This window comes from Dasypus novemcinctus, chromosome 10, assembly GCF_030445035.2.
Source record: "Dasypus novemcinctus isolate mDasNov1 chromosome 10, mDasNov1.1.hap2, whole genome shotgun sequence".
NCBI classification, from domain to species: Eukaryota; Metazoa; Chordata; class Mammalia; order Cingulata; family Dasypodidae; genus Dasypus; species Dasypus novemcinctus.
The window spans coordinates 11,269,090-11,413,268 of record NC_080682.1 but is presented as its reverse complement, the minus strand read 5'-3'; the positions used below and the strand labels follow the sequence as shown (position 1 = coordinate 11,413,268).

General features: G+C 42.5%; 3 protein-coding genes and 1 pseudogene across 8 annotated transcripts; 1 reads left to right on the top strand and 3 right to left on the bottom strand.

Annotated features, from left to right (window-relative positions):
- Window positions 1-14,635: 14,635 nt before the first annotated feature.
- On the bottom strand, window positions 14,636-54,432 carry LOC101410817 (organic anion transporter 7-like). 3 transcript variants are annotated; one of them, XM_058305277.2, is made up of 10 exons: window positions 51,953-52,731; window positions 50,552-50,655; window positions 36,767-36,921; window positions 36,499-36,697; window positions 35,570-35,693; window positions 26,036-26,151; window positions 19,422-19,636; window positions 17,225-17,333; window positions 15,780-15,983; window positions 14,636-14,928 (listed from the first exon to the last, which is right to left on the bottom strand). In XM_058305277.2, the coding sequence occupies exons 1-10, from the start codon at window positions 52,352-52,354 to the stop codon at window positions 14,868-14,870; spliced, it is 1,689 nt and encodes a 562-aa protein (XP_058161260.1). In that variant the 5' UTR covers window positions 52,355-52,731; the 3' UTR covers window positions 14,636-14,867. The 3 variants fall into 3 exon arrangements, with proteins under 3 accessions (XP_058161260.1, XP_004451456.1, XP_071074075.1); XM_004451399.5 differs by having other exon boundaries at window positions 36,499-36,667; window positions 51,953-52,727; XM_071217974.1 differs by lacking the exon at window positions 14,636-14,928 and having other exon boundaries at window positions 19,316-19,636; window positions 51,953-54,432.
- LOC111762534 (U5 spliceosomal RNA) lies at window positions 40,800-40,908 on the bottom strand (annotated as a pseudogene).
- Window positions 54,433-65,120: 10,688 nt separating the features above from the next.
- PLAAT5 (phospholipase A and acyltransferase 5) lies at window positions 65,121-105,286 on the bottom strand. Of its 3 annotated transcripts, none has more exons than XM_071217972.1 (6): window positions 105,095-105,286; window positions 104,331-104,418; window positions 97,675-97,780; window positions 71,651-71,765; window positions 69,436-69,698; window positions 65,121-65,390 (listed from the first exon to the last, which is right to left on the bottom strand). In XM_071217972.1, exons 1-6 carry the CDS (start codon window positions 105,258-105,260, stop codon window positions 65,298-65,300), a joined length of 831 nt encoding a protein of 276 aa, XP_071074073.1. In that variant the 5' UTR covers window positions 105,261-105,286; the 3' UTR covers window positions 65,121-65,297. The 3 variants fall into 3 exon arrangements, with proteins under 3 accessions (XP_071074073.1, XP_058161259.1, XP_071074074.1); XM_058305276.2 differs by having other exon boundaries at window positions 71,657-71,765; XM_071217973.1 differs by lacking the exon at window positions 69,436-69,698 and having other exon boundaries at window positions 71,657-71,765.
- Window positions 105,287-129,903: 24,617 nt separating this feature from the next.
- LGALS12 (galectin 12) lies at window positions 129,904-143,961 on the top strand. 2 transcript variants are annotated; one of them, XM_004451404.5, is made up of 9 exons: window positions 129,904-130,070; window positions 131,560-131,648; window positions 131,790-132,003; window positions 133,246-133,365; window positions 133,925-133,963; window positions 134,469-134,495; window positions 135,048-135,136; window positions 140,960-141,110; window positions 141,617-143,961. In XM_004451404.5, the coding sequence occupies exons 1-9, from the start codon at window positions 130,002-130,004 to the stop codon at window positions 141,761-141,763; spliced, it is 945 nt and encodes a 314-aa protein (XP_004451461.2). In that variant the 5' UTR covers window positions 129,904-130,001; the 3' UTR covers window positions 141,764-143,961. The 2 variants fall into 2 exon arrangements, with proteins under 2 accessions (XP_004451461.2, XP_004451459.2); XM_004451402.5 differs by lacking the exons at window positions 140,960-141,110; window positions 141,617-143,961 and adding an exon at window positions 135,216-137,647.
- Window positions 143,962-144,179: the final 218 nt, after the last annotated feature.

Below are 144,179 nucleotides of genomic sequence, written 5' to 3'. Positions count from 1 at the left end.
TTTCTCCACATGACCAGGTGTAGACTTTCTGATGACTGTCTCTATCTCTCTCCCTGGGGCTCAATTCTCTCTGGGCTCAGCAGCTCTACTCCTCCGTGAGCTTACTTCATGGTCTCCAGCGCAAAACTCCAACTCTCTTCACTGCTTTCTGGTTTTCTCTGAGATTCCCACCCACCAAGGGGGCAGGAACTCAACGTCTTAAGGACGTGTCCCAATCAAAGCTCTAAACATAATTTTTTAAAAAAGATTTATTTATTTTATTTCTCTCCCCTTGCTTCCCTCCCCCACCCCAGTTGTCTTTTTCTGTATCTATTTTGCCGTTTGTTCTTCTTTGTCTGCTTCTGTTGTTGTCAGCGGCACAGGAATCTGTGTTGTTGTTTTTTTTAAAGATTTATTTATTTATTTCTCTCCCCTCCCCCTCCCACCCCGGTTGTCTGTTCTCTCTGTCTATTTGCTGCGTCTTCTTTGTCCACTTCTGTTGTTGTCAGTAGCATGAGAATCTGTGTTTCTTTTTGTTGCGTCATCTGGTTGTGTCAGCTTTCCGTGTGTGCAGCACCATTCCTGGGCAGGCTGCACTTACTTTCGCACTAGACGGCTCTCCTTACGGGGTGCACTCTTTGTGCGTGGGGCTCCCTTACACGGGGGACACCCCTGCATGGCACAGCATTCCTTGTGTGCATCAGCACTGCGCATGGCCAGCTCCACACGGGTCAAGGAGGCCCCGGGGTTTGAACCTCTGATCTCCCATGTGGTAGACGGATGCCCTAACCACTGGGCCAAGTCCGCTTCCCCCTAAACATAATTTAATCATGCCCAGTTTGCAAACATAATCCAATATCTATTTTTGGAATTCATAAACAATAACAAATGACTACAATCTGGCAATCCCACTAATATATATAGTATATAACCAGAAGAACTGAAAGCAGTCACTCAAACAGATGTTTGCACATGATGTTCACAGCAGCATTATTCACAATTGCGTAAAGATGGAAGCAACCCAAGTATCCATCAACTGATGAATGGATAAACAAAATGTGGTATAGGGCGGAGGACTTGGCCCAGTGGTTAGGGCGTCCCTCTACCACATGGGAGGTCTGCGGTTCAAACCCCAGGCCTCCTTGACCCGTTTGGAGCTGGCCCGCGCACAGTGCTGATGTGCGCAAGGAGTGTCGTACCATGCAGGGTGTCCCGCGTGTAGGGGAGCCCTGCGTGCAAGGAGTGCGGCCCATAAGGAGAGCTGCCCAGCGCGAAAGGAAGTGCAGCCTGCCCAGGAATGGTGCCGCACACACGGAGAACGGACACAACCAGATGACGCAACAAAAAGAAATACAGATTCCCGTGCCTCTGACAGCAACAGAAACAGACAAAGAAGAAGACCCAGCAAATAGACACAGAGAACAGACAACCGGGGTGGGAGGGAAAGGGAGAGAAATAAATAGATAAGTAAACCTTTTAAAAAAAACCACACCAAAATGTATATGCATAGGATGGAATATTATCCAGCTATAAAAAGGAATGAAGTCCTGATGCTTGTGACAATATGGGTGAACCTTGAAGACATTAAGTGAAATAAGTAGACACAAAAGGAAAAATAATGTTTGATTTCACTGTTTGTTATAATCCAATTATAAAAAGCAAATTCATAGATTTAGAATCTAGAATATAGGTTTTCAGGACATAGATTGAGGTTTAGAAAATGGGAAGTTGATGCTAAACTTGTACAGAATTTCTATTTAGGCTGATGGTAAAGGTTTGGAAATGAATGTTGGTGATGACAGCAAATTATTGTGAGTATAATCAACAGCACTGAATTATATAGGTGAATGTGATTAAAAGAGGAAACTTAAGGATGTATATATGACTAGAATAAAAAGTAAAAGATGAAACATAGGACTAAAAATACCTGCAAAGAATCCAAATCTGCTTTTGGGTCTCTGGGTCCATGCAGACCAAGGCTAAATTCAGGTGAAAGGAACATCAGTGGAGTAATGCATCATTGCGTAGAACACCACTGTGCTGAGTCTGGGTTGATAGGTCTTGGGCATTGTGTTTTCCCTAGAGCAGGCTATGTGAGAGCCAAAAAATATGTAGAGAAAATGACAGAAAGTTCTCAGAGGAAGGAATTAGGTAGAGAATGAAGGAACAGAGAAAAGGAAGATAAATAAATGGAAAAGAGAATTTTGTGTTTCATGGGGTGTCTGGAAAGGGAGGCTTTACTGAAGACATCTTGGACAAAATGGCATGTGCAAATTATATATGTCCAGTGGTATTAACAAATGGACAATCTTTGGGATTGGGAAACTGCTGTGCAATATTTACTACTTTTGTACCATACTTAAATTTAAAAGAGACTGTTAAATTTGTTATTTTCTAAGTATTTATATAACATTAAAGTTGTATCTTTGAATTCAGAATGGAATAGAAATTTTTTAAAGAAGTGTGATTAATGAAATAACAGAGAGGCTATAATTTCAAACTTGATCAAATACTATAAGCTGCTATATGTAAATATATGTCATATAAATTGACACTGTATCAAGATGTTATTTGCAGTGATATTTGTAGTGCCAGAGCCTTGGCTTCAGTCTGAGTTCCATCCCTGGGAGAGGGAATGGGAACATCATGATGGAGTCTCCCTGTGGAGTACTATACAGCAGTTAGACATATGGACTCCAAGTACACAGGGGAATACGTGTGCATAAAAACCACACTACTGGGGAAAAGGACTTGGCCCAGTGGTTAGGGCGTCTGTCTACCACATGGGAGGTCCGCGGTTCAAACCCTGGGCCTCCTTGACCCGTGTGGAGCTGGCCATGCGCAGTGCTGATGCACGCAAGGAGTGCTGTGCCACGCAGGGGTGTCCCTGCATAGGGGAGCCCCACGCGCAAGGAGTGTGCCCGGTAAGGAGAGCCCCCCAGCGCGAAAAGAAAGTGCAGCCTGCCCAGGAATGGCACTGCACACATGGAGAGCTGACACAATAAGATGATGCAACAAAAAGCAACACAGATTCCCGTGCCGCTGACAACAGAAGCAGACAAAGAAGATGCAGCAAATAGACACAGAGAACAGACAACCGGGGTGGGGGGGGGGGGGGGGGAGAGAAATAAATAAATAAATAAATCTTAAAAAAAACACAACAGACTACTGGGTGTACAGAATTGAGAATGAGATCAATTACACAATGCCGTTTACATAAATTCAACTATTCGAACACCAATTACTCGCTTTGTTACAAAACAAATGAAATAAATGGTACAAAGTCGCCACATTAGAATGACCTCTCAGTGGGGAGGAGGGAACCAGGAGCGGTGAATAAAGAGAAAGGTTAACAGATGCGTGAATATGAGAAAACGATTTTTGGCCCAACTAATGAGGTATTGCATCCTAAAATGAGTAGTATGGTAATAGAGTTCTCTATGCCTAATATCCAAAAGAAGAGCAATGTGTCTTATGCAAATAGAGTCTATTATTAATTAATAATCATTGATAAATGATTGTTGCACAGTATTGCTAGAGACTCAACATGGCTTTTCTTTCTTTCTTTTTTGGCTCTTTTTCTTTTTTCCTGGGCAAAGAGGAAGACTACATTTCCCAGCCTTCAGGTTAGTTAAGTTAGGTCCATGCAAATGTGTTCTGATCAATGGAAAGGGACAGACTCAATGCAGCCCAGTTCCAGGCCTGTCCACATAGGATCCATTGTAGTCTACCCACTTTCTCTGACAAGATTGCTGGAAATAACTTACAGATGTCAAAGTCACAGAGTGGGAGGAACTGGTTTCCTGAGCCACAACCTAGAAGGCAGGTGCCCAGGACTGGCTTCCTGACTCTAACTAAACTCTGACATCAATGGGGATTGTTCTTTTGCTATAATAACCAATCATGATTCTGTGATTGTTACTTCATTTAAGTACCTTGACTAATACTACCTTCACTAAAACAGTAGTTCTGTGATTTAAAAAGTGCCTGATGAAGAAAATGGGGGAGGTTTGTGTGTGTTTTTGATTTGAGGAGGATTTCAGATCTGTGCCATCGTTTCCTACATATAAAGGTTGCTTGGGATTTCATGTCCGTGAAATTTACCATCTCCATTTACACTGTATTCCTAGCTGACAGCTTCCATTTACTTTATTTATGCTAATCAAAGCCAAGATTGTAGCTCCATAGGTGGTGGATTTTTCCAGCTGCATGACTAATGCACACTTTAATTTATCACATCCAAAAGAAAACTCTCAACTTTCTCCCACGTATCTTCTCTTTACACAATCTTCCCTCATTTTAAAAAATATTATAAGCATTCAAATGGTTTTCAGGCCAAAATGTTGTTGTCATTTTTAGTCATCTATTTCCCATACAAGCAAATTCCCTGCCAAATGGTGGCAGGAAATAAGTCAGTAAGTCCTATTGCCTCTACATCCAAAATATGTCCCAAATTCAGCTACTTGTTACCATTTCTATGGTTCTCTCCTGACTTCAGATACCCCTTGTTCTAGTCTGCTAGGCTGTTGAAATGCAATACACCAGAAATGGGTTGGCTTTTACCACGAGAATTTATTAACTTACAAACTTACAGTTTTGAGGCTGAGAAAAATCTCCAAATCAAGGCTTCATCAGGTGAGGCTTTCTCCCTGAAGACTGGCTGCCATTGATTCTGGCCTCCTCTGGCATGTGGAGGCATCTGCTGGTCTCTCCCTTCTCTTCTGGGTTTTGTTGCTTTCAGCTTACTTCCTTGGCTTTCTCTCTCTTTTTGTCTAAATTTATCTTCTGAAGGACTCCAGGCCCACCCTGGGCCACATCTTAACTGAGGTTACCTAAGCAAAAAGCCCCACCTACAATCCACATTACAGGAATGTATTAACTATAAGAACAAACTTTTCTGGGACCCATAACACCTCAAACCATCACCCTCCACCCTCTGGACTCCAAAAAGACATGTTATTTCCATATTCAAAACACATTCATGCTGTCACAATATCCCAAAGTCTATTTTTTCTTTAAAGGTTCCTTCCTTCCTTCCTTCCTTCCTTCCTTCCTTCCTTCCTTCCTTCCTTCCTTCCTTCCTTCCTTCCTTCCTTCCTTCCTTCCTTCCTTCCTTCCTTCCTTCCTTCCTTCCTTCCTTCTTTCCTTCCTTCCTCCCTCCCTTCCTTCCTTCCTTCCTTCCTCCCGCCCTTCCTTCCATTTTCTTTCCCCTTCCTCCCCTGCCCTGCTGTTTTTGCTGTCTGTGTCCATTCGCTGTGTGATCTTCTGTGTCTATTTCTCTATTTGTCTTCTCTTCTCATCTTTCTCCTCTAGGTTTCACCAGGATTCAATCCTGGGGACCTCTGATGTGCAGAGAGGTTCACTGTCAATTGCTCCACCTCAGTTCCTGGTCTCTGCTGTGCTTCACTTTGACTCCTCCCTTCGTCTCTCTTTTTGTTGTTCTCATCTTGCTGTGTGACTCACTTGCTCACCATGCAGGCACTCAACTTGCTGTGTGGGCACACAGCTCACCACGGGCCCTGGCTCACCACATGGGCACTCGCATGGGCACTCGGCTCACTGTGTGGGCACTTGGCTTGCCACATGGGCACTCGGCTCTCCATGTGGGCATTTTCATGGGCACTTGGCTTGCTGCGTGGGCACTCAGTTCGCCACATGGGTACTTGGCTCGCGTGGGGCACTTGGCTCACCATGTGGGCACTGGCTTGCTGCGCAGGCACACTTTCTCTTCTTTTTCACCAGGAAGCCCCAGGGATTGAACCCAGGTTCCCATATGGAAGGTGGAGGCCTTATCACTTAAGCCCATCCCAAAACCTTAGATCATTTCAGTAACAATATTAAGTTGAAAGTTTTATCAGAATTTGTTATAGATATTATCTGTTCTGGGACACAGTTCCCCTCAGGTTGTGGACCTGACACTTAGAGAACAAGTTATCTTTTCCAATATTTAAATGAGAGACAGTCATTAGATAAACGCTGCCATTCCCATTGGGAGAAATTTCCCATAGGGAGAAATTTGGAAGGAAGAGAGGGGTCATGGATCCTAAATAGTTCCAAAACCCTGCAGGGCATACTCCATTAGATTTCAAGATCTGAGAGGCATCTATAGAACGATGCCTTGTCCTCAGAGCCTGACGGAGTGGCAGGCCCACCCTTTGTGTGCTGTCTACTCCACCCTCATCAAGCATTGGGGTGGTGGCCAGCTCTCCACAATCCCCTAGGTATCTGACAAACCTGGGGTGGTAAAACTCTTCCTGAGCAATGGGGCAGAAAGCCCACCATTTCCAAGGTCCTGCGCATACTCACACTTTCCATACCTGGGTAGGTCTGTTCTCTTGGCCTGAGAAGATGTTTTCAGTCCAGACTTCAGTTTTCATGGTTCTGCCTTTGAAGTCAATTTTCCTTCAACCTGTCTCTCTTCTGTTCTTTTCAATTCAGGCTGGCAATTGTTCTGTTCATACAGATTTCACTAAGAACTTGTTGGTTTTGCATGTAGCACACAAGGGGTCCCAGCCATCAGACAGTAGGACTTTCCACAAATCCTTTCTGGACAGCTGCATTTCTAATCCAGACTTGTGCTGAAATGGCTGACTCATTCCATGTTCAGTTAAATCCTTACATGGAGCACTAATCATTGGGGACTCATTTTCTGGAAGCTCAGAAATTTTCAAACCATCAGTTTCTGGTTTCTTTGTGCCCTGGAGTTCAGTTCTCAGCTTATCCCTTTTCTTTTGTATTTTACTATAAACTGAAATAAGAAATCAGGCTGACTTTCCACATTTAATCTGGAAATCTCCTCAGCTAACTATCCAAGCTTGTCACTCTCAAATGATACCTTCCATCTGACATCAGAAAACAATTTTTCCAATTTCTCTGCCACTTTAAAACAAGGGTCACCTTTCTTCTAGTTTGCAATGATACATTTATCATTTCTATCTAAAGCCTCATTGGAAGTACCAGTAGCATTCATATTTCTACCAACAATATCTTCAAAACAATCTTGGCCTTTAGTATCAAATACCTCACAAACCTTCCAGACTCTGCCCCTTACCCATTTATAAAGCCATTCCTGTATTTTTGGAATTTGTGACAGCAGCACCCCATTTTCCTGATACCAAAATCTGTTCTAATCTCCTAGGCTGCTGAAAAGCAACATACCAGAAATGGATTGGCTTTTACAATGGGAGTTTATTAACTTACAAGCTTACATTTTTGAAGCTGAAAAATGTCTAAATCAAGGCATCCCTTCTCTTCAGCTGAAAGCAACAAAACCCAGAAGAGAAGGGAGAGACCAGCAGATGCTTCCATGCGCCTTGCCACTTTACAGAGGAGTCCAGGATCGCCAGCAGCTCATCTTCAGGGAGAAAGCCTCACCCGATGATACATTGATTTTGGGTATGGCTTTAAAAAGGCAAACTGAGGGAATGTGGTCATGGAAATATTCTGTATGTTTTCTTTATCAATATCAGTATCCTGGTTGCGATATTGTACTATAGTTATGGGAGATGTTACCATTGAGGGAAAGGGTAAACTGAATCTATCAGTAACATTTCCTACAATTACATGTGAATCTAAAATTATTTCAAAATAAATAGTTCAATTTAAAGTCTCTGTTCAAGTATTATTATTATTATTTATTATTATTATTATTATTTTTAGGAGGTACCAGGATTGAACCTGGGTCCTCATACATGCAAAGTGCATGCTCAACCACTGAGCTATACTGCTCCACTGTTTAATTTTTTGTTGTTGTTGTTACTAGTGGCCAGAGATTGAACCCAGGACCTCATATGTGGGAGGCAGGTGCTCAACCACTCAAGCCATATCAGTGTCCCTGAGTTGGTTTTTCATTTGTTTTGCTTGTTTTTGTTTTTCAGGAAGAACTGGGAACTGAACCTGGGACCTCCCATGTGGAAGGTGGGTGCTCAACCACTTGAGCCACATCTGCTCCCTAATTATTTTTTAAAGGACCCTTGATCCACAATAAACCCCTTGTGGGGAACAGGAACAGTGAAGTGAAAAGAACCCACATGCAACTTCTGTTTTGGACCTGTAGGTCCGTCATGGGTCCAGTCCTGTAAGGTTGCCACGTCTCCTGCTTGGTGGAAGGGCAGTACTAGGCAAAATGGATATAGCAGAAATTGGCAGGAGATAGATGAGTCTGCTTGTTCATAGGATTGCTTCCTCTGACCCAGCTTGTATCTTCAAAAGGAGCATCATGGGTCAGTGAGGGTATGTGACTCTCTTGGGACCCAGGAAACATTGTCATGGCAAGCAATCGCTTAGAATGAAATGTAAATAGAAGAAAGGTAAGATCTGATCCATTTCCAGGGACTGGATTACCTTTTTGTCCTACTGAGCAATGGAAGTTTATTGAAAGCTTATTTGCAGTAAAGTTATTGGGGCCCCCCACCCCACCCTGAGATGGCTCCCTTGTCTGTTTGCTCATTGTTTGTGCTTGTTGTCTGCTCGTTGTTTTGTTCTGTGTTTGTTTTGTTTTTGTTTTTGCTTGTTGTCTGCTCTGTTTTTTTTTCTTTAAGAGGCACTGGACCCAGGACCTAGCATGTGGGGGGCCAGTGCTCAACTGCTTGAACCACATCTGCTCCCCCACTGTTGGACTTTGATGCTGCTTCTTAACCCTCCATCTACCACTCTCTTCAATTATGACTTCACCTTATCTTTAACTTTGGCTTACCCATAACTGAGGCTTATTCATTGCCCTGCTAATTTATGAACTCTTGCTTCCTAATTTTTAGCATCTGCTTCTACAAAACTACCATATCTTCCTTCCCCCATCCCGATCTGTCTCTCTTTCTCTTCTGAGATACTACCATTGCACATCTCTTTCAGCAAAGATTTTCATTCCATGTCACTCCAAATCACCTGCTGGCCTGTGAATTGACTGCACTTCTCTTATATACCACTCTCATCTAGGCACCTATAACTAGATTCCAGGGGCTTATTTCCAGGTAATTAAAAGAATGATGTTTTTTAATAACATGAATATAAAAAAATATGTTCAGAAGGGGATGATTGACGGGGCTTCTTCTAGGCAATACATGAGTTTCTGTGTGGGAAGTAGGTCTAATACAACATTTACAAGGGAATTTGCTGTAATTTCTAGTATTTCCTATCTGATTTGAAATGTCATTGTCTGTTCTCAGACTTTGCTTTTGCTTTTATAAAAATCTATTTGAAGAATACTGTACTTTTCTAATAAATGAAAAAGAAACATCACTGGTAATCCTATTGTAGTGTGAAGACAAGACAAAAACTACTAAATCTAAGACCACCTCTGCTGTACCCTGGCAAAATGAAATAAAACCGGTCCAACTTGCTTATCTCAGCAGAATTTCTAGAGTTTCGATTATTATACTTCTCCACTAAAACATATATCTCTAATTGTTTTTTTGTAAAATATTTTTAACAAAAAATTGATATTTTAGCCATTTTTATATGTGCAACTCAGTGACATTAATTACATTCACAATGTTGCCCAACCCTCACCACTATTTATTTCAAAATTCTTTCATTACCTCAGACAAAAACTTTGTATCCATAAGTAAAAACTCTTCATTCCTCTATCCTTCTGGCCTACAGTACTCGCATATCTACTTTATGTCTTTATATTATGTCTATGAAATATTTAAGATAGTTGATATAACTGGAATTACACAATATTTACCTGTGTCCAACTTTTTTCACTTAGCATAATGTTTTCAAGGTTCATTCATGTATCAGAACTTTATTCCTCTTTATGGCTGAATTATATTCCTTTGTATAGATATGCCACATTTTGTTTATCTACTCATCTGTTCATGGACACTTGGGTTGTGTGGCAGTTTAAAATTATTTTATAAATCAAAACTATAATAATTACAAAATAATGTGTTTGTAAACCGTTCTATTCCTCCGGGTGTGATACCTTTTGGTTGCATTAAATTGAGGGGCCTTTGCTTAGATTTCTTGATAAGATCACTGTAGGGCTTTGGATTGGACTGCATCAGTGAGACATGATTCAGGTCGAGTCTCCACCCCCTTGCTGGGTCTGGTATAACCAGAAACACAGAGAGACTCACTCAAACACAGGACAAGGAAGCCCCCATGTTTGATTCTGCCATGGAGGAGAGAAGACTACGGGATCACTTAAGCATGATGTCCCAAGAGGCTGGTCCATGGAGCAGCCCGGGATGGGAAGGCTGAGACCTCGGCAGAGCTCAGTGGCCATCTTGCTTCTCCACGTTGCGACACGCTGGGATCAGCAGTAGCTGACTTTGGTGAGGAAGCATCTCCGATGATGCCTTGGTTTGGACTTTTCATGGCCTTGGAACTATAAATTTTTGCTCCAAATAAAATCCCCTTTATAAAACCCATCAATATCTGGAACTTTGCATCGACACTCCTTTGGCCAACTACAGGTTGTTTCCACCGTTTGGCTCTTGTGAATAATATCGCTGTGAATATGTGAGGACAAGATTCCGTTTGAGTCCCTGTTTTCAATTCTTTTAGGTTTACACCTGGAGTGGAAATGCTGGGTCATATGGTTCCTTAACTTTTTAAGGAACCACCAAGTTTTTCTCTTATAGAGATTGTAACATGTCACATTCCTGCCTGCAAAGCAGGACGATTCCATACCAATACTCCATACTCTCTCTAACACTTGTCATTTCCCTTTTTTAAAACACAGTCATTCTAGTAGAGGGGAAGCAGTACCTCACTCTCTTGCTTTCCCTGAACCACTGAGCATGTCGTGGGACACAGCTGTTGGTCTGAAACAGGAAAGTCCCATGAAGATCTGTGGGGCATACTCCCCATGATACATCAGGTTCTGTGGACTGACCATTGGCCTTCAGGCTAATGGACAATAATAAATGCTGACAGAGCAGATGTGGCTCCAGTGGTTGAGGACCTGCCTGCCACATGGGAGTCCTGGGTTCGGTTCCCAGTGCCTCCTAAAAAAAACCAAGCAAAACAAATGAAAACAAAAAATAAAAACCAACTCAGAGAAGGCGATGTGGCTCACTGGTTGAGTGTTGGCTTCCCATATATGAGGTCCTGGGTTCAGTTCCCAGTCCCCGGTCCCCCCGGCCAAATGCTATCTGATCTTTCTTAGGATAGGACAACAAACATTTCATTAGGAGCAAGGACAAAGACGCAAAAGCCAATAATATTCATTATGGGTGGTTTTCCTGGAATTTCTCCTCTTTCCCACATTCATTCATGTTGTCCTTTCTGTGTTTCTTGATTTCTTAGAAGGCATTTTGCAGGTGAAAGAAGAGGAAGCTTTTAAGGCTGGTGGAATTTTATTTCCAAAATAAAACCCATAAGATATCTAGAGTGGAAGAGGAACTGAGAGAGGAGGGTTGGTGGAAAGAAGTTGCATATTTATGAAGAGGTGAGGATGGGGGAGGGTCTTTGGGTCCTGGGATAACACAGATATAATCCTGATCCCCAGTGGTACCCCAGAGACTATATAGGGACTGCACAGGGAGCCAAACAGTCAGACCTGAAGCCCTAGATTCCAACTCCTTAGGGAGGTGGTGAAGGGCTGCTCTGCAGCCCCTGGTAACTTGGGAATCTCTGAACAGATAATTGCTAACCCGTGACAGCCCTTCCTTTGTCCCACCCCATCACTCTTGTATAGCATATGCACATGGAAACTGTACTGCTCTGGTGCTGAACAATCCACAGAACTTACTAGATTTTGCTAGTTATAATCAATGTAATTATAATTGCATGTAATTTTGTCATATTAGTATAGCTTCCTGTTTATACCACCAGGAACAAGAGCAGGCTGCTCCACCACTACAAGGCTTCTTTGTACTACTCCTTTATATCCATTCCTACACCCTCCAGCCCTAAACTCTGGCAACAACTAGTGTGGTTCCCATCTCTGTAATTCATCATTTCAAGAATAGTATATAACTGGAATTATATAGCAAATAGCCTTTGGAAATTTGCCTGTATCCCTCGGCACAATTCTCTGGAATTTCAGCCAAGCTGAGTTATTAGTCAGCCAAAGGGGTGCTGATGTGAAGTACCAGAACGCTGTTGGCTTTTATAAAGGGTATTTATTTAGGGTAGAAGCTTACAGTTACCAGGCCCTGAACAGTCCAACTCAAGGTACCATAAGAGGTACTTTCTCAGCTGAAGTTTGTTGCCACGTGCTGACGCAAGATAGTGAGCGGTGTCTGCGAGGGTTCAGCCTTCCTCTTTCCTCTTAAGGCTCCATGGTCCCAGCTTCTTCTGATCTCAGCTGTCGGCTGGCATAAGCCTTGTCTCTCTCCCTGGGGCTCACTTCTATGGAGCACTCTAATGTCGTGGTTGGCTCAAAGCCCTAATCATAACATAATTTAATCAAGCATCTCAGCTGAATCTAATACAATCAAAGGGTTATCACAGCAGAGGAACAGACCAGTTTACAAACAGAATCTATATTTCTTTTTAAAATTCATAAATAATACCAAACTGCCACACTGAGTATCAATAGTTGTTTTCTTTTTCATTGCTGAGTAGTAATTCGTGGTATAGGCATGCCATAGTTTATTTAGCCTGTCACCCATTGTGGTTTTTTGGGCTATTGCAAATGAAGCTGCTATGAACATTTCTTTATTGGTTTTGGTGAACATAAATTTTCATTTCTTTGCAATAACAGCCAAGAGTGTAACTGCTCATATAATAGATGAATTTTTGGGTTGAAAAGAAACTGCAATACTCTTTTCAAAAAAGGCCCTACCACTTTATGTTCCCACCACCAGTAAGAGCAGTGCAGCTTCTCCTTAACCTCACTAGCATTTGGTGTTGTTGCTATTTTTATTTTAACCATCCTAAGTGGTTGTGAAGTGGTATCTCGGTTTTTGGTTTAATGTGCAATGTCCTTTTGGCTAATGAGGTTGAGCACCTTTTCCTGTGCTTTAGTCAACTGTATATCCTCTCTATTAAAATGTCAGTTCTTGTCTTTTGCCCATAATCTATTTGAATTGGATTTTTTTTTCTGTTGAATTTTGGGAGATCTCTATGAATTCTAGATACAAATGACCTTTGTTGCTACGTGGCTTGTAAATATTTTCTTAGAATCTATAGCCTGTCTTTTCTATCTTGAATTTTTATCATGAATTTGTGTTGTGTTTGGTCAGATGTTTTTTCTGCATCAATTGACATAATAATATCATTTCCCCCCCTCAGCGTGTTCATAGGATGGATTGCATTGATTGGCTATAAGCCTGGAGACAGTAGATTATTTTATTAGATTTATTCTTTTTGTACATGTTCATTAAATTCTATATAATTCTCTCTTAGCCATATAGAAGTAAAGTGGGATTATGCTTTTGCAAAAACCTAAAAATATGGATGTGACTTAGGAATTGGATAGTGGGTAAAGCCTGGAAGAACTGTGAGGGCTTGGGAGAAAAAGCCTAGATTGCTTTGAAGAGATTGTGGGTGGAAACATGGAGGCTAAAGGCGCTTCAGTGAGGCTTTAGAATGAAATGATGAACATGTTATTGGAACTGGAAGAAACGTGATCCTTGTAGAGGACCTGGGAACTTGCTGAAATAGTGTATTGATGTTGGATGGGAAAGGCAGAACTTGTAAACAGTGGACTTGGATATTTAGTAGAGGGAATTTCCAAGCTGAGTGTGGAAGGTGTAGCTTGGTTTCTCCTTGCTGCTTAGAGTAAAATGAAAGCAGGAGGGATAAATGTGACCTTGGTTAACCATGCTGCTGGCTCTGGTGGTGCTCCCACTCTGTGCCGCCTGGCAAGGCGTCAGCCTCTTTGGGTACCAGTGCCACCACTGCTTGCATGTCAGGCCCTGACCACCCAAGGGGCGCCATGGGAGTCGATCTGTTCGCTGGGGCCCCATCAGCCCACCGTTGCCCCTCTCTATAATATTTTACTCTGATATATATTCCTCGATTAAACTTGAAGGCAGATAGTAACAAAGAAGGAAGTAAACATTTCCCCATGTCCGCCCACCAAAAGACAACTGTTTTAATCACGGTGGTATATATTTTTAGGATGAGTTTAGGATGATTTTGCCTGACAGACATTTTAGATTAGTGTGCAGTCAAATATAGATATCTTTAAATTCCTGTCATTTGCTGGACTTTTCAGAACCATTTCTCATCTCAAGATTTTGCAGCTGTTTTCCATGGAACATTATGGTTTACTTGTTCTACTTAATTTTTAATCAAACTGGGACTTACTTTGATTTGGGGCATGAATAAAGATTATTCATTATTTATTTTCACATAGTAAGCTAATGCTCTTTGTTGAATAATCCTTCATTTCCCCAGTGATTTAGGATGCCATGTTATCACATAATAAGTATTATACATATAAAGGTCTTTTCCTGGGCTTCTTTTGATTTTTGTGGATGCACCTGCTACTACTGTTTTTTGATTATTGCAGCTTTATAATAAAGTCCACCTTATACTATATCAAATACCAGCCAGCCCCACTCTCATTTTGTGATCATACTTTTTTCGGAATCACTTCTTCTCATTAATTTCCAGGTAATTTGGAACTATTTTTTCAAGTTTTTCTCAAAAACATGGGATTTGTCATTGGAATTATATAACCTCACAAAAGATTTTGGGAAGAGCCAATATTTTAATATGAGTACATCTTCCTGTCCTGATACTACTAGGTATCTGCAATTATATTAATACAAATTTTCTTTTATGAGTTCAAATAATCTTTATTGTTTTCCACATTTCTTAGTACTGTTATTCCATAGTATTTAATATTTAGTAATTTAGTACCACAACTTAATTAGGATAAATATATATCCTCTTTAAAATAATTTTTCAAGTATATAGGTAAACCCTCGATTTTTTTCCCTTTAGTTTGCTCTTTTCTTGGATGAGTGGCCAGCTGCTGGGATTCCTTAAAACCGGGTCACTTTCACACTGGTATCTTTCTGCTTTTCTTTCCTTAAGGCTTTTTTGCTGGGGGAAAAAACCAAAACCACAACACCTTCAGAAAAGACTTAAACTAAGCATTTGTGTCCTGCACACACCGACCCTCTGTCTACCGTCCTTGGCGTAAACCGTGAGCCCTGGCCCGGGTCCATCGACTCCTGGGACGTCGGTGGCCACGCTCCCAGGGCCGGCTTGGGGAAGGCTAGGGGAAGGCTAGGTAGATGCTAGCCTCGGTTTTGGACACCGAAGACCCTGGCCCAGGAAGTCTTGGGCAAAGGCAAGGAAAGCTTTCGGATCTTTCCCATGCTGCATGATTTTGAACTCCCCTGTCCTTACGCCCTCTGTTTTCTCTCAACGTTCTCATTCCCAGTGAAAACCCGCCTGCCTGAACACAAAGGACTCCTTCCCTCCACGCACACGGTCATCTGTGCCAGGAGGCGCTTGTCCCCTTGGTCTTCCCCCTGTCCTCTGGGACCAGGGCAGTCATGAGGCCTACCGTCAAGGGCAGTCCTAGCCAGGTGGCCGTCATTCGCCTGGCTGAGGGGCGCCAAGGTCTGGGGAACGGGAATCTGGCGTTTAGGTCTGTCCGCGTTTGTGAGATGTGGTGGGCACAGCGTGTCTCCCGTGAGGACCAGGAGAACGTGCCACAGCCAACAGGGCTGGTTTGGACCTCCTCATCGCCAAACTCAGTGACGCAGCACAACTGAGCTGTGTGATCTAGGGAGCTCAGGGAGAGCTTGTCGTCACTGTGGCAGGGCTGAGGCTGCCACAACACCAAAAGTCATGGCCACAAGTGGAAACAGCCCTGAACGGTCCTTTGCTTTCGTCAGCGCACACCCTGGAGCCCCACCCAGGGAGCCGCTAGAGGGGCTACTCACTCATTTTCCACATCCTGGATGGTGTCAGGCAGAGGCTGATTGCTGGTTTCAGGAAGGAGAAGGACAACGAGGCTAGCCAGGATGGGGGAGACGCCATAGATGAGCCAGGGCAGAGGGGCAGAGTACACCATCAGAACCATCAACAGCGGAGCCAGGGCTGCCCCCAAGTTACCAACCATTAAATTGATTCCTGCAGCTGTTGCCCTTAGGGTATAAATGACAATACAAAAATGTGGTGAAAATCCATGCCTGATAGACAGAAAATAGTGGTTTTTCCTCTCTAGGATTTAGTTATGGGGGACCTTGTGGCAGAGTGGTCAGATATGTGAGCATTGTCCATTGTTTTGAGAAGTGGTATGAAAAATGGTAGCCATTAGCTGGTCTAGGATTTCCCTGTCAATTGCGCTACCTCAGTTCCTGGTCTCTGCTGAGCTTCACCTTGACCCTCCCCTTGTCTCTCTTTCATTGCGTCATCATCTTGCTGTGTGACTCACTGGAGCTGGCACTGGCTCATCGTGTGGGCTCTCAGCCTGCTGCATGGGCACTCAGCTCACCATGTGGGGACTTGGCCCGGGCCCTCGGCTTACCACGCAGGCACTGGCTCGCCATGCGGGCCCCGGCTCACCACATGCACACTCATGCGGGCACTTGGCTCACCATGCAGGCACTTGCACGGGGACTCAGCTCACCGTGCAGGCACTCGGCTACTGCACAGGCACTGACTTGCCTTGCAGATACTGGCTCAGCATGCAGGCACTCGTATGGGCACTCCGCTCACCACATGGGCACTCGGCTCACCGAGTGGGCACTTGCATGGGCACTTGGCTCACCATGTGGACACTTGGCTTGCCGTGTGGGTACTTGTGTGCATATTTGGCTTGCCATGTGGGTACTCCTGTGGGCAGTAGGCTCACCAGTGGGCACTCGGCTCGCCACGTGGGTACTCACGCAGGCACTCGGCTCGCCACACAGGCACTTGTGTGGGCTCACTGTATGGGCACTCGGTTCACCACGTGATCACTCGGCTCACCGCATGGGCACTTGGTTTGCCATGTGGGCGCTGGCTCGCCGCGCAGGCACGCTTTCTTTTCTTTTTCACCAGGAGGCCCCAGGGATCAAATCTGCATCGTCCCATATGGTAGGTAGAGGCCTTATCACTTGAGCCACATCCATTTACCATGTTTAATCGTTTCTAAAATGCTGATACCCATGACACTTACCCTGATAGTTGATTCTAACAATTAAATGAGGTGGTGTGTTAAAGATTTCACCACCGTGCACACCCGTGTGGAGCTTTCCATAAACATTAGCTATGCATTTCTTGGTATTATTGTGACTAGTAATTCCTTCTTATAACCAGCCACAGCTCTATTCTCTCAATGCCTGCCATTCAGCAGGGAGAGTTCAGTTTTCATTCCTGACAGAGTGTCCATGCACTGTCATACCTGACCGTGGTGGGCATGAGTTCAGTGAAGTAGATGGTATTAATGGTCAGAGAGGCAGTAGAAGCGACCGTTCCCAAAATTGCCAAAGCCACGCACAGGGTCTGTACATCTGGAGAGAAAAAAACCATTTGGGCTGAAGAAATGAGCATCCTCCAAATTAAAGTTTGAAAAGACCCTACTGGAGGGCTTTGCAGGTTTGTAATACATTATACAGAAATTGTACAGCGAAGGACAATGCTGAGCTGCATGTAACCCAAGAAAAGTGACACTTATCATCATGGTTTGGCTCAAACCATGAGTCAAAGAGATCTGAATGAATTGCACTTACTTTCCCTGCACATCTGAGTTTTGCCTAAAGGAGGAGAGGGGAAGGTGAGTCTGGCAGGAATTCACTTTCATTTATTCTGTGCAGTGCCTCCTACCCCTTCCCTGTAGAATACAGGACTATTGTGTGGGCCATTATCGGGGAGCTGAAGATTTATATATGTCCTGGGGAACTTAAAAATATAGTGCAGACACAATGTTAATATTGGCAAGGATTGCACAACAGAATATTGAAAGGTCACGGCTTTTCTGTCTGTGGACAGATGGACGGTCTGAAGGTTTCAGGTATAAGGATTCAAGAATAGGAATCTTTATTCGGAAAAAAAAAAGGCCACCGAAAGGGAGTTTCAGAGTCACTTTTCAATGCAATTAAAAAGAAACTTCCTGCCCTTTTTTTTAAAATCTCCCCATTTGTTTCTCAGTGCTATGGGGAGGTAGAAAAGGGCAGGAGTCCATGGATCTTTTAGTAGGTCAAGGTTGAGTTCATATGCTTTTCCTAGCAAATGTGGCCTCTATCCATTATTCCCAACAGGCTCCAGCCCTTGTCTGGCCCTTGCAGCAGCATCTGGGTGTAAAAGCAGAGGTTGCTGACCCCTGATAACCGAATTAGTTATTAACTAGTAACTTAATTTTCACCCACAGGCAAAGAAAGAATAATGCTTTCAAGTTCTGAACTCCCTTTTAGAAAGTAATACAGTTTTTAATTGAATGTGATAGCTACACCTTCTGGTAATTTATCATCTGTATAATTAGTCGTTACTTAGCTATTATCATAGAAAAAAATGCATTAAAAATGTTCCTTGTCCTGAATGTCATTAAAAAGACATATGCAGGCCATTATATATCCTGCCATAACCTATGGAATGGAGTGGGACAAAGTGTAAACTACAATGTAGACTATAACCCATGCTGTGTGGCAATGCTCCAAAATGTATTCATCAATTGCAATGAATGTACCACACTAATGAAAGAGGTTGTTAATGTGGGGAAAAGTGGGAAGTGTGGCGAGTGGGGCATATGGGAATCTTATATTTTTTTATGTAACATTTTATGTAATCTAAGTATCTTTTAAAAATAAATTTTAAAAAATCTCATGAGAGATTTACAACATGGCAGTATGTCATGTTGTAAGGCAGCACATTTTCATCACCGATGACATTCAGGAAGGAATGGAGACCACCTAATCTGGAGTCCTGTGAAGTCCTCAGTGAGCCTGGAGATCGGTGAGGTTAACCATTACATATGATCATTCCATGAATTTAGTCAAGTAGTCAAACAGGGAATGAGTCCAGCTCTTGAACTTCCCTTTCTCAAGCAGAGATGTACACAGTAAACACATCTGCTTGAAGACAAGGGATTTGATGTCCTTGGTTTTAAGACTTCTCTAAGCAAAGATTAACATCACGTTGACTTAAAACAGCACTCATGAGCGGCCCCATAGAGATCAGGTTGTAGACAAGTCCCTGAGGTTGTAGCAGTAAGAAAATACCTAGTCATTGGAAGTGACAGTATTGGGCCACACTTTGGGAAACAACTGCAAGGCCTATGCCTCCATGCTTTTAACTGGCATCAGACAAAGGGCAAATGATCATTTTTTATTCTAGAGAAACTGTCAGGAATGAACCACCCCATTTCCAGATCCTTCTGGAATGTGGAGAGGACAACCACACATCTATGCCACCCTTGCTGGTCTTTGGCTCTTCTCCACCCAACCATTTGCTAGAATCTGGACCAAACCCTCAAATTAGTTTAAGGGAATCCTTAGACCTCAAGTGGCACCTCCGCCTCTTTCTTGCTTCAGGCAGGTGTAACCAATAGAATCCTTGAGAAATGAAGAGAAGATTTCTTTCCCCAGTTTCCAGGCTTCTCTCACCTTGGGGTACAAAAGGTATGGGCAGAATGCAAAGTCCAGTCAAGAACATGAAAAGTGCTTGGCTTACTCGACGGCCCAAGAGATTTAGTACCCAAAGAGCAAGGAAATTGGCTGGGAAGCTGCCTGCACCAAAGAGAACCTGGAACAGGAAAATGTTACTTCCCAAGTGCTGAAGGTTGAGAATCAGGCCCATGGAGGATATTGTGCTTGTAAATCTGTAAACAAAAGAGCAAAGACAAGTGTCATAACATTTGGAACTTTTGTTCTGCAATTGATGATAAAATTGCCCCAAGCAGCCAGTGGTCAGCTTTAAAGAACAAAGCCATGGTCTTGTGTTTTGTGTATTTATTTTTAAGGCAATGATGGTAAAATAATCATAAAATAATCACATGGCTGTATGTAAAAATGGGAATACAGATTTTGCTTTCTCTTAAAACCCAAGAATATAGTTGGCAGTGGCAGAAAAATATAACCTGAGCCCGCCTCCCAAACTGGATAATGTAAGGTATTAGAAATTGAAAAGAAAAAAAAAAAAATGTTTTCCCCTGATGCAAAAGGTGAAAGAGATTCCACCCCATTTTTCAGAGTCTTTACTTCAGAAAACTTGAAACTGTGAATTCTTTCTCTGCCCCTTTGGGATGTATGCATCTCTTTTGAAAGGTTATATAAGCTTCTTGACTGTTTATAACCCAGGACTCTTTCTTCAGTAACCTGGGAACCATTTTCTACAAATGTAATCAAAGATGAAAGTTCTCCTACTCCCAGCCTCTGTGGGAGCACAGGAGCCTAACTTTGGCTCCAAGTTTCAAAACTGCCTCCTGTCATGCAGATAGTTTATTTTTCCTTTGGATAAAGGCAAGTAGCAAACACAGAGCCATCCCAACTACCAGGTGAATTTATGGAACTATGTGTGACAAATACTAGAGGATGTCCTTACTTCAGGACTAGTGATCTTGAGAACACGTGACATAATGGGTTATACCAGCCTGGCTACATAGAAGGGTAAGATTTCTTCCTGTCTTTGCAATTTCAATGCACATCACATTTGGGATTAATGCTTATTCAATAATAAAATGGTTTTCTTTCTCTTCTACTGTTTTAGAGAGCTTTCAGGGTTGGCTGTAGATTTTGCTTTTAACTACATTTCTCCAACAATGTCATATGAGGATGAACATCAAGGGACTAATATCTTGGGAATTAGGGCAAGAAGTACTTTGAGAGGGTTTTCTATCAGCTGAGATCTTCCTCCCTGCGCCCCTGTCCCCAGTGGGGAGAAGTCCCCCTTTGCCTGAAGTATAGTGATTGATGCTTCAAGGAGATTATTTAGGCGAGCTTGAGATGTGTCCCCTGGATTGGGGAGCACAGTAACTGGGACTGGACATATGTCTGATGAATTTAAAGGTAAGAAGCAGTTGCCATCTGCCTGAGGTGTCAAAGTAGAGAGAAAGGAGTGTGGGTAGAGACTGAAAAGAAAGACTGAGAGGAAGAGAGAAATGGCTAGAAAGGTTTCTACTTTTTTTTAAAAGATTTATTTTATTTTTTTCTCTCCCCTTCCCCCCCCACCCCCAGTTGTCTGCTCTCTGTATCCTTTTGCTCTGTGTTCATCTGTGTCCCCTTGCATTCTTGGTGGCACCAGGAATCTTTATCTCTTTTCATTGAATCATCTTGTTACATCAGCTCTCCGTGTGCGTGGTGATACTCCTTGCGCGTGGGGCTCCCTTAGGTGGGGGACACTCCAGCATGGCATGGCATTCCTTGCGCGCGGCAGGCAGCGCTGTGTGTGGGCCAGCTCACCACATGGGCCAGGAGGCCCTGGATTTGAACCCTGGACCTCCCATATGGTAGGCGGATGCTCTATCAGTTGAGCCACATCTGCTTCCCAAGGTTTCTTCTGATACATGCATGGATGCATGTTTTTCTTTTTATTTTCATAGAGTAGCTATGGGCTCTATAGAAGCAAGAATAGGCCAGAATTCATTTCTAATTCTAACTCAAGGAGTGCTTGGGAAGGAAGGTGACTCCAACTAGGTTTTATACACTTGAAACCCGAGAGCTAAAACAAAATTAAAGCATCAAGGCAAAGGAGCATTCATTATTTGTACTATAAGAAATGAAATATAACAAACTGTTTCTACTGGGGTCCTCTAATTACCCCAAAAGAGCACCTAAGGGAAATGGGTCCATTTTGATGCTTTACTATACCCAGAGAGAACTAGCTTTAGACACCTAATGCACAAGATACCACCCCATATCACAGCAATGCAAGCAAGATCTTTCCTGCACATTTTTCTCTCCTTTCCTTCACTCTGTCAAGGATTCAGAGATCTGCACTAATGTGTGGGACATCAGAGGGAAAGAGAAGAAGCACGATGAAGTTAAATGGAGAAATAGTCAACAATAACCTCTCTCCAACCCCAACAACTCACAGGCTTCCAAAGTAGGCTTGGGCAGCACTGTGCCTGGGAGTTTCCTCCTGACAGCCTTCATGTTACTCAAATGTGGCCAGTCTTGAAGCCAAACTCAGCATGTAGATGCAGTGCATTCCCCCCAGCGTGGGACATGACACCCGGGGATGAGCCTCCCTGGCACAGAGGGATCACTACCAAATACCAACTGATGATGCAACTAGAAAATGACCTTGAATTAAAGGTTCAACGCAGACCAGCAGAATATCCCTGTCTACATATAATAACAGGAGTTTAAAATGCTGTCTGACCTAATGTAAGGGGGAAATGGAAAGGAGAAATGAGTTTATATGGCTATGAGTCTCTAAAAAAGAGTCTGGAGGTTGTCAGAAGGATTGCCCTTATGCACAACTGAGCAGAGTCTCAGAGACAGATAAAGTAGATACAACCCCAGGTATTGGTTCTTTTGAGGGCTAGAGACCCACGGGTCATGGCAGATGGGGTTCACTGTCATGTCAGATGGCCCTTCTTTGGAGCTGGTGTTTCTGCGTGATGGAACTGGACTCAAATGGGATCTCTTTTCACAAGACTTTCATGCTACTTTACTGGAATTGTAGTTGGTGCTGGGGTTTAAGATATATCTAGGGGATTTGAATCTCTGGACTGACAATATGATAGCCAGGCCCTGAACCTCAACAGACTTCAACTCCTACACTCTGATTTATTGGACTTACCCCACTCAGCTAACATGGAGTTGAAGAATGCCAACCACCACACCATGGAGCCTAGAGTGCCGACAACTGAAAGCAGGAGGATTACATCCAGTATCCATGTAGAATCTAAGCCCCCTCTTGACATAGATGTGCAATGGACACAACCAATCCAAGGTCCACAGAGAAAATGTGGCATTAGTGTGGGAAAAGTGGCCATGGTGGCTGCTGGGTGCGGGGAATGGGAGGAAGAGTTGAGATGTGGAGGCATTTTTGGGACTTGGAGTTGTCCTGGGTGGTGCTTCATGGACAATTATGGGACATTGTAGATCCCCCCAGGGCCCACTGGATGGAACGTGGGAGAGTATGGGCTATGATGTGGACCATTGACCATGAGGTGCAGCGATGCCCAGAGATGTACTTACCAAATGCAATGGATATGTCATGATGATGGGAGAGAATGTTGCTGTGGGGGGAGTGGGGTGTATGGCGGTGGGGTTGAATGGGACTTCATATTTTTTTAATGTAATATTTTTAAAAAAATGAATAAAAAAATACAAAACAACAACAACAAAATGTTAATGGGGAAAATTGTGGGGGTGGGTGTCGGTCACAAAATATTACAGAAAGACTCTGTCCTTTCTGTGTAGTTTTTCTGTTAACCTACAACTGCTCTAAAAAATAAAATCTTAAAAAAAAACACAAACAAACAAAAAAAAACAAAGTAGGCTTGGGGTAGGATAGCATAGAAGCTTCAATTCTGCATGAAGGTGTTATTATTTTATTTTCACATGTAACTTTATGAAGGTGAAAGGACTAGAGGTTTTTAGTAGTTAGAGAAAGAATAAGACTTGAAGTTGTCAGAAGTTTCATGCAGGGGCAAAGAAATCACCAGAGAGTCTGAAAACAGAGCTGAAGAGGGATGGAGAAATACATTTTTAAAATGATTGCACTTCTATGCTTTCTTCTTATTGACCATGTGTTATTGTGATAAATCTTACAGGCAAAATCTTGAACAAAAATGCACGTTTTAGAAGAAGATGTACAGCATGATAGCACATGGAGTTGAAAAACAGGGAAAATATTATATAATGCTCATGAATGAAAACACATGTAGGAAGGTCAAAGAACTGGAATGATTATATCCCACAGGCTACCTTCAGAAAAAAAGCAATGAGAATGTGGCTAGGTAGGGGTATACAATATTATTCAATTGTACCAGTAATGTTGTATTTCTTAAGCTTGGAATTGGGCATATAGTAGTTTATTTCTTTGTTCTTTTTATATCTTTAATAAATCACATATATATTTAAAAGTTCTCTCCTAACTCTAAAGAAGTAAAATGGGATTCTGCTATTACAAATACCTAAAAATGTAGATGTGGCTTTGGAATTGGGTAATGGGTAAAGCCTGGAATAATTGTGAGATGCTTGTCGAAAAAGCCTAGATGGCTTTGAAGAGACTGTGGGTAGAAATACGGATGTTAAAGGTACTTCCTGGTGATGCTGTAGAGTGAAATGATGAGTGTGTTATTGGAAACTGGCAGAAATGTGATCCTTGTTGTAAAGTAGCAGATTACTTAGTGATATTGTGTTCTGATATTGGATGGAAGGCAGAACTTGTAAGCAATGAGCTTGGATGTTTAGCTGAGAAGATTTCCAAGCTAAGTGCGGAAGGTGCAGCCTGGTTTCTCCTTGCTGCTTAGAGTAAAATGAGAGCACAAAGAGATAAACTGAGGTCTAAACTGTTAATATAATGGAACCACTAGTTAATGATTTGGAAAATTCTCAGCCTATCCAGATAGTGTGCTCTGAGACGAGGGCCAGAAGCAGCTCTCTCAGGACTTTCTCTGAACTTCTGGAAAGCAAGTCCCCAGAGAACAGGGCTCCACACAAGGATGTGGCTAACCTTTTGCTAAAGAGTGTGGCTGAAGATGGGTCCAGTCAGCCATCTCAGAGAGAGTCAGGCTTGGAAATGTATTTGTCTGAGAAGGACCTATGGGAAATCTTTTCATCAGATGTCACAAGGGTGACAAGGTTTTGAGAATTTAGTATGAACAGAAGCACTCCAGCTTGGACTGAAAGGGACAGAGATGGGACAGATTGAAGGAATAATGACTTCAGGGGTAGCAGAGGTCCGGACTAAAGCAACGTCCTTGGGCCAAGAGAGAGGAACCATTAACGTGTGTGGAAAGCAGGAGTTCACCTCTGCATTTGGAGGGAGTAGGGCCTCTACCCCATGTTCAGGGAGAGTTCAGCTATAACACCACAAAGCTTGGAGCAGATGGGACCCTCACCCCAGTTTTCAGGCAGAGTGAAGCTGCTACTCCAGTGCTCGGAGAGGGAGGGGCCTAAGCCTCAGCATTTGGAGAGAGCATGGAAAGGGTGCAGCAAGCAAGCCTGGAGGACCAAGCAACCTTCCACACCTAACTCTCGGACCTGAAGTCTGCTGGATTTCAGACTTCTTTGGGACCTGCAAACTTTGTTTTCCTTCTAATTTCTCCCTTGTTGAATGAGAATGTCTATCCTATGCCTGTCTCACCATTGTATTTTGGAAGCATATATGTTGATTTCCAAGTCTCACAAGTTCACAGACAGGAATTTTCCCCAGGATGGACCACATGCGTAACTGATTTTGAAGAGACCTTGTACTTAGAACTGTTAAAACAGCTTCAGGCTTTTGGGATGTTGTGAGGGGTGAATATATTTTGCATGAGGGGAAAACATGTCTTTTGGAGGTCCAGAGGGCAGACTATGATAGGTTGATTTAGGTACCCCAACAAACACATGCTCTTAATCTGCATCCCTGTGAACCCATTTTAAACAGGACCTTTCGAAGAACTTTTGAAGGGAGTAAAAAACCCTTAATTTTAGTTAAGATTTGGCCAACTGAAATCAGGGTAGGTCTTAATGCATATTCTGGAGGCTTTATAAAGAGGACCCGGAAGTCCCAGAAGAAAAAAGAAGAGGATATCACTGTGCGACTGGAAGCAGAGATAGAAGCCGAGGAACCGCGAGGATGGCCGGCAGCCAGAGCCAGAAACTACAGACCCCTGGAGAAAGCAAGTCTTGCCAATATCTTGATTTTGGACTTCTTTTAGCCTCAAAACTGTGAGTCAATAAATCCCCATTGTTTAAGCCAACCCATTGTGTGGCATTTGTCATAGCAGCCTGGCAAATTAAGACAGATTTGCTTTAATCATAATTCAAATTTTAAAAGGGAGAAATTTAAAGGTGAAAGTATATTTGACGTTCTCAACATTAGTCTCCAGTGATGAGTCAGGTAGATGGGAAATATACAACCTCACCATATGTTTCTGAGTGAGTCATTTTATAATATTTACACTACACCAAACATAGTGTACTTACAGATGTACCTTTTTGTATCATTTCCTCTTTAATCTCAACTCTTTCCTCCCAAATGACTTTTATGTTCTTTAAAACAAGATTTGCACAAGCTTTCCAATATATCAATATTTCTCTTAGCTTCTGGAGCCTACCTTATAAAGCACAAGATGCACATCCTTTTGCACATGTTGGGTGTGCGGAACAAGTCACTCACAGAAGGTTTGTTCTCTGCTGCATCCAGTTCATCCTGCATGGCAGATCTCAAAACCTTCAACAACAACAATACATATTTATCAGTTGACAACAAAGTGGTAGGCATTGTGGAGAGCGTTGCACACACAACAGAGGACAAGACAGATGACTTCCTTTCTGTCTACCAGAAAAATTAGATATTAACCATGGGATTACAGGTATGCAAGTGGTATGACAGGGGAAGCAGGGAGATCAACGCGTCTCAGGGAAATAAGGTGTCAACGACATCAAGCACATGCACCTAGAGAGGGTGGCTGGCCATGGACAAAGGTGCATGGTGATGGAGTCAGGTCAGAGAGAGCAAAATAAAACATTGTGGATTAGGGAACAAACCTTATTTATACTAAATAGATGTGGAAGACCAAGGAACTGAGCTTGGGTTCTCAGTGGACTGCCCTTTTCTTCCTTTTTTTTTTTTCCTTTTTTTCTTTTCTTTTCTTTTTTTAAATTTTTTTCCCTTTTATTTTATTTTTTAAATTTTATTCATTTTGTAAAAATATTACATTCAAAAAATATGAGGTCCCATTCAACCCCACCACCCCCACCCCACCACTCCCCCCCCAGCAACACTCACTCCCATCATCATGACACATCCATTGCATTTGGTAAGTACATCTCTGGGCATCTCTGCACCTCATGGTCAATGGTCCACATCATAGCCCATACTCACCCACGTTCCATCCAGTGGGCCCTAGGAGGATTTACAATGTCTGGTGATTGCCCCTGAAGCACCATCCAGGGCAACTCCAAGTCCCAAAAATGCCTCCACATCTCATCTCTTCCTGACATTCCCCATACCCATCAGCCACCATGGCCACTTTTCCCACTCCAATGCCACCTTTTCTCTGTGGACCTTGGATTGGTTGTGTCTGTTGCACCTCTATGTCAAGAGGAGGCTCAGATTCCACATGGATACTGGATGTAATCCTCCTGCTTTCAGTTGTCGGCACTCTAGGCTCCATGGTGTGGTGGTTGTCCTTCTTCAACTCCATCTTAGCTGAGTGAGGTGAATCCAATAAATCAGAGTGTAGGAGCTGAAGTCTGTTGAGGCTCAGGGCCTGGCTATCATATTGTCAGTCCAGAGATTCAAATCCCCTAAATATATCTTAAACCCCAACACCAACTACAATTCCAGTAAAGTAGCATGAAAGCCTTGTGAAAAGAGATCCCATCTGAGTCCAGTTTCATCACGCAGAAACACCAGCTCCAAAGAAGGGCCATCTGACATGGCAGTGAACCCCATTTGCCATGACCATAGAACCCGAGGGTCTCTTTAGCCCTCAAAGGAACCAATACCTGGGGTTGTATCTACTTTATCTGTCTCTTAGACTCTGCTCAGGTATGCATAAGGGCAATCCTTCTGACAACCTCCAGACTCTTTTTCAGAGACTCGTAGCCATATAAACTCATTTCTCCTTTCCATTTCCCCCTTACATTAGGTCAAACAGCATTTTAAAGGGATATTCTGCTGATCCGCATTGAACCTTTAATTCAAGGTCATTTTCCAGTTGCATCATCAGTTGGTACTTGGTAGTGATCCCTCTGTGCCAGGGAGGCTCATCCCCGGGTGTCATGTCCCACGCTGTGGGGAAGGCATTGCATTTACATGCTGAGTTTGGCTTCGAGACTGGCCACATTTGAGTAACATGAAGGCTGTCAGGAGGAAATTCCTAGGCACAGTGCTGCTCTAGGCCTTGTTCTTATTTCAGGCATATAGGCTCACAAGCATAGTCATTAGTATCATGGTCTCACTGTTGGACCCTCATTCCTTCCTGGTCCTTACCGTTGCACCTGGGGGACTGCAGCTGCTCCCCTAGGGACCACAACAGAGCACCCCCGGCCAGGAACCCAGTACCCCTCCAGCTGTAGTTTTTAATTGTTGCCACTATGAGTATATCCAAACATTACCATGCACCCTGGACATATGCCCTGTATAGCTCCCTGTCAGCCATATATCACCTGTTAATAGTGTTCTATACCAGTATTCCTCCACTGCCATTGTTGAACCACTCTTTGATCCAAAACTTCCTGAAAATTGAAGCCCAATATAATGTCAGGATCCCTTACTAGTAAAATGGCATATAGTGATGGGTTTAAAGGTTAGATATAGAATATGTGTTGACTTGGAAAAATTCTACATCCTATCTTTTTCTTTTCTTTTTCCCTAATTATTGAACTTCTCTTCACAAGAGCCCTAGACCACAGTAATTCATATATACAATATACAGTACTCCCACACATCTACCATAAAACCTTTTCCCTTCCACAGCGATAGTCTTATAACTTATTCATATCATATTTACTTAAACTGATGTACAGACTCTGAGATAATAGCTTTCAAACAAGGTGACATCTGTGCTTACATTGTGGTCCATACTTTAGGATATACAGTTTTCTAAATTTTTAGTTATCCTATGTTTTACATTATGGTTTACATTATTAGTCTGTCGTCCCCTATATGTTTATGGTGTAATATTACATTATTTATATCCATCCTTGTGTACTCTCGCTAAACTCCTCTCTTACCCCACATTTACTTTGGTTCCACACATTTAACATCCATTTTCCCATCCCCTTGGTGCCCACAGTGACATCCAACCTCCATTTCCCGAGGAGCCATGTCCAGAGACACTTGCAACAGTGTTCAGGGCCCAACTTGCTCAACTGCCCCAATGCCCTGGGAGCCACCCTTTCTCTCGAGAGATACGGTTCCCTCTATTTGATGGCATTAGTCCTCCCCAGGATGTGGGTCCACCCCAACTCTCACTACTTGGGTCTCTACCCAATGGTACCACCCACTCTGGCAAAATGAGCATTCAGACATTCCCCAGGAGCCTGTCCTGCATCAGACCATCCCTTCCTAGCATCCTAAACAGGTAACCCTCTTAATTATATTTTGATACGATTTTCTCAGCATTTTACTCTCAACCAACACCTGACACTCTCCTATGTTTGTATGCTACCCCTCCCTCCCCCCACTTTTTGGGCAATATTACCCATCCGCCCATCCCCAGCCCCCCTCAAACCCACAAAGCCCCACCCAAAGGCAACCCCGTGCCCCCATTTTATCTCTTCTTTGTGTTCATACTTACCGCCAGCTCATCATAAATTCCACCCCTGCAGACGTCGGCTCACATCCTTCCTCCACCCCCCGATTTCCTGTAAGCCTCTTTTCCAGTCTCTAGCTCTCTGAGGCAGCTTTCTTATTTCATATCATTGAGGTCATGTAGTATTTGTCCTTCAATGCCTGGGTTGCTTCACTCAACATAAGGTTCTCAAGATTCATCCATGTTATCACGTGTGTTTGTAGTGTATTTGTTCTTACAGCCGAGTAGTATTCCATTGTGTGTATATACCACATTTTATTGATCCACTCATCTGTTGATGGGCATTTGGGTTGATTCCAACTTTTGGCGATAGTGAACAATGCTGCTATGAACATTGGTGTACATATATCGGTTTGTGTCCTTGTTTTCAGTTCTGCTGGGTATATACCCAGCAGTGGTATTGCTGGGTCATATGGCAAATCTATGGTTAGTTTTTTGAGAAACCGCCAAACTGTCCTCCAGAATGGTTGGATCCTTCCGCATTCCCACCAGCAGTGGATGAGTGTTCCCCTTTCTTTACATCCTCTCCAGCATTTGTATTCTGTTTTGTTCATAGCTGCCAATCTTATGGGAGTAAGATGGTATCTCATTGTAGTTTTGATTTGCATTTCCCTAACAGCTAGAGATTTGGAGCATTTTTTCATGTGCTTTTTAGCCATTTGTATTTCTTCTTTGGAGAAGTGTCTGTTTAAATCTTTTTAAATGGGTTGTTTATCTTTTTATTTTCAAGATATATGAGTTCTTTATATATGCAAGTTATAAGTTTCTTATCAGATATATGGTTGTCAAATATTTTCTCCCACTGTGTGGGCTCCCTTTTTACTTTCTTGACAAACTCCTTTGAGGTGCAGAAGGCTTTAATTTTGAGGAAGTCCCATTTATCTATTAGTTCTTTTGCTGCTCATGCTTTTGGTGTGATGTTCATGAAGCCATTTCGTATTACAAGGTCCTGTAGATGTTTCCCTACACTGCTTTCCAAGGTTTTTATGGTCTTGGCTCTTATATTTAGGTCTTTGATCCATCTTGAGTTGATCTTTGTATAAGGTGTGAGATGGTAATCCTCTTTCATTCTTCTACATATGGCTATCCAGTTCTCCAGGCACCATTTGTTGAATAGGCCATTCTCTCCCAGTTGAGAGGGTTTGGTGGCTTTATCGAATATTATATGGCTATATATGTGAGGTTCTATATCAGAACTTTCAATTTGATTCCATTAGTCTGTGTGTCTCTCCTTATGCCAATACCATGCTGTTTTCACTACTGTAGCTTTGTAGTATGTTTTGAAGTCAGGTAGTGTGATTCCTCCAATTTCGTTTTTCTTTTTCAGTATGTCTTTGGCTATTCGGGGCCTCTTTCCTTTCCAAATAAATTTCATAGTTAGTTTTTCTAGTTCCTTAAAGAAGGCTGTGTTGATTTTTATTGGGATTGCATTGAATGTGTAGATCAGTTTTGGTAGGATAGACATCTTAATAATATTCAGTCTTCCTATCCATGAACAAGGAATATTCTTCCATTTATTTAGGTCTTCTTTGATTTCCTTGAACAGTCTTGTATAGTTCTCGGTGTGTAAGTTTTTTTACCTCTTTAGTTAAATTTATTCCTAAGTATTTGATTTTTTTATTTACTATTGTGAATGGTATTTGTTTCTTGATTTCCTCCTGATCTTGCTCATTATTGGTGTACAGAAATGCTACTGATTTTTGCGCATTGATCTTATAACCTGCGACTTTACTAAACTCATTTGTGAGATCTAGAAGCTTTGTTGTAGACTTCTCAGGGTTTTCTATGTATAGGATCATGTCATCTGCAAATAATGAAATTTTGACTTCTTCCTTTCCAATTTGAATGCCTTTTATATCTGGTTCTTGCCTCAGTGCTCGAGCAAGTACTTCCAAGACAATGTTAAATAGGAGCGGAGACAATGGGCATCCTTGTCTTGTTCCTGAGTTTAGAGGGAAGGATTTTAGGATTTCTCCATTGTAAACAATGTTGGCTTTAGGTTTTCCATATATACTCTTTATCATGTTCAAAAAATTTCCTTGTATTCCGATCTTTTGGAGTGTTTTTATCAAGAATGGGTGCTGTATTTTGTCAAATGCTTTTTCTGCATCTATAGATATAATCATGTGATTTTTTTCCTTCAATCTGTTTATATGGTGTATTACATTGATTGATTAGGGAACAAACCTTATTTATACTAAATAGATGTGGAAGACCAAGGAACTGAGCTTGGGTTCTCAGTGGACTGCCCTTTTCTTTCTTTCTTTTTTCCTTTTTTTCTTTTCTTTTTTTTTTTACACTGCCCTTTTCTATTTCTGTAAGGAGAGTGATTTTTCTCAGCTGTTATTTTGGTCCTTGGCTCACTCTCTTTCAGGGAAATCCTAGCATGTTGTTCCTCCATGGTTGAAATGCGTAGAATGAAATATGAGGAAGAAAGCTGGGAAGATCTTGATGAAGTATGTTTTATTCCCAGATCAGATACCTTAAAAGACAGTGAACGAGGGCTTGAAAAACCACTGGCTAGGTATCTGACCTTGGAAATATAACTAATTTTCTGTGTGCCTCTTCTGATTCACTGTCATTTTAAGAAAGGAAACGGAGGGTGGGAAACACCTATCTTACAAGGATCTTGTAAGAAATACATGAAATAAAAAATAAATATATAAAGATATATCTAGGATAGATTGAATACTTATTGATTACTAATAAATATTAGCACTATTATCATTCAATTTTTTACCATTGAAACAATTTCCATGTAGCCTGCTGAGAAAATTCTCTGAGAGGATGAAGGCATCCCTAAAATATCACAGAGGTAACTTAAAATCATCCTTGGTGGGGTATTTGCATTACAGAAATAAGCAAATAGTTTAAATTAGGGTATTTGTTTGTTCATTTGTTTCTGGAGTGCAAGGGGTGTTAGTAAACATTGACCAGCATACTCCTGGCCTCGTGCCTCTTCAGTTTTGCTGATTTCCCTCAACCACAAATTGAAACCTATCACTACCCTGCTTACAGATTCCAGGTTGCCTTCAGGATAAACTAAAAAAAAAAAAACCAACTAGTATGTCATACAAGGGGCTCTATAAGCTGGTTTCTATTCAAATACTTTTTTTCTCCAAATCTATTCATTCATTTACAAATGATGAGTCATTGGGTATCACACCCTGGGATAGTCACTGAGATTAGAATGGTAACCAGGGCTGAGTGCATTTAGAAGTTGAAAGATCACAAATTACAGAACCAATAGAGCAATGAAACATAAGAGCTTTTGAAAGGTGTTTGGGAATTAGATCAGGGATACTGTAAGTTGACAGTCATTCCTTTCAAAATTAAATTTTTATGTCATTTAGATGCCAAAATTTCTAAATGCTCAGTAGTTGGGAAATAAACCATGATTTTTGGTGGATGTTACAGAAATCTAAAAAGGATTCAGTAAGAGAATTTGCATTGGTCTTTCATGATTACCATAACACACCACCAGATAAGTGGTGCCACTGTAGAATTTGTAAGGAGACAATTTGTAAGTATTTTTCTTATATGGTTTGACTGGGAAATGACCCATAGTGGTTAGTGCACACTTAAGAAAGTATGTGGAGAATGTAACTCAGACTTGACTGCCATGGAGCAGGAGTTCTTGGGTTTGTACTGGAGCGGGACCACTTTGAGATAAAAGATGACAAATGCAAAAGGCTGGACAAGTCACACTGGAATGGGAGGAGGAAACGGAGCCAAGGTGAGGAGAGAGCATGAGGGAATTTGGAATATATGGAGCTTGGAACTGACAAGAAGGTAGAAAAGACCATATTGCACCAAAGGATCAGTAATGACATAATGAGGAGTGGGAAGACTGATCGGAAGATAAAGAAGGAACTACACTAAGAGTAAAGAAAGGATATGTCAGGGACTGACTAGAATGAGGCTGGCAGAAGGTGAACCAAAGATAAGTTACCTCAGAAATACCAGAGGTTGGGACACGGACCAGGTTGGGCAATTTCCCCCTGTTCCTCCAGGTGGAGGGACTTTGAAAGAGAAACACTCCTGGCCCCTGTTAACATAACCTCAGCTGCCCGTGAAGTATTTAGACATTTGAGTGTTGATCATGGGAGCAGGGAATGGGCATATTCTTCATTCCTTATGCTCTACACTCAAAACAATTCAGGGAGATTGTATTCTGGTCTGCCCTCTAGGTCATTCACATGTTTAGCATGGCAGACGGCCCATCCTGGGGAAACCTCTGATCGATGAGTAATTTCAATTCTTGAATAAAGTATTAGAAAGCCATGGTTGACAGAGGTGTAAAGCCACATTCTCTAACACAGATTTCAGGGTAGTAAAGTGTAAACATTTCAAACTCCATCTGTGTGACCGCTGCATTATCCCTCAGTTGTTTGGAATTGGAAAGGGGAGATGTGTGTCATTTATTAGGCCACCTAAACTCCCAAAACTGGAGTAATCAACACATTGGTATTTGCGTAAATACCAAGTGGAATGGCTTAAGTTGCTAGGACATTCTGAGCAGGGCATGTCAGGGAGAGCCAATACAACGGAAATAAGAACACAGCTACATCCACAACTGGGCTGATTCACTAATAATTCACAGTAGTCATGACAGCTCCAGTGGATGTGAACCTCGGATGCTGGTTATAGCTTTGAAATAAAAGAGGAGCCTAGTCCTGAGCTCATAACTTGTCCCCGAGACTTAATCTGGCTACAAATCATTTTATACACAATTTTATTTAGTTGCCAAGATGGTCAAAATCAGAATTTTGGCCTATCTCCCAATTTCTGAATCATTTGTAAATATTAAGACAAAATTAAATTATAGTGACATTGGTTACCCACTCATGCATGAACGCCATTTGCTAAACCAAATTTCAATTATTTCTCACGATCAATGCTATCTTACTTGTGCTTGGCACTGAGGTGATTGTCAGTTGTCATTCACATTGATTAAGCATTGTTCTTTTTGTTGCATCCAACTTGAATAACACACATGTGTTATCTGCTTGGCCCCTGTACTTATTAAGTTTTCATTCTCTGGATTAGCCCATCCTGGTAAGCAAAATGCTAGTTATGGCAACTGGACCCAAGAATATTTCCTAACAAGTTATGCTGCCCAAAATAATTTTATATAAATTAATCATGTAAGCAGGCAGTCTAGGACTGTCATATAGACTCCACCTAAGATTCAAGTTTTCCTTGTCTTTAAAAAGCTCATGGTAATGGTTTACCCATCAAATCAGGGCCCTCAGTAACACTGTCTCTGAGCAATGGCTTCATTTCTTGGGAAACCTTACTTCCCACCATCTTCAGTGAGGTCTAACATCTCAAGAGCACTGTTTCTTCTGCATTGAAATTTTCTTCAAAGGGGTCTCTGCATTCTTCTAGGACTATATGACCTTCCATCATATGCTGCCCTTGAACCTGTTTCTAGAAATTTTTATTCCTCTTCTTGGACTGGTTAACTCCTAATCCTCTGCATTCCTAATAAAACGAAGGTAGATATTCCTTGTTCTCCAACCATTTTTTTCTATTCCCTTATCATTGCAAGCATTTGGATTTAAATTTATCTTTCTCATATTATTATGATAGCTCCTTGAAGTCTGGGACCCTGACTTGTTCTGTTATTCATGATCTAGCATCAAGCTAGTCACAGCATATTTGCTCAATAAATGTTCTGTATGTGCCTATCATAATGAATTATTTACTAATGATCCACAGCAACACCTACATTCCATACCTGGGATGGGAAAAAAGAAAAAGACTTCTCTGAGACCTCTCCACTCAGAAATGCTCTTGGTACCTGAATAACTAGTCCTGGGGCTAGAACAGAACCTAACACAGGTTAGTCATGCATTAAATGTACCTTAAATGAAAGAATGTGTGATTGAAGGAAGAAATAAATGAACTGTATTTTCCCTGTGCTGGCTTCTGCATAGTCGTTGACACTTTATTCTATGTTCCTTATTTCCTCTGATTAAGGAAAAAAAAAAAGTCACCATGTAAGAATTAGGAAGGCACTGGTTAGTTTTTGTTACCTTCCCCAACATGGCTAGAGTGAGACCAATGCACAATCAATGCAATGGTGAAAACTCAGTGCTCCCAGCCTGTGCGAAATCTTGTGTGCGACTGTTGGCAGCAGCAGAATATGCTCTTCCAGCGCACTCCCAAACAATATTGACACCCACGAGAAACAGGACAGGGATTAAGAGGATCCAGAGCCAGGTCTGCCATTACAGCCCTGACTTCACTACAAGGATCCAGACTAGTGGACATGTCAGGATAGACTTCCCACATCCATAACCACCTCCCTCGACTGCTCACCTCCATGGTGAGGATCTCTTCAGCATTCTTCATTCCATTCTTATGTGCAGCTTTCCTAAGCTCCTTTAAACCCTCAACTGGTTTGTTGGTGGTAATCAGCCACCGAGCAGACTCTGCCAACCACCTGATCAAAGAGGAAACACAGGTTCAGTCAACTCTCAGGTGTTTATTTTGTCCCATAACTTATGACCCAAGATACAAATTCTTTGTACTGGGGGAATTAACATTCATGTTCTCATTATCCAAAGTAAACAATGAAGAAAAGGTGAGAATGGCATCACCATATAGTAATATAGTCAGACTAGGAATCAGGCTTTGAGGTTGGACTGAATCCTGCTGTTTGAGACAGATTTTCCATGGAGCTAGTGATGAGTGAGTTAGAGGAATCCTCATTTATTCTATGATTGGTCTAGGTTAGGGGAAGGAAACAAAAGCCCTGGTGTCAAATCTAGTCCATAGAACTGTTTTGTAAATACAGTTTTATTGGAAAACAGTCATGCCCATGAATTTATGAATTATCTGTAGATTCTTTTGCACTAGGGTGGCAGAGTCGAGAAGTTACTATGGGAACACAGGGCCTATAAAGTCTCAAAGATTTACTAGGTAGCCCTTTACAGAGAATACTAGCTGCTACCGTCACTTGAGCTACATATATATGTCTTCGTTGCTATTATAAAATAATCTCAAGGGCATTTTATTTCCATAAGAGCAAAGTCCCAACATCCCTGGTAGAGGGTCATTGCTACTCCCCTTTCTGCTTCTCAAATGGCACACAGAGTACAGATGGGTCAGGCTAGGGATCAAGTTGAACCCATATGAACTGATCCCCAAATTTGTTCTCACAAAGGGGTTTCTGATAACTTCTCTAATAACAAAAAAGTTACAAAAAAGGGGACTTTTTAAGATAAAAAATAAAAGTAAGCTCATACCATGAGGACAGAAAGAAGACAAAAAAGGGCATAGATACCACCAGGTGGAGTGTACGCCAGTTTCGGATGGCAAAAGCCAGGCCTCCCAAAATTATTTGGCCAACACTCATGGCACAGGTTATCATTGTCAGTACCATGCCTTTGGATTGGGGCATTGTCCACTCTACCACTGAAAAAAAAAAACACAAATTGGATTTTACTTCAGAAGAATGGAAATTAAGCATCAAACTCAAGTTGGGAGAATATAGAGGACTGAGTCATGACTTACTGAGCATTCCAGAATTTAACATTATGGACGGGGCAGAAAACGCAGCCAAGAAGCGCAGTGAGCAGTAAATGGGGAAGGTGGGTGCAAAGACCACACAGGAGTCAGTGATGGCAAGCTGGAGGAAACACAATTTGAGCACCAACTTCCGCCCAAACCTGAGGAACAGAGTCATGATAGTTATGAGAACAACAACTTTTAACCTGTAGTTACAAGTAGCAAAAAGAAGGCACACTTGGAAATTTGAGGTATGTTTTAACAGGTGAAATGTGTACTTTCAACCTTGAAGAATCAACAGATAAATCAACAAGATAAATCTCATGAGCACCCTTCCTGTTTGTAGATGGCTGCCTACAAAACCAAACTTCTTTACCAACATTTCACCAGGAGATGCCTGACTTCAAGTGAAGCCTTATAAGAAAGGCTGCAATACTGGAAATTGTGACATGTAATAAATGTCCACTGTCGTAACACATACATAAACATAATGAGGATCTGTATATAAAATAAAATACAGGGGATCTAAATCTGTTCTTAGGTCTCCAGGATCATGCAGAGCAAGGATCAATTGATCTGAAAGGAACATCAGTTGAGCAATGTGTTACAGGGGCTGGAGGGTTCTCTAAGAGCCTCTTTCTGCTACATCTGAGTTTTAGGCTTTGGGAAATGTCCCTCACCTGGAACAGGACTCAAGAAAACCAGAAAACAGGCACAGAAAAAGATAGAAAGTTCTCAGTATCAAGAATTAGGTGTGATAGAAGAATGAAGGAACAGACAAAGGAAAGATAACTAAATTGAAAAAAGAATACTGTATTTCACAGGGACCTGGTCATGGGGGCCATTCTGAAGATAACTTGAATAAAATGGCATATAAATATTCTATATGACTAGTAACGAATGGACAAGCATTGGGACTGGGCAATAGCTCTGTAATATTTGCTACTTTCACATCGTATTTAAGTTATATGCCTATTAAATCAGTTATAGTATCACAGGAATATTTATCTCAGGAATACACTATTCCTAAATTTGTATTGGAATTACAAATGGAAGAGACTCTTTATAAAGAAAAGATACCATTAATGAAATCATGGAGTGGCAATTATCAGAAACTCTGGCCAGTCAAAACAAAAAGCAGTTTTGTACAAACATATATCATATAAAATTCTTACAGGAAAAGGCCACATAAGAAAATGTTAAGTTCAGTGGTATTTCTGAATGGCAAGCCCTTGGTGGCATTTGGGTGTCCATTCCAAAAGACATTATAGGAACATTGTGATGGAGTCCCAGTATCAAGCACTATGTAGCAATTAGAAAAGTGGACTGGACTAAACTTAAACATGGAATAGGTATGCATGTATCAGAAATATAGTGGTGTGTGCACTAAAGTTAGAAACAGACTGAGACAACACAATGCCATGTATGCAAACTAAACATTTTAAAAGCCAATAAATAGGCGGCCGACTTGGCCCAGTGGTTAGGGCATCCGTCTACTACATGGAAGGTCCGCGGTTCAAACCCTGGGCCTCCTTGACCCGTGTGCAGCTAGCCCACGTGCAGTGCTGATGCGCGCAAGGAATGCCATGCCATGCACGGGTGTCCCCTGCATAGAGGAGCCCCATGTGCAAGGAGTGTGCCCCGTAAGGAGAGCCGCCCAGCGCGAAAGAAAGTGCAGCCTGCCCAGGAATGGTGCCACACACATGGAGAGCTGACACAGCAAGAAGACGCAACAAAAAGAAACACAGATTCCTGTGTCGGTGACAACAACAGAGGCGGACAAAGAAGACGCAGCAACCAGACACAGAGAACAGACAACCGGGGTGGGGGGGAAAGGGGAGAGAAATAAAATAAATAAATAAATAAATAAATCTTTTTTAAAAAGCCAATAAATATTACTCATTTTAAAAAAGCACATAGTTAAAAGATACATACTTAACACATTAGAATGGTTCCTATTTTGGGAGGAGGGAAATGGGAGGGGAGAATGAAGAAGGGAAACAGACATATACATACATTCATGCTGCATACATACATATATACATACATGAAAGTACTTGTGGCCAAACTAATGAGGATACTGTAACATGAAACAAAGAATATGATAATTATAGTAGTTTGATATGGTTATGAATTCCAAAAATAGATATTGGATTATGTTTGTATTCTGGTCTGTGTCTGGGCATGATTAAGTTATGATTGGGGCTTTCATTGGACCATGTTATTAGGGCATGGCAAAGGACAGAGTTGAGGGTTTGATGTTGGAGTTTTGATGTTGGACTTTGATGCTGAAGCTGGAGCCCTGGGAAATAAGCTCACAGAGGAAAGAGAAGCCAGCCCCAGGAAAAGAGGAACCCTGAGCCCTGGAAGAAACAAGCCCTGGGAAGAAAGGAACCTTGAACCCAGAGAGAAGCAAGACCCTGGAAGGGAGGAATACAGGAAGCCTGCACCCTCGGAACCATCGGCAGCCATCTTGCTCCAACACGTGAAAATAGACTTTGGAGAGGGAAGTAACTTACACTTTGTGGCCTGGTATGTGTAAGCTCCTACCCCAAATAAATACCCTTTATAAAAACCAACCAATTTCTGATATTTTGCAGCAGCACCCCTTTGGCTGACTAATACAATAACTAACAGCCTATGCTTGATATTCAAAATGAGAAATTTGCGTTATACAAAAGAACAAAACAACTGTTTCATTATTTTTTTTTCATATAGGAACTTTATTATGAACCTGACTTCACATACAAAATTAGACAGAATGGCAATTACATTTAAAATGACCTCTTTAAAAAAATTGTTATAGTTATCAAACTTCTAGAAGGTAACAGAAGAGATATTGCATCCCATCTTTGGACAGACATTACTGAAACTGGTTCCCAGATCAGTGTGTACCACCTACTTTCTTGTCTAAGGGAAGAGAGGAAGTAATGAAGCAGGCATTATTGATGCAGTAATTACTGTGATCAGCTGATGATTGTTGTCATTCAAAATACTGGCATCATACCCACTCATTCCAAAAGGCACATAGGTGGTAATAATAAACCTCTTAATAAGGCACAGCACCTCAAATTCATAGGTGGTGTCCAACATTGGTCTGTAACTGTTCTCAGATAGTATGATCATATCATTTCCTGGAACTACAATTTTCTTGATACTACAATTAGTGACAGGGTAAGAAATCTCATAGTTAAATGAGAAACAGCACCCTTGATGCAGAACAGTTATTTCCCAGATATATGTTACTAATACACTTGGTAACCATGTATCTGTTAGGGGCCTAATATCCTACATATTCAAAAATCCTACACCTTGAAAATAAAAAGACAAACAACCCATTTAAAAAATGGGCAAGTGATTTGCACAGACTTCTCCACTACCAATACTGGGTATATATACAAAAGAACTAAGAATAGTGACATGAACAAACATTTGCACACTGATGTTCATAATGGCTGTGAGGGTTAGGCTATTGTGTCAACTCGGCCAGGTAATTGTGCCCAGTTGTTTGGTCAAGCAAGCTAACTTGAGCATTACAGGGCTAACTGTAATACAAGGGCATTTATGGACTTTAGTAACCATTGAATTCACTGCAGTTGTAAATCATAGATAGCTGGTTATAATTACATCAATCAGGGAGATTGCCATCAGCAATGAGTGATGCTTAACCCAATCAGTTGGAAAGAGCAAGTGATTCCACCATTGAGAGAGAATTTCCCAGCTCTTCTTTGGACAGCCAACATCTCCCACTACTCCTTAAGGACCTTCATTGGATTTTCATTGCCTGCCTATGGAACCTGGACTTGTGCCTCCCCACAGCTACATGAGAAACTCATATATTTGCATACTGTTGACAGATATCTCTTGTTGATTCTGTTTCCCTAGAGAACCCTGACTATAGATATGTCACCAATTCTAACTTCTGTCTCATTAACAAATGGCCTTCTTTTTGTTCTGGCTACCAACCAATCCTCAGTAAATACTGAAGTCAACTGCAGGTTCAAGCCCAGATCCAGATTTCCAAACCAAGAAAGGAAGGAGGAGGAAGAGAACCCCTGAGAGCACTGAGGTTAAGACTCAGTTTCTCTCCCTGTAAATCTTTAGTAAAAGGTGAAAGATTTATATGATCTAAAGAGAAATCAGAGTATCATTAATTATTAAATGTTTTACATATTGGTTAGATGTTCAACGTTACTTTTGTTTATTTTTTATTTGGATATAGAGGAAGACTGCATATTCTAACCTTTCAGTTAGGTTGGGGCCATGCAACTGGACCAATGAAATACAGACAGAAGTGATTTAGTCTACTGCCAGGCCTGTACACATAAGAATTGTGGTCCTCTCCATACTTTCTGACAACATGGCTAGAAACAAAGAACTCACAGATACAATATACAAGCCATGCAATTGAAGGAGCTGGTTTCCTTAGCCACTACCTGGAAGATGGGTCTCCAGATGGCCATCTGACCCTACCAAACTATGGCATCATTGAGAATCAATCTTTCATTAGGGTGTGAATTATGATTCTGTGGTTGCTACTGCAACTAGCTGCCTTGACTAATACATTAGTACTGTGATTAAAACAGTTTGTTGAAGATGACTAGAGAAGCCTTCTGTGTTTCTTCATATATAATACCAAATTTCCTTTTTATTATTTTATTTTAAAAGATAATGTGAATATCAAAGAGGCTATAAAATATATATAATCCAATTTTATTTATAACATATATTTATGATATATACAAATACAATAGAAAGGTTAATGTTGGCTCCCTCTTGAGTGGATTTAAGATCACTTTTTATTTTAAAATGTTTCAAACATGAAAGAAAGTTTAAATAAACAGTTAGTGAATACCCATATATATATATGTTAATCAGAGTTAACACTAGTATTTTGCTGCATTTGCTTTATTTCATTCCACACATGATATTTAGTTCAACTATTTGAAGGAAGTTAGAGACAAAATGATGTCACTCTAAATTCTTTAGCATACATGCAATAAGAGTAAGGACAGGGGAAGTGGACATGGCTCAACTGATAGAGCATCTATCTACCATTTGGAGGGTCCAGGGTTCGATCCCCAGGGCCTCCTGACCTGCGTGGTGAGCTGGCGCACGTGCAGTGCTTCCGTGCCATGCCATGCAGGGGCGTCCCCATGTAGGGGTGCCCCACGTCCCCATGTAAGGGTACCCCACATGCAAGGAGTGCACCCCACAAGGAGAGCTGCCCTGCGTGAAAAAAGCGCAGCCTGCCCAGGAGTGGCACCACACACATGGAGAGCTGACACAGCAAGATGACGCAACAAAAAAGAAGCACGGTTTCCCAGCGCCACTGATAATGTAAGCAGACACAGAAGAACACACAGTGAATGGACACAGAGAGCAGACAATGGGTGGGATGGGGAGAGAAAAAAAAAAGATCAAGAAAAAAATGAATAAGGACAATATCATACGTTATCACAATTCTATCATCACAACTAAGAAAATTAACAATAATTTGATAAAATCAGCTATTAGTCCATATAAAATTTCACTCAACTGTCTCCCTAAATATATTTTCTAGTTTCTTTTTATTTTTTAAAATATATAATCCAGTCAAGGTTTATACCATGCATTTGGATGTTATATTTAGTTTTTCAAAATCTAGAACAATCACCCCACTTTTCCTCCCCCAAGACACTGTCTTTACAAAGAGTCTAGGAAAATTGCCTAATAGAATATAAACTATGGGTGACTCAAAATGTAATTTTTCACTTTTATCTATTTTCTGAGAATACTTTCACACATAAGAAAGGTTAAAAAAATAAAGCATATTTTATTTGTTGGTGGCTTTGATGGTCTATTTAACATGGGCATGGTTGGGGGTAGGGCATTGTTGTTATCAATAGTGGGCAGAGAGTCACTAGTAGACAGTTTCTATTCCATGACAATCAGCAGAGCTTATCAATTTCTCCTCTTTACCCTAACTCTTTAAGGTTTCAATGATCCCGAAGGATAGTAGGCAGAAAATAACCAAGACACAATGTCCCTCAACATGATAACATATATACAATACTTCATCTAACAAAGACAGACCAGTGCAAACACTGGTCTTGGTTTTGACTTTGGCTGTAGCAGCTTCTGGTTTGTCTCTCACATCTACTGAAAGATATGAAGAGGCAGTGTACCTTGTGTGTGTGTGTGTTGTTAGTTTTTTCTTACTCTCTCTCTTTTTTTCATTCTCTTTTTTCTTTTTCTTTCTTTTCCTTGGTCTGGTAGACTAAGGAATGTAAGAACTGTGTTTCCAGAGTAACCACAAAATAATTCTCAAAATGGTCAATTCTTTATAAAAATTTACAAAACATACAAGGAGACAGGAAACTATGGTCCAGTTATAGGAAAAAAAATAATTCAACAGAAACTACTGCAGGGGAAGCTCAGTCACTAGAATTACTAATCAAAGATCTTAAATAAATTCTTTTTTTTTTTTTCCTTCCCAAGACTGTGGCATTTTGGGGCTGGCTGCTGGTGACACTTGGTCCTTAGCTTGTCACATGGCAAAGCATATGGTGATGCCTCCTGGTCTCTTCCTTCTGTTTCAGGTTCCATTTCAACTTCTCACTTCCCATGGCTTTCTCTCTGGCTGGATTTCATTCTGCTTCTAAGAATTCCAGTAATAGGATTAAGGCCCATCTTGATTGAGGTGGATTACACTTTAACTGAAGTAGCCTCTTCAAAAGGACCTACCTACAGTAGGTTCACACCCACAGGAATATATTAGATTTAAGAACATATTTTTTCTGGGATACATAAAGCTTTGAGCCACCACAAATGGGATCAATGAAAAAAAGGAAAGAGATGGACAAAGAGGTAAAGGAAATCAGGAAAACATATGAACAAAATGGAACTTTTACTAATGAGATAAAAGTTGTAAAGAAGAACCAAATGGGAATGTGGGAGCTCCAAAATGCAATAACTGAAATGGAAAATTCAATAAAAGTGTGCAAAAACAGATTGGAGCAGGCAGAAGAAAGGATCTGTGAACATGATGATAAGACAATGGAAATTGTCCAGTCTGGGGAGGAGAAAGAAAGAAAGAATTAAATATTTGAACAGAGTCTGGGAACCAATAGAACACCATCGAGAGAGAAAGAAAGGGCCAGAAAAAAATATTTGAAGAAATAATGGCTAAAATTTCCCAAATCTGGTGAAAGATAAGAATATACACATCCAAGAGCTCAAGGAACTACAAGCAGGAGAAACTCAAAGAGAGCCACACCAAGGTACATTATAATTAAAATGAATAATGCCAAAGACAAAGATAGAATCTTCAAAACAACCAGAGAGAAGCGATGGATCACTACAAGGAATCCTTAATATAATCTATTAGTATCCAATTTCTCATTAGAAACCATGGAGGCCAGAAGGCAGTGGAGTGCTATATTTAAAGTGCTGAAAGAAAATAATATTGCCAACGAAGAGTAATATATACAGCAAAAACAGTCATTCAAAATTGAGGGAGGAATTAAGACATTTTTGGATTAAAAAAAAAGCTGAGGGAGTTCAAAATTATCACTCACTAGGCCTGCCCTATAAAAAATGCTAAAAGGAGTCCTTCAGATTGAAAGGAAAGGACACTAGAAGTAATTCAAAGCAGTATGCAGAAATAAAGACCTCAGTATATGAAGTAAATATAAATGCTAGTATTGCACTTTCATTTGTAACACTATCTTTGCTTTTTATACAGCTTTATGATTGCATTAAAAGCAATCACAAACCTTTGTAACTGGAAAGACAATGTATAAATATGTAAATTATAACAAGAACAACATAAAAGGGAGGATGCAAAGATAGGACTAGAGGTGGTGTAGGCTTTTAGAGTTAAGTTAGTATCAATACAAACTAACTTGTAATAGATTTAGAGTATTAAATGTAATCACAAAGAAAATATCTAAAATATCCACACAAAATGAAATGAGAAATGGTTCAAAATGGCTTATTACAAATGATCATCTAAACAAAAAGGAGGCAGTATGGAGGATAAGAGATTCAAGAAAGGTAAACAATAACTGTTTACAAGATTTTATATACAAAAACAAGTTGAAAGTGAAAGGATAGAAAAGTATATTCCATGCAAATAGTAACCAAATGAGAGTTGAGTGATTATACTGATATAAAACAAAATAGACTTTAAGACAAGAACAATTACTAGAGACAAGAAGGACAAAATATATTGATAAAAGTGTCAACTCAGTAAGAAGATAAAATAGTTATAAACATATATTCACTGAATAACAGGGCCCCAAAATAAATGAAGGAAACATTAACAGAATTTGATTGAGGAAATAGTTTTACAGTAATAGATGGAGATTTCAAACCACAACTTTCAAAACTGAATAAAACATCTAGACAGAAGATCAACAGGAAATAGAGAACTTGAAGAAGACTAAAAAAATAGACAAAATAGACATATATACAACACTGCACCCCAAAAAAGCAGATTATACCTTTCTTCCAAGTTCTTATGGATCATTCTTCATGATAGACCATATGTTAGGGCACAAGAGAAGTCTCGATAAATTAAAAAATATTTAAATCATGCAAAGTAACTACTCTGACTACAGTGGAATGAAGCTAGAAATCAGTAAAAGCAGGAAAACTGGAAAATCTACACACAAGTAGAAATTAAACAGCTGACTCTTACACAACAAATGAGTTAAAGAAGATATCACAAGGGAAATTAGAAAATACTTAGAGACAAGTGAAAACAAAAACACAACATACCAAAACCTACAGAATGCTGCGAAGACAGGGTTCAGAGGGAAATTTATAGCTATAAATGTCTATATTAATAAAGAAGAAAGATCTCAAAGCAATAGCAACTTCACATCTTGAGGAACAAATAAAAGAAAACTAAACCTAATGTCAGCAGAAGAAGAAACAATTAAGATTGGAGCAGAGAAACAAATGTGGTCTCTCTCTAAGTCAAACTCAGAATATAAACCCACTACTTTGTGGGACATGACTCCCAGGGAAAAGCCTCCCTGGCACTGAGGGATTATTACCAAACACTAACTAGTTATGCATTTGGAAAAAGACCTACCCAAAAAATTTGATCATATTAAATACAAATGAGTTTTTATGGCTAAGAGATTTCAAAGTGAGTCAGGAGTCATTCCAAAGATTATACTTATGCATGTCTCAGGAGGACCTCACTGACTGCCACAGTACACAGTGCCTCAAGCAGGGGTGCTCCTGAGGGCTGTCGAGACATCTAGACCCTATAGGCAGGGCAGACAACCCCAGGAAATCAGAACCCTGCCAGGGGGCCTTACCTTGGAATATATGATAACCTGCCTCCCCAATGAATCAGAGTTGTACTCATTTATAATTTTCCTAAACATGGTTCTTCTGCTTCTTTTATTTGAACCTATAATTAGCACTATACCTATGAAATATATGCCCTAGAGACTTTAATCTTTGGGCTGTTCATATGTTGGTTGAGCCCTAAACCTTGGCAGAGTTGCAGTCAACACCTACACTCCAGTTCATTGGACTTACCCAGGACAACTAACGAAAGGATGATGATGGACAATGCCCATTCCCCCAAATCAGAGTATCTACAACTCCAAGCAAGACAGCTCTATCCATCTGCCCTATGAGATCTAAGCCCACTCTCAATCAGAAGCAGAGTGGGCACCACCATCCTAAAATGAACAAACATAAGGGGGAATGCAACTAGGGACTAAAGTAGACATCATTATTCTAGTAACAGAAGAACTTGTAACACTGATATAAAGCCAGTGGTCACCAGAGGTTCTGAGGGGAGAAAAAAGGAAGAACAGGTGTAACATGGGGCATTTTTGGGACACTGGAATTGTTCTGTACAATAATGCAATGACAGATACAGACCATTACACATTTTGTCAAAACCTATAAAATTGTGTGGTGCAGAGTATAAACCATAATGTAAACTATAGACCAAGGTTAGTAACAGTGCTTCAATAGGTGTTTATCAATTGTAACAAATGTGCCATAGTAATGGGGGAAAGTGTGAAAGGGAGAAGGGTTGGGATATATGGGAATCCCCTGTATATATATTCCCCCTGAGATGACTCCCTTGCCTGTCTGCTTGTTGTTTCCTCTCATTGTCTGCTTGTTGTGCCTGCTCATTGTCCATTCATTGTTTCCACTTATTGTGTCTGCTCATCTTCTTTAGGAAGCACCAGGAACTGAACCTGGACCTCCAATGTGGGAGGCAGTGCCCAACCGCTTGAGCCACATCTTCTCCCTCCTTGTTGTGTCTGCTTGTTGCTTGCTTATTGTGTCTGCTCATTGTGTCCACTCATCTGCTCATTGTGACTGCTCATTTTCTTTAGGAGACACTGGGAACCAACCTGGGACCTCCTATGTCAGAGGTGGGCACCCAACTTCTTGAGCCACATCTGCTTCCCAATCCCCTATATTTTTGATGTAATATTTATGTAATCTAAAGCTTTCTTAAAAATAAAGTATTATTATTTTTTAGAAGGTACTGGGGATTGAGCCTGGAACCTTGTACATGGGAAGCCAGCACTCAAACCTCTGAATTATACCCACTCCCCAAGAATTATTTTTATTAAAAAAATTAGAGTAGCAAGAAATGAAACTAGAGAATAGAGAAAGAATTGAGAAAAGCAACAAAATCAAAAGTTGGTTCTTTGAAAAAAATCAATGAAATTGATAAACTTTTAGCTAGACTGACAAATAAAACAAGAGAAAGGATGCAGAAAACTAGAAATCAGAAATGAAAATGGTGACATCACTATTGACATGTAGAAATAAAAAATATTAAAAGAAAATACTATGATCAATTGCAGTTCAACAAATTAGAGGAACTAGATGAAATGGAAAAACTTCTAGTTACACACAAATTTCCTAAATTGACTAAACAAGAAATAGAAAACCTCAACAAACCTAAAACAATTACAGAGATTGAATCATTAATCAAAGTCCTTCTACCAAAGTAAATTCCAAGACTAGATGGACGGCTTCACTAGTGAATTCTAAAACATCTAAAGAAGAATTAACACCAATCCTTCTCAAACTCTTCCAAAGAATTCAAGGGAAGGGAACATTTCCTAACTCATTCTATGAGGCCAGCATTACCCTGACATCAAAGCCTGATAAAGACATCGCTAGAAAGAAAACGAGACTAATTTCCCCTATGGATATAGAAGAAAAATCTTTTCAAATACTAGCAAACCCTCCAACAGCATATTAAAAGGATTATACATAGAGTATGGATTAGAGTGGACTTACTGATATTCTACTATGGAACTATTATGGTGCTGAGGGTAGGGAGAGGGAAGAAGAGATATGATGTTGGGGCATTTTCAGGACTTGGAGTTGTCCTGAGTGGTGCTGCAGGGACAGTTGCTGGACATTGTATATTCTGCCATGGCCCACTGGGTGGGCTGGGGGAAAGTGTAAACTTTAATATAAACCATAATCCATGTGGTGCAGTAGTGCTCCAAAATGTATTCACCAAATGCAATGAAAGTCCCATGATGATGAAAAATAAATAAATAAATAAAGGACAATGGAAGTACGTGATTTTTTTGAAAAAAGGATTATGCACAATGACCAAGTTGGGATATATCCCAGGAATGCAACAGTGACTCTACATATGAAAAGAATCCATCAATATAAAACACTAAATAAATAGAATGAAGGATAAAAGCCATTTGACTGGGAAGCAGATTTGGCTCAATGGATACAGCATCTGCCTATCACATGGGAGGTCCAGGGTTCAAACCCAGGGCATCCTGACTCATGTGGCGAGGTGGCCCACACGCAGTGCTGATGCATGCAAGGAGTGCCATGCCATGCAGGGATGTCCCCTGCATAGGGGAGCCCTATGTGCAAGGAGTGCACCCTGTAAGGAGAGCCACCCTGTGTGAAAAAAGTTCAGCCTGCCTAGGAGTGGCGCTGCACACACAGAAGGCTGACGCAACAAGACGACACAACAAAAAGAGACACAGATTCCTGGTGCTGTGGACAAGAACACAAGCGGACACAAAAGAATGCACAGTGAATGGACATAGAGAACAGACAACTGGGGGGGGGCAGCGGGGAAGGGGAGAGAAGTAAATCAAAACAAAACAAAACAAAACATATGACTATCTCAATAGACACAGAAAAGGCATTTGACAAGACCCAGAATCCATTCTTGATAACAAAACTCAGAAAACTAGAGATAGAAGGGAACTTTCTCAACATGATAAAGGTCATTTATGATAAACCTACAGTTGATATAATACTCAGTGGTGAAAGACTGAAAGCTTTTCCCCTAAGATAAAGGCAAAAAATAAAAAATAAAAGGCAAAAGCTTGGAAAGTTAGAAATATGACTGTCCTTACTTCCAAATGATATTGTTGAAAGGTAGAAAACCCTAATGAATGGACAATAAACTGACTAAAGTAATGAAATTAGAAAGGTTTCAGGATGCAAGGTCAATATATAAAATTCATTTATATTTCTATATACTAGCAATGAAAAATTAGAAAATAAAATTAACATTAAATAACCCCATACCATCAAAACTAAATTACTAAGGAATTAATGTGTTGAAAAAATGCCTGACTTTATAAAAAAAAAGAAACTACTAGAAATTTCAAATAAAAATTTAAAAAAACCTTAATTAATGATAGATATACCATGCTCGTGGATTAGAAAACTCAATATTGTAAAAATGACAATCTTACCCAAATTGATCTATAAAGTCAACAGAAACTTAATAAAAATCTCAATGATAGCCACTTTCCTGATATCCAACACCATCTAGTTATTGCCACCATATCATTCATCAAAATGATTTAGGTATATTTTCTCATGAAACTATCACAGAGGGCTGGATTATAATATTGATGGAAATGAACACTCTGACCCAGAGATCATTTATGGTTAGTTACATAGTCATCCAGAGTTCACAATATTTAGCTGTCAACAAGTGTTATTTGGTAATACATTCAGAGTTCAGAATTTTCTCATAACATTATGCTAGTGGATGGCAAGAAGTACTTCAAGGCTGTCATCTCCCTTATGGGTAACAAGCTTGGGTAGTGGAAATAGTGCAATGATTGATGGCCTATTTCAGACAGGATGCTTTCAGGTACAGGATAGCCCAAACATCCCACACTCCAAACCATGATCACTGAGGTCCTTAGATTAATACTTTATATAGTTTCTGAAATTACCTTTAAAAAACTTGTTGAAAAATAAAAAATCAAGTTTATAGGCACAATTAATCAATATACCACCTGTGCCACCTTGCTACACACCCCATAGGTTTTATAGAAAATGTATCATGTTTGAGCAACTATGATATAATGAACTAAGGACACCTACAACCATTTAGCTCCCAGGATCCAGAGGAACTGAACATGGCAGCTCTAGCCAGGCCCTACAACACCGTTATCCATATCTCTCTTCAACCATGTTGAATGTTTTGAAACAATGTCCTCTCCCTTCTCTTTATAACTCTGTCCTCTCTTTCTAAACCACATGTTATGGCACCTCTTCTATGAACACTGCCCTGACATTTCCTCCATCTGATGGAGATATCCTTTGTCTGTCCCAAATACTGCACTCCATGCTGACAAAGTAGTGTTTGCCACACTAACTATATTCTTCATTTGTTTATCTAGCTCCCTGGAGAACAGTTTGGCACCTAACTGTTGGAACTAAATAAAGATTTCTTAATGAAAGAATGAATTATAAGTGGATGAAGATAAGCCAGAATAAGGAACACTGGGATCAAGAGACACTCACCTGTCTGACAGATAGCCATATACGAAGCCTCCTACTAGTGCTCCGGCCATGAAGAGGAACTGAACCACTGATTTCAGTGACTGAGATTCACACACCAGGTTCCACTGGAAGTAAAGGAAGCCAGCACACTGGTTATACCTAATCAGTGGTGACAAGCTCCAAAACCTTACTGATAACTTGGTCCTAATTCTTCTCCAGCCTCATCTCAAGCTACTTCCCCCACAGTCCTCCAGAATCTTATACCTTATAAATATTGAACTCATTTCAGAGCTTCAAATACTCCATATTCTTTCTCCTCTCAGGAGTTCCCAACAGTCTGAATCCATTTCTCGAGATACTTTCATCTGTTTTACATTCACACCCCCAACTTCCTTTATTGAATTAGCTGACCTCTATAATTCAAGTATTGGCTTAAATAAAACTTTGTCTTGGGCGGTGGACTTGGCCCAGTGGTTAGGGCATCCGTCTATCACATGGGAGGTCTGCGGTTCAAACCCCAGTCCTCCTTGACCCATGTGGAGCTGGCCCATGCGCAGTGCTGATGTGTGTAAGGAGTGCCCTGCCACGCAGGGGTTTCCCCGCCTAGGGGAGTCCCACGTGCAAGGAGTGTGCCCCATAAGGAGAGCCACCCAGTGTGAAAAAAAAAGTGCAGCCTGCCCAGGAATGGTGCCACACATACGGAGAACTGACACACAAGATGATGCAACAACAACAACAACAAAAGAAACACAGATTCCCGAGCCGCTGACAACAACAGAAGAGGACAAAGAAGACGCAGCAAATAGACACAGAGAACAGACAACTGGGGTGGGGGGCAGAGGAGAGAAATAAATAAATAAATAAATCTTTAAAAAACAAAAACAAAAACAAAAAACTTTGTCTTGGAAACTTGCTCTAATCCTGTGGGTTATATTAGAACCCTGCCTTTATATTCACTGAGTGCTCCATACTAGGTGGTTCTCAATCTCGGTCACACAGTGAATCATTTGAGCAGCTTTTAAAGAATTACTGACACCTGGGCTTCATTCTCAGACCTCATTTAGCCACTCTGCAGTGGAGTCAGGCCATGGAGCTTAAGTCAATCTTGAATGTTTCTAATTTGCAACCAGGGCTAAAAGACTGAGAATTACTGACCTAACATAACACTTTCCACACACTACATCAATTACTTGTTTAATCATCAACTTCCAAATATTAAAACCTCTCTGATAGCAAGAGTCACATCTATTTCATTGAATTCATTGACTTAATATCAACACAAGTGACTTGCATTTAATAATCAATTAATATTAACTAAAAGAATAAAGAAAGAGCTGAGAATCTACCCACAAGGTAACTGAAGGCTTAAGACTTGCATCAAGCCTTCAAGTTTACTCAGAAGAGGTAAATTGGACCCCTTACCTCAGTCACAATGGTGGAGGGGAAAGTGCTTCGATCATACACCCAGCCATCCACACAGGGCTCTGTGTCTAGCTCACTTGTCTTGAGGAAGGTCTCATTCAGATGAAGGAGTTGCCACTGAGAGTGGAGGAATCGACGACAATTCTCTGGCCTGAGATTTGAGTCCAGTGGGATGGAGATTCTCAGGAGGGCATCTGGGCTGAGGACCCCTGTGCTATTAGCAGAGACAGCGTCATTGTCAAGGATGTGGACCCAGCAGCGATGACCAGGGATGGCTGCAGTGAAGTTCTCTAATAGATAATGAGGATACACTGCCACCACAGAGACAAGGTAGAAAGCCATCTGAAGGATCTGGAATCTTCCCAGGCCTCCAACTTTATCCAGGAGCTCCTCAAAGGCCATTGAGGCTGAACAGGTGATCCCCAAGAGAAGGCACAATTACTTTATGCTGTAGATAATTTCAAAGGGAGAATATGTCTCCTTTTGCCAAGTCACTCAAAGTCTGTGTTGATCCTGATGCCTGTGTTTCTCCTTATTGGGTTTGGCCTCACACTGCAGCTAGATTGTGGAAGCAGTTTCCCCAAGTTGTTTTTGGGATCAGGCTGGTAGTCATTTCATATAAAGTCAAACCAAAAAATATTTTCCTGAGATAATTCCAGCTTTTGCCAACTAAATCTGTTTAAAGGTCCAATGTGTGAAAACCTTTGTCCTCAGCAGTGCCAAAAATCACCATTGTACTTTGATCTGTACATGCTCTTAAACAAACTAAAAGACACACATGCTAAACAATCTGAAGATAATTCTAGAAAATGAACTTTGTGAGTCTCAAGAGTGAATTGCTATAATTTTTTTTGTACAAAAAATAATATTTTGTGTTTTGAGTATATAGGAACTCTATACTTTCTGCATGATTTTTCAGTAAACCTTTTCTTGTCAATTGAGATGATCTTGTGTTTTTTTTTCCTTTGTTCTGTTCAGGATTCTCTAGGGAAACAGAACTGACAGGAGCTATCTGTAAATATTATAAGATTTTACAGAATCATCTCACAGCATCCGTGGGGATGCCCTAGTACAAATTCTGTAGGGTAGGCTGCAAGCCAGGAACTCGGATGAAGTTCCTTGATGGGTTCCCCAGGAGAAGTTGACTGTCTGAATTTGAGATGGGAATTTTCTCTCCTGACTGCTAAAAACACTTCTCCTTTTAACTGCTTGGATGAGATGTCTCTCATTGCTGAAGACAGTCTCCTCAGTTGACTATAGATGTAATAATTCATGATGCAATCAACTCACTGATGAGTTAAGTTCATGAAATATCTTCACAGTACAGTTTTGCCTGTACTTGCTTGACCAAACAACTGGGCACCACTACCTGGCCAAGTTGACAAATGAGTCTAACTATCAGATGTGGTTTATTATATGAATTGATTTTCCTTTATGTTGAACCAGCCTTGCTTGCATACCAGGGACAAACCCACTTGATTATGGTATGTAATCTCTTAACGTGCAGTTGGATTGTTTGCTAGTATTTTATGAGGATTTTTTGCATCTATATTCATAAGGGAAATTGGTCTGTGATTTTCTTTTCTTATGGTATCTGGCTTTGTATCAGGGTGATGCTGGCCTTATAGAATGCGTTAGGAAGTGTCCCCTCCTCTTTAATTTTTTGAATCCTCAAAAGGAGGATTAGTATTAATTCTTAGAGTATTTGGTAAAATTTACCAGTCAAGTCATCGGGTCCTGGATGTTCTTTTTGGGGAGGTTTTTGATGACCAATTCAATCTTTCTACTTGCTGTTGATCTGTTGAAATCTTCTATTTCTTCTTGAGTCAATGCAGGTAGTTTGTTTCTAAGAATTCCCCCATTTCATCTGGGTTATTTAATTTGTTGCTGTATAATTCTTCATAGTATCCTCTTATAATCCTTTTTATTTTTGTGGGGTTGGTAGTAATGACTTCCCTTTCATTTCTGATTTTAGCTATTTGTGTCTTTTTTTTTTCTTCTGACAGTCTAGCTAGAGTTTTGTTGATCTTATTGATCTTTTCAAGAGTTTTGTCCATCTTATTGATTTTTCCACAGAACCAACTTCTGGTTTTGTTGATTCTATTATTTTTATAATCTCAATTTCATTTATCTCTGCTCTGATCTTTGGTATTTCCTTTCTTCTGCTCACTTTGGGTTCTGTTTGTTCTCCTTTTTCCCAGGTCTTCAGTTGTGAGGTTGTTCTCTAATTTGAGACATTCTTTTTAAATGTAAGCATTTAGAGCTATGAATTTCCCTCCCATTACAGTCTTTGCTGTGTCCCATAAGTTTTTGTATGTTGTGTTTTTGTTTTCATTCAACTCAATGTATATCCTAATTTCCTTTGTGATTTATTCTTTGGCCCATTAATTGTTTAAGAGTGTGTTGTTTAATTTTCCACATATTTATGAGTTATAGTTCTCCCTCTGTTGATTTCTAGCTTCATTCCATTGTGGTTAGAGAAGATAACAGTTTATGATTTCAATATTTTAAAATTTGTTGAGACTTGTTTTGTGACCTAGCATATGGTCTATCCTGGAAAAAGACCCATGTGCACTAGAGAACAATGTGTAGTTTGCTGTTCTTAGATGAGTGTTCTATGCATGTCTATTAGGTCTTGGTGGTTTATAGTATTGTTCAAGTGTTCTATTTCTTTATTCATTTTCTGCCTAGATATTTTACCCATTATTGAAAGTGGTATGTTGAAGTCTCCTATTAATGTAAAACTGCCTATTTTCCCCTCAAATCTATACTTGCTTCAAATATTTTGGGTCCCCGATGTTAAGTGCACATATCTTCTTGTTGAATTAGTCCCCTTTTCAGTATAGTGTCCTTTTTTGTCACTTGGAACAGTTTTTAATTTGAAGTCTACCCTGTGTCACTTTTGGTTACTATTTGAATGTAATAATTTTTCCACCCTTTCACTTTCAACCTACTTCTGACTTTGAATTTAAAGCGAGTCTCTTTTAAATAGCATATAGCTGGGCCATACTTTTTTTTTTTTTGCAAGGGAGTGAAGAGTTTATTAAGAAACAAGAAATGAAAAACAGTACTCAATCTGAGACATAGATTGCAGATGGGCATGCTGCAGGGTAAAATGACACATGGGGGGCCCAGATTAGGCCTTTTTAAAGTCATTCCTCTTTACCTTCTCTAATGTTGGGAAGAGGCCCCAGCTGTTTGCTGTTTTTATTAGTTGCCCCTCCTGTTAGCTCTCAGGGGGCCAATGAGGAGGTCTTTTGTTTGGAGGTATCCAGGGCTTCCCTTTGACCCTGGAGAGAGTTCCAAACGGGACCTCATGGACAGGGTCTCATGGGATCTTTCTGGCTTTGTTCTTTAGTAGCAGCTTTCCCCTCAGGGAGGTTTCCAGGTGGTGTCTCATGGCCATGTTATCTGCCAGCCATGTTGTCTGCCAGCCATGTTTTCAGCCAGGTCTCAGCCACCTTCCCTTTCTCACTATACTAACCTGCTCCAACTCCCCCCTCAGAGAGTTTACACCCCTATTCTTAAGGGGGAGCTGAAGGGCAGTGGTCATTCTTCCGTAGCTGCTTCTTGCTGGTTAGGCAGAGTAGCAATGCCTGACATAGTATAAAACCCTCTGGCTATTCTAGTGAGGTTGAGGAAGATGGGTCCATCACTGTGGTTGGAACTGGATGAAATCCTTGACTGACTAAGACCTTGTTCTGGAAGGTATTGATTCTGGAAGAAATAACTTGATTAGAATTTTGAAACACACGGTCCTATTAAAAAGATAAGGAAGATGGCAGTAAGTGGGTCCAAAAAGGAGACCAGCCATGAAATTCTGGACCATGAGAGTGAGAAAGGCCAAGTGCCTTCAGAGGCTCTTCCTTCTAAGGTTGGTGGGAAACAGCATTCTTCCTTGAGTTCTTTTATGCTGTTGGTTAACTCTAGGGAGAGACTGTGGTAGACCTCTGGGTTTGGTATAAACTGCCAACCCCAGTTCCCATGGTGGTGGTTATGTCTCAGACAGCTAAGAGGCAGATGAGAAGAGGCACTGCCCTAGACATAAACCCACAAAGACAATATAGGCAACAACAAGACAAACATATGGTAAGCAAAATAAAGAGTACTTAAGAGAGTCATTCCTTTATCTTATAAGCACATTCATTAACTACTTAGAAAATGAGTTAAATTTACCAGGATTTTTAACATGTTCAATATCCCTCTGCATATGATCTCGAATAGAAGATATATGATTATATTCATCAGGTATATAGGCACAGTACATAATATTAATCAATGCGCTAATCAATGCACAAGTTCCTCTTTGAGCTGCAGTTAATAGATCTAAGTTCCAGGTTTGCAATACCATAGATACTATTTCTCCACAGGAGCAGGCCATAATGCAAATTGTGTTTAAGTTCTACTCACATTACTCTGGTAATTATTGCCTACTTGGTAGGCCCTTCACATATCCAGCAAGCTGCAGAATTGTTGGCCCTAGAGAGAAACTAGGAAGGTAAGGCTCCAGTGTTTCACTGGCCTGGTGCACAGCACCCATTGGAACGAAGGTCATGCTTTTTAAATCCATTTTTGCCAATATCCTCCTTTTAACTGGAGAGTTTGATCCATTTACATTCAGGTAAGTACTGATATTGTACAACTTTTTCCCACCCTATTTTGCTATTTGGTTTTTGTAAGTCTTATACCTTTTTTTTTTTTTTGGTCCCTGAATTATCTTGTTAATGACATTTTATATTTATTTGACTTTTTTGTAGTGTACCAATTTGAGTCCCTTCTCATTTTCTTCTGTATAGACTTTCAGCTATTTTCTTTGTGATTAGTATGACTTAAATTTAACATCCTAAATCTATAACAATCATGTTTGATTGTATACCAACTTAACCTCAATAGCATATAAAACACCATTCCTATATTCCTTTGTCCCCCCACTTTTTGTGTACTTGTGACAAATTATCTTTTTACATTTTATGTCCAAAAAACCCCATAGATTTTTCATTACTTTTTACACATTTGCATTTTAGAAACTGTAAGGACTAAAACGTGGTGTTACATACCAAAAATGCAATACAATAGTACTGGTATTTATAACTACCCATATTGTTAATTTTATCAGAGATCTTTCTTTCTTTATGCTGCTTTGATATACTGCTTTAGTCTAGTGTTCTTTCGTTTCAATCTGAAGAATTTCCTTTAGCATTGCTTGTTTGGCAGGTCTCGTGGTGATGAACTCCTCAGGTTTGGTTTATCTTGAAATGGCTTAACCTGTCTCTCATTTTTGAAAAACAGCTTTGCCAGATACAAAATTCTTGCTTGGTAATTATTTCCTTTCAGCACTTGAAATAATTCATATCACTGCCTTCTTACCTCCATAGTTTCTGATGAGAAATCAGCATTTAATATTATTGGTACTTCCTTGTAAATAACATGTTGCTTTTCTCTCACAGTTTTCAGAACTCTCTCCTTGTCCTTGGTATTTGACAGTTTGATCACATTGTGTCTGGGCATGGTTCTCTTTGAGTTTATCCTATTTGGTTTTTTTTGGGATTCTTGAATGTATTTTTTCAATGTTTTTCATTAAATTTGGGAAGTTTTCTGTTATTATTTTTTGAATATTCCTTCTGTCCTTTTCTTTCTTTCTTCTCCTTCTGGGATTCCCATAATATGTGCATTGGTATGCTCGATGGTGTTCCACAAGTTTGTCATGTACTGTTGACTTCACGAGGGTGCCATAAGCTTCTCCTACTGGTTTTAAATTTCATTTTTTTGATTCAGCACTTTCCCAGTTACCGTTATCCTTCAGCTATTTTCTGGGGTTTAGAGGAAGATGGCTCTGACAGGTTTTACTAGTTACTCAAAAACTCTGTCAGGGAATGGAACTCTGGGGCATCTTATACTACCATCTTGGTAGACTGGAAGTTAAGGATAATGCTTTTAAGTATTAACTGATACATTTTCTCCATCTCCAAATACACACACACATATACTCACACACCACTTTAAATTTCTACACTTATGTACTAGAGTGATCATACAACTTAGTTTTCACAGAATAGATCTGTTTTCCTGGTCCCATTATGGACTGTTGTCCCTCTTGCCAGGTCAGGACCCTAATTATGAGTCATCAAAATTAGACATGAGGGAAGTGGATGTGGCTCAAGTGATAGGGCTTCTGTCTACCATATGGGAGGACCCAGGTTCGATCACTGGGGCCTCCTGGTGAAAAAAGAAGAAGAGAAAGCATGCCTGCATGGCAAGCCAGCACCCGCATGGTGAGCCAGTGCCCATGTGGGGAGCCGGTGCCTGCATGGCAAGCTGAATGCCCATGTGGTGAGGGTGCCCATGTGGTGAGCCAGTACCCATGTAAGTGAGTCACGCAGCAAGATGATGACGCAACAGAAGAGAGACGAAGGGGAGAATCAAGGTGAAGCAGAGCAGAAACCAGGAACTGAGATGGAGCAAGTGACGGGGAACCTCTCTCCACATCAGAGGTACCCACGATGGAATCCCAGTGAATCCTAGAGGAGAAAAAATGAGAAGACCAAAAAGAGAGATAGATACAGAAGATCACACAGTGAATGGATACAGACAGCAAAAACAGCAGGTCAGGGAGAGGGGGAGGAGAAGGGGGGAAATAAAATGAATAAATCTTTTTAAAAACATTAGACATGAGTCATCTTGCAATAAAAAGGGAAATTTAATTTCAAAGTCAGATAAAAGCAAATTCTTAGCTTTGGATTCAAAGATGTTTGTTCAAGTATAATGAATATTTAGGAATCATTTCGTTCAGCCTGTACTCTATGCCATCCTCCCAACCCCAAGACTAGCTACAAATCTATGAGCTGGGAAGGAGTGTCCGAGAGGAAACAAGAGAGTAAGAGCTGATAAGGAACTTCTGTCAGGGCACTATGCCCCATCACCCAAAATGCAGAGAATGGACTCGCCTCTTCATGAGGAAACACAGGGTGTAAAGGCTGCATTTCTGTAGAAAAATTTAAAAGCAAAATAATAAAACTTACTAAAAGCGGTTTACTTTTTATTGTCACCATACACCAGCAATTTAAAATAATTTAAGTGATTATTTCTACCCGAAAATCTTTCCTCTTGGTCCAAGTTCTAAACAATTGAGGTGGTTACTCCTGAATTTTAACAATAAATATATAAGTTTCAACTTAGCATATTTTTTGTTACTTATAACTGAATAAATATCGTATGCTATAAGAAATTAGTTTGGAGAACTTTCAGTTATACAGTTGGTCCCAGACATCTGTGAATTCAGCTACACACATTCATTCTGAGAATGAATTCATAAAGATTCAGAATCATACCAGCTTGCTTTGGGTAACATCATGTCTCCAATTCCTGTGGTACTGCATATTCCTGCCTTTAAATAGTGAATTTGAAATAAACAATGATAGCATAGTTATTGGAAAGATAAAGAAACAGAACTTGAGTTATTTTAATTATGTCATTTAAAAACTCCATTTTATCTGTATTTAAAATTTAAAATAGTAAAACAAAATGTGAAGTGTAATATTTTTGTTTGAAAGTGAAAATTTTAATTCATATATGAAATATTTTATTGAAAGGGAGCAATATTTTTTAAATGGATGTATATTGTTTTAAAATTGTTAACTGTTTTAAACTAAAGAGTAAATCAAGAAAATAAAATGTATCAATGGCACAATTTCGTAATTGCCTTTGTTTCACTTCTGGAAAATCATTACATAAAATATTACATCAGGCTGTAACCTGGGGATCAAAGTACGAAACTGTAAGATAGGATAAAAAGCTATTGAATAAACACTTGATTCTTTTCCTTTAATGTAATGTTATTTTTATTTTATTCTAGTGTTTAACTGGCATGGTTATGTATATGAAGTTCAATAAAATGATAAGTTTGCTATTTATTCTGGCTGTTATTACTCATTTCATTTAATGATTGTTACGGAAAATACTTTTTCATATAGAAGACTAAGGATTTAAAATATGATCTGCTCCAGGTGACCAGTAGGCTAGGTACACCACTCTCCCCCTAAATTTGGTGAATTGCGTAGAAGTGGCTTGTACACCTATCCCATCGGGAACCTTGAGTTGGCGATGCTCTAGTCTGAGTGTTTCCCTGCCAGCATGCCAGAAGGACATATGACGACCCAAGTCTCTCAAAGCCCCCAAAAGCCTCCAATAGACCGTGAGAACAGTTGAAGCTGAGAGCTGAAGGCTTTAGAAGTTTCAAAGTGTTGAAGGGGGCACACCCTAGTGGACGGTGTGGGAACTGCACATCTGGGAAGTGGGCGGGACCAGGGCTACCCTGCAGGATGCCCGATGCCCGTGGAGTGTAGACCCACCGACAACACACCCACAACAGCATGCTATACTGGGGCCGACGCAGGCAAACGAGACGGTGGTGGTGGGCCAGACTCGGCTCTCCTCCCATGTCACGTAGGTACGTCCTCAGGCCAAAGAAAGGAAAGTACGCAGAAAAGGCTAGATTCAAACTTCTAAGGACTGAGTTTCCCGTTGCTGCCCGCTGTCAGGCAGAGAAGCAGGATTCTAACAGAGATGAAGATATTTTTTAAGTTCTATCTTTTTACAGCCAAGTTTACTGACTTTAAAGAAAATCCTGTTACATTTATGTGAGCCAATATAATCCAAACACCCCTAAAGTATAAATCTTTTTTCCCCCATATTTGTCTTTGGGATCATATTGAGAATACAAGTAATACTGGACAAGCGATGCTGTGGGTTTCCCTTCCTATAGGTGACTTCCCCAGAGACTGCAAAATTCCAAGGAGTCTTGTTCATGTTCAAATCCTCAGAGACCAGCAGAGTGCCTGGAACATGCTAAATGGAATGGCTTCTGTGGTGTGCTGCCCTGCCTCCCCCAGCTCCCGCCAGCCTCAGGACTGAAGCTCTAAATGGAATGGATTCTGCTGGTGGCTGCCTGCCCTCAGCAGAGTCCCTGGGGCAGCTGCACCCACAGACAAGTATATGGAGGGCTGGCCACCTTGACTCAATGCAGGATCATTCTGTGGGGCCAGCCCAGGTTCAGAGCTCGCTGGAAGTTCCCTCAGACCTGTGCTGTGGCTGCAGCCTTCTTCAGCCCGGTCCTGTTTCCTCCACCTCCCCATAGGTGCTGATCTGGAGAACAGGGTCGAGTAAACTTCCTACCCACAAACCTCAGTCCCAGAGTCTGTTTCCCAGGTGAACTGAAACAGCGGGTTCTCGATATTGCTGAGTTGAACTGAAACCCCAAAACGTATTTCCTATGGGATATCCTTAGGAGAAAGACCTACTAACAAGGACTACCTACATGTGTGTTGAATGGGGCCACAAAGTCTGAAATGTTGGGAAGAATTTAGATGAGCACAGGACAGCCATGGGGTGGGTGAACCCTGGACCTCCCATGTGGTAGGCTGACACTCTATTCATTGAGCCAAGTCCACTTCCCTAAAGCATTTTAAACAGCTCCTGGGACAGCGTGAACACACCATGAATGTCACTGCTGTTGCTGTCATTATACTTTTATTCTCATCAGCTGTTGGCACAACATGTCTGTGAGGGCTTCCAGTCTGGTATGGGCCCTTCCTGCTCCTTCACTGGATGGCTCAGTGATGTAAAACCTGGGGAGGGGGTTCTGCTGCTAAATTAAAGCGTGGAAGCCGCTGCTCTGGGAAGTCAATTGCGGCCACAGGTTCCCTGCTGTTTCATCTCAAGTCCTTCTTTGAAGCAGAACCTGAAGTACCCAAAATGAATCATCTACAAAGCCTACCTTACGCTATGAACTGAGATAGGTTTTAATTAACGTTGCACTCTTAGCAATCTTTTCATTAAGAAACCATAAAATGTCATCTTTTTCTATTTAGTCTGGCAAATTGAACCATGTGAGTTGTCAAAGCATATTTTTAAAACTCTACCTAATTAAGCAAACACCAAACCTCTTCCCTTGAACAAAGAAGCACTGCAGTATCCTTAGTCACCTTCTCATGAAAGGATCTGTCCAGCTCAAAGTCTGCTTAGATTGGTGCTGGAGTTAGTGTATACTCAGGAGACCTGAATCTCTGGACTGTCCATGTGACAGCCAGGCCCTGAGCCTTGGCAGAATTGCAACTCCTACCCTCTGGATTATTGGACTTCCTCAGGCCAGCTAACAGGGAGGTGAAGAAGGTCAACCACCACACCAGGGAGCCAAGAGTGCCTCCAACTGCAAGCAGAAGAATTGCACCCATCATCCATGTGGAATCTAAGCCCCCTCTTGATAGAGAGGTGAAGTGGACACAACCATCCCAGGGTCCACAGGATGGAGGAATAGAGTATGGATTAGAGTAGACTTACTACTATGGAACTATTGTGATTAGTAATGGAAGAAATTGTAGCATTGATGTGGAGAAAGTGGCCATGGTAACTGCTGAGGGTAGGGAAAGGGAAGACGAGATACGATGTGGGGGCATTTTCAGGACTTGGAGTTGTCCTGGGTGGTACTGCAGGGACAGATGCTGGACATTGTATGTCCTGCCATGGCCCACTGGGTGGATTGGGGGAGAGTGTAAAATGCAATGTAAACCACTATCCATGTGGTGCAGCAGTGCTCCAAAATGTATTCACCAAATACAGTGAATGGCCCATGATGATGAAAGAGGTTGTTGATGTGGGAGGAGTGGGGAGAGGGGGTGGGAGGTATATGGGGAACTTTTATATTTTTTTAATGTAACATTTTTTTAAAAATAGAGAGAGAGAGAGAGAGAGAGAGAGAGAAAACAAAGCAGTGGGAACAGAAAGTTTGACAGAACAGAACTTTGAAGCAGCTCCAACACCCCTCTAAGAATTTGTATCCATTTACTGTTCTGCAAACGTGATACAAGAAGTTTCGACAGGAACAGCGTGGGGTCCAGCTGGTCTGCGAACACCAGAGTGCTGGGTATCCAACTCCTCCTTCCTGACGCTGCGCCCATCTGTGCGTGACAGAAGCATCCCAGCAGATTCAGATTCCCTTTCAAACTCCAGTCATCTGACGGAGCTCCCTTCCTGCATGAATACAGGAACTGCAGTGTTCTCCACAGGAGTCCAGAGGACCCTGAAGGCTGCTTAAGATTTAAACCAACATGGAACCTCTTCCTTCCTTCTTTCTGAACCACCACTGATGGTCCCAGAGCCACGTCTCCCCACAGCTGCTGCTTCCTTCTCCAAGCACAGCCAGTATCAGGCTGTTGTGGCAATAGACTGTGTTCAGCATAACAGCAGGCCTTATAAGCAGAAGACAAAAAATTAACTCTGGGGCTGCCTGGTGGGAACAGGGTCTCCTTTGGGGGGTGTGTGATGATGTCTTTGAAACTAGAAAGGCATGGTGGTTGCCCAGCATTGGGAACATACTCAAAACTGCCGCATGGTGCACCTAAAAATGGTTAATTGCATGCTATTAAAAATAAATAGGGGGAAGCGGCTGTGGCTCAATCAGTTGGACTCCCATCTGCCATATGGGAGGCCCTGGGTTCGCGTCCCGGGGCCTCCTTGTGAAGGCAGGCTCACCCGCACGCTGTGGAGCGCCGCCCGGCCCGCAAGCGCCACAGAGTGCCGACTCAGCAAGGTGACGCAACAAAATAGGGAAACAAGCAAAAACACAGAAGAGCATGCAGCAAATGGACACAGAGAGCAGACAGCAAGCAAGCCACAAATGGGGAAGGGAAATAAAAAAATTTAAAAAATAAATAAAAATAAATAGGGAAGTGGATGTGGCTCAAGTAATTGGGTTCCTGTCAACCATATGGGAGGCCCTGGGTTCGATTCCTGGGGCCTCTTGGTGGAGGCAAGCTGACCCATGCCGTGGAGAGCTGACAGACCATGCCATGGAGAGCTGGCGCAGCAAGATGATACAACAAAGGGAGATGCAGAGGAGAGACAGTGAGTGATGCAGCAGACCAGGGAGATGAAGTGGCAAACAACTGAGTGACTCTGTCCTATATCGGAGGCCCCAGGATTGGTTCCTGGTGCCTCCTAAAGAAAAAGACGAGAAGAAAAAGACAAGCAGACGCAGAAGAACACACGGTGGGATAGAGAGAGCAGACAAGAAGAATAACAAGAGGAGGGGCTGGGAAAAAAAAAAGGTAGCAGCTTATCTCTGCTCTTGGGGCCACAAGGGGTTCCCTTCTGGCCATTTCTCCCCTAAGCCTCCGGCCCACTGTCCCAGTAGTGGGGGTGATTCTCCTTTCAGTTGGCATCCTTGACTAACATCCTTGCTTAACGCATCCTGCTAACTCCCACTCCTGGTCAGCAAAACCAAATCCCTTTGTCCCTATCGTAATCTCTTCCTGCAAGACACCTGGATTGTGTGCAGCACCTGCTGGCTCACGTCTCCCTACCAACAAGGGACATGAGTACGTGTGCGTTCTCTGACTTCCCCACGAGATTGCCACTGCCCCAGCCCATTTCTCGCCCCAACGTAAAGAGGCACACACACTAAAAACCAAGCATGCAACAAAGCTGAGCCTTTCGTATCTCAGAAACATCTGCATTTGGATTACTTTCCCTGAGGGTACCCCCTGGACCGCGGGTATGCACTTGGCTTACATCTACAAGGCTAAAAAGGCTCCCACTCGACGCAGACATTTCAGCATCCACCCTTTGATAGGTTTTTAATAACACTTTAAGAAACCCCATCCTCATTTGCAAAGCATGGCGCGTCCATTGCGGAGCTCACAGCTTTGGAGACAATGTGGGAGCTGGAGGAGACAGCTGTCCAGCAGGCGGTCTCTGCCCCACACCACTGAGCCTTGTGTCTGCACCACTGGCTCAGAGCTTCTCACTGCCAGTCCCAAGGGCTCCACTGGCCTCAAACTGCAAATTCCATGTTTTCTCAAAGTCTACAGTGTGCTCTAAAAGGGCAGGATGAGGATAAATGGAAAGAAGAGATATATTTTAGTTCAATAAAAAGAACTTCTAAAAAGCACTCTTGGTTGCAAGAAATGTTCGAGCAGAGGTTTCCAAGATGCTTCAGACAGTATTCAAGCACCACTGACAAGGGTCAGCCTAGGAAACAGGCAGGGCCCTCTCCTAGAAGAGTGGAAAATGAAATTGAGAGCAAGGAAGGTCTAGCTCAGTGCCTGGAGCATAAGAGATAGAGATGCACAACGGATATTAGTTCTTCCTATTCACAGAGTCCACGGGTCTATGATCATGTATATTGGATGTTTTTTTCCTGGAGGGGTAATTGGATACATTCTAGATTCTTCCGGAAGCTCACAATACCCTTACACAGGGTCATAGAGAAAGGAAGACAAGGGGAGGAAAGGAGGTGCATCCTCTTTGCTGGTGTCAGCAGCAGCTCCTCGGCTCGGAGGTGTCAACACCTTCAGGTGGTTTCTGGTTTGGGCCGTATGCTGTCCACCACAGCCGAAATAACCACGCCTGCCGCCTTTGCTCCTTTCCTCAGCGCGTGCTCTACCTGCCAAGCAGACCAGGTCAAAGGACAGTCAGTGACAAGCCTTCCTCCGCCCCACAGCTCCCTGTTGAGAACTGGCCTGCCCAGAGTGTCATCCCAGAGGAGGGAGCAGGCTATGCTAGTCTAGGTTTCCAAAAATCCTAGATCTGCAAGTGTCTAAGAGAAGCCAGGATTGCCCAATCCGAGTCGGGTATCCTCCCTCCACCCTGGGTGGTATCGGGGTCCTGCACTCCTTCCTGCCTCCGAGCCATTCTGCCCGGGGTCTGCCTCCAGAGCGGGCACAGAGGCAAAGGGTCTCAGAGCATCGTGGTCCCTGGGGCTCTCATTCTACACACGGGGAGTTTCAGAGCCAGAGAGGGGAACTCAGGTGGCCAAAGACCTGTGTGGCGGTGTGTCTTAGCTGAGATTCAGGCTTGGGTTCTTCGGAGGGTTTCCTAGAAGCCCCTCCATCCTTTACACTACTGTGAGATGGGAAATTCCTCATAACAGAGACATCCAAGCTCCTGGCGCCAGAGCAAGGCCTGGCAAGAATGGAGTGCATGGGGTGGGGGAGACGTAGAAACAAACGCGGGGATGGGGGCTTCAGACCTGCCAGTGCCCACTGACAGCTAGGGTGGCAACAGAAGAGAGACCAATATATTGGGATTTGAGCCCAGTCTGCTAGACAAGAGAGCACAGAAAAATTATGTTCCATCTTTAATCCTGGATTGTTTTCATCTATTAAAAAGAGGACAATAAATACTTCCTTTGCTTGTATCCTTGGTTTTTTTTTTTTTTCTTGATTAGAGAAATTGTGGGTTTGCAGAACAATCATGCGTAAAACACAGGATTTCCATATACCACTCTATTATTAACACCTTGTATTAATTTGGAACATTTGTTACAGTGGATGTTAGCACATTTTTATAATTGCACAAATAATTGTACTATTAACTGAAGTCCATGGTTTAACCCAGAGTTCACTGTTCGTGTAGTGTGTCATTCCATGGATTTTTAAAAATTTTTTATTCTGTTACCATATAGACAATCTAACATTTCCCCTGTTACTTGCATTCAGATATATATTTCAGTGCTGTTGATTTTGTTCACAATGTGCTACCATCACCACCATGCATTACCAAAACATTTCCATCATTCCAAACAGGAACCCTGTACATTTTAAGCCTAAAACTTCCCATTCCCTGTCCCACCCCATTCCCTGGTAACCTATATTCTAAATTCTGACTCTTTGAGTTTGTTTTTTCTAATTATTTCAAATCAGTGAGATCATACAATAACTATCCTTTTGTGTCTGCCTTATTTCACTCAACATGCTATCGTCAAAGCTCATCCATATTGTTGTATTTGTATCAGAACTTAATCCTTTTTCAGCTGAATAATATTCCATTGTATGTATATACCATATTTTGTTTATCCATTCATCCATTAAAGAACACTTGGGCTGCTTCCACCTTTTGACAATTCTGAATAATGCTGCTATGAACATTGGTGTGCAAATGTGAGTTCCTTCTTTCAATTCTTTTGGGTATATACCTAGTAGTGGGGTTGCTAAGTCTACACTTAGCTTTGTGAGGAGCTGCCACACTGTCTTCCACAGTGGCTACACCATTTTACATGGCCACCAGCAGTGAATGAGTGCTTCTATTTCTCCACATCCTCTCCAACATTTTATTTTCCATTTTCAAAATTGCAACATTCTAATGAGTGTTCCCTGATGGCTAATTAATTGAGTATCTTTTCATGCACTTTCTGATCATTTGTATTTGGAGAGATGTCTATTCAAGCCTTTTGCCTATTTTAAATTGGATTGTTTGTATTTTTGCTGTTAAGTTGCAGTATTTCTTAGGCTATTTTTGCTAAGTTCCTTAGCCTGACTCACTTTAAGAGTCTTGTCTTTGAGTTCATTGATTCTTTCTTCTGCTAGCTCCAATCTGCTCTTGAATCTTTCCTGGGCATTTTTCATTTCAGTTATTGTGGTCTTCAACTCCAGTAGTTCTGTTTGGTTCCTTTTTAAAATTTCTATCTATTTGCTAAGATTCTCATATTGCCCATTCATTGTTTTCCTGATATCCTTTAGCTTTTTATAGTATATTCTTTCATCTCCTTGAGCATTTTTAAGATCATTTTTGAAGTCTTTTATTGGTAGGTTCATCCACATTCTGGTCTCCTTTGTTAGTATTTTCTGGATTTTAGTTCTCTTTCTTGGAATAGGCCAACATTCCCTGTATCTAAGTGTCTTGTACTCTTTTGTTGCATATTGGATGTTTTAATATTTTTAAATGTTATTTCTGGGATTTATTTCCTGAGATGTCTGTTTCTTGATTTTGTAACCAGCTGGCAATAAAACAGATTTTCTTGAGCTTCAGCACCCAAATCAAATGCATTGCACAGGGTTTTCCCTGTGTCTTTTCCTGGGCTTTTGTTTCTTAGTTGCTTTGGAGTTCCCCTAGTTACAGGAGGTTGGTTGTCCCCTCTGTTTCTCAGGAGACAGACCTCCCTCTTCTGGGTGTTTGAGGCTGGCAAGCCTTTGCCTCATATTTTCACCTCTAGAGTTTCCTACACTCCTTCTGTTGTCTCGAACTGCTTTTGCCTAGAAGGCAAATTCTGAGAGGAGGGGCATGCTTGAGGAGTTTCTCAAATCAGTCTTTCCCAGCCAAATAGGGCCAGCAATCAAGGAAAGGGACTCAGACCAGCTCCAAAGTGTCCTGGGGAGGGGATCAGGAAGGGTGCTAAGAGCTTCTTCCAAGGCCCCCAAAGCTGAGCTTTCTAGGCTTGCCCAGCAAATGCAGTGTTTCAACTAACTGTCCCCTACAGCCCTGAAGAAGTGGAGCATCTTTACGTTTCCTCTGCCATGGCCTTTGTCTCGGTGGGTTGAAACAGTGGCTACCCTCAGACCTGGGCCTCTGGTGAATAGAAGTTGCTAATCAAATGCCATGATCAGTGATCTACCATGCCCACCCCTGGTCTTGGGGAAGAGGATTTTTTTGCCCTTTTCTGTCACCAAGGAGCTAGCTAGAGAATGGATCCCATGGTGGTATGCCATGAGAATGGGAGATGGGCACTGATAATGCTGTGCAAAGAGAGCAATTTAGTGTTCCTTATTGGACTCTTCCTGGCTCTTTCTTGGGTGCTGTCCCATGTTCTTCTGGCCCCTGGGGTTTCAAAATAGTTGTTTCAGGCAGTTCCTGCCTCTTTACTAACCGTTCTGGTGGAAGGAATGAATCCTGGAGCTCCCTACTCTGCCATCTTCCCACAATTCTCTTTCACATCATGGGGTTTTAGTAAGGAACAAATATTAACAAGAGTTGCCCAGATTGTTATAGATATTGAGGATTTTCATAGCTTTTTTACTTGTACTGCACCATATTTAATTGATCACTGCCTTATAAGGCAGTGGGAGCAGGAGCTTTCCAGGTCTGCCCAGCAAACCCAAATGCAACAGAATCCAGGAAGGTACTGGGAGTGAAGCTGGTAGGCAGCTCATGGCCCCCCATATGCCCACCTAAAGGGTGAACTCTACCAGCCCCACACCCACAGAGTATCGGCAAAAGGATTGTGGGTCCAAGTGGACTGATTAGCCAGTTGTTCAAGAGAAGCTGGGAATCCAGATCTTTTTATATAAAAGTTCTATATTCTTAAATGTTGGTAAGTAATTCTAATTTAAAACAATATTAAAAGAAAATTCTATGCGTACAAGCAAAATCTGTCTGTGGGTCAAATGTGGACTGCAAGCAGTCAGATGACAACTTTAGTGATAAAGTCTCTACTTTATACTGATTTGTACAGGAAGACATGGTCTCAGCAACAAAGTGGCTTGACCAAGGAGATTGTGCTAGTTAATGGCCAAGCAGGGACTTCAACAAAGTGGTCTTACTACACCTCCAGGTGAAAATACTTCCTGAACTGTCAAGTCCTGTACAAATAGAAGGCCCCAGTGGTACAACAAATAATAAGATGAAAGCACTGATGACTGTTCTGATCACTGATGAGAAGAGAGACCCCAAGAAAGCTCAGCCAGAAGCCATCATCAAAGCCCATGGCGCCACACCTGCTGGCTCCTGTGCACGCCGTATCTGAGATCGTTGACAAAGTGCTCACAGTTCCCTTCAATCAGGCTGTACTGCACAATCTTGTTGATCATCTTTTTTGTGCGCTGGATGATTCTGTCCACGGGCAGGGGCAGGTACGTCCCATCTAGCTTGTTGTTTATCTTCCAGGAGCATCCATGCAACACGTCCTCCAGACGACTGTATTTCACAACGGCTCGGTTGCTAAAGACAGAAGTGATGCTGCCGACCTCAAATTCTTCACCTAGAGGCCAAAGACAAACAGAAGTTGGAAAGCCGCAAGGTGTCATAGGTAGAGCACTGGCTCCCTGGGAAGATGTTTCCCTTCGGGGGCCTCAGTTTCACCCTCTTAAAAGTCACGGCCGAAAAAGAGGGGTTGGACTAGATGAACTGCAGAGGATCAACTTCCCCAAAAGGCTGTTGCCCTGCCCTGCACTCTTCGCTCACAGCCCTCACAGGGATCACTATCTTATTAAAACCTTGTGGTACCTTAGGGCCCCCTAATGTAGTCTGGGCACACGCAGCAGGTACTGCTAATTGGTCCTTGGATTTGAGTCTTGCTTTCCTAACCAGACTGTAGTAATCTCCCCAAACAACATGCGCTGAGTTCTCTTTATGTATGGGGCCAGCTCCTGGGTGCAGGGGTCCTACGGGACGCCTCTGCAGCCACTGCTGGGAAGAAGGGAAGGCCAAGCCGATGGGGTCTTCATTGGCACCCGCTCCCCACCAGCTCCAACCCAGAGCAGCTTTGCTTTTATCTTTATTCAAACCTTGGTATTCTCATTAACTGTTTGGAAACCAGTTTCCACAGCTGTGAAAAAGGAGAAGTTTGGAAACTGCTATTTTATCATATTCAAAATTCTCAAGAGGGCTGAGGCTCAGAGAAGGTCAGGAACCAGCCCACGGCCAGGTGGGTGGTAATTTAAAACCAGGACTGTTTTTCTGCTACACTCTATATGTATATGCATCGTAAGCTGTCTAATGGTATGGAATGTTCCTTGTTCTTTTCTTGAGTTTTTGAAGAAAAATTGCTGATTTCACAAAGGCCGTCAGTAGGCATTCACCATTCAGAAGTAGAGATGGGAGAATTCATTTTTGAGAAAGATCTGATGGTGGGGGTAGGAAGGAAGACAAAATTGTTAAGCAGCTCTTTGGTTATACAAGAGGGAGACTCTTGACTTGGTCTGGAAAGTAGAGATGGAGATGATTGCAATGGAAGGCAATTTTTACATTCTTCAAGTAAGCTCCAGGACAGGAAGTGGGGAAGGCTATGAGTGAATGAGGCAGGAAAGAGAGACAATGGGAAAAGGAGGGAAGGCTCTGAGGGAAGGTTCCAGCCAGGTGGGAGGTCGGGCCAAAGCAGGTAGACACAAAGATGAGAGCTGTGGCCAAGCTGTGACCAGTGGCCTTTGGTACCAGGGCCCTTCTGCAATTTAATTTTACATGGGAGATAACTGTATAGGACACAAAATTCAAAAGGTATCAAAGAGTCCTCCTTCCTCCTCATCTCCCAGCCCTGTGGGCCCCACTGCCCATCCGCCACACCCGTTCCCATCTCCTGAGGCAATCGCTGTAACCAGTGGCTCTAGATCTCCAACCCCTTGAAGTTATTTATACTGTAATTTTCCTCTGTTATCACTACCTCCTCCCCATCAAATCTCCATTAAAATTTGATTAACCACTAGTTTAGTCTCTGCCTTGAGAAATGACAGGAGGATTCATCTATAGTTAGGGTGAAGCAGACGGGAGCAGATTGGACCTGGAGGAGACTCAGTGGGAGACCCCCAGAGGCGATCAGGATGCTGGAAGCAGCATCTTGGGACAATGTGTATTAAGTGACAAGCAGAGCAGGCAGACCTTCTCACCTCTTCCAGGAATCCTCAGAAACAGGAGGAAGGGTTCTGGAGTACTGTAAAGGGTACTCCAGTACAGGAGGGAGACTCAAGTTTCTGAATTTCAAGTTTAAAAGAAAAGGTGGTCTAGAAGGTTGGGTAAATTGGGGGACATTTTTTACATGTGCATGTCTCTTAGTGCCAGGCTGCGTAGGAACAGAGCCCAGGTTCTGTCACACAGTTAATAAAGGGCCAGTAAAGCTTCGGGGTGCTTTATTGCTAAAGAAGGTGAAGAACACAATAGTTAACTGTACTTCTACAGACTCTGCTAACTTGAGTATCAATATTTCAATAGAGTATCCACTCTTACTCGGGGGAGCCAGATGGACCACACAATCATCTTCCACGTAGATGGCCCAGTGCTCATAGCCAATTCGAAAAATCTCAATCAGGTCTCCAGGTCTAGGTTTTGGTTGGCCCTGTAATGGAAGAAAGAAAAAATAAAAACAGATATAGAAACTATACTTGCCCAAGGAACTCCAGAGACCCCAACTGGGGAGCAGGGCAGTTCGACCCCCAACCCCTCACTACTGTTCACGAGCCAGGAACCCAGGCTGGAGAAAGCTCCCTTCACACAGAGAGGCAGAGGACACCCCACTCTCCCAGTATCACTCTTAATATTACAGTGCGAGAGGCGATCTCTGCCAGTTGTCAATTTACTGCCTCTCAGTTGCAAATGCTCTGTGATTAATGATGGGAGTTTCTCTCAACATTTCTCCTTTAAGGTGAGCGCGAAGTTAAGCTTTCTCAGGAGAGGGTGCTGGAAGGACCTTGCAAGAGACCCAGGCTTATCCTGTAATTGTGGCTGGGAGTGAGAAGAGGGGTGGGATGTCAGCAGTGTGGGCGTGAGCTTGGTCTGAGCCCAGAATGCTCGGTACCTCAGCAATCTTGCAGCCTCTGTTTGGTGATAAATAACCTTTCTGCAACCTTCTTGACAGGGAAACCAGTACTCAAAAGCCTCTGGCTCTCTAGACCCAATTGCGTCTGCTTGACCCCAAGTGGCCCATCTGCAGCAAGGAGGGTCCCCCCCTCCCCTTGCCTCCCATGGCCCATGCCACTAGTTGCTCACAGCTGGCTTCCCGCCTGCACTCCAGCAAGCCTCTGCCTGCTCAGTGACTACAGAACAGCTCCAGGCTGGCTGGACCAGCACACTGCTCTGCTCTCCTGTGGGCTCAACCAACCTTCCCAGTGAGGCCTGAACTTACAAGTTAGTTCTGCCTTGGGTGCTCTCCTCCAACCCTCGGAACCACAGAGAGTTTCCTCATATCTTATAGTTGCTCTTTTATCAAAGTTGAATAATTCTTTGTGTTAAAACCTCCCCTGTTTAAGCTACTGTGTGGCTTCTCCTCAAAGAAGTCTGGGGGTGGAGAAATTGTTCATCTAAAAGATACTGTGTAGTGTGTGCCTGTTTGTGTTTGTGTGAGAGAGAGAGAGAGAATGAGAGTATGCACGCAGGAGGTGGGCATGGAGGTATAAATAGGGTGAGTGTCCGTCTTCTTGAAGAGAAGTTTGTAACTAGGGATATAATCCTAGGACCCCACACAGAGGGGCCAGACCAACCTGCAGTACTGATAGCAGTTACACTTTTCAGAGGTCCTGGACTGTTTTGGTTTCCTGGCTGCTATAACAAATACCATGCAATGGCTTGGCTCAAATAATGGGAATTTATTGGGTCATGGTTTTGAGGCTAGAAGTCCAGAATCAAGGTGTCATCAAGGTGATGCTTGCTCCCAGAAGACTGTGGCATTCTGGGGCTGGCTGCTAGTGATCCTTGGTCCTTGGTTTTTCTGTCACATGGTGATCTCTCTTGGTTTCTTCCTCTGACTTTCGCTCTCCTTATAAAGGTCTCCAGTAATTCAGTTTAAAGCCCAAGCTGACTCAGTGGGGCTACACTTTAACTGATGGGACATTTTGAAGAGATCTTATTTACAATGGTCCACACCCACCAGAATGCCGATCTAGACCAAGAACATGTCCAAACTGGGGTACACAATTCAATCAACCACAGCAGGGTCCTACTTCACTCTTTTGCATGTGGATATCCAGTTTTTCCCAATACCATTTTTTGAAGAGCCTATTCTTTCCTCATTGTATGTACTTAGCACCCTTGTCAAAAATCAATTGGCTACGAATATGTGGGGCTATATCTGGAATTTTGATTCTGTTCCATTGATCCATTTATCTATCTTTATGCCAGTGTCACACTGTTTTGATTACTGTAGCTTTACAGGACAATTTGTAATCAGGAGGTGTGAGTCCTACAAATTTATTCTTTTTCAAAATTGTTTTGGCTATTTGGGGCCCCTTGGAGTTCCATATGAATTTGAGGATCAGCTTGTCCTTTTCTGAAAAAAAGGTTGCTGGGATTTTGGTAGGAATTGCAACAAATTTGTAGACCACATTGGGTAATACTGACATCTCGCTATTAAGTTTCCCAATATATTAACATGAGAAGTATTGCCATTTATTTAGGTATTCTTTAATTTCTTTCATCAGTGTTTTGTAGTTCTTAGTGTGCAAGTCTCTTATCCTTAGTTAAACTTATTCCCAGATATGTTATTCTTTCAGATGCTATTCTAAGTGGAATTGTTTTCTTAATTTCCTCTATAGATTCTTCACTGCTAGTGTATAGAAACATGTTTTTTTGCTGATCCTGTACCCTGTTACCTTGCTCGAAATCATTTGTTAGCTTTAGTAGTTCCCTTGTGGATTCCTTTGAATTTTCTAGATGTAAGATCATGTTATCTGCAAAAAGAGATAGTTTTTACTTCTTTACTTACAGTCTGGTGTGGCAGTTTTATATTGTTTATGAATTCCAAAAACAGATATTGTATTATGTTTGTAAACTGGTCTGTTCCTCTGGGCATGACTAAATATGATTAGGGTTTTGATTGGGCCACGTCAGTAGGTCGGCGTGGGGACTCACAGAGAAACCATACTACAGAGAAGGGAAGTTGGAGTTTTGATGCTGGAGTTTTGAGCTGGAGCCCGGGAAGTAAACACACAGGATAAGAACACAAAGGAATAGAGACAGCTTCACAGACATGGCAGAGACCCCAGGAAGAGAGACAAACTGTTTGCCTGGTAGTCTACAACTGACCTTGAGAGGCACAAGCCTGAGCCCAGAAAGAATCAAGCCCCGGGAGAGAGACAAAGCCTAGAAAGCCTGAGGGCCTACAGCTGATATTGGAAGAAGCTGGGGCCATGGAGTCTTAAGATGAAGGAGGCTGAATATCAGCAGCTATCTTACTCCAACACGTGGCAACAGACGTTGGTGAGGGAAGTAACTTATGCTTTATGGCCTGGTAACTGTAAACTTCTGCCCCAAATAAAAACCCTTTATAAAAGCCAACAGATTTCTGGTATTTTGCATCACCCTCCCTTTGGCCAACTACTACATCTGGGTACTTTTTTCTTATCTAATTGTTCTGGTTATAACTTCTAGTACAACATTGAATAGCAGTGGTGAAAGCAGACATCCTTGTCTTGTTCTTGATCTTAAGGGGAAGACTTTAAGTCTTTCATATTAAAAATTACGTTAGCTGTGGGTTTTTAACAAATGGTCCTTATCATTTTGAGATATTCCTAATTTTCTGAGTGTTTTTTCATAAATAAAGAGCGCTAGATTTTGTCAAATACCTTTTCTGTTGAGATAATGTATTTCCCCCCTTTGCTCTATTTACGTGGTGTACAATGTTGATGGATTTTCTTATGTTGACACGCCCTTGCATTCCTGGGCTAAATCCCACTTTTTCATAGTGAATAATCTTTTTAATATGCTGCTGGATATTCATAAGGAAAATTGGTCTGTAATTTTCTTTCCTTGTGATGCCTTTATCAGGCTTTGGTATCAGGGTAATCAGGCCTCACAGAATGCAGTAGGAAGTGCTCCCACCTCTTAAAACCTTTGAAGAGTTTGAGCAGGATTGGTCCTGGAATTTTTTTAGTGGGAGGTTTTAGATTATTGATACAATCTCTGCACTGGTTAGAGGTTTGTTGAGGTTTTCTATTTCTTCTAGAATCATATAGTGTTGTTCAGGTCCTCTATTTTCTTATTGCTTTTCTATTTAGATGTTCTATTCAGTGTTTAAAATCCTGTGCTGAAATCTCCAACCATTATTGTAGAAGTGTCTCTTTCTTCAGTTCGGTCAATGTTGGCTTCATATGTTTTGGTGCTCTGGAGTTAGGTGCATATATATTTACAATTGTTAAATCTTCTTGTTGAATTGATTAACCCTTTTATCAATATATAATGTCTTTGTCTCTTGTAACAGTTTTTTATAGAAAGTCTATTTTTTCTGATATTAGTATAGCCACCCTTGCTCTCTTTTGACTACTATTTGCATGGAATATTTACTTTCCTTTCACTCTTTTTAAAAAAAAGATTTATTTCTCTCCACCCCCTTGTTGTTTGCATTTGCTGCATCTGTTTGTTATGTGCAGGTTTTCTTTTTAGGAGGCACCGGGAACCAAACCTGGGACCTCTTATGTGGGAGGGAGGTGCCTAATTGCTTGTGCCACCTCTGCTCCCTGCTTTGCTGTGTCTCTCATTATGCTTTCCTAGTGTCTCTTGTTGTGTCATCTTTTTGCGTCAGCTTGCTGTCTTGCTCATCTTCTCTGGGAGGCACTGGGAACTGAACCTGGGACCTCCCATGTGGTAGGTGGAAGCTTAATCGTTTGAGCCATATCTGCCTCCCCTCATTTTACTTTTAAAGGGCTTGTGTCTTTACATTTAAGTCTCATAAATAGCACATGGTTGGGTCATGCTTCTTTATCTTCTTCTGCTAATGTCTATCTTTTAATTGGAGAGCTGTCCATTTACATTGAAGGTAATTGCCGATAAGGCAAGATTTACTTCTTCCATTTTGCTAATTGCTTTTTGCAGGGCTTATACTTTCTTTTGTTCCTCCTTTCCTCCATTGTCTACTTATTTTTTTGGTTGAGGTGATCTTTTATGATACATTTTGAATCACTTATTTCCTTTTGTGTAAATTTTTGGAACATATTTTCCTTATGGTTACCATGGAGATTCATTTAACATCTTAAATCTATTACAAATTAGTTCATTTTGATACTAACTTAGCTTAGTCTACATCTGCTCTGTTCCTATGTCCTTCTACCCCTCCCTTTCATGTTGTTCTTATCATAAATTACATTTTTATACGTTGTTAGCCTAGTATTAAGCATTTATACTTTTACATGCATTTTATTTTGAATACATATAAGAAATAAAACACAGCATTACAAACGAAAAATGCAACAACACTGGTATTCATATTCACCTGTATGATTACCTAAACTAGATATCTTTATTTCTTCAAACAATTTTGAGTGATGAAAGTATGTTTAGTGTCCTTTCCTTTCAACATGAAGGACTCCCTTTAGCATTCCTTGTAAGGCAGGTCTAGTAGTAATTAACTCCCTCAGCTTTTGCTTATCCAGAAATGTTATAATTTCTCCCTTATTTTCAAAGGACAGCTTTGCTGGATATATTATTCTTGGGTAACAACTTTTTTCTTTCAGCACTTTAACTCTGTCCTCCCACTGCCTTCTGACCCCCATGATTTCTACTGAGAAATTGATGTTGATCTTATTAAGGATCCCTTGCATATGATGTGTCACTTCTCTCTCTGTGTTTTCAAGTTTCTGTTTTTGTCCTTGACATTCAATAGTTTGGTTATAATGTGTCTCAGGTCAGATCTCTTTGTGTTAATCCTGAAACTTTGGTGAGCTTCTTGGATGTTTTGTTCATATCTTTTATCAGGTTTGGGAAGTTTTTAGCCATTATGCCTTCAAATATCTTTTCTGTCTCCTTCAAGGACTCCTATGATGCATGTACTGGTATGCTTCATGATGTTCCACAGGTTCCTCAGGCTCTGTTAATTTTTTTCATTCTTTTTTTGTTTTTCCTCCTTAACTTGGACAATTTCAATAGTCTTATCTTTAATTCACCGATCCTTTCTTCTGCCCCCACCAATCTGCTGTTGAACCCCACTTTTGAATTTTCCACTTACTGTACTTTTCAGCTCCAGAATTTCCATGTGATCTGCTTTAAAATTTCCATCTCATTACTAAAATTCTCATTTTGTTTACATACTTTTTTATTGGTTTCTGTTAGTTTCTTGTCCTCTTTTTCTTTCATTTGTTAATCTTATTTAAGAGTCTTGATCTAAGATCCTTGATTAGTAATTTCAGAGACTTAGCTTCTTCCAGAATAATTTCCATAAAATTCTCTTTTTCCTTATGTTAGGGCCATTCTTTCCCATCTCTTTATATGTTTTGCAATGTTTAGTTGAGAACTATTTACTCTGAGTGTTGTGGTAAATCTAATTTTCTCACTCCTCAGTCTGTCATATCAAGAACAAGAAAAGAAAGAAAAAAGAAAAACAAGGAAACAAAGAAAGAGTGAAAGGGAGAAAGAAAAAAGAAAAATAAATATTAACAGACAGATAAAACACCCTAAAAAGGAGGGGGGGGGACTGCTTCTTCAAGTCTCTCAGTAGATGCTGATGGGAAGTCAAAAGCTGCTGACACTGGGGCTGAAACTGAGAGCCCTGCCTGTGCTGGTAGATCAGCAATCTGCTAAACCCCAAAGCATATACACACAAAGTGAAAGAAAGAAAACTGTTAGAGAAATGGCACTCAATGGGACATGGAGACTGAGGATTAGTGGGAGGCAGACAGGAGTTTATTGGGAAGCTCTCCCAACAGAGGGGGTCTGAAGATTAGACTTCAGTGCTTGTGGAAGGTGCAGATGTGAATTTATACAGTACATCAATAGGCAGGAAAACATCAGCTTAAGGGGAGGGGTTAGACTTTGACTATAGCCTGTGGTTAAAAGTGAATTTTCTCAGGGGTAGCTTGGGGGGTAGTGGGAGAGGAGGTAGGGTAATCTTGGAATGCAGAAGGGGGGTGCTGGATGGGATGGGTCCTTATCTGCTTCATTCCCACTGTGATAAAGCTTATTCTTGGGGGTAAATAAGCTGTTCTCCACCCATAGGCATCTTGCTCAATCAATCAGAATGGAGTCAAAGCCTTATGACCTCTTAATCATTGCAAACTTGTTAGGGGGAAGCTTGAACAAAAGCAAAACAAAAAATAGGTGTGCCTGCTCTACCTCCTTGTAGTTGCTGGTTTGAGATCTGAAGCCACTGCTATCAAGACAGCTAAAACCGAGGCTATCATCTGCACTAGTCACCAAGGGATCCACCTGACTATACAACCAACACAAGCAAGAGAAAGGACACAAACAAAAAATAAAAGGTGCGCTGGCCTTTTACATCCCAGTTGATGTTGACTCAAGGCCAGAAGTTGCTGCTGCCTAGGGGGCCAAAACTTAGGGTAATGTCCATGCTGGCACCTCAGGGGTATACCAGACCAAGAAACACCCACCCACAGAAGAAAGAAAATAAATGAAATAAAAGGTCCACAGGCTCCTTATGTATTGGTAGATGCTGATGGAAGGTCAGAAACTGCTGCTGGTGAAAAGGCCAAAACTGAGGCTGGTTGGGGAAGCGGCTGTGGCTCAATCAGTTGGGCTCCCATTTACCATATGGGAGGCTCTGGGTTCACATTCCAGGGCCTCTTTCTGAAGGCAAAACTGGCCAGCGGGCCACAAAGAGCTCATGGCCCGTGCACCGCAGAGAGCTGGTGCAGCAAGATGATGCAACAAAAGGGAGACAAGCAGATACAGAAAAAACCACAGCAAATGGACACAAAGAAGAGACAGCAAAGAATTAAAAAAAAAACAAAAAAAAAACAAAAAAACCAGGCTGGTGTCTGTCCTAGGCCTTCAGGGGTCTGCCAGATGAAGAAATACCCATACATGGAAGGAAAAAAAGAGGGGCATTGGATCGATACGTCTGGGTGGATGCTGGATGGAGGCCAGAAACTTCCGCTTGATGCACAGAGCCAAACCAAGGCCAAGGCCCATGCTGGGCTCTCAGGGATCTGCTGGACCAAAAAGTATCTGCACCAGAAGAACAACAACAAAGGATTTCCAGTCTACCAAGATGGTGGTGTCGGATGTTCCAAGGTGCTGTTTCCCACAGAATCATCTTCTTCAGAGCTCTAGAAAGCCGTTGGAGGTTTACAGTAACAGGGTGAGCACCAAATCAAGAAAATCAGTAGGATGCTTGTGAGCTGATAAACCCAAAATAATAACAAGGCCTAGAGCAACTTTGTGCCTGGGAATTTCCTTCTGTCAGCCTTCATGTTACTCAAATGTGGCCAGTCTCGAAGCCAAACTCAGCATGTAAATGCAATGCCTTCCCCCCAGCGTGGGACATGACACCCGGGGATGAGCCTCCCTGGCAACGAGGGACCACTATCAACTACCAACTGATGATGCAACTGGAAAATGACCTTATACGGAAGGTTCAATGCGGATCAGCAGAATATCCATGTCTACATAAAATACCATGACTTTAAAATGCTGTTTGACCTAAAGTAAGGGGGAAATGGAAAGGAGAAATGAGTTTATATGGCTACGAGTTTCTAAAAAAGAGTCTGGAGGCTGGCAGAAGGTTTGCCCTCATGCACAACTGAGCAGAGTCAGAGAGACAGATAAAGCAGATACAACCCCCAGATATTGGTTCCTTTGAGGGCTAAAGAGACCCATGGGAGTTATGGTCACGGCCGATGGGGTTAACTACCAGGGCAGATGGCCCCTCTTTGGAAATGGTGTTTATGTGTGATGAATCTGGACTCAGATGGGATCTCCCTTCATAAGACTTTCATGCTAATGTGCTGGAGGTGCAGTTAATGTTGGGGTTTAAGATATATTTAGGGGATTTGAATCTCTGGACTGACAATGTGATAGCCAGATCCTGAGCCTCAACAGACTCCAGCACCTACAATCTGATTTATTGGACTTACCACACTCAGCTAAGATGGAGGTGAAGAAGGACAACCACCACACCATGGAGCCTAGAGTGATTACAACTGAAAATGGGAGGATTGCATCCAGCATCCAGGTGGAATCTGAGCCTCCTCTTGACATAAAGGTGCAATGGACACAACCAATCCAGTGTCCACATAGAAGAGGTGGCATTGGATTGGGAAAAGTGGACATAATGGACAAAGGGTATGGGGAAAGGCAGGAAGAGATGAGAGGTGGAGGCATCTTCGGGACATGGAGCTGCCCTGGATGGTGCTTCAGAGGTAATCACCGGACATTGTAAATCCTCACAGGGCCTACATGATGGAATAGAGGAGAGTATGGGCCATGATGTGAACCAATGTATATGAGGTGCAGAGGTGCCCAAAGATGTACTTACCAAATCCAATGGATGTGTCATGATGATGGGAACGAGTGTTGTTGGGGGGGGGGGAGAGGGGGGGTGGGGGGGTGGGGTTGAATGGGACCTCACATATATATTTTTAATGTAATATTATTACAAAGTCAATAAAAAATAAAAAAATTAAAAAAAAAAAAAAAAAAGAAAATCAGTAGGAAAAGCTCATGATGCCCTTCTGGCCCCGCCCCAGCATGGTATGGAGCCAGCCTGCCCTTGTAGGTCACAGGTCCTGTCCCATGGGAAGCAGAATAACCTCTTTGCACATATTGGGAAGTCCGTTATGTTGGTGGCAATCTAAATGAAAGGATATTACATGTTGAAGGACTGGAAGACTAAACCAGAACACTTTTTAAAAATTTACTATCTCATTATTGAAATTCTCATTTAGTTCATACATTGTTTTCTTAATTGCTGCTAGTTGGCTCACTTATCCAGAACTTATCCTGCAGACAAAAGCAGCTTGCTGACAGCCAGAGCAGTAGAAAACAATGAAATCTAAGTGGCCCCAGGGCAAAAGATGATTGGTTCAAGAGATACAATAGAGCATCTGGAAGGGGGCATGAAGTCTAGTTCAATGGGAGAAGAGGGGATATTCTGATCCCTGTAAACAAGGGAATTCCTAAGGTCATGAGCACATGGACAAGACATGCTCAGAAAAGATGGTGAGGACCCTATGCTTTCCTTCTTTTGCCTGGGGCTGATCTTCTTGGTAAAAGGCTAAACTCTGAAAAAGATCACCAGCCAATACTGTTGAAAGGTTTTTATTTTTGTTTGTTTTTAACATTGGACTGTGTAGCAGTCAGGGTTCCCTAGGGAAACAGAATCAACAAGAGATATCTGTCAATAGTAAGAGATTTTGTCAGAGTCTCTCACGCAACCGTGGGGATGCACCAATCCAGGTTCCACAGGCAGGCTGCAACCAGGGGCTCCACTGAAAATCCAGTGAAGGTCTTTGATGAGTTCTGGGCGATGTTCGCTGTCCAAAGCTTGGAAATTCTCACTCAGTGCTGGAATCACTTCCCCTTTTAAGGCATTCAACTGATTGGATAAAGCGTCACTCATTGCTGATGGCAATATCCCTGATTGATGTAATTGTAATCAGCTATCTATGATTTACCACTGCAGTACAGTCAATGGTGACTCAAGTCCATAAATGCACTTGTATTGCATTTAGCCAAGTGCTTGCTTGACCAAAGAGCTGGGCATAAGTACCTGGCTGAGTTGACACATTAACCTAACCATCACAGACTGTTTATTTTTGTTAGTTCCTGGTTCTAAAGGAAATCTGGATACAAACTTTGATCCAGGGACTAAATTTCTGAGTTAACACACTAAAATATTAAAATATGTAATGCATAACAAAATATTATAAGACAAAGAAACAAGTAGTGATGGCCAAAGAAATAAAATAAAACTTCAGATATCATCAATAAAAGACATACCAGACAAAGACTTTTAAAAAATGATCCTCAATATGCTCAATGAGTTAAAGGAAAACATGGAAAAAAGAATATTAGGAAAATTATAAATGAACAAAATGGCTCTCAATGAAAGGACAGAAATAAGAAAAAAGGAACAAAACAGCAATATTGGAGTTAAAGGCCACAATAACTAAAATAAAAAATTCCTTACAGGATTTCCTTACAGATTGGAGGTGGTAGAAGCAAGAATCCTGTGAACTTCAAGATAAGACCATTGAAAATAGAAATTATTCAGACAGAAATTTTTAAAAAATGAAGAAAAGTAAAGAGTCTAAGAGATCTGTGGGACACCATTAAGCATACCAATATACACACCCATTATGGAGGTCCCAGTTGGAGAAGAATGAGAGAAAGGGGTAGAAGGAATATTCAAAAAATCAAAGGCAGAAAACTCCCCAAATTTAGTGAAAGACATGAACATACATATTCAAGCTCAATGAATTCCAAACAGGATAAACTCATCGAGAACCATGCCCACATACATTGCAGACAAAATGAAAAGCCAAGAACAAGGAGAGCGTTCTGAAAGGTGCAAGAGAAAAACAACATGTCACATAAAAGGGAACCCCAATAAAATTAAATGCTGAATTCTTTTTTTTTTAAAGATTTATTTTTTACTTATTTCTCTCCCCTTCCCCCCACCCCCAGTTGTCTGCTCTCTGTGTCCATTCACTCTGTGTTCTTCTGTGACCGCTTATATCCTTATCAGTGGCACCAGGAATCTGTGTCTCATTTTTGTTGCATCATCTTACTATGTCAGGTCTCCTTGTGTGTGCGGCGCCATTCCTGGGCAGGCTGCACTTTCTTTCACTCTGGGCGGCTCTACTTAAGGGGTGCACTCCTTGTGCATGGGGCTCCCCTACACAGGGGACACCCCTGTGTGGCACGGCACTTCTTACACGCATCAGCACTGAGCATGGGCCAGCTCCACATGGGTCAAGGAGGCCCGGGGTTTGAACCGTGGACCTCCCGTGTTGTGGGTGGACGCCCTATCCATTGGGCCAAGTCCGCTTCCCAAATGCTGAATTCTTAATGCATGAAGAAATGGAGGCACAAAGGGACTGGGATAAAATATTTAAAATGTTGAAAGAAAATAATTTCCGAAGATGAATTTTATATCCAGCAAGACTTTTTCCAAAAATGAGGTGCACCAAAATATCTAGGATTAAATTTACTCAAGGTTGCAAAGGACCTGAACACAGAGAACTACAAAACATTGTTGAAAGAAAATAAAGAAGACCTAAATAAATGGAAGGATATTCTGTGTTTATGTACTGCAAGACTAAATATTAAGATGTCAGTTATAGCCAAAGTGATTTACAGCTTCAATGCAATCCCAACCAAATTCCAACAGCCTTCTTTGCAGAAATGGAAAAGCCAATCAACAAATTTATATGGAATGCTAAGGGGTCCCAAACAGCCAAAACCATCTTGAGAAAGACAATGAATTTGGAGGACTTATTACAAAGCTACAGTAATCAAAACAGTGTAGTACTGGTATAAGGACAGACAGAATCAAACTGAGAGTTCAGCAATAACCCTCCACCCCCACACACACTCCTATGGCCAATTGACTTAATTTTTTTGTTGTTGTTGTTACAGAAGTTGCAGGTTTACAGAATAACTATGCATAAAATACAGGATTCCCACACACCATCTCACCATCAACACCTTGCATTGTTATGGAAAATTTGTTAAAGTTAAGGATAGTGTGGCTTTGCAATTGAACTTTTTTTTTTTAACAATAGTAATCTTTGTTATACTTGATGAAATATTATTAAAATAATACTATTAACAATTGTCCATAGTTTACAGTAGGTGTATTTTTTCTATATACCACCTGTGGTGGTTTAAAACTGTATGTACCCCAGAAAATCATGTCCTTAAAGCCAATCCATTCCTATGAGTGTAAACCTATTGTAAGTAGGTTTTCATGAGGTTACTTCAGTTCAGGCATGCCCCAGGATGGGTCTTAACCCTCTTCCTGGAGTCCTTTATAAACAGGATGAATACAGAGAGAGAAAGCCACAGAAACAAGAAGCTGAAATCAACAGAACCCTGAAGAAAAGGGAGAGACCAGCAGATGTTACCATGTGCCTTGCCATGTGGCAGAGGAGTCAAGAATTGCTGGCAGCTGGTCCTCGGGTAGAAAGCTTCACCTTGATGATGCCTTGATGTGCACATTCTCATGGGCTCAAAACTAAGCATGTAAGCTAAAAAATTCCCATTGTTAAAAGCCAGCCGGTTTCTCAGAACATTCCTTTCAGCAACCTAGCAAATTAAACCACCACATTTAATTAACATTTTGTCATAATTCATGAGAGAATATTTGTACTATTAACTATCATTGCCGACTAGGATTCACTGTATTATACAGTCCTATGTTTTATCTTTTAATATTTATTCTTGTAACATATGATCTAAAGTTTCCCCTTTTAACCACACTCACAATAATGTGCTAATATTATTAGTTTGTGGTTCTTTTTCTAGTACCTCCAGGTGTGCATGTAGGTTTTTGATTTTAGCTCTTTCTTCCTTTTAAATTTAAGTGTTTAGGGCTATAAATTTCCCTCTAAGTACTGCCTTCACTGCATTCTATAAGTTTTGATATGTTGTGCTCTCATTTTCATTTGTCTCAAGATATTTTCTGATTTCCCCTGCAAGTTCTTTGACCTAAGGATAGTTTATGACTGTTATTTAACTTCCATTTATTTGTGCATTTTCCAGTTCTCTGTCTGTTATTGATTTCCAGCTTTATTCCATTACAGTCAGAGAAAATGCTTTGTATAATTTCAATCTTTTAAAATTTATTGAAACTTGTTTTGTGATCCAACATGTGGTCTATCCTGGAGAATGATCTATGTGCACTTGAGAAGAATGTATATCCTGCTATTTGGGGATACAGTGTTCTATATATGTCTGTTAGATCTAGTTCACTAGTTAAATTATTCAAGTTCTCTGCTTCCTTATTGATGTTCTGTCTAGGCGTTGTATATATTGATGAGAGTGGTGTATTGAAGTCTTCAACTCTTATTGTAGAGAGGTTTATTTCTCTCTTCGGTTTTGCCAGGGTTTGCTTCATGTATTTTGGGGCACTGTGGTTAAGTGCATAAACATTAATGATTATTAAATCTTCTTTGTGGAATGCCCCATTTAAAAATATATAGTGTCATTCTTTGTCTCTTTATAACAGTTTTTGACCTAATGTCTATTTTGTCCAATATTAGAATAGCTACCCTGGCCCTTCTGTGGTTACTATTTGCGAGGAATATCTTTTTCCAACCTTTCTTTTTAAAAGATTTATTTATTTTATTTTATTCATTTATCCCCCCCTGCCTTGCAGCTTGCTGGCTGTCTGCTCTCTGTGTCTGTTGTGGGAAACTGGTTTACCTGTTTCTTATTGTAAATGTTACACCTGTTAAATGTAGCAGTTGTTAGATGTTACAATTGTTCAGTTCAGACAGCAAACTGCTGCTTGGTAGTTTCCTAATAAATGCGATGGGAAAAGTAGGGTTGAGGCTCTCAGTTCCAGAAGCTGTGAGTCCCCTGGTCCCAGATTTGTCTCCCCTCTTGTGTCTCTACCTTTATTTCTGCATTGCCTTCCCTTAGAGCCAACCTATTGTGAGCTGAATGCAGCACGTGTCCATCTGCTGTGCGTTCTTCTGTGTCTGCTTGTCTCCCTTTTGTTGTGTCATCTTGCTCTGTCAGCTCTCTGCAGGTATGAGCCATTAGCTCTCCGCAGGCATAGGTCAGCTTGCCTTCACAAGGGACGTGAACCCAGGGCCTCCCAAATGGTAGACAGGAATCCAATGGATTGAGCCACAGCCGCTTCCCCCAACGTTTCATTTTCAATCTATTTGTGTCTTTGGGTCTAAAGTGAGTCTCTTGTAAACAACATATAGTTGGATTGTGCTTCTTTAATCTATTCTGCCACTTTATGTCTTTTGATTGGGAAGTTTAAAGGCAGCACTTACTTCAGTCATTTTGTTCTTTGGTTTTTTAATGTCATATCTTTTTCCCCCCCTTTCTTTTCCTTTATTGCAAACTCCTTTTCTGTATAGTTGGTTTTTGTGATGTACCGGACTGATCCCTTCTTAATTTCTGATTCTGCATATTTTAAAAATACTTTCTTTGTGGTTATCCTACTAATTTGAATAACTTCACTAGCATACTCATTTTCTGTTTCCACATCCCTCTCTTTTCCCTCTTTAGGTTGTTTTGTTCCATTTTACCACTTTATATTTTACATGTCCATTATCAGGAAACATGCCTTTTTCTTGTTCAGTTGTATTCCGTTTCTTGTAGGAATTAAAGAGTAGAGCTGTATATTAAGGACACAGAACTATTGGGTTTTGCATTTACCCTTTTAGTTACCCTTACTAATAACCTTCATTTCTTCACATTACTCCAAGCCACTCTTCCTGTCTTTTCCTTTCAACCTGCAGAACTCCCTTCAGTAATTCTTTCAGGACAGGTGTCTTGTTGATGAACTCACATTTTCTGGTTATCTGTGAAGATTTTAAACCTGACCTCATTTTTGAAGGGCAGTTTCACCAGATAAAGAATTTTTGACTGGAAGTTTTTCTCTTTCAATACCTTAAATATATCATACCACGGCCTTCCCACCTCCATGGTTTCTGACTAGAACTTGGCTTGTATGTGACAAATCTCTTTTCTCTTACTGCAATCAGAATTATCTCTTTATCTTTGGCATTTGACATTCTGATCAGTATGTATCTCAGAGGACGTCTATCAGGATTTATTCTGTTTGAAGTATGTCACACTTCTTGGACATTTATATTCATCCCTTTCATAAGAGTCGGGAAATTTGCAGCCATTAATTCCTCAAATATTCTTTCTGCCCAACCAATAATGAAAGGCCAAAGTTGCAGCTAGTCTGGAGTTGCAATACTAGTTGGGATAAGAAACAAACCAACAGACCAGCTAGAAATTTAACATGGAAACCCAGATGACTGTTTGCCACCGAAATAACTAGTGTTTTCACATCTCTTGGCATGGAATTCTAAACTCTGCTCCAAATAAATCCACTCCCTCTTTCTGCTGACACTACTGGTTCTCCCAGCTACTCCACTCATCTAGGTAAAACTTCCCCCGCTAGAGTTGGGGAGTTGGGCCTGAAAAAACTGTCTTCCACTGCTGTTCCTGAGATTCAGGTGATTTTTTTTTTTTTAAGATTTATTTATTTACTTATTTCTCTCCTCTCCTCCCCACCCCCCGTTGTCTGTTCTCTCTGTGTCTATTTGCTGCATCTTCTTCTTTGTCCGCTTCTGTTGTCAGCGGCACAGGAATCTGTGTTTCTTTTTGTTGCGTCATCTTGTGTCAGCTCTCCATGTGGGCAGTGCCATTCTTAGGCAGGCTGCACTTTCTTTCACGCTGGGCGGCTCTCCTTATGGGGTGCACTCCTTGCATGCGGGGCTCCCCTACAAGAGGGACACCCCTGCATGGCACGGCACTCCTTGCGCACATCAGCACTGTGCGTGGGCCAGCTCCACACAGGTCAAGGAGGCCCGGGGTTTGAACCACAGACCTCCCATGTGGTAGGCGGATGCCCTAACCACTGGGCCAAGTCTGCTTCCCCAGGTGATTTTAAAAAATTAATGTTTTTCAATTACGTATGCCTTCAGTTAAATTTGCAGTCTTGTTGACTCTGACCATTGTTTTTTTCTTCAGATTTATCAGTGTTTTTTGAGGAGAGGATTTGCTGAGATCTTCACTTAGCCATTTCAGAAGTCCTGCCCACTTGAGAAATGGGTATAACATGGGTATCTGTGGATAATCTATGTTACATGGAAGGAAGTGAGGCCACGAGAGATGCAGTACTCTCAGGTTCCACAGCAAGTCAACGGTAGAGCGAGGACCAGAACCAGGGCTCCCGTCCCCACTGACCAACTCTTTCTTCCGTCTTCAAGAGAAAACGCAAAGGCTGTGGAACACCCACTAGAGGGCGCCACAGCCCAGGCTTCTCACCCAGAAAGCAGGATTTTATTGTAGGAAACTGAAAGCTGGATGTCATTTTCTTTTGCCTTAGGCCCAGGGAAAGATGTGGCTCTCCCCCACCCTGAAACCTGGCTGATCACAGTCCCTCATGGTTTTGTGCTGACAGAAAATCTATACTGTCAAAGTAGCCACAAGACAGAGAGGAAGATAGCACAACTTCATCCACCCCAATTACTGAACTTTGGGTCTCAAGAAGATGTCAAAGAGCTGCCTAGTGTCAGCTCCAACAAGGGATATTTCATCAGCACACAGACTGTCAGAGGCATGTCAGAGATGATCTAATTCAACGTGTTCCTTTACTCTCACCTCCTGATAAAGCAAAAGTTCCAAGAGGGAAAACTAAATTTCTCAAGTCACAAAATCAGCAGCAAGGTAACTAGAGAATCAGAATGCAGGTATATTAAACAGGATAGGCTACGTTATCAAACAGAAACCAAGGATCCTCAAACCAAAAAGGCTTACATCCGGTGTTTAGGGCTCACTCAAGCTACATTCCCAACACAGGTCATGTACCCACATTCCATATCTTCCCTCTGAGCCAAGCTAATGGAGCAGAACAGCCTCTAAAGGGAAAATTCCAATAATCAAGGCGGAGGGAAAAGAGAACAGAGGGAAAGAAAACTCCCGTGCTGGCTCTCAAAGCTTCTCCCAGGCATGAATGTGTTTCTTTTGACTCCATTTTATTGACCAAATAAAAATCACCTTGCCAAGCCAGACATCATTCGGGGGAGGTGAATAATAATACAGTCCTCTATGTTACATTTCTTAACTCCTTATAAGTTATTTTTGCCCCTTTAGAGAGGAGACTGTCAGGATCAATAGAGAATATGAGTAGCACTAACTCAATTCAAGGAGAGCTATTGCAAATTCTCACAAGCCCAACTTCCAGATCCTTCCCCCTTCTGTGCTTGAGCAAGTCAATAATTCAATGGAACCACCACTCTCCTTGTGTCTTCTGTGTATCGGGTCTTGCTCTGGAACCAGAGGGTACAGAGTGGAAGCAGACTATCTCCAAGGAACTGGCAGTCCAACAGAAAAGAGCCACAGGTACTATTTAGCACGGTGGTGACCAGTAGGGACTCTGGAGTCAGGTTTCATAGTCTTAAATCCCAGCTCCATTATCTTTGCAACTTTGGGTAAGCGCCTTATATTCTCTGTACTTTGGTTTCACTATCTGTACAATGGGGATGATGACAGTCTCTATTTCATACAATTATGAGTATATCATGTAATAATATCTAAGTCCTGATGCTAGGCAGGAGGAAAATAAAAGCCAATGAGGATGACTGATAAGTACAGTGGCAAGAATTAAAATCCATGGGACTCAGGCTATTTTTGGTATGGATGGGTGTGTGTGTGATGTATGTATGCCTTATGGGGCAAGTTTTGCTGAGTCAGTCCAGAAAAGACCAGCAGTGAGACTTTATATAGTTTTAAACCAACTCCAGACTTCATCTCACTCTACCTGAGCATACACCTGAGCACACCCTGATGACCTGAGAGTCCTGAACAAGGCATTTGCCCTCCATCCAGGGTGTGGACTACAGGATCCTCAAAGCCTGCTGAGTCAGACAGTCACACGTTTTCTTCCCAAGAACACACAGTATCCCCCTCGGCCCACTTCCCCATCATCCAAACAGGCAATTTCCTTCCCACTCAACCCATCTGGGTCATGCCCACTAATCAATCACCAATCGATCAGTACCCTTTATGTTATTTCCTGGAATAACTTCTATAGGAGACAGCACAATCTTGTGATGCTAGCCTACGTCAGAAGAAAGTCAAAAGAAGTTTGTGTGCTGGTCATCAAGGACGTTGAACAAGCTTTGTGGTACAGGAGACGGAGAGCGGGGGAGGTAAGAGGTGAGGATGATGGTTAGACTATTAAGGCATGTGCTTCTGTTCTTTGATATTCTCTCTGCAATACGGCCACTGATTAGGAGTAGTAGGACGAAAAATTGAAGAGGATTCACAAGAGAATTAACAGTCATCTAGAGGTACCCACTCTCTTGATAAATTTTCTCCCACTGTAAAGTGACTATATTGAGCATTGGTTATCACACTTCAATGCACACTGAAATCACCTGGGGAGACTTTAAAAATCCTGATTGTCTGGAATAAGGCCTGAGCTTTTCAGAGCTCCCCAGGTGATTCTGACGGGCAGGCAAGGTTAAGAATCATTACATTAGAGCAGGGGTTCTTAACATAGGGTCCATGAGCTGGAATTGAAAGTCAAAAAAGCATTATCCTTATGGGGATGTGTTAGTATGGGTGTGATATATTTATTAAATAATACACAGTATAGTGTGGACTTAGTAAGAGGTCCGAGTTTTCTACCTGACTGGCAAAGGAGTACGCAGAACAAAAAAGGTTAAGAACCCTGGCATTCAATGCCCATTGTTCTCTCTTCCTTTACTTTACCCAGTTTTATTTCTTTTACTTCCTAGCATTTCATCACCTACAAGGAAGCTATTTCTAGCTTCTGGGGAAAACTCTAGTCTCAACTGCTGCTCCAATCTTCAATTCCAGATTAAGGTTTTTCTTCCTTTTTCCCTTCTTTGGAATAAAACGTTGCTTCAAACTCCTCCAACTATCTGTTCCTTATTTTCTTGGCATAGGCTGGCAACTCAGCTCTGGCCCTTCTCCCAGAAAAGGCATCCACATGGAAACACTGGTCCTCAGTGGTCCTTCATAAGACCTCCTGGATAATAAGGGTGACTGAAATATTATGATTCTGACAGGTGCTGTGCAGAGAAGTGGCCGGCGGATTTGTTCTTGCCTGTGGCATCTGACAGGGAGGTAGGCGCAAAATCACAAAGCAAGACCATTACTTTGAACTCCTAGGAAAAAAATATGAATCTCTTAGACTATTTCTAGAACATACTGATTCTTGGGTCAGTACCTGGCTGGCCATTAGAGCAGCCGTGGAAAGCTGGGAGCAGAAGAAAATTGTCAAAGCACAGGTATTAGACCTGCTGAAACTTCGCTTTCAGCTCTGTCCCTAACCCAGGTGACATCTCAGAAATGAGAATGGAGCCTCAAATATGGGCACAACCCAAAAGAGAGAACATGCGTTTAAATGGTAGACAGCTACAGAGTCATAACAAGAGGACAGGGTTTGGAGTTAGGATTCAATCCAAACTCTGCCACTTACTAACTGTTGAAAACAGGTCCTCAGCAGAACTTCCTCTGAGAGAGCAAAGATATTATTTATAACTTCAGTGTCAAAGATTAGTGTATGCCCAAATAGAGGGCATCACTCCTAATTATTCTCTTATGAATCCAACACAATGGATTTGTTCCTAATCTCTTGTAATAGGTATCTGATGATCTTATTCTCCCCAGGATATTCTCCCTTTAGGTTCTCAATCAACAAATATTTAGCGAGCACCTACTAATTTAAGCATTGTAAAAAACCAGGGAATAAGACTGATTTATCTTCCCTCTGGTTGAAAAGAGGCAGATAGATAATCAACAAATCAAATAACTATAGAAGGTGATAGATGCTATTAAGGTAATACATGGGATCATAAAATGGAGTGTTATGTTGCTGGGGTGGAGGAGAACACATGAGATAGAGAGTGAGTAATGGCGTTTCTGAAGAGAAGATATATAAGGGCTGGATTTGAAACACTAGGGAAGAGCTTTCCTGGCAGTTCTGTAAGTACAAATTCTCTGCGGAAGGAAAGATTGTGGTTCATTGGAAGCACAGAAAAGAGACTGAAGAAGCTGGCACAGGGAGGAGGCAACAAGGGGAAGGGGGATACACGTGGATTTGGAGAACGTAGGGATTGTAGGTCGTGATAAACTGATTCTTCTGAGCACAGTCCTCTCATCTTCCTTTGGGTAATTATCCCTTCCCTCTCCATCCATGTGATTCAAGTGGGGATGCCAACCAGTACCCAGGCTTGGCCAGTCATTGCACCCTTTCAAAAGTTGGGCCAATCAGAGTCCTTTCCTTGGGTTAATCTTTTATTTTTTTTAAAAAAATTTTTCCCTTCTTTTTAAATACAAAGTAAGGGTAAAGATTCTCTATTTTCTCTGGGGTTGCTAAGCTGGAACATGTAAGTCTGGAGGTGCCTGAGGCCTCCCTGCCCCAAAACCTACGGCAGAAGCTGTTTGATGTAGAGGAAAACGAGGCCATCAACCTGAAAGAGGCAAAATTGTGGATTGCATCACGTCCTAACAAAGACAAGTTCAAGTCCTAACTCCCAGTCCTTATGAATGTGGACTCATTTGTAAGTAGGATTTTGGAGTAAGTAATTCTATGTATTTTACGAGTCCATACATGTCTAGATGAAAGGAGCAGAAATGGGAGTTAAACGATTGAAGGGACGCATCCAGAGCCTCAAAATGGCCCAGGGGAACAGGTGACAATATAGAAGGATCAAAAAGGAAAAAAGTCCATCAAAGATACACACATAGACCTCAATCAGGTTAAGATGAAAAAAGAACAGCTTGGAGTGATATGTCATGGTAGGCTTTTGTCCTAACTCTCTAATCCAGGAAAAAGTGAATTTGAAATTATATACTAATTTTATATGAAGTTTCATATGGGGATCATGTGGTCATGTTGCTTTCTTTATCATACTGTGATATAAATTCTTCTTCCTCTTTCTCCAAATAGTCTGTGGGGACCCTGAAGGCAAGGACAAGAATATCTTCCCAGATCTTTCTTGGGCAAAAACAACAACAAAAAACATAGAAAAGTCACGTTTTATACCCCTTAATTATATGTTACTAAGCAAAATCATATTTACCTCATACTCCATTTTTGCCAGTAACATTGAGTTCTTCGGGCCTGCTTTTTGCATATAATATTTTAAATTCCAGAGCCTAGTCTTAAAAATGCAAGTCTTTATAAAGTTTTTTTTTCAAAAAGGAGTCTCAGAAACGGATGAGGGAGATGGCCACCTACCGAGGGGGGCAGTAACTTTAGACATCATAAAACGTGCTCAAGAATCTGACTTGGTGTTAAAAACATTTCCAAGAAGATCAACTTTGTTATACTGTGAAATATGGAGGTTTTATAAATATTCATAACCATTACCAACTTGTTCCCTGCTAATATAAATGAGTCCTTGAAAGTACAATTTGAACAAAATGATCTTGAAACATCTTAGAGCTTGTTGTAGTGTCCTGTGAAAATATCCTTCAAGAAGAAACAAATTTTGATTGGTAGTTGGGTTGGCTAATTTGTTGGCCCGGTAATAATGCTGTAACTGACATTTCTATATTCCTAAACAATAAAACTGATCTTCAGAATTTAAAAAAGGCTCATCTGGCACCTTCCTCTTTTATTATGTAATGAAAAAGAAAAACATGTTACTGTTAGAATTGTCATTTTACTAAAGAGATCAAGAGTCTCGCCTCATTAAAATGAACACAGTGTAATGGGTAATAGTGAATTCAGCAGAACTGTGATAGCCATTTTCCAGCAGACTTTGAACACTTAGAATCATAAACATTAAAGCCACTGGTAGAAGATACCTTAAAATACATTAGGTCGGGAAGTTGATGTGGGTCAAGTGCTGGGGCCTCCACCTACCATATGGGAGGACCCGGGTTCAATCCCTGGGGCCTCCTGGTGAAAGAGAAGAGAAAGCGTGTCTGCACAGCAAGCCAGTGCCCATGTGGCGAGGCAAGTGCCTGTGCAGCAAGCCAAGTGTTCACGCGGTGAGCCAGTGCCCGTGTGGCAAGCCAAGTGCCTGCGCAGCAAGCCAAGTGCCCACGCGGTGAGCCAGTACCTGCGCAAGTGAGTCACGCAGCAAGATGATGACGCAACAAAAGAGAGGCGAAGGGGAGAGTCACGGTGAGGCATGGCAGAGACTAGGAAATGAGGTGGCGCGAGTGACAGGGAACCTCCTTCCACATCAGAGGTCCTCATGATTGAATCCTGGTGAATCCTAGAGGAGAAAGACAAGAAGAGGAGACAGAAAAAGAGAAATAGAAACAGAAGATCACACAGTGAATGGACACAGATAGCAAAAACAGGGTGGGGGGTGGGGTGAGGGGAAGAAAAAAACACATTGGGTCCAATCTGTTCACTTTACACACAAGGAAACAGGCTCATACAGTTATTGGCAAAGCCAAGGCGGTAATTCAGGTCTCTTAATTCTAAGATCAATGTTTTTTTTGCCCAAACGCATGCTTCCTTTTTTGGAAAATCAAGTGATGAATCAAAAATTCCTGGGGCTGTCAGAAGTGGCAATAAGCTGGGTTTTTTTAGATTGAAAGAATTCAAAGACTATATGGACATATAGACAAAGTGAACAATTATGTCTAACAAAAATAGTTTTGTTTTTGTTTTTAAAATCATAATCTAATTCCATGTCTGGCCAGGATGGAATAGCAAGTACTGGATTTAGCTTCCCGTATGAAACAACCAAAGGAAGCAGAAAAAAAATAAATACATGAAACAATAGTTCTCAAGATACTGAACTTCCGAGCAACAAAAGAAGAGTGATCCCTGAGAGATGGGAAACGAGGAAAATCAGATGATGCCTCCAATTGCCATGGACACTGTCTTGAGAGAGTTTCCAGGCCAGACTGCAGGGTGCGGGGCCCAGGCAGAGCCCAAAAGACGCCTGAGTTCAGGAGACAGAGCTGAGAGTCAGGGCAGACCAAGGCAACTAGAGATCCTAGGCCAGAGCGATGGAGAGGTTCAAAATGAACCTAGTAAATATTATGCTTGGTGAAAGCAGCCAGTCACAAAGACTGCATCGCATATGGCTCCATTTATATGAAATGTCCAGAACAGACAAATTCATAGAGAAAGAAAGCAGATAAGAGGTTGCTAGGGACTGGGGGGAGGGGAAAGAAAATGGGGAATAAACGCTAATGGGTATAGCTTCCTTTGGGGGTGATGAAAATGTTCTAAGACTGGATGATGATGGTTGCACAACTCTGAAAAAATACTCAAAACCCCTGAATCATATACTTTGAAAGGGATACTTCTATGTTTGTGAATTATATCTTAATAAAGCTTTTATTTTTTAAAAAATATAACTGTTTAAAAACATAACAGCAATTTATAATGGGGTATATAACATGTATATAAGTAAAATGCAGAACAATACAATAAGGTCAGCAGTGGAACAATAGAAATATACCATGGTATGCTTCTTATATGTATGAAGTGGTATAAATCACTTGGCGGTAGACTGTGAAAAGTGAAAGATGCATAATATAAAACAAAAACAAGAATTAAAAATAAAAAATAAAGCATTATAGTCAATAAGCCCCAACTGAAATAAAACAATCATTAAAAAACTCAAATAAAGAAGTCAGAAAAACGAGGAGAAAGCAAATGAAGAACAGATATGACAAATATTTGCCTCATCAAAGTATATCATCTAAACACTCAATCCCCAATTAAAAGGCAGAGATAGATCAGATAAAAAGCAAAATCCAACTATACAGGCTGTCCACAAGAAAAATATTGTAAATATAAATGCATAAATAGGCTAAAAGGAAAAGATACACCATGCTAGCATTAAATTGAAAGGAAGCTGGAGTGGCTATATTATTATCAATAAAGGTAGATTTCAAAGCCAAGAATATTATACTAGGGATAAAGAAGGTAATTCCATAATGACAACAGGGTCAATTCATCAAGAAGAAATACCAATCCCAAATGTTTACATACCTAATAATAAGGCTTCATAATTCATGAAGAATAAACTGATAAAATTGCAAGAAGAAACAAACAAATCCATAATTATAGTCAGAGGTTTCAATACTCCTCTGTATAACTGATAGAAAAAAGTAAACAGAAGACCTGAATGGCACCATGAACCATCTTGACCTAATTGATACTTATAGCTCACTCTACCCAACAATAGTAGAATACTCATTCTTCTCAAGAGCAAACAGAACATTTACCAAGATGGCTCATATTTGGGGCCTATATTAGCCACCCAAAAGGGGTACTTATGCAAAGTACCAGAAATCTGTTGGCTTTTATAAAGGGCATTTATTTGGGGTAAAAGCTTACAGTTACAAGGCCCTAAAGAGTCCAATTCAAGGTTGTTTTCTCATCAGTCAGTTGCCACGTCTTGAAGCAAGATGGCGGGCGAAACGTCTGTAAGGGTTCAGCTTTCCTCTTTCCTCTTTCCTCTTAAGGCTCCATAGGCCGAGCTTCTTCTGATCTCAGCCGTAGGCAAGCACAGGGCTCATCTCTCTTCCTGGAGCTTTAGCTGTCTGAGTCTTCACCTTTCTGTCACATGGCAGGACGGAAATGACCAAGTTCTCTCCTATTCTGTGTGTCTTTTTTTTTTTTTTTTAGATTTATTTATTTCTCACCACCCACTCACTGTTTACATTTGCTGTACCTGTTTGTTGTGTGCTGGTATTCTTTTTAGAAGGCACTGGGAACTAAACCCGGGAGGGAGGCACCACCTAATCACTTCCACTCCCTGCTCTGCTGCATTTTTCATTATGTTTTCCTTGTGTCTCTTGTTGTGTCACTTTGCTGCACCTGCCTGTCATGCCAGATTGCTGTCTTACCCATTCTCTTTAGGAGGCACTGGGAAGGGAACCCAGGACCTTCCATGTGGTAGATAGGAGCTCAAATGCTTGAGCCATACTCACTTCCCCCACGTGTCTTCTTGAGTGAGTGGCCATTCTACATCAGCCCACCAAGGGGGCAGAGTCTCAACCTTGAGTCATGCCCTACTGACCTGGTCAAATCAAAGCCCTAATCTTAACAGGTATTTTAATCAAGACATGTCAGCTGACTGTAAGGCATTCAAAGGATATCATACCCAGAGGAATAGATTAGTTTACAAATAATCTCTCTTTTGGGGATTCATAAATAATCTCAAACTGCCCCAGAGCCATAAACAAGTCTCAATATATTAATTCAAGTCAGACAATGATGTTCTCTGACCAAAACAGAATAAATAGAAATGAATAGTAAAAAGTATCTTGAAAATCTCTGAATACTTGGAAATTAAATAACATTTTCATAGCCAATGGGTCAAAGAAGGACTCAAAACGGGAAAAAGAAAGTACTGAATGAAAATGAAAACATAACATTCAAATTTGTAGGACACCCCTAAGGCAGTCTTGGGGGAAGTTTATAGCAATAAAAGTCTATAATCAAAAAGCATAAAGGTCTGAAATCAATGATCTCAGCTTCCACCTTGAGACACTAGAAAAAGAAGAGCAAATTAAACCCAATGTAAGCAGAAAAGAGGGAATAATAAAGATCAGAGCAGAATCCAATGATATAGAGAACAGAAAAACAATAGAGCAAGCAATGTAATCAAAACTGGTCCTTTGAGAAAGTCAATAAAGTTGATAAACTTCAACCAACTTAAAAGATTTTATATTTTAAATATGTTAAATTTATTGTACATCAATTATACCTCAATCAAACTTTAAAAAGCAAACAAACAAAATATAACCAACATCTCAAGTCAGTGTATGGTTCAGCCTGGCACACAGTCTAGATAAAGTAAAAGACAATATTTAGAGCATTTTGGGGGAGATTAAAAATTTGCCCTAAGAATTCTTGTTATACCTACCTCAGTTGTTTGCTTTAATTTGCTTGTGCTCCCAGACTTCCTCAAAGAATTCAAACCTGCCCTCTTCTGGCTGGGTGTGACTTCTGAGTTAATAACCGGCTTCTCCCTAAATGAATTTTGCCATCATATAGTTGACAAACAGCACTGTATTTCACAATCACTGGAAAATCTGTAATTTTAAAGATACCTCAGGGTTTTGAAATTCTAAGAAACATTTTCCTCTAAGCTTTTTATTTGGTGAAGCAATAGCATTCATACAAAATAAGTGCTGTTCCAAGGAACAGAGAGCGCCTACAACTGCAAGCAAGGGAGTCCCATCCACTGGCCATAACGGACTGAAGCCTCGTCTCGGTTAGAGAGGCAGCACCATCCCAGAATCCTCAGGATTGGGGAATTAACTGTGGACTAGAGTGGACTTACTGGTATTCTACTATAGACTTATTGTGATTCTAGCAATGGAAGACCTTATATCATTGATGTGGAGGCAGTGAACACTGGAGGTTCTGAGGGCAGGGAGAAGGAAAACAGACATAATATGGGGGCATTTTCAGGACTTGGGAATTGTCCCGAATGACACTGCAATAATAAATAGAGGCCATTCTATATCTTGTCATAACCTACAGAGAGTGTAAACTATAAACTATAATCCATGCTTGGAGGCAATGCTCCAAAACGTGTTCATCAATTGCAATGAATGCACCACACTAATGAAGGATGTTGGTAATGTGGTTAAATGTGGGCTGTGTGGGGAGCGAGGCATATGGGAAACCCCTATTTTTTTATGTAATATTTATGTAATCTAAATATCTTTTTTTTTTAATTAAAAATTTAAAAATTGCTGTTTACTGTTTTTCTGGCAATTGTTCAAAATGCTAATGATAGCTGTGGCTGTTTGATAATATTTATGAATTCCAAAAATAGATGCTGGATTATGTTTGTAAATTGGTTTGTCCCTCTGGGCATATTAGATTATATTGGACTCACAGGTGTCACTTTCACTTGATTAAATAATGATTAAGGCTTTGATTGGGCCACATCAGTAGGACATCCTTGGGCAGGGACTCACAGAGAAAAGACATGGCAGAGAACAGAGTATGGAGTTTTGATCCTGGAGCTGGGGAAGTAAATACACAGAGAAGCAGGTATGTGAGGAAGGAGAAGTCTCCATTAAACACAGGCAGAGGCCTCAGGGAGAGATGAGCCATTCACCTGATAGTCTACAGCTGGCCTTGTGGAGAAAGTAGAGCAGCTGAGCCTGAAGAGAAATGAATCCAGGAAAAGAGAAACACCAGGAAGCCAGAGTCCCTGCAGACACTGGCAGCCATCTTGCTCCAACATGTGGCAACAGACTTGGTGAGGGAAGTAACTTATGCTTTATGGCCTGGTAACTGTAAGCCTCTACCCCAAATAAATACCCTTTATAAAAGCCAACAGATTTCTGGTATTTTGCATCAGCACTCCTTTGACTGACTAATACAATAGCAATGAGTAACTTTCAAGTTTGTTCGTTTTTTAAATTTGCTAATAATCTTTTAAAATGCTTATCAAAATAACTCTTGCAGGAGAACCAGCAAGATGACGGCAGAGTAAGGAGCTTCTAAAGTCAGCTCCTGCTACAGAGCAGTTAGCAAACACCCAGAGCTCTCTGGAGCTAGCTGATGTACCTGTTTGGGGGCTCCAGGAGATCAGAAGGGCATCCTGCAACATCCTTGGGGGAGTGGAAGGAGACTGCCCATCTGCAGAGAAGACTCATAAGTAGAGCGCGCCACACCACGGGGGCCTGTGCCCATCCTCCACTGGAGGGCACAAGCTGCCTCGGGAGCTGTTCTGTGACTGGAATTGGGGAAACTCCTCCCAAAACGGGGGAGGAAGAGATGGCTGGACACCAATTTCAGCTATGATGAGGAAATTCAGTGGGCTACAATATGATCCTAAGAAAAGCTAAGGTTTGAGCCTGTCCAGGTCAAAAAGAGGCTGGGAGTTACCATCTTAACTCTGTGCTTAGCATGAGGGGAAGCGGGGTGGACTGAGAATCCCAGTTCTGGTGGGTACCGGCTTCTTCCCATCCAGATCATAATGCACATCTAGCCTAGATCCCAGTGCCACCTCCAGCAGGGAGGAAGCTGTGGGGACCTGCACCAGCCTCTCTGGAAAATTACTGGTCAAGCCATGGAGGCCGGTGATCATCCTACTCTGGCAGCCCAAGCCGCCCCAGGAGCTGCTCTGTGACAGGAATTGGAAGCTCCATTTCCCAGAAAAAGGAGAGGAGGAGACGGCTGGCTGCAGATTTCAGCTACAGATTGGGAGACTTGGCTGGCTAAGCGATAACCCTGGGAACAGCTGGGGTGAGAACCAGCCCAAGTTAGAAAGAGGCCAGTAGCCACCATTCTGACTCTGCCCCCAGCCTGAGGGGAAGACGGGCTGACAGTTTCTTTCATGCAGATCAGCCTGCAGCCCGCCTTAGGCTTCAGTCCCGCCTATGGCAGGGAGGAGGTGAGGAGCCCTGCACCAGCCTATGCAGGTAACTGCAGGGAACTTTGGCTGGCACAGACTGAAAATCAGAAGTCTACCAGGGCAACTGCGGTCATCTTAGGCCTCACTATATAGATTTGCTGCCCACACCTGCAGCTCCATCCCTGCCCCAGGTAGGGAAGAAAGGGATGTGAAGCTTCATCAGTCTCTCTGGGCAACTACAGTCTAGGCCTGCATGTGGATTATTCCACATAGCTGTGACTCTGTCCCTCCCCCTGGCAAAGGAGAAAGTTGGAAGAAGCTTCATTGGTCCCTCATGCAATGAGGGCAGCTTGAGCCTCCACAGCTTACAGCACCAACTACACGCTTGGCTCCAACTGCACAACAGCAAGGGAGAAACAATAGGAAGCCCTAAACTAGAGAGAAAAACTGCACCCAGAATAAATACTCTAGTAAACCAGATGCCAAACACCAACAAAAAATTACAATCCACACCAAGAAACAGGAAGCTATGGCCCAGTTAAAGGAACAAGATAAACCTCCAGATGACATAAAGGAGTTGAGACAACTAATTATAGATGTTCAAACAAATCTCCTTAATAAATTCAATGAGATGGCTAAAGAGATTAAGGATATTAAGAAGACACTGGATGAGCACAAAGAAGAATTTGAAAGCATACGTAAAAAAATAGCAGATCTTATGGGAATGAAAGGTGCAATCAATGAAATTTTAAAAAATTGGAATCATATAATAGCAGATTTGAGGAGGCAGAAGAAAGGATTGGTTAGCTTCAAGAAACGGCCTCTGAAAGTGAACACACAAAAGAAGAGATGAAGAATGGAAAAGATTGAACAAGGTCTCAGGGAACTAAATGACAGCAAAAGGCGTGCAAACATATGTGTCATGGGTGTCCCAAAAGGAGAAGAGAAGGAAAAGGAGAAGGAATATTTAAAGAAATAATGGTAGAAAATTTCCCAACCCTATTGAAGGACACAGATATCCCTGTCCAAGAAGCACAACATACTCCCTCCAAAAAAATCCAAATAGACCAATTCCAGGACACATACTCATCAGAATGTCAAAGGCCAAAGACAAAGAGAGAATTCTGAGAGCAGCAAGAGAAAAGCAATGCATAACATGTAAGGGATATCCAATAAGATTAAGTGCTGATTTCTCACCAGAAACCATGGAGGCAAGAAGACAGTGGTCTGATACATTTACGATACTACAAGAGAAAAACTCCAGCCAAGAATCTTATATTGAACAAGACTCTCTTTCAAAAATGAGGGAGAAATTAGAATATTCACAGATAAACAGAAACTGAAAGAATTTCTAAGCAAGAGACCAGATTTTCAGGAAATATTGAAGGGTGTGCTAGAGCCTGAAAAGAAAAGACAGAAAAGAGGGACCTGGAAGAGAGTCTAGAAATGAAGATTAAATCAATAAAAGTAACTAAAAGTATCAAAAGTGTGGTGAAAATAAAATGACAGATAAAACTCAAATATTCAGAAATAAATTTAACCAATGATGTAAAGCACTTGTATTCAGAAAACTGCAACTCAATGTCAAACAAATAAAAAAAGGCCTAAATAACTTGAAAACATTCCATGCTCATGGATTGGAAGACTAAATATCATTAAGATATCAGTTCTACTCAATTGATACACAGATTTAATGCAATCCCAATAAAAATTCCACCAACAATAAAGAAAAAATGAAAACACAATCATTAAATTCATTTGGAAGGGTAAGGAGTCCTGAATAGCCAAAAATGTCATAAAAAGGAAAAGTGAACCCTCATCTCCAGACTTTAAATCATAATACCTACCTACAGTGGTAAAAACAGCATGGTACTGGCCTAAAGACTGACACAATAGACCAATGGAACCAGATTTATGGTTCAGAAACAGACGCTCACCATTATGGTCAAGTGATTTTTGACTAGCCTGTCAAATTCACACAGCTCGGGCAGAACAATCCATTCAAATGGTGCTGAAAGAATTGGACATCCATAGCTGAAAGAAGAGAAGAGGAGCCCTATCTCATTCCTTATCCAAAAACTAACTCAAAATGGATCAAAAGCCTAAAAATAAAAGCAAGAACCATAAAACTTCTAGAAAAAATTATTGGAAAATATCTTCAAGACCTGGTGGTAGGTGGTGGATTCTTAAAGGAGATAAGAGAACTGAGTGGACTACTGATATTTAATGTATGTAGAAGTTTTAATTAGTTTTACTGTAAAAGTGTGGAAATGTATAGAGTGGATGGTAACACACAGTGAGTAACAGCTAGTTTATTAATGGGGATGTGACTGAAAATGGTAGGCTAGTTACATAAATGCCAATTGACAGAATGCTTGAGAATAATCTAGGAACTGGATAGCACAGTAAACCAAGAGGTGGATGAGAATTATTGATGGTACACATGCAAGAGTGTCCTTTGTGAGCTAGAGCAAATGTTTATCACTACTGCAGGGTATTGGGAATGTGGAGAAGCCTGGGAAAAATACAGCTGGAGTGACCTATGGATTGTGGTTAGTCGTAATAATATAATATTCTTGCTTCTATACAGAAGTTGTACTGTGTTGATACTGAGGCAGTATGGAAAACATGAGCCAAATGTACACTATGGGCATGGCAATAATCAGATGATATTACTTTATCTGCAGCAAATGACACACCACACTGTGGTATGTTGATGGAGGGATGTTGTTTGGGAATTCTGCACATGTGCATGATTGTTCTATAAGTTTACAACTTCTGTCATAAAAAAGCATATATTTAAAAAATAATAATAGGGTGGGTTGGGGGAAAAACACACCAAAGGTAAGATAAGGACTATGATTAGTAGTAAGATTTTGACAGTGTTCTTTCATAATTACAAATGTCTCATGACAATGCAAGGTGTTGGTGGAGGGTTGATGTATGGGACCCCTGTATGATGTTATGCATGTTTGCTTTGTAAGCTCACAACTTTTACTATATACTTGTTTATGTATGTTCATATATAAATGATATAAAGATAATAATCGTATTGGTTAGGGGAAAAATACTTTATTTAGTAGTAATATTTTGACAATGCTCTTTAAACCTTTAGTTAAAAAGGTTTAAAAACAATGCAAGTTATTGGTGGTAGGGTGAGATGTTTATGTGTTTGTTTGACGTTATATATGTTTGTTTTGTAAGTTCACAACTATTATACATTTATTGTTTGTGTATGAGTGATATATTTCAATAAATTTTAAAAAATAAAAATAAAAATAACTCCTGCACATGGCTTAAAAAAGGAAAACAGTAGATATTGACCTCTGCCCTTCCCTTCTCATCTGGTTCTACTAGCAGAGGCAAGCCCCCTTGAACTCTTGAACTGTTTCTTCTAATATTTAGCTCCATATTTCTGAGAAATCTTCTTGAGCCACAACACTATAACTCTAAGGAACGTGAAAGAAATCAGTATATTTTAAATCTTGAAACAACAATTTTGTGTCTGAAACTGAAGGTAAGAATATGCTTTTTGGGTAGTAAGTGAAATATTTTGAGTTTGAATCTTGGCTCTCATGCTTGCCGTCCAACCTTGAACTAGTAATTTGATCTGTCTGAACCTCAGTTTGATTATCTATAAAATAGAGATGATAATATTGGCCTCACGGAGCTGTCAAGAGGATTAAATGAGGAAGCATGTGTCCACACCTGGCACACAGTCAACACTCAGATGTGGTGTTTTCTTCACCTTTGCCGTGCTTTAACTCTTGTTCTCCAGGTGTATACCATACGGGTGGTGGTGAGGGAGCCCTCATTTTCAGTAGCACTCTTCCCCATATTTGAGCCCCACAGCATTTAAAACGAGGCAAATTTCATGTTTTTAATGAAAGCAAATTGAGGGAATTTTCAAGAAGGTTGCATCATTCATTAGTTAGTGACACCAGTTGGTAATATTATGAGCCCCCTTCTAAAGTGAGTCAATTCGCAATGATACAGAGAATGGCCCTGTAGCTACAAACAAGAGCAAAGTCCACTCCACTTGCCCTGTCGGAATCTTTTACTGCCAGGAGCTTGCCAGCCTCTGTTTACTGGCCAGTGGTAGGCCGGCTTCTACTGAACCACCTCAGAATTTGTTTTACAGAACTGCCATCGAAGTCAATTCTTAGGCTTCTCTACCTGGAGATTCATACAAAGAATCTTACCCCTTCTGGATGCTTCTTCCCTGGTCTAACACATCCTGCTGGGGCTGCTTGGGTGGGAGCGGGACCAACGCTTGGGATGCCACGTAGTCTTAAAAACAAAAACAACAAAAACAAGAAAGCTATGTAAAACCACAGTTGCCTGCTATAGAATGAAGCCTGTCAAAGGAGAGTCCCTTGACACTATGTCCACGTGGGTCGGTAACTCTAGGCTGGGGCCATGCCTGGCTCCTGGTCAGCCCTCCAAAAGTTTTTGGATGAGTGAAAGGGCGGAAGAGCTAGAGAGGACTGGGGCCTTCCGTGAAAGGAAGACTCTGGAATGCCCGGGGGCAAAATCCACGAATGGGAGACGAAGCAAAAGTTGTCTCTCCCCAGCCACGCAGAAATCGTGGGACTAAATTCAAAGGCAGAAACTTCTGCAGAGCCGGAGCGGTTCGGGGGTCGACCTGTGTGGGGTGCCGCCCTCCGGCCCACTTCCACCTGAAAGACTGAAGGTAAATCCCCGGAGGTCCCTGGAGGCCAGGTGCGCCGGGGAGCGCGTAGCCTCGATTCAGTTAACCGTGATCATTCCGCAATATTCGCTTACTACGGAATCAATACATGTCCACGAAAAGGGGTTCTGAGGGGAACTGTGGAGACTCTTCTGAGGGTCCCACGGCCCCCAGGGTCAGCAGGCACCGCGGCCCCGGGACCCTCGAGAAGACTCCGGGGGGCTCCAGGCCCGGGCAGGCGGCCCTGCGGAGGGGGTCGCCGTTCCTCGGGCTGACCTGGCTGGGGCACACTGGGTTGTCCGGGAGCAGGGTTCACTGGCATCCCGTCTGGCCCCCCACTGGCCTTGGGGCTGGCGGCTCTTGAGGCGTGTTTGGGGCGAGACCGCAGAAACCGAGGGCGGTAGAGGCCGCGCTCCCCGCCGCCTGCGGGGCCCAAGCCCATCCCGCAGCCGCGGCCCCGCAGGTCCCCTGGCCTCACGAGGGACGACGCGCCCGGGCGCTTTCCGGTGGGCGCGGCCCCTGGTCTGCAGCCGCCAGGCCGTGGGCGCCGGGGACTGCGCGCCGGGGGTGGCCGGGCAGGGACGGGGGCTGGGGGCGGGCGCCAGAGCGCGGGGCTGGAGAGCGGAGCTCGCCGCAAACGGCCCGGGCGCGCGGCCAGAGGGGGCGCGGGGCATCGAGAGGGGGCGCGGGGCAGCGAGAGGGCGCGCGGCCAGAGGGGGCGCGCGGCCAGAGGGGGCGCGCGGCCAGAGGGGGCGCGCGGCCAGAGGGGCGCGGGGCAGCGAGAGGGCGCGCGCGGCAGCCTGCCAGCCAGCTGCGAGGGGCACCAATGCGGGCGCTGGGACGCCCAGGAATTTTGCGGGGTGGGGGTGTCTTTAAGAAAAATGGGGAGGCGGATGTGGCTGGGGTGATTGGGCTTCATCTACCTACCATATGGGTGGCCCCGCAGACAGTGGGCGGTCCGGGCAGGGGAGAATAAATTTTTTTTAAATCTTAAAAAAAAAGAAAAAGAAAGAAAAATGGCAGGGAAAGGGGGCGCAGGAGCTTACCTGTCTTGGAAAGTGGGGAAGCTGAATGTTAAGAAGCAGAGAAGCCTTTGGAGTTGGTGTTTCTGTGTGATGGAGCTGGACTCAGATGTGATCTCTTTTCACAAGCCTTTCCTGTTACTTTACCAGAATTGTAGTTGGTGCTGGGGTTTAATATATACCCAGGGGATCTGAATCTCTGGACTGACCATGTGATAGCCAGGCCCTGAGCCTCAACAGCCTTCAGCTCCTACACTCTGGTTTATTGGACTTACCCCACTCAGCTAACATGGAGTTGAAGAAGGTCAAACACCACACCATGGACCAAGAGTGCCTACAACTGAAAGCAGGAGAATTGCATCCAGCATCCATGTGGAATCTAAGCCCCCTCTTGACATAGATGTGGAGTGGACACAACCAATCCAAGGTCCACAGGATGGAGGAATAGAATATGGATTAGAGAGGACTTATACTGATATTCTATTCACGAACTATTGTGATTAGTAATCGAAGAAAATGTGGCATTGGTGTGGAGAAAGTGGCCATGGTGGCAGCTGGGGGTAGGGAATGGGAGGAAGAGATGAGATGTGGAGGCGTTTTCGGGACTTGGAGTTGTCCTGGGTGGTGCTGCAGGGACAATTACCGGACATTGTATGTCCTCCCATGGCCCACTGGATGGAATGTGGGAGAGTGTGGGCTATGATGTGGACCATTGACCATGAGGTGCAGCAGTGCTCAGAGATATATTCACCAAATGCAATGAATGTCTCATGATGATGGAGGAGAATGTTGTTATGGGGGGAATAGTGGGGTGAGGGAGGTGGGGGGTATATGGGGGCCTCATATTTTTTGAATGTAATATTTTAAAAATGAATAAAAAAAATAAAAAACATTTTAAAAGAAAAAAAAAAAAAGAAGCAGAGAAGCTACTTTTGGAGAGTGCCAGAGTGGGGGGCGCACTCAAGAGTTCAAACCTTGAGGAATAGTTCATAATTTTGGTTTTTTTAAATTAAAAGTAATAAATAATTACGTATCTAGTGTAAAATACAAAAGAATATGTGGACTATATGTAATTATGGCATAATGAAATGCCTACCCATTAGCCTACCATCCTACTTAAGAACTGGAGCACACCTGATCCAGATGCTTCTACCTGGGTGTTCCTTCCTTTTCCCTCTCCCTGCCTCCCTACCAGAGGCAGCCTCTATCCTGAATTTTGGTTCTATCATGCCCTTGCTTTTCAAAAGAGCCTTTAAAATCGTTTATTTGTATCTCTAACACATTGCTCTGTTTTGCTTACTTTAAGCTTTATAGAAAATGGTGTATTCTATATTGTCTTCTGCAACATGCTTCTTTGAAAGGTGTTTCTAGGATATAGTCACATTAATGTATAAGCCTATAATTCACTTTGGGGGCTGTAAGATATTCTAATTTATGAATATACCACAATTTATTGACCCAGTGGTGTATTAGTCAGCCAAAGGGGTGCTCATGCAAAATACCAGAAGTCTGTTGGCTTTTATAAAGGGTATTTATTTGGGGTAGGAGCTTACAGATACCAGGTCATAAAGCATAAGTTACTTCCTGCACCAAAGTCTATTTCCATGTGTTGCAGCAAGGTGGCTGCTGACATCTACCAGGGTTCAAGGTTCCTGGGTTCCTCTCTTCCTTGGTCTTGCTTCTTTCCAGGTTCAGGATTCCTCTCTTCCTGCGGCTTGCTTCTCTTTCCTCTGTGTGCTTACTTCCCAGGGCTCCAGCTCAAAACTCCAGCATCAAACTCCAACATCAAAATCTCCAACTCTGTCTTTTGCCATGTCTTTTATCTGAGAGTCCCCACCCACCAAGGTGTGGGAGCTCAAACCCTACTGGCATGGCCCAATCAAAGCCCCAATCAAAATTTAATCATGCCCAAGTACAGACCAGTCAGTTTACAAACATAATCCATTATCTATTTTTGGAATTCATAACTATATCAAACTGCTACAAGGGTAAGGCATTTGTTCCCACCTCACCCCCCTTCCCCCCCCAATTTGAGGTTGGAAACACTTGACTAGAACCCAAATTTTGTCCTAGTGCATTCATTCAAGAGATTCTATAGGGTAATACCTAGGAAGGTATATAAATGTTCATCTTTACAGTTGAACACTAAGAAATCTTCCCAATTCGTGGTACCAATTTCCCCTCTACCTGCAATGTGTAAAAGTTCTTTTTGATTGATATATTCACCAACACTCAGTACTATCAGAATTTTTAAATTTTGACATCTTAGGGGAAGTTAAATGGTGTTTACTGAGTTTTAATTTGCATTTCCTTCTTCACTAATAAGATTGAGACCTTTATGTATATTTATTAGCCATTTAGATTTCCTCTTTTGAGAACAGCCCCTGGTATCTTTTACCCATTTTCCTTTTGGGTTATCTTCTTATTGCTTTGTAGGCAATTTTTATATATTCAGATATTCATCTTTAGTTGGCTGTAGTTTGGGAGACTGAATATACAAATGAACAATGACCAGAAAACTCTGACCCACTATTAGCAGTAACCAGACCAAGAAACGGTGGCCCACTCTCTGTAGCAGTCAGTCCAGGGAGCTGGCCACTACCTAGAGCAACCAGTCCAGGAAGTTAACCCATAATCCTTGTAACAACCAACCCAAAATAGCATGGGTCTGATCGATTGCTGACAACTTCTGTAATTTTTATCTCCGCCTCCAATTAAGATCATCCAGAGAAAGCCCAATATGCTCCCCTAACCATATAAAATGTTATGCTTCTGCTTAGCCCACCTGAAGCTTCCCCATGCCAACAGGCTCCACTCAGGATATACCTAAGTTTTCCCCTTTTCCACTCTCAAGCTTTCTGCCTTTGAGTGTCCAACAAACACAAGCGATGGTGGCTGACGCCCTTGCAAGCTCTGAAAAAATAGCTTTGTTTGTTTTCCTTTGGGTGTTCATTTATTTCCACAGCTATAATGGAGTTTCCACCAAGGTCTCAATCTGCACTGCCCCTTGTCATAGACCTCAGCCTTTGGCCAGGTGTAAGACACACAGAGGTCCCTTGTTCCTTGCTATTCATGGCTTGTTGTGTCCAGGCCAGTATGGTAAGTCAGCACCTGGTCTGAACTCCATTCTTTTTGTGTTGGGTTCCTTGGCCTTAATTCTAAGTACCAAACTTGGGTTTCTTATTAGTTCCCATTTGTTTAGAATCCTTGGTGAAAATCAGGTCACTCCTTTTCTTCCTTTTCTGCTTTCTTTCATGTTACTGTGTTCACATTGCACTGTCTAAATGTGTTTGTCATGCGAATGAGAATCACAGGGTAGAACACAGGCACAGACCCTCTAAGCCTGTTGTTCAAGTTGGCCTCATAAAGCCAATGAGTTTTCATTTCTCACTGGACCAGCATTCACTCGGACGAACATTACTGTGAGACACCAATAAAACTGGATGAGGTTCTCATTCCATCTTGACATCTTGTCCTGAGAACTTGACTTTGATCCAGAGAAAACATTCTATTTTCTGCCTATTGGCGGGCGGTGCAGATTGTCAGGTCTGCATTCAAACGTGACCAGCCATCAGTTCGGGGGCCCAAGATGCAGGGTGCACAAGCATTTCATTTTGACCAAGAGTTGCCAGCTCTCATGGGTCATCTACATGTAAATCCTCTCCTCCTCCAGGAAAAGCTCCTGCTTTTTATATCTACTCTCATAACAGTCTTAATTCCCACAACTATCATTCTAAATGGAATTACTTCACCACAGATAATTTGGGCCTTCAGTGACCACTCTGGGGAACATTTGACTTGAACAAAATTGTTCATTTAGAGGCACCATAGGAATGAAAAGTAATAAGATTCCTTGGGGCCAATGGGCAGTATACTGTGGTATGCAGAGGACTTCAAACAGAAATCTCAACCACAAATTGTTCTACTAGAAAATTCTTTGGCTAAAGCCAACTGGCAATTTGATGAACTTAAACGACAATAAACTAGACACATATCCCTAGTAAGTCCTCCCTGTGACCCCTAATTTCCTCCCTATATTCAGCTCTCCCTCTTTCATCTTATCCTTCGGATTTCTCTCCTTCTGCACCTTCATCGATTCCTCCCTCCTTTTCCCCTTTTTCCAAATTCCCTACCTTTTCCTGACACTCGCCCCAAATCCCAAAATGCCAGTTGCCTCTAAGGATCCAACCCACCCGTGAACCAGGAATTTAAATCTTGGACCAGAGCTGAATTAAAAGCTATAATTAAAGGTTTCCTTAATTCCGAACAAGATCAGCAAATATTTATAGGAGAATTTAGAATTATTTGGGATGGATATGACCCAGGGTTACCTGACCTATATCAACTTGTATGTGTGTTGGTCAGAATCACAGCTGCTAAATCCTGAATGGCAAAAGTTGATTGAATGGACCCAGAAAGGGACCTACAGGATCCCTCTTTCCTCAGTAAACCTGAGGGTCAAAAAGAAAAGGACCCAAAAGTAGGGTAGAGTCTCATAAAAGCTATACCTGAAACATAAAAAAAAAAAAAAAAAAAAGAATTGCGCCATAATTCAATCATGCAAACAGAGAAAAGATTATATTATAGGAGATTTTGAAGATAGATTAGATAATACCTTCTAATGACATTCTGGAATTAAAGAAGGTGCTGATGTTAAGCAGCCCTTTTATCTCAGTTTGTCAATGGAGTTAAACCTAAAATTGGAGACCTAATTCAAAAACAAAAATTAAGATGGTTAATAGCCCCTTTGCCTGAATACAACACCTGGCAGATCATTTTGAAAAGGCTTTAGAACAAAAATGAGACAGAACCCCAAAAAAACTTGTGGCCCTGCGGAACAAACAGCTAGATGGCCCATTTCCCAGCCAACCACATACTGATAAGCACACCTGTAGATATTGTAAGCAGAAGGGGCAGGGGGAAAAAATCGTCTCATCTTACAAAAGAAATACTAAGACAAAAGAAAATCCCTCAATTCAGAATAAGGGTGATACTTAGAGGAAGGAAAAAAGTGCCCAATATCCTGCCTTACCCTTAAACATCAGGGTAATTAATTATAAATATAGATGGTCAGCCTCATTCGTTGCTGATAAATACAGGTCCCACTCTTTATACATTAAACCTGCCTCCTTTGCTCAACCTCTTCCTTGATGTAACACAGGTGGTGGGTACTTCAAATGACCCACAGATTCCCTGTCCTTAATTGTCACACTTGGGCCTTTGACTGAAAACATTATTTCCTGCTTTGTGATATCACTCCTGCAAATTTAATAGGGGGAGACTTACTTTGCAACTGAAATCATAATTTTAATATTGAATGCCCACCAGAGGGATTATTTCTTGAGGTTCCAGAGGTGTCTTCTATTCACAATCAAGTTGCATTTGCTCTGGATATACATTTTCCTCCTCCTGTATGCTCATGTATACCCCAGGTAACATACCTATACCTGGTATTCTAAATTCCACTGACTTCAGGCAAAATACCTGGAGCAGAACCTATGCAAGTTTTGATAGTCTCTACCAAAACTTTACCCAAATTTCTCTAATATCCCTTAAAGCCAGAAGCAAAGACAGGGCTCAGACCTGTAGTTCAAAGCTTTCTATCCCAGAATCCTGTCATAATTCTCATCCTGTCAGTAAAAAAACCAAACGGAGGAGGATATCATTTATTCAAGACCTTAGGTGCAAAAACAAGATTGTTACCCTGTTTTCCAGTAGTACCATCCTCTCAATTCCTCCTGAAGCCACTTGCTTCACTGTGGTGAAACTTTGCTCTGCCTTTTTCAGTGTACTCTGGACCACGGGAGTCAATACCTTTTTGCTTTCACCTGGGGAGGACAACAATATTCCTGGACAGCCATGTCCCAGGGGTTCACTGAAACCCCGTCTTTCTTTTCCCAGCACCTATATCAAGACTTAAAATATCCAGATTTCCCTTGTGATTCAGTTCTAATACACTATTTAGATTATCTCCCACTTTGTTCCAAGAACAAGACAATCTATAAAAAGGAGCCCATTTTCTTGCTCCCAGTCTTAGCAGAAAAGGGACATAAGTTTCAATTTTGCCAGAACACACTCCACTAGTTAGGGCATGACCTACCTAAAAAGAGGAAGATTATTCTCTCCTGATAGATAAAAACTACCCAGATTTTATCCTAGACTCCTCACAAATGACAGTTGAGAGGATTTCCTAGGTTTAACTGAATATTGCAGATAATGGATGACAAATGTTTCTGAGATTACAGCCCCTCTTTATGAATTGACTAAGTCCTCAATGAGAGACCCTCTCTTCTGGGAGCTCCAACAGGAACAGGCCTTCTGTTTCCTGAAGAAGGCTCTTCAACAGCCTCCTTTCCTGGACATCCTGAGCTTCAAAAAGCCACTTTGTCTAGTTGTGCATTCGTGATCTGGACAAGCCCTTGGGATTTTAGCTCAAGTTCATGGGAACCATCAAAAACCCATCACTTAGCACTCTCTTACACAATTACTATTTGCCTCTGCAGCACCCTGCCACTTCCCTGCCCCTACCAGAGTAAGGGCCTCATGATTGTTTTGTTTCAGTCAGGGAACTCTCTGTACCTCATTCAGATTTATCAGAGACTCCCATTGAGAACAATGACTTAATATTATTTGCTGATGAATCATATCTCAGAACTGAAACTAGAGGTTATCAAGCAGGATATGCTATCACTAATGTAAGGACTCCTTTAGAGCATAATCCTCTACCCAAAGTGAAATGAGCCCAGATGGCAGAATTTACTGCACTTCACATAGATTGCCAACTAGCCAAAGATCAGAGAGTGAATAAATAGACATAGCAGATATATTTCTAGTGTGGTACATGACTTTGGGATGCTTTAGAAACAAAGGGTGTTTCACACATCTGCTGGATTCCCCCATCAGAGATGGACAAGTTAAGGAGCTTTTAGACGCACTCCTGCTTCCTAAAAAGGTGGCTATTATAAAGGTTGAGGCCACTGTAAAAACATAATATGGAAGCTAAAGGAAATGATCTAGCAGATCATCATGCTAAACAAGTCACCTTAACTAAAGTTATGATTTTATCTAAACCCTCAAAGGATAAATCCCTTTAGGAATTTGAAGAGAGCCTATTATAAAATATCAATGTTTAGCCCCTGATCTTGAAAAGGAAGAATAGAAAAAAATGTGCTTGTACATTCAGATAACCTCTGGTGCTCTCAAGATGGCTGCTTGGAGGTGCCAGATCATTTCAAATGGGTACTAAATTTCTCTGTGAATCTACTTACCATGGAATAGATACATTGGTTATGATATTATATCAACATTGGTAGAGAAACTTTAAAAAGACAGCTGAGGGTTGGAGTAGCTTAGGCAGGGCACAGCTCTCTTGCAAAATAGGGGAGAAGGCATAGAAGTCATCCAAGGCAGCTGCTTTAGGGACCTGCAGACCAGGAGAGTGCTATATGCATCATCCAGGAGGGACCAGGGACAGAGAGACAAACAGACCAAAAGAAAACTGTGAGTTGGGCCCTGCAGGTGGGAATGCCACCCATCCCCCCACCCCTGAGGTGAACAGCCTTGGTAAAACCTGTGACTGAGTGGCCAACGGAGAGGGGAAAGGACATAATCCCTCCTGGGAAGGGGGAGGGTGTGACTGAAGGCTGAGTGTGGTTTCTCTTCAGTGACTTTAACCACCATAACTCAGTTTTGAATCACTGGTTTAGTAAATCTTGTCAGTGGAAACTGAAGGACTCATCTCTGTGGAAGTTTCCCAAATAGCATCACTTACTGGCCAGCTGGGAAAGTGAAGGAAGATAGGTTTGTCTCTCCTGTTTCTTTCCTAGGCACCATAGTATGTGGTCTAAGACCCATTAGTGGCTCCCTGTCCCTGTTTTGATTATGTAAGCAGAGCAATCTTAAAGTTTTAGAACAAATTAAACCAGAAATCAAAGAAGAGCTGTGAAAGAAAACCACTAGGCAAGAGAGAGAAATTGATCAACAGAGCAAAATCACTGATATCAGCAGCCTAGACAGCAACAAAAGATAATAAGACATACTAAGAAACAGGAAGATATAGCCTAGCCAAAAGAACAAAGAAGCTAAGACACAGATTTAAGACAACTAATCAATGATGGTCACACAAACTCTCTTAATCAATTTAAGGAGATGAAGGAAAATATGACTAAAGAGATAAAGGATATTTAGATGACACTGTGAGCATTAATAACATTTTGAAAGCCTGCAAAAAAAAGTAACAGAGCTTATGGGAATGAAAGACACAAAGGATGAAATTAAAAATACATTAGAAGCATGTAACAGCATATCTGAAATGGTAGAAGAATGAATAAGTGAAATCAAAGACAGAACATTTGAACTTAAAAAAAATAGGAGAACAGAAAAAAAGAATGCAAAAAATTGAATAGGATCTCAGGGAACTGGATGACAACACAAAATGCACAAACATATGCATTATATGTGTCCCAGAAGGAGAAGAGAATTGGAAAAGGGGTAGAAAGAATATTTGAGTAAATACCAGCTGAAAAAATTTGCAACCCTTATGAAAGTCATGAATACCAATATTCAAGAAGAAAAATGTTCCCCAAACAGAATAAATCTGAATAGACTCACTCCAAAACATCTTCTATTCAGAATGTCAAAAGATAAAGAGAGAATTCTGAGAGCAGCAAACGAAAAACAATGTATTACTCACAAGGGATTCTCCATAAGGCTAAGTGCTGATCTCCCATCAGAAACCATGGAGCTGAGAAGGCAATGATATGATATATTTAAGGTACTGAAAGAGAAAAACTGCCAACCAAGAATTCTTTATCTAGCAAAACTATCCTTCAGAAATGAAGTTGAATTTAAAATCTTCACAGACAAAACCAAGAGAGTATGTTACCAAAAGACTAGATTTACAAAAGATATTAAAGAGTGTGTTACAGCCTGAAAGGAAAAGACCAGGGTGAGAGCTCTGGAGAAGAGTGTAGAAATGAAGAATATAAGTAAGAGAAACAAAGGTTTAAAGACAGAAAATAGTAAGATATGACAACAGAAAGTCAAGGGATAAAATGGACAAAGTAAGTAATGCCTTTACAGTAGCAACACTGAATGTTAATGGATTGAATCCCCTAATTAAAATAAATAGACTGATAGAGTGAATAAAAAACATGAGCCATCTGTTAGTTGTCTATAAGAGACTCATCTTAGATGCAAGGACACAATTAGGCTGAAAATGAAAGGTTGGAAAAAGATAGTTGATGCAAACAGTAATCAAAACAGAACTGGGGTAGTGATACTAGTATTGGATAAAATAGATTTTAAATGCAAAACGTTATAATAGATGAAGAAAGTTACTATGTATTAATAAAAGGGAGAATTCACCAAGAAGAAATAGCAATAATAAATATTTATGCACCTAACCTGGGTGCCCCAAAATACATGAAAGACACACTGGCAAAACTAAAGGGAGGAATAGACATATCTACAATAATAGCTGGAGACCTCAATGCTCCACTGTCTGCTTTAGATAGAACATCTGGACAGAGGATAAGGAAACTGAGAGTGTGAATAATTTGATAAAGGAACTAGACCTAAGAGACATTTATAGAGCCTTACATCCCAAAACAGCAGGATATACAGTCATCTCAAGTGCCCACGGATCTTTCTTCAGTATAGACCATATACTAGAAAATAAGTCAGAACTCAATAAATTTAAAAATATTGAAATTATACAAAGTACTTTTTCTGATCATAATGGAATAAAGTGAAAATTGATAACAGGCAGAAAAGGAGATTAAACAATACACTATTAAACAATCAATGGGTCAAAAAAAGAAATTGCAATAGAAATCAGTTAATACCTCAAGACAAATGAAAAGGAGAGCACAACATAGCAAAACTTAAGCAAAACAGCAAAGACAGTGCTGAGAGGGAAATTTATAGCCTTAAATGCTTATATTAAAAAAGAAGAGGGGAGCCAATCTGGACTGCTTCCCACATGGGAGGTCCTGGGATTGGTTCCTGGTGCCTCCTAAAAACAAAAACAAACAATCAGCAAACAAATGAGAAAAAAAAAAAAAAAAAACCAACTCAGGGCAGCCAATGTGGCTCAGTGGTTGAACTCCAAGTTTCCACATACAGGGTCCTGGTTTCATTCCCAAGCCCTGGTACCTTAAGAAGAAGGAGAAGGAGGAGGAGGTGGGCGAGGGGGAGGGGGAGCTAAAATAAAAAAAACTAACTGCGTACCTGGATATAGATGCAAAATCCTCAACAAACACGTGCTAACCAAATCCAAAAACACATTAAAAAATAAAAGAATTATACATCACAATCAAGTGGACTTTATACCAGGTATACAAAGGTGGTTCAACATAAAAAAATATCAGTATAACACACCGCATTAATAAATTGAAGAAGAAAAATCACATGGTCATTTCAATAGATGCAGAAAAGGCATTTGACAAAATACAACATCCTTTCTTGATAAACACATTTGGAAAGAGGTAACTTTTTCAATATGATAAAGTGCATATATGAAAAACCTACAGCTAACATTGCACTCAATGATGAAAGACTGAAAGCTTTCCCACTGAGATCCAGAACAAGACAAGGATGCCCACTCTCTCCACTGTTATTCAATATTGTGCCAGAAATTCTAGCTAGAGAAATTAGGCAAGTAAAAGAAATAAAAGGTACTCAAATAGAAAAGGAAGATGTAAACTTTTTGCTATTCACTGAGGATATGATCCTATACTTAGGAAATCCTTAAAAATCCACTACAAAAACTGTTAGAACTTATAGATGATTTCAGCAAAGTGGAAGGATACAAGATTAATACACAAAAATCAATAGCATTTTACACTACTAATGAGCAATCTGAGGAGGAAGTCAGAAAAAAATTCCACTTACAATAACACCTAAAAGAATCATATATTTAGGAATAAACTTAACCAAGCACATAAAGGACCTACATTCAGAAAACTATAAAACATTGCTAAAAGAAACCAAATATGATCTAAGTAAATGGAAGGGTATTCCTTATTCATAGATTGGAAGAATACGGAATAAGATGTCAATTCCATCCAAACTGATCTACAGTTTTAATGCAATCCTGACAAAAATTTCAATATCCTTCCTCATAGAATTGGAAAAGCCAATTATCAAATTTATCTGGAAGGGTAAGGGTCCCCAAATAGCCAAAAATATCTTTAAAAAGAAGAACAAAGTTAGAGGATTCTCACTTCCCAACTTTAAAGCATATTATCTAGCTACAGTGGTAAAAACAGCATGGTACTGGCATAAAGATAGATTGACCAACGGAATAGAAATGAGAGTTTGGAAATAGACCCTCACCTCTATGGTCAATTGATTTTTTTTTTTATTCCCTCCCCCTTGCTGCTTGCTTGCTGTCTGCTCTCTGTGCCCATTTGCTGCCCGTTCTTCTGTGTCTGCTTTTCTCCCTTTGTTGCATCATCTTGCTGCACCAGCTCTCTGCAGGTGCAGGCCATTCAGCTCTATGCAGGAACAGGCCAGTTTGCTTTCACAAGGAGGCCCTGGGACACCAACCCAGGGCCTTGCATATGGTAGACAAGAGCCCAATCGATTGAGCCATATTCGCTTGCCTCAGTTGATTTCTGACAAGTCTTTCAAGTCCCCCCAGCTGGGTCAGAACAGCCTATTCAACAAATGGTACTAGAGAATGGGATATCCATTCCCAAAAGAAAGAAAGAGAACCTCTATCTCACACCTTATACAAAAATTAATTCAAAATTAATCAGGGGCCTAAATATAAAAACTAGGACCATAAAACTCCTAGAAGAAAATATGGGGAAATAGCTTCAATATCTTGTGGTAGGTCATGGTTTTTTGGATCTTACACCCAAAGCATGATCAACAAAAGGAAAAATAGATAAATGGTAGTGATTCAAAATGAAACACTCTAATTTATTTTTTAGGAGGTACCAGGGGTTGAACCCAGGACCTCTTACATGGGAAGCAGGCACTCAACCACTGAGCTGCATCCACTCCCCAATGAGAGTTGGTTTTTTTTCATTTGTTTGTTTTTTATTTTTTTTTAAGGAAGTATCAGGGATTGAACCTGGGACCTCATACATTGCAAGCAGGCCCTCAACCACTTGAGCTACATCTGCTCCCCAAAATGAAACACTTTTGTAGTTCAAAAGATTTTGATAGGAAGGTGAAAAATCAGTCAATTCAATGGGAAAAAAAATCCTCAGAAACCACATATCTGACAAGGGTTTGGTTTCCATGTTATGTAAAGATGTTAGACAACTTAACGACAGAAATAACCAGCATCTCAATTTAAAAACAGGTAAAAGACTTGAATAGACATTTTTCTGAAGTGGAAATACAACCGCCAAAAGACACATGATAAAAAAACCTCAACATCACTAGTTATTAGGAAAATGCAGATCAAAACTACAATGAGATAGCTCACACCATACAGAATGCTCATTATTAAAGAAACAGAAAACTACAAGTGCTGGAGAGGATGTGGAGAAATAGGAATACTCCTGCACTGTAGGTGGAAGTGTAAAATGATACAGCCTCTGTGGCAGTTCCTCAGCAAACTAAATATAGAACTTCCATATGATCCAGCAATCCCACTACTCGGAATATGTTCAGAAGAACTGAAAGAAAAGACATGAACAGATATTTGCACACAGATGTTCATAGTGGCATTATTCACAATTGGCAAAAGATGGAAACAACCTAAGTGTCCACTAACCGATGAATGGATAAACAAGATGTGGAACATACATATGATGGAATACTATTTGGCTGTAAGAAGAAATAAACTGGGGAAGCACATGACAACATGGAGGAAACTTGAGGACATTACATTGAGCTAAATAAGCCAGACACAAAAGAATGAATACTGTATGATATCACTGATATGAACTAAATACATAGTTCATATCTGGAGCTGGATTATGAAGTATAGGTCGGTGGGAGGTGGAATGTGGGATGAGAAGGTGGAGAAGATACTGGCTGTATGCAGAATGTTTAATAAGATCAACTGTGAATACGTGGTAATGGTTGAACTTTGCGGGAGCACATAATGAATGGAACAAATACTGTTGATTTATGAATGTGATTTTGGCTGAAATGAGTAGTCTAGGGAGGTTACTGCCAGTTGGAGAACAACTGGAGGCTAACATAGGAATGCATAACAGTGATTTTGGTGGTAGATGAGTATTGTGGTTGATAATATAAATACAGGAATGTTCTTCAACTACAAGGTGTTAGGAATGTGGTAAAACGAGAAAAATATAACTAACATAATTTATAGACTATAGTTAACAGCAATGTTGTAAAGCTTTCGTAGCAAAACAAGAAAGTTAAAATATTAATGCTAAAGGTAAAAAAAAGATTATGGGGTTTGGTTTTGTGAGAGATGAACATGATTAAGCATTTTTTCTCTTTCATTTTTTCATTAATAAGGAGATCTTGACTAAATCATTTAACTAATCAGTGTTCATCTTGTTGAACACTGCAAGAACAATTGAGTTTGTCATTGGAATTAAATAAGATAAAAGTGCCTGGGGGTGTGGATGTAGCTCAAGTGGTTGAGTGCCTGCTTCCCATGTACGAGATCCTGGGTTCAAACCCTGGTACTTCCTGAAAAAAATAAAAAAATAAAAAATGCCTGGACAGAACATTTTAGGATTAATGCTTCCATAACTTGTTGAGGTAAATTTTGTCTGTTATTTTATTTTTTGAGTTTGAAATAAAATTTGAATAAAAAATTTTTAAAAGGACAACTGAGGTTATTTTCAGGTCATGTGTCACCTGTCAACAGCATAATTATGGAAAAACTGTAAAGGTGGTATGTAGTCAGGAACCAAAGCTTCAAGGGCCCTTTGAACACCTTCAGACTCCCAAAATTCTACCTCCACAAAATATGAATATGTTTTAGTTATTGTATATCTGTTTTCAAGATTGGTTGAAGCAGTCCCTCACCAAAAAGCTATAGCCCTCACAATCACTAAAATTCTACTTAATTTTGTGTTTATAACCTGGGGCATCCTAACTTGTGTGTCAGGTGGTCAAGATAGATACTTTAAGGAAACCATTGTGAAAGGAACTCGATGAGTCTTCCCCATTTTGCACTATAAAGTTTTCCCACTCCTCTGCCTGCTTTTGAGTCTCTGTCAAATACTAGTGATGGTGGCTGATTCTCTTGCAATAGCAAGCTTTAAATAATAGCTATTGTTTGTTCTCATTTGGGTGTTCTCGTTTGGGTAGTCTCTTCCAGATTGTGGGCCTGTTTTTCACTTTCTTCATGATGTCTTTTGATGAAAAGAAATTATTAACTTTAAGGAAGTGAGATTTAACAGTCTTTTCTTTTATCATTGGCTCCTTGCATCTTTTCATGCAAGGAGAAGTTAAACCTCCCTGAAGTTAAATAAAATTCTGTCATATCTTCTTATAAAAGTTTTAAAGTTTTGCCGGTCTGGAACTGATGTTTAAGTTTGTGTGAGGTAGGGACTGGTGAATCATGTACCCCACAAAAGACACATTCAAGTCTTACTCCATGCTCCTGGTGTGTGAACCGATTTGTAAACAGGATCTTTGAACATGTTTTATTAGTTAAGGTGTGGACTCATTTGTGAATAGGATCTTTGAAGATCCTTTTTAAATGAAATCAAATTGAATCAGGATGGACCTTACTCTATATGACTGGAGGCCTCAAAAAGAGGCATTTGGACAGAGCCAGTGAGTAGAAGCCAGAAGTCAGAAGAAGCCAGAGAGGAGAGAGACCACCATGTGATGGAGAATGCCATCTTCACCGGAACACTACCATACCAAGCATGGCCTTGCCAACATCTTGATTTTGGACATCTAGCCTTAAAAACAATGAGACAGTAAATGCTTGTTGTTTAAGACAATCCATTCTGTGCTGTTTGTCACAGTAGCTCTGGCAAACTAAGACAGGACCCAATTTCAATTTCCTCATATAAATAATCAATTTTGCCAACACCAATATTGATAGTCTCTCCTTTTTCCAAAGATGGGCAAAGCTGTGCCTGTCATGTATTAGGCTTTATTCCATATTCCTGTGGGTGTGAACCCATTTAAGCAGGAATATTGTTGGTTCTATTCTCTTCCATTGGTAAATGGGTCTTTCTTTGTGCAACTAGCATGTGATCTTAATTACTATATCTTTATGATAAATCTTTATATATGGATATTCTAAGTATACCTACCTTTCTTTCTTAGTAGGTTCCTGGCTATTCTCGGGCCTTTGTTCTTCCATATAAATTTCAAAATTAACTTGTTGAGTTGTTCAAAATACCCAGTTGGCATTCTGATTGGAATCACACTGAATTGATAAATCAATTTGACAATTTTGACATCTTTACAAAATTGAATCTTCCAATCCATTACATAATTACATGCATTTGAGAATGAGAATCACATGGCTGTTTTGAGCCATACTTCCAGACTTGGAACAATTTTCCAAAGAGGATTTTTCTCTTTATTTTTAAAGAAGCTTTAGATTACATAGATGTTACATAAAAAATATAGGGGATTCCCATATATCTCATCCCCTTCCCCTCCCATACTTTTCCCCATTAATAACATCTTTCATTAGTGTGGTACATTTGTTACAATTGATGTACACATGTTGAAGCATTGCTACTAACCATGGTGTATAGTTTATATTATGGTTTACACTTTGCACCACACAATTTTATAGGTTTTGACAAAATGTGTAATGGCCTGTATCCATCATTGCAATATTATACAGAACAATTCCAATGTCCCCAAAATGCCCTATTCTTCCCTCTCCCTCCCCTCAGAATCTCTGGTGACCACTGTCTTTATATCAATGTTAAAAGTTCTTCCATTACTACAATAATAAGTCTACTTTGGTCTATAGTTGCATTCCCCCCTTATGTTTGTTCATTCCTCAGCCTTGAGGATTTGGGGAAGGTGATGCCCACTCTGCTTCTGATTGAGAGCGGCTTAGATCTTATAGGGCAGATGGATGGAACTGTCTTGCTTGCAGTTGTAGATACTCTGACTTTGGGGATGGACATTGTCCATCATCATCCTTTTGTTAGTTTCCTGGATAAGTCTGATGAACTGGAGAGTAGGTGTTGGCTACAACTCTGCTGAGATTCAGGGCTCAGCTGGCATATGAACAGCCAGAAGATTTAAGTCTTTGGAACATATATTTAATGGCTATAGTGCTAATCATAGGTTCAAGTAAAAGGAGCAGAAGAGCCACATGTAGGAAAATTATAAATGAGTCTAACTCTGATACTTTGGGGAGATAAGTTATCATATATTCCAAGGTAGGGCCCACTTACGGGGTACCAAATTCCTGGGGTTGTCTGCCCTACCTATAGTGTCTAGATATCTCTAGGGCCCTCAGGATCTCCCCTGCTGAGGCACTGTTTACTGTGGCAGTCAGTGAGATCCTCCTGATACATGTATAAGCTTAACCTTTGGAATGACCTCCAGACTCACTTCGAAATCTCTTACCCATAAAAACTCATTTGTATTTAGTATTTCCCCCTTTTGGTCAAGGTCTTTTTCTAAATGTATCACTAGTTGACTCTTGGAAATAATCCCTCAGTGCCAGGGAGGCTTATCCCTGAGAGTCAAGTCCCATGCTAAGGGCGGAGAAAGGGTGAAGGCAGTGAGTTTATATGCTGAGTTTGGCTTAGAAAGAGGCCACATTTGAGCAACAAGGAGGCTTTCAGAAAGTAGTTCTTAGGCAGCATATAATACTAGGCTAAATTTCAATTTCACAAGAACAAGGTTCACAAATATGATCATCATTATTAAGGGCCTGGCATATTGGTCTGTCCTCCTTTGCTAGGCACTGTTCATGGACTCTAGAGATTCTTACCACTCTATTAGAGAATGTAGCAGGACTTCCCAAGATGGGAATTCAATATTCCATTGGTATTGTGTGGGTCTCCATCCACTGAGACATGTCCCAGGTGCATCCCTCCCACAGAAAAAGAAAGCTGCTTTTAAAAAAGTAAAGAGAGTGATAGCACAGACTCAAGCAAAAAAGGAGAGTGGACCCTAACTTACCCTGTGAACTGGATGTAGACAGCACCAATATAAAATTTGGGTGGAGTTTGTGGCAAAGGCAACATTGTAAGCAAGTACTCCTAGGGTTTTAGTTCCAATTGTGGAAGGGGGCCAAATTGTAATATATCCCTTTAAAAAAGCAACTGTGTACAACATAACATGGCCCATTTCAAGCAGAGGGCTTAATTTAATAGTGTCCAGGCACTCTGAAAACTACCATCCCTAACCAGGGGTGAATTATAAATAGTAGAGACAAGACAAGAATGATAAACTGTCATGGGCTGCCCTCTGTGGGGGAGAAATCAGCAATGACAGGTAACTGTCTATCACATCCCTGCCCACTCCTCTAACACCCTTCTCGGGAATATTGAGGCAGATGCCTCACAAAGATTTGAAACAGTGCCGTTGAAACCTGAGAAGCAGCAGAGTAGCTCCACAGGAAAAACAAACACTGTGGCTACCAGGCCCTATGGCAGCAGTTCCAGCTACTTGTTACTCACCAGCAGCTCATGGACATCACCCACGAGTGTCCAGCATGCTCACTCCAACAACTGCAACAATTACCTCATTGGATGGAACATATTGGCCAAGCACAAACCCCAATAGCGTGATGGCAAGTGTATTACTTTGGTCCCCTCCGCAAAATATGCTTTCACTGCTATAGACACTGTCATGGAACTTTCATAGCCAACAAGCTATTATTTGCTACCAACAAAAGTGCCCTATATGGGGTGCCAGCCCAAATTAACAATAGCCAAGAAACTCCATTTATTGGTCACCTGACAAAGTCTTAAGCTATAAATCAGGATATTGTTTGAATTTTCCATCTGCCTTTTAATCCCACTGGTGCATGTCTTATAAAAAGGATGAATGGCCTTTTAAAGGAGCAAATAAAAAAACGATAAAGGACCTTTACAGCAATAAACTAAGAAACTGTCTCCAACCTTAACCTGTTTAAATTCAGCACAAGTTACAGCCCCTGCTCCAATTGAAATGCTAATAGCAAAACCAAAGCAAGCATTGAGAATATCGATTAAAGGGCCAGTAGCCCTACAGCCCAAAGGGGGGACTAATAATAATCTATTGTTGCCTATACCTGAAATCATACAAATTGGGAAAATGAGGTCACTTGGCTGTGTGCTGGCCTATGCAGCCTTGCTGGTTGGGAATCTTAAACCCATGGGAAATAGGAGTCACCCAAAACATTATTATAAAACCACAAGAAAAGTTAAGTATTTGTAAACACCTTTTGAGGATGAGTAGCAGCTTTACCCTACTGCATACAACAGCAATCCATGGTAACTAAGTTCCTCCTCCAGGAAGTCATCCTGAAGTTTAGACTGTCCCAAACAACTTGGTTAGATAAGAAACCTGCTTTTATTTCAGCTGTGATACAAGGTGTCAGCCAATGTCTTAGAATTAAGTGGAAACTGCATGCAGCCTGGAGACCTGAGTCATCAGGAAAAGTGGGAAGGATGAACTATACTTAAAAAAAAAAAAATTAAATAATATTTATCAAGAAACATAGTTAAAGTGGACAGATACACTTAACCCAGCTCTCCTTCTAGTTAGGGTAACCCCTAGAAGAGGACTCGAGTTAAGTCCTTTCAAGCTTATGTACAGAAGGCCCTTTCTCAGCAACTCGAAGGAAACACCCAATTCCCCAATAACCTTAGGGGGAGCCCCCCATTAGTGCGCCTTGCAGTGAGGGGAGCTTCTCCCCACAATGCATGCATATGCACACATGCACCTAAAATATCCAACCAACCAGCCTCTCCACCCCTTCTCAGGCAGGGATCAGGTTCTTTTAAAAGTTTAGAAAAACAAACACCCTGAAGATCAGTTTAAACCTAAATAAGAGGGACCTTATACAGTCTCATTCTTCTCTTAAATTACAGAGATTCAAGTCCTGGGTCCATCTTACCAGAGGAAAGCCTTACTACTTATCAGGTTCGACAGATAAAGGAAATCCTAAACCAGAAACCACACCTGAGCATAAAGCAAAATATGAAGTGACCACCAGTCACAAATTCTGTTCTTTTTTTACAGAATCTACCAATAGCTAGCCCTAAGGGAAGGTACTAAGCATCCCACACACCTGTTTTACGAATCATCCAAAACCTCTAAAATGAAAACAACTGTTGGTACTGTATAAATTTGCACAATCAATATCAAATAACGCCTGGACAAGCTGTACTGTGGAATGCTTCAGTTCATCTATACATGGAAAGCAGTGGCCAAAAAAGTCTACTTAAACAAAATTCAACAGACTTTTGTAAAAGCCGATCCTTAAACATGTAACACCAGAAATAATCAAAACTAGCCAATTAATCCCTTTGTTTACCTTTTAGGAATCAGCGTTCACTGGAACTGCAGCTACATCCATATATTTAGCTACCAGTCTCTCCAGAGATGTAGGAGCATTAAGAAACTAAATAACAAAGCCAATAACCTAATAACAAGGGGAAATAAGTTCTCCTTCTGAAACCCATCCAGCTTCACCCAGTGGCTGCTCGCTCGCCTTTGTTAATTATTAACTAAATTCTTTTGGCAGTTGTACCCTTACTCATATCATGCATGCAACGCTTTTATTCAAAAGCACTTGCAAACTTTAACAAACAGGCTTTTCCTCCTCAGACCACCCTTTTACAATAGTTTCCTAAGAGATCAAGGCCCATTTTGTCAGCAGGAAATAGTTACAAAAGATCTGAGCTTCCTCCCTTTCCCCTGTGATAAGAGTATTGCCAAAAACTTGAAGGAGGGAATTGATGGATGTAGGATGACTAAATACCTGAAAGTGACTTGTTTCTCTCCCTGTTGCTAGGATACAAAGGAATGAATTATATGTAAATTAGAAGGTAATAAGATAAAACCCTCTCTTGATGCCAAATTCCACTTCTGGTGGTCAAGAATATCCTGTTGAAGCAATGAAGTATGAACCAGCTTCAACCGGTTGGCTGAATCTGCACAGAAGGCCCTGCTGTCCTCACTTCAATTGTTTAATAACCAGAGTAAAATTCCCACCCGGGGGTGATGTTATCCACTCCTTTTTTGATGATGCAATGTATGTGCAAGCATGATTTCCTGAACGCACTAATCATACAATTATGTAATCAGCTATGTGTGTTCATGCATATGCATAAAAGCTAATGCATAATCAAAGCCAATGCTAAGTAGTAACTTAGGTATATATATATATTTTTTTTTTTTTTAATTTTTATTTCTCTCCCCTTCCTCCCCCACTCCAGTTGTCTGCTCTCTGTGTCAATTTGCTGTGTGCTCTTCTTTGTCTACTTCTGTTGTCAGCCGCACGGGAATCTGTGTTTCTTTTTGTTGCATCATCTTGTTGTGTCAGCTCTCCGTGTGTGTGGCACCATTCCTGGGCAGGCTGCACTGTCTTTCACGCCGGGCGGCTCTCCTTACAGGGTGTACTCCTTGCATGTGGGGTTCCCCTACACGGGGATACCCCTCTGTGGCACGGCACTCCTTGTGCACATCAGCACTGCGCATGGACCAGCTCCACACTGGTTAAGGAGGCCTGGGGTTTGAACCACGGACCTCCCATGTGGTAGACGGACACCCTAACCACTGGGCCAAGTCCGCTTCCCCGTAACTTAGGTATTTAAGCACGAGTAAAACCACAGCACAGCGAGTCAGGACTGAGTTGCTTTAAACCAACCTTGGCTCCTGTCCGCAGACATAACTTACTTAATAAATGTAAGTTCTGCTGAATTCTTGTGTTATAAAGTTTTTTTTCTCTAGTTGTCCCTAAAGGCCCAGCTTTGGGGCCTCACACCTTCATTCCTCAACAATATTGATAGAGCATCCCTGTGTCCATGTTGTACACTCTGATTCCCACACTCCTGTCCACCTCCACCAAAGTGGTCTTAACCAGAATTGACCAGCTTACCAGCCCTCTGGACCATACACATCGGTTCTCTGGTTTTTGCTTTTTGTTAATGGCACCAGAATCTTCCCAGTCATCTGATTCAGGATGCTGAGTTCTTTTTATTGCTCCCCTTTCCCTTGTCTCCCTTATCCTATCCCATCAGTCAGATTCTATGGGTTCTTCTTGCCTAGAACTTCTAAGTATCCCATGTTCTGTCCCAGGATGACGTGAAACTGATGCTGGGAGAAGGAGGATCCTAGAGGGAGTTTCCAGGGACCTAGAAAGCAATCAGAAGAAAGTCAGATTTGTAGACCAAAGTAGGTTAATTTATGCCTTATTTCCTTCCTAAGGAGAAAGAGGTACACCTATTCAGAAGCAGAGATTGTGATAGAAGCTCCCAGATCACAGAATGGGGGAAAGCAGGGCTGGGATCACGGGCTGTTTCCCAGGCTATTAATTGGTAGTTGGTGCAAACAGTAAAATCACTCCAGTTGTAATCAGGCATCAGTTGGAAGGATGCGTGACCAGTTTTTGCTTGACACTATAATTCCATACCTGCTGGGCAGGAACCATAAACCACCACCTGCTTCCTTTATTCATTCTATAAATATATTTTGAGCACTTACTCTTCATCGGGCACTTTATTCAGAAATGTGAGTATAAGAACAAATCTTCCTCATGGAATTTATAGTTGGGGAGTAAGAGGAAGATAAACATTAAATAAATAATTCTTCAAATACATAATGACAAGTTACGGTGGTTCTCTGAGGGAAAAAAGTATGGGATGTAGGGAGCTGGAGTGGGGATGGAGGGTGCTGGGTAATATAGGTTGAATTGTGTCCCCTGAAAAGTATGCCCAAGTCCTACCCCCTGGTACCTGTGCCTATGACCGTACCTGGAAATGGGGTCTTTGCAGGTGCAATTAAGTTAAGATGTAGTCATACTGGACTAGGGTAGGTCCTGATCCAATGCCTGGAGTCCTTACAAGAAGAGGGAAAAATGGGAACAGATGTGTCGGGAGAACGCCGAGTGCCGGCGGAGGCAGAGATTGGAGTGACGCGTCTCGTCTCCCAACCAAGTGAGCCAGGGACTGCCACCCCCCACCAGAGGCTAAGAGAGAGGCATCAGAGGAACCAGCCTGCCAGCCCCTTGATGCGGGACTTCTGGCCTCCAGAATCGAGAGAGAATAAATTTCTGTTGTTTTAAGCCACAGAGTTTGCAGTCAGGTGCTCTGGCAGCCCTTAAGCTAAGACTCAGGTATTATTCCCATCCTCGGAGGAGGCGTAGCTGCCCCCCTGCCAGTGTCAAGATCACCAGGGGACCTGGGGGGTGGGGGGGGCCTGGGGTCATCATCCCTTTCCCGGACCTCTTTCACAAGTTCTGCCTGACGTTGGCTCGGGGAGAGGGATTTGCCCTCCCTACCCCCAGACAGACACACAGACACTACCAAGGACAAGAGACAAGCTCTTGAAGTGTTTTAAGCCCAGGCAAAGTTGGGTCCTTGGAAAATAGAAAAGAACTGCGGCTTCCCTCTGCCGCCTCCCCCACGGTGCTCCCCGTCCGCCCCTCTCCACCCCGCGCGGTCGTGACAGCCTCGGGGCTTCAGAAAGAGAACAGTTCTAGCCGAGCCCTCCCTCCGCCGTTCAGATTCGGGAACTCAGGCTGGGGTGGGGTGGGGGGGGCGGGGCGCGATTTGCCGCTGGGGCCGGGACCCCACTACCTCTGATTCCCAGTGCGGGCTGCGCGTCCCTGACCCCCGGTCCCTCCGCCTTTGAGATCTCTTCCCCGCTGTGCGCGTAGACTGCGCTTCCTGAACATGCTCTGGTCCCAGCTCCCCAGCAGGCACCCAGTGAGCAAGGCCACAGCCCTCCCAGTTAGGCCCTAAGTCAGCACTTCTCAAACCTTGAAGTGCACCACAACCACCCGGAGAGCGCGTGAAGGTGCAGTCCTGGGCCTCACCGCTTAGTAGGGATTCCCCCACGGTAGGTACAGGGTGGGGCCCGAGAATCTGCATTTCTGACAAGCTTCCGGGTGAGGCTGAGGCGGCCTGCCCTGGACCACACGGTGAGCAGCATTGGCCAAGACGCCTCCAGGCTCTCTCCCCTCCGTCGGAGGAGGTGCTGGCTCTTCCCGCAGCAGCAGCCATGCCCTGGAGCCCGTGGCCCCCGGCTGCTTCCCCCCGGAGCTCCCTGCTGCCACGCCTGCCTGACGCTACTGCCAGGCCCCGGGACCTCCCGCTCGGGAGCGAGTGGGAAGGCAGCGCTGGCTTTTCAAGGGAAAGCCTGATTGGAATTTGAACCAGAACTGGCCAAGCTCTAGTGACTAGTGGCAGGACTTGGGGGCTGGGGTCTCTAGTCCTAAAGTTCCCAGGGAAGCGTGAGAACAACACAGATCCCTGCGCCCTGGCCCCGCCCCCAGGCGCACACCTCCCTGCAGACAGGTGGCTGTGGTCACCCGTCCATGAACAGAAACCGCAGCCCCAAGACGGAAATGACTTGCCCAAGGGCGCGGTGTCTGCCCAGCTCTCCTGCAGTGTGGCCGGTGCTCCCGTGGCACGCGCTGCCTTTTCCCTTTTGCCCTCCTCTCTTCCCCTGCCCCCTTTCCACCTTTCCCTATCCCGCCTTCTTGACTTTTCTAGCTGGTGTTGACACGAAGCCTCAGGGGACCATAAAACTTGGAAAAGGGAGAAGAGTGGGGAAAGGGGCAGGAAAACAAGGGAAAGAGGACTTTTGCAGGCAGGGTAGGGAGGGGGAAAGGGGAAGCCACCCAATGCCTTGTCCAGGAAGCTGGGGGTGGAGCTGCCCCGGGATTGCAGAGGCAGGCCACCATCCCTATCTCTGATATGGCCCAGCAGACAGTAGCCCCGGAAACCACAGACTCGCGGTAGCCTCCAAGGAGTCAGCCTCTGGCCTCCCTCTGCCAAGGCTCTGCTTCGGGCCTGGAGCCTAAGACGGACATGGCTGTCAGCTGACAGCCCCAGTTCAGCCCAGCTGCGGGCTCTTCTGTGCACTGGTTGGGGCTGGGGCTGGCGTGGGGCCCTGGGGGTGGATCACTGCCCTCCCCAGCCTGCCCTCCCTGGCCTGCTCCAAGCAGCATTACGACTTGCAGGGTGCAGGTGAGACTAGCAGCTGGACAGCTACCCCAGACGCCTCAGGATCTTGGCTCCTGGAAATCAGAACGGGCAGCCCGAGCGGTGGTCAGCCCTTCCCTCATGTCACCCGGAGAAAAACTGAACCCGCTTCCTGACAGCTTCCTCCTGCAGCCGCCAGCCTTCTACCCGGTAAGCAGCCTGATCTGGGGCCTTCTGGGTCTCGGGTAACTTCCCTTCCAGCTGGGCCCGGATTCTCAGGCAGTGGACTGGATAGAGCCTGGTCTTGGGCCCCGCTTCCCCTCGCGCCTGTCCTGGGCCCCGAAAGTTCCCCCTGAGCTTGGCAAAGTGGCTGACCAGCAAGTGCCCGCTTGGGCGTGACTGCCTGCTGGGCTCCCAGGGCGCTGGCATTTTGGAAGTGGCCAAGCCTGGAGACCCGGGCCCGGACCTCTGCAGCCCCAGCAGGGGGGTCATGGGCGGGTGGGAAAGCACCTCCAGCTCAGGGCTGCAGGGGGAGGTGGGAGGCGCTGCTTTTCTTCCTCCTCCTGCTCAGTGCCCTGGCTGCCTTAGCGGGTTTTGCAAAGCCAGGCAGTGCTTCACAGAAAGCTGGACCCCCAGCAGACCGCCCCCTTCCTTGGGGCCGTGACTGGACTGTTGAGCCTGGTGGCCGCGTTCCCTTTCCTTGGGCCTCCCTCGCAGGACAGCCGCATCAGCTCAGTTGAAGCACAGGCCAGGTCTGGAGCCTGGGAAGTGGAAGCAACAGAGCTGCTGAGCCCGGCTAAACTGTGGGTGCTCTGGCAGGCTGGGATTGGGGCCCCCTGCACCTCCCCAGGTGCCTGAGTAATAGGGTGAAGCAGGCTTCCAGCTGGAGGGCGGCGCTGGTTTCTGCTCTTTCCAGGTGGTTTGGCTTCTCAAGGCTGCTGGTGAGGCCGAGCTGTGCACAGGCCTGCCGGCGGCCTCCTGCACAGTTCCCATTTGTTGAACAAACCTCCCACAGTGCTGCGCCAGGCCAGGCGCTGCGCCTACAGGGGGGAAGGCCCAGGGACTTATGCCTCCCGTGGGAGAGGGCCAGCCGCGTGCCTCCCTCTAAGCCAGCGGAGAAGGCTTCAGAGGAGGCGTCAGGAGCCTTCAAAGACAAGTAGGATTTCACAGAGTGGTGGGAGGCAGTTCCAGAAAAGGTAGGGAGTGGGAAAACTGTGCGGTCCATTTTAGGAATGTCGGGCAGAAACTCAGTGGGGAAAGAGCCTGGCAGGGAGGCTTGGGCCACAACCAGGAACCTCTCCCCGTGCCCACATCAGGGTCAGCTCTCGGTTCCCAGCTCCGTCCTTCTGCTCCCCCTTCCCAGGCTCCAGTCACTAAACCATCCTCAGGGAGCCTCAGCGCCAGGGTTCTGGGGGCTAGGATGACATCTGGGGACAAGCCAGGGGCGAGGTGTTGGATGGTGCTCCCAGGGGCAGCGCCGCTGAACCTGGCTCCGCACTGAAATGCGGATTTGACACGTGATGGTCCAGGAAAAGGGAGCAGGGGGCAGAGAACGGCTTAGATAAAATTAATTTTCCCCCATTTTCTGTTTTAGGCGGGAAAGTCGAGTTTTCTTATTCTTCTTTGCTCTCTCCTCCCACAACATAGATGCCTGGGTCCTTTCCCCAGCCTTTCAGTGACGGTATCTCTCCTTGTTCAGGTGGTTCCTTATGTCACGACCATTTTTGGTGGCCTGCACACAGGCAAGATGGTCATGCTGCAGGGAGTGGTTCCAAAAGACGCTCGCAGGTAAGAGGGGTGCACAGGTTAGGGGGTTCCCGGGTCAGGGGGTGGGGCTGCAGCTCAGCCAAGCGGTGGGCTCCCACCTGCCTTCAGGGCCGCCGGGGGCCTCTGACTCCAGCTGCGTGCTGAGAACCGACCTCCGCCCAGGTTCCAGGTGGACTTCCAGTGTGGCTGCAGCGTGCAGCCCCAGCCAGACATCGCCTTCCACTTCAACCCTCGCTTCCACACCACCAGGCCCCACGTCATCTGCAACACCCTGCGCGGTGGGTGCTGGCAAGCGGAGGCCCGCTGGCCTGGCCTGGCTCTGCAGAGAGGCTCCGGCTTCCTCATCCTCTTTCTGTTTGGGGATGAGGAGGTGAAGGTGGGTGGAAGGGATGGGCATCAGGTGCTCGAGAACTTGTGTTCGTCTGTGCCTCCTTTCAGTCAAATCCCCCATGCCACCTGGATTGGAGGGACAGGCGGGTTCCAGCCTCGACCGTGCCTGGGCCTGGAGAAAGCACCACTGCCATGATCCCAGCAAACACCTGGGCAGTGCCCGCTGGGTGCCAAGCACTGCTCTAAGCTCTTTAAATAGATCCGCTCATTTAAGCTTGCAGCAACCCTGTCTTAGCCTGCGGGGGCTGCCACGACACAGACTACAGAATGGGTTGGCTTGAACAAAAGGAACGTATTGTCTCCCAGGTTTGGAGACTGAATGTCAAGGTGTTGGCACAGCTTGCTTCCCCCCAGAGTCTTCAGCATTCTGGCACCCCCCATCCCGTGTGATCCATCTCTCTCCTCGCGTCTGCACCTCTGGTTTCCACTGCCTTCTGGCTTCTATTGAGTGCCTGTACCCGAATTTTCTCCGCTATAAGGACTCCGCGCATATGGATTAAGGCCCACCCCGATTCAATTTGGCCTCATCCAAATAGGATCTTCGAGGAGCCTGTTCAAATGAGTCCACATCTTAACACCAACATTTTCCCAGATCCTATTTTCAAATGGGTTCACACCCACAGGACCGGGGCTTGGGAGGGGGCATGACTCAATCCCAACAAACCGCGTGGGGTGGGTGCTTCGATGCCCCCGTCTTACAGCTGAGGGGGCAGGGAACTTCGCCTGCAGGCTCTGACCTCTGATGTAACCTCCTGCAGATAGACGATGGGCTCTTCACGCTTCTCCAGCGGAGAAGGCAGTGGGGGGAGAGGGCCAGCAGCAGGAAGATGTGGGGGCAGCTGGCGGTGGGGGGCTGTGGGATGAGCCTCAGTTTCCTCACCTGCTCGCAGGTCTGCTGAGAAAGTGAAACGAGGGACTGCAGAAGTGCCTTGCCAGGGGTCGGCAGGGTGTGGGTGGCTCCAAGGCCAGCTCTGCCTTCTGCCTGTTCTGCAGCCTTGGGGAGGTTATGTAAGCTCCTCAAGCCTCCGTCATCTCAACTGTAAAATGTACTCCCCTCACGGAGCTGTCGTGAAGACAGACGAGCAAAACCCAGGTAGAAGAGCTTCCCAGGTAGCTCAGTGATTGAACACCTGCTTCTCATGCACAGGGTCCCAGGGTCAATTCCCAGTAAAAGTGCCTCATGAACTCCGTGGACGTTACTGCCGTTGAGCAGCCTCTGTCTCTCCAGGTGAGCGTGAATGGACAGCACTTTCTCCACTACCCCTACCGGCTCCCGCTGGCCCGTGTGGACACCCTGGGCATATACGGTGACATCTTTGTCAAGGCTGTTGGGTTCCTGAACATCAACGTAAGTTTATTTGAGGCTGAGGCCAGGGGGCAGCAGCCTCTGACTTCCCCTGACCCCGGGGCAGGCCTGGGGACCCCTCCTCGCCCCAGACAGAGACAGCTGAGGACTGTCACTTCAGTTAGAGCTAAGGGGGAGGGGTCCGTAGGGTGCCAGATAGGAGTGGGCGAGGGGAAAGGAAAAGGGGCTCCCGGGGCCTCTGTACTGGGTGTGGGGCCTGGTTAACACAGAACAACCCGGAGGGCTTGGAGCAGTGGGGCCCGCACGGACCGTGGCTGGCGATGTCATTCCCACTTCAGCAGCTAAGTGAAAATGCAGATGTCTGGGACCCACCACCAGAGATTCTGATTCTCAGAGCCGAGGTGGGGCCCAGGAATCAGCATATTCCAAAGGCAGGGCTTGGGACCCACTGACAAGCCCTTCGGGGAAGAGGAGGTGCTCTAAAAGCCAAGGCCAGCCTCTGCCCACCTCCCCAGCACAGGCAGGAGAGTCAGGAGTCAAACAAATGCCTCGGAGTTTGCAGCCGTCCTGAATCCTGCTTGTTCTGTCTCTTTCCGAGCAGCCATTTGAGGAGGGTGGAAGAGAGTATCCGGCTGGACATGTGAGTCTTGGGAGCAGGGTTAGACGTGGTGGCCCAGCCCCACCAGCTGGGCTGGCCAGACCCCTCCTCCCCCAGCATGGCCTGCCCTCGTTCACACTGCACGGGCGGAGCTGCCCGGTCCCGCACTGCTGCGGCTGCCACGGAGATGCTGGGCTCTGCTTGGGTCCCAGAGAGCCTGGATTTGCCTCGCCCAGCAGGTGTCCAGGGTCCCCTGGGAAGAGGGCGGGGTCAGGGGGTCCCTTTTGCTTGGAGCTTTCCCTTCTCGGAGCAGCAGGGTTGGCCCCTCAGGACAGAAGGGGAGGCCCGAGTCCCTGCCCAAGGCCACATGGCGAGGGAGTGACAGGCTCTCCCATCACTTCCTCTGGATTCAAGAGGACCCCACTGGGGTTTACCCGCTGCTGTGAGACAGACCCCAGATATCCCCAATGCATAGCAACGATAACACTAATCGGTGCCTTTTCCTTAAACAAACACACATGGCCTCATCCCACCCTTTCCTTGACAGCCTTTCCTGCTGAACAGCCCCAGACTGGTGAGTGCCCCTTCCTCCTATTTCCTCCGGGAGGTTAGGCCTTTCCTGCTCCCTCAGGGGTGGGAGAGCAGCCTGGCTGGGAAGCTAAGGAGTTTCCCCTTCCTTTCTAGAAACCTGCAGGTGGTGGGGTGGGCGGGGCAGCTGCAGACTGAAGCCCCAGCTTCCCTTTTGCCTGTTCTTCCTTCATTCTGTAAACAGTTATTTGATACTCCTCTGTGCCAGGCTCTAGAAGCTTCCAGGTCAAAGGCCAGTGGGGGAGACAGACTGCTGTGTGGTTGTCACAGCTCGGGGCGCAGCCATGGGCGAGGTGCATGTGCTTGACAAGCAGAGTGGGCACCGAACTCAGCCTGGAGGGGCCAGGGAGGGCTTTCGGCAGGAGCAGGGCGAAGCAGGTTCAGTAACTGACCCGCGCTAAGCCCCTCCTGGCTCCTGGCCTCGAGACAGGCGCTTCCTTGCTCAGTGCTGCTCTGCTGGTCTGAGCCTGGCCCAGGCCGGTGGCCCCTCCCTGAGGCCCTGGGAGTGGAATTCTCAGTTCTTCCTGTGTTCCTTCAGGAGGTGCCCTGCTCACGAGCTCTTCCCCGGGGTCTCTGGCCCGGACAGGCCATCGTGGTGCGGGGGCTGGTCCTGCAAGAGCCCAAAGAGTAAGTATCCAGGAAGGGAGGGAGCAGCCTCTCTGGGCAGACAAACGCTTTACAAGCGTCACCTCACTGACTTTTCCAGCGCTGCCCCTGGAGAAGCCAGCTGCCCAAGGTCGCAGAGCTCATCAGAGTCAGGACGGGGCAGAGAGCACCTGCGTGGCCTCTTATTTGGATCCTTCTGGGAGGATCTTTCCTGCCCGCCCATTGGGTCATGCCAACTGGTCTCTTGTGGCAGGTCTGAGCTGGGGCCCCCGGAGAAGCCCTTTGCAGGCAGGGGACAGGCAGAGGCTGAGTCCCAGAGGGAGGACGCCTCCCTCAGTGACACAGGGGGTGGTTTAGGAAAGAGTGGGGCTGCCCCGGGGGGCAGGGGCGCTGCTTGGACACCAGGACTGGGAGGACCATGGTTACCAAGCCCACGCTGCCTGCCTGCTCCTGCTGGGGTGCTCCCACCCCAACTGCCGAGCCTGTGGGCTCAACTCCAGTTCTTCCAGGGAGAAGGGCTGGGCGATGTTGTGTTAGCATTTTTCTACCCAAACCAGTGTTACAAAGCGGTCCTGCTATACGGCCATCCATCCCTAACTACAAATTACAATTCTTAAAAAAATTTTTTTTTAAATTTCACTCTCCTGATTCTCTCCCCTGTCTGATATAAACATGTGTTATGGCAAAATTCTTTTCCCCTTGATCTGTCTTGCTATAGGGTTATCTTTATTTTTTTAAACAAACACACCCCTTCTTCCTCCCCTCCTCCCTCCTGCTCTGGTCACCTCTCATCTGCATTCTATCTCTGCAAATTTGCTGTATCTAGTCATTTCTTACAAGTGATATCATACAATTACTGTTCTTATGTTTTGTGCTTATGTCACAGAGCATGTTTTCAAGGTTCTTCCATGTGGCAGCATGTCTCATAACTTCCTTTTTCCTTGTGGTTGAATAATATTCCATTGTGGGTATATTCCACATTCTCTTTATCCATTAAATAGTTGATGAACATTTGGTTTCCTTCTGGCTTTCAGCTATTGTGAATAGTGCTGCTATAAGCACTGGTGTGCAAGGATCTATTTGAGAACTTTTTACTCTCTTTGAGTATATACCTAGAAGTGGGATTGCTGGATCAAATGGTGTTTCTATATTTAACTTTTTGTGAAACCACCATATTGCTTTTCATAGTGGCTACACCATTTTACATTTCTACCAAGAAAGCACTAGAGTTCCAATTTCTCTCCAACACTTGTTATTTTCTGTTTTGTTTTTTCCCAAATAATATCCACTCTTGGGGGTATGGAGCAGTACAGTTTTAATTTGCATTTTCCTCAGCACTACTGATGTTCAGCATCTTTTCATGTGTTTATTGGCAATTTGTATATCTTCTTTGAAGAAATGTCTACTCAAGTCCTTTGCCCATTTTTAATTGGGTTGTCATTTTGTTGTTGAGTTGAAGAAGTTCTTTAGATGCTCTGGATATTAAACCCTTATCTGATATATTATTTGAAACTATTTTCTTCCATTCTGTGTGTTGTCTTTTCACTTTCTTGATAGTTTCCTTTGCTGCACAAAACATTTTTAATTTTGATAAAATCAAATTTATCTGTTCTTTCTTTTGCGGCTTGTGCTTTTGGTGTCGTATCTAAGAATCCATTGCTAAATCTCAGGTCATGAAGATTTGACCCTATGTTATCTCCTAAGAGAGTTGATCTTTGTATATGGTGTGAGGTAGGGGTTTAGCATCATTTTTCTGCATGTGGATATACAGTTTTCCCAATACCATTTGTTGAAGAGACTTCTTTCCCTACTGCATGTGCTTAGCACTTTTGGTAAAAATAACCATTTGATCTATTTCTGGGATTTCAATTCTGTTCCATTGATCTATTTATCTATCTCTGAGGCATACAATAGATGTTATTATAAATGGAATTGATTTTTAATTTCCTCTTCAGATTGTTCTGTATTAGTGTATAAGAACACAGTTTGTGTGTGTGTGTGTGTGTGTGTTTCATCTTGTACTCTGCCATTTTGCTGAATTACTTTACTAGCTTTAGTAATTTTCTTGCGGGTTCCTTTGAGTTTTCTATATATAAGATCAGGTCGTCTGCAAATAAAGATAGTGTTACATTTTCCTTTCCAATTTGGGTAACTTTTTATTTCTTTTTCTTGCCTAATTTCTCTGGTAAGCACTTATAGTACAATATTCAATAGCAATAGTAAAAAGCTTGTTCCTGCTCTTACAGGGAAAGCTTTATGTCTTTCACCATTGAGTTTGATGTTAGCTATCAATTTTCGTAAATGACCTTTATCATGTTGAGAAAGTTCCCTTCTATTCCTACTTTTATGAGTGTTTTTATCAAGCAAGGGTGCTGGATTTTGTCAAATGCCTTTTCCACATCGGTAGACATAATCGTGTGGGGTTTTTCCTTCATTCTATTTATATAGTGTATTACATTGATTTATTTTTGTATGTTGAACCTCCCTTTTATTCCTGGAATAAATCATGACCATGGTGTATAATTCTTTTAATGTGCTGTTGGATTCAGTTTGCTAGTATTTTGTAAAGGATTGTTCTGTCATTTTCTTTTCTTGTGATGTCTTTACCAGGCTTTAGTATCAGAGTAAAACTGACCTCATAGAATGAATTAGGAGGTGTACCTTCCTCTGGAACTCTTTGTAAGAGTCTGAGAAAGATTGGTGTTAATTCTTAGGTGTTTGGTAGAATTCACTGGTGAAGTCATATGGTCCTTGACTTTTTTTGGTGAAAGTATTTTTGATTCAATCTCTGTACTTGTTATATGCTTGTTGATGTTTTCTATTTCTTTTTGAGGCAGTTTGGGTAATTGATATAGTTTTAGGAATTTTTCCTAGATTATCTAATTGTTTTTTTTTTAAACAATAGATTTTATTGATACAGATTAATAAAGCATACAATTCATTGAAAGTGTGCAATGAGGGAAGCGGATGTGGCTCCACTGACAGAGTGTCCGCCTACCGTATAGCGGGTCCAGGGTTCGATCCCCAGGGCCTCCTGGCCGGTGTGGAGCTGGCCCATGCGCAGTGCTGATGTACGCAAGAAGTGCCATGCCATGCAGGGGTGCCCCTGCGTAGGGGAGCCCCACGCACAAGGAGTGCATCCCACAAGGAGAGCCGCCCCTCATGAAAAAAGCGCAGCCCACCCAGGAGTGGCGCACACACAGAGCGCTGACCCAGCAAGATGACGCCTCTAATTGTTTTGTGTACAATTGTTCATAACATTTTCTTGTAATCCTTTTTATTTCTGTAAGTTAGTAGGAACATCACCATTATCCTTTCTAATTTTAGTTAAATGTATCTTCGCTCTTTTTTCTTTGTGAGTTTGGCTAAAGTTTTGGTAAGCCCATTCAATTTTTCAAAGAACCAACTCTTTGTTTTGTTTATTCTCTCCATTGTTTTTCTGTTCTGTTTCATTTATCTCCATTCTAATCTCAATTATTTCTTTTCTGCTAATGCTGTGTTTACCTTGCTCTTCTTTTTCTAGTTCCTCAAGATGTAAAGTTAGGTTATTAATTTAAAATCTTTCCTTTTTTAATATAGGCATTCATAGCTATAAATTTGAGTATTATCTTTTCTACATCCATAAGTTTTCATATTTGTGTTATTGTTTTCATTTGTCTCTAAGTATTTTCTAATTTCCCTTTAATTTTTTCATTAACCCATTGGTTGTTGAAGAGTGTGCTGTTCAATTTCCACATATTTGTAAAATTTCCAGCTTTTCTTCTGTTATTGATTTCTTACCTCATTTCATTGTGGTGAGATTCATTTTTATTATTTCAATATTTTAAACTTTAGACTTCTGTTGTGCTTTAACATATGATCTATCCCAGAGAATGATGGTGTTCACATGAAACTGTCATTGTTGGGTGAAATGTTCTCTGTATGTCAGTTAGATCTAGTTGATGTACAGTGTTGTTCAGGTCCTCTATTTCCTTATTGATCTCTATTTAGATGGTCTATCCATTGTTGAAAGTCTTGTGTTTAAATCTCCAACTGTTATTGTAGAGCTGTCTGCCATAGTGAAGTGCCAGATTCTCAAGGTGGAGAAGCAGAATGGATGTTTAGGCTCAGTGACGCCAGATCTTTTGATTGCTTTTAAAGAGAACCTGGAAGTCAGTTTTTATATAAACTCTTTTGATATTTGAAGACCGTGTTGTAAACCTTAAGAAGACTGCGGGCCAGCTAGAGTGCCTCTGAAGGCTGACTCAGCAGTGAGCCATCACCAGGACAGCATGGTGCCTGGCACCGAGCAAGCTGCCAAAAATGCTGCTGCTGTTCCTGGTCTTTCTGAAAGCAACTGATGACTTGAATCAGACAGATGGAGAGAGAGTCGGAGGGCACAGGGTTCATCCGAGGGAATGAGGGTGGGTATCACAACAGCCTCAAAAAACTTCAGTTCACCAGAGCTCCAGCAGGCATTTAGAGGGCGCCCATTGCCAGCCTGGGGCTGTGCCGGATGAGCGTGCGGTAGAGGAACTCTGAGGCCTCCAAAGGTTCTCAGGACAGTGGAAAGACAAAGCCTCACCGGGGAGCCCAGAAAGGGGCTTGGAGGGGAGAAAGCATAGGAGAGATGGGGGTGGGGGTGAATTAGGGGGCTTGGGGCTGGAGCCTCCAGCAGTCTACTCTCCAGGGTCCCTGCCTTCCAAGCTTCTTCCCAGCTTTGAGCCTATCCATCTGCTACCCAAATCTGGAACTTTATGGACCCTCCTCCTGGAATGGATCCACCTAGGAGTCTGAAAGCCTCCCCCCAAGGGCAGGCCCTTTCCCTGCTCTGCCTGCCACCTGCATCCTGTGTCTCCTCTCACTTTCAGCTACTTCCAACTGAGGAGTCAGCCCACAGCAGCTTCATGGGGGTTGTTTCAAAGAAGGTGACTTTGGAAGCTCCAGAGACATGAAACAGAAATTGGCTGCCCCAGGCGTGAGGCGGGTGCCAGGCAGTAGAAAGCCCCGCCCCCATATCCGTTCCACATCCCAGCTTGAGGCTCACAAGTATTACAAGAAACAGAGCAAATCATTTCACTTCTGTTCCTCGTCAGTTAAATGGCTACTAAGACTCATAGTGCAGGAATTTTGTATTAAGAAAGGCAAACACTAACATCTGTAAAATACCTACTGTGTGCCAGGGACTTGCTAGGTTTCATAGACATTCTCTCCTTTGTTCCCATCAGTGGCCCTCATAGGCAGGTATTGGGTTATACAGAATTATTTCACTTTCATTGGGTATCATTTGAGTGCTTTGTGCCAAGGACTGTTAACAAACTATTACATGTATAGCTCATTTAATTCTCACAATTGTTTCACCAGGCAAGTATGGTTCTGTTACTATCCCCATATCACAGATGAGGAAGTTGAGGCACAGAGAGATTAAGTGACTCACCCAAGGTCACAGGACTAGAAAGGAGCAGAACCAGTGTTGAGCCAGGCAGCCTCGCTCTAACTACTAAGCAATTTGTAAGCACTTAAGGCAATACCTGGCACCCCGTTAGCACTCGATCTATTATCACAATTGTCCCCACCTCAAGGAGGGGAAACTGAGACTCAGGCCAGGTAATTTGCCCAAGGTCCCCCAGTGAGCTCATGGCAGCAAAGGGATGCAATCCCGGGTCTGTTGTAGGTTCTAGAGTCTGGCGTCCCACGCACAAGCGTCCAGCCCAGGGCTGTGGTAGCCCTTAGCACTGGTTTCTGGAGGCAGAATCTCTGAATATTCCAGCTGTTCTCCCCGCTCCATCCGCCCTCCCTTCCAGCAGCCACAGCTCAGAGGAGTCAGCTGGGCGGCGGGCCCTTTTCTGGCTCCCCTCCCTGCAGTTTCACGCTGAGCCTGAGGGATGGCTGTGCCCATGTTCCCGTGATGCTCCGAGCTTCCTTCACAGACAGGACTCTGGCCTGGGTCTCCCCTTGGGGAAGGAAGAAGCTGATCTTGGCCCCCTTCCTCTTTTATCCCCAGCGATTCTTTGAGGTGAGTCAGAGCAAGAGTAGTTCCCCAGCCTCCACTCCCCACTCTGGGCTGGAGCACGGAGAGCTGGCAGACTGTGGAGGTGCATCCTGGAGGCAGGGGCGGGCAGGGTCAGACAGAAAGTCCAGTGCAGTGGCCCTCAACTCTCCACGCTGCTGCCAGGCATCCCAGAATCTCAGATTTCACTAATCTGGGTGGGCCCAGGCATTGCTGTTATTCAGAATTCCCCCGATGATCCCAACATGCAGCCAGGATTGAGAACTGCTGGTCGATGGGAAGGGACCCTGTTACAGGTGGTGGAACTGAGGCCCAGAGCTGGGAAGATCCTTGTCGAAGGTCAGGGTGGGCTGGTGACAAGCTTGCTCCCTGGTCCCATTCTTTGCCACCTCATTGCCCTTTGGGCCTAGTTCTGGGGTCCTCTGAAGAGAGGAGGGGCTTTCTGGGTCATGCACCAGGCAGAGGGAGGTCCACCTGGCCAGCTGCACCCTGCTCATGCCCTCCTTTTCCAGGTGCTGCTCCTGTGCCAGGAGGGAGGGCTGAAGTTGGCACTCAATGGGCAGGGGCTGGGGGCCACCAGCCTGGGCCAGGAGGCCCTGGAGGGGCTGCGGGAGCTCCGGATCAGTGGCAGCGTCCAGCTCTTCTGCGTCCACTCCTGAGGGCAATCAGAGAAGAAGAGGATTAGCCTATGCCGGAGCCCCGCATGCTGGCCCCACTATCCTCCCCCCATCTAACTGTCCAGTGTCACCACCATTCCAGGCCTGGCTCACGTCTGGGGCCCTGAGCCTGAGTATGCAGGAACTTTGGGCCCCAGGCAGAGGGAAGGCACAAGACTGGGAAGCCTTCTCAAAACTCTGTACCTCCCTCCACCCCGAACCCGGGACCGGGCTCCATCCTCCTTCAGGGACCTCAACTGGAGCTCATGGAGGCAGGTTATATAGCCTAACAGACACACCCCAAAATACACTGGCTTAGAGAATTGAGAAGTTTATTTCACTCTCATCTAGCAGTTCTGGGGAGAATGGGCTAGCTCAGTGGGGGAGCTCTACTACCCTGGGACACTCAGTTTCTCTCCTCCCAGGGCATGTCATCTGTGTGGCTGAAGCTCTGTTGCCTCCATGTCCAGGTTTCAGCCACTGCGAAGGCAGATGGAGAATGTCAGAGCCCACCTGGCTGCTTACACCCCGGGCCTGGAATTGGCACACACTGCTTACACATGCATTTCATTGGTCATACTGTCCGCTGGAGAGGCTGGGAGATATTCTCCAACGGCATGTGCCCAGCCATAGTTCTGTAACTATGAAAAGAGAGAATGGATTTGGGTGGATAGCAGCAGTAGGCGCCATTAATATCTTCATTTTATAAAGGAGGGCACAGAGGCACAGAGAGGCTAAATAATTTGCCAGGATCACACAACTAGTGGGTGGTGGGGCCAGGATTAGAACCCAGTGATTCTGTCTGCAGAGTCTGTGGCTATAAACCATTATACCCCAGCACATGCATACACACTAGAATAGCCATTAAGGTTGGCATAGGAGTGGGGCTTGGGAGGAATAAAAGAAACTAGCACATTTGGGAAACGCATAGATATGGAAAAAGAGGAATACCCCCAAAGGAGAGAGAAGGACTAAAGAAGATAGAATAAAACTAAGTATATCAGTCATCCCAGTAAATGAGATTGTTTTGTTTCGCTAGGAAACAAAATCCATTTATATGCTGTTTACGAGAAGCATCCCTAAAGGAAGGTGACAAAAGAAGGTTGTTTTCTTCTAGCCCTTGTCCAATTTGTAGTGATATTTATTTGGTTATTTGTCTCCTCCACTAAACTGTCTATTCCACCCAAGGCAGGACCCACATGTGACTACTTTGTTCTCCACCATACCTAGTGCTTTGCTTCTCACATATATATTATCAATAAATAATAAGAGTAATTAACACTTTCAAGAAATATTACTAAATCCCCAAGAGGAAGATGCTTTTATTGCCTCCATTTTAAAGAGGAGAAACTAAAGCTCACAGATTTAATGAGTTATTGGAAAGTATGGCAATGGTTTATCAAGGAAAACAGCACAAAGAAAGCAGGAGTGATGATATGAATGCCTGATGAAGGATGAAGCAAAACCAAGAACATTAAATGGGACAAAGAGGAATGTTTTATGATACTGTATGGTCCACATAGAAGAATACAAGTCATAAAACTTTATATACTCAATAACATAACAATGAAATAAATAAAATAAAAAACTCCCTGGAAATAAATGTTTAAAGCCATAAATAAATAAAAAATATCCACAAATTTTAAAACCTGAACTCTATGAAACTATAATCATACCAGGGGACTCTATCAGTCAGTACAGGGGAGATTATGCTGCAGTAACAAAACTCAAATCTTAGTGGCTTAACGCAACAAAGTTTAATTCTAATGCATCTTACGTGTCTACCACAAGCCAGCTGGGGCTCTGCTCGGTGTCGTGGTCCTTATTCCAGGACAGAGGCCTCTCACTTCCTCTTCCCCTCTCCCTCGGGGTTGCCTTGTCTAGGAAATTATGCTTCTCTTGTTTATGGCCTCACACTCCACCTCTCAGAAAACCCATTCTTACATTCTACATGCCCCCTTTCAGTGAATATCCCTGAGCAGCAATTGAGGGGCACATCTGGAGGCGGAATCCACAACAAAACAATATAATATACATATGCTAATACCTATGCCTGCTAATGTCAAGAAGAGAATTAGTAAAGCTAATCTCCAAACCCCACTCTGTGGGTTAGAAGGCAATATTGTCCAAGGCATTCTGCCTCCAGCGGACTGTCCACACACCCAACGGTCAGCCTGGTTATGGGTTCCAGCTACTTCAGTTGCGCATTTCAGGAATTCATTTCCTTCTACTGTAAGCTTGATTTGCTCATCAGCATCTAAAAGCCTTCAGAATTCCTGAAGCAGTATCGTCACAGGTTAGAGCATACTTCTGACAGAGGAAAGGGCCCTATATAGTCTATTTGCCAGGGTGCCTGACCTGCATTCCCTGTGGTATCCGGCCCATATTATGGGATGGAGACGCCTCTGTTGAGTGCATA

Coding starts and splice junctions, on each gene's coding strand:
- LOC101410817 (XM_058305277.2), bottom strand. CDS start 52,354: ATGGCCTTTGAGGAGCTCCTGGATAAAGTTGGAGGCCTGGGAAGATTC. Junction 35,694..36,498: donor GTCTTCTTTCTGTCCTCATG/GTATGAGCTTAC, acceptor CTCTTTGATCAG/GTGGTTGGCAGAGTCTGCTC. Junction 15,984..17,224: donor CTCATGCCCACCACGGTCAG/GTATGACAGTGC, acceptor TTATACCCTAAG/GGCAACAGCTGCAGGAATCA.
- PLAAT5 (XM_071217972.1), bottom strand. CDS start 105,260: ATGGGCTTGGGCCCCGCAGGCGGCGGGGAGCGCGGCCTCTACCGCCCT. Junction 97,781..104,330: donor GGAAGAAGCATCCAGAAGGG/GTAAGATTCTTT, acceptor AAATTCATTTAG/GGAGAAGCCGGTTATTAACT. Junction 65,391..69,435: donor GCGTGCACAGGAGCCAGCAG/GTGTGGCGCCAT, acceptor TCTGCTTGGCAG/GTAGAGCACGCGCTGAGGAA.
- LGALS12 (XM_004451402.5), top strand. CDS start 130,002: ATGTCACCCGGAGAAAAACTGAACCCGCTTCCTGACAGCTTCCTCCTG. Junction 130,071..131,559: donor AGCCGCCAGCCTTCTACCCG/GTAAGCAGCCTG, acceptor CTCCTTGTTCAG/GTGGTTCCTTATGTCACGAC. Junction 134,496..135,047: donor TGCTGAACAGCCCCAGACTG/GTGAGTGCCCCT, acceptor GTGTTCCTTCAG/GAGGTGCCCTGCTCACGAGC.